Raw genomic sequence first — 112,288 nt, 5'->3', positions numbered from 1 at the left:
GGGATTCTATTAATACCACGATAAGCAATCTGTCTTAATTCCTGACCAGGTACATGGTAATTGCTTGGGGATCTTACCCAGTATCTATCCACTGAAGACAACAGTTTTAGGAGAAGGGAGCCAAATAAATAGGAGATGTAGGCAGAAGCTCAGCAATAGAGTCCCAAGTACATGATTCACATGACTAATATTAGTATTTCCATAAACATCTGCACCTTATTTGGAGTTATTTTTTACTTTTGCAATGGTCGTACGTGCTCTGGTAAATTAGTCCTGCTTTAATAAAATTCAAAGTAAATTCAATCAGTTCCATTTAGCAGTATTGACCTATCACATCCACTGTCTATCTGTTTAAGCTATGTGCTAGGACAGGTAAATATCAACAAATATTGCTCCTCCTCAAAAAAGCCAGAGTCATACAGCATATAAAGCAACCAGCTTATTTGTCCTTATGCTGGCTCGGAGCTATCCAATTCGTCCCATTCCCTTGGTCTTTTTGAAATGTAATTGAAATATATTCAGTTTTAAAAGCCATTATGGAATTTGCTTCCAGTTTACGTGAAATATTAGAATTATTAAATTTGTGCCACCAGTTATGATCTAATAAAACAGAATTTCATTAGCATCAATCTCAATAACAACCCAAAAAATTGGCCTTGTATATCCATACTTAATAAATTCTGTTCTCACACTAGTGGACATCACAGCTTTGAGAAAGTTGGCGTAATGAGCAAATATATTCTCTCGAGAATTGAAATTGGGAAGACAAACTGAACTGTAGAAGGCTATTCATTACTGCTGCAATCTGCCTGCCAAAACAATCAGCAGAACCTATACAATTGTCCTTTTGCCCCATGGACCTACATTGTTTTGGTACAAGCATTTACAACAGGAATGGGAAATCTACAATCCGTGGGATCTTTCGATAATAATCTTATTGTCACAAGTCGGCTTACATTAACACTGCAATGAAGTTACTGTGAAAAGCCCCTAGTCGCCACATTCAGGCACCTGTTCAGGTACACAGAGGGAGAATTCAGTATGTCCAATTCACCTAACAAGCACGTCTTTCAGGACTTGTGGGAGAAAACCGGAGGAAAGATTATTTAGTCTGACCTCATTAGATATTACTTGGGTAGGGCAAGGGTTTATGCATACATTTTAGTTAGATATCCAATCTTCGGCCTCAGATCCAAACCTGACTACTGGATGATGTGAACCTAGTGGTAGGTAGTGTTAATTTTTTAAAAATATGTACAATCATTTTCCAAAATATTGCAAATAAGTCAAAACATCCAATCAGCATGAAAATGCTGGAGATGACAGTTCTGATCTTACTGTAGTACTGCAGTACTTAAGTGTTAGCCAGTTCTCCAATTCCGGCTTAATGTTTCCTGAACCACCCTGAAGAGCCTAGCACAGACCTAGACCAGGTCAAAAGCTCAGGCCCCAAGGGCTGCAGTTTGCTCTATTGCTCACATCTTTCACCACAGATGTGCCTGAACATAAAATTTACAGTGCAGAAGGAGCCCATTCGGCCCATCGAGTTTGCGCCGACCCACATAAGCTGTCACTTCCACCCTATCCCAATAACCCCTCCTAACCTTTTAGGACACTACGGGCAATTTATCATGGCCACTCCACCTAACCTACACATCTTTGGACTGTGGGAGGAAACTGGAGCACCCGGAGGAAACCCACACAGACACGGGGAGAACGTGTAGACTCCGCACAGACAGTGACCCAGCGGGGAATCGAACCTGGGACCCTGGAGCTGTGAAGCTACAAGTTTTATAAAACAAAAGGTCTGTATAAATCAGAAGTGGAGAAACGGTTGTTTTTTCTTTTTAATTTTGGGAATTGAAAGACTACCAAAATGAATCACTGCAACAGGTTTTAGTGGCAAAGGAGTAGTGCATATGCAGAAATGAAAGATGCAGCTTAAAAACATTTTTACATAGCTATAAACTATTCATAAACAATTTAACCAAATACAGAAACTTAGTGAAAATGTTACCTCCTTATACCGTGAATTAATATTCCATGGTTTAATTCTATTAAATAACATACAGAAAATCGTGACAGAACATGGGAAAGAATTTGTGAAAGTGACAAGGAACATTTGAGCTATTCAGCATCATTTTTCATCCACTTGGTCCTGCAAGACGAAAGCAACACCTTCCCTTGCCTATTGACGGGTACTAGTCAGTAACAGCAAATGGCTCTAGTCCTGTGTTTGTTAATCTGTCTGAATTTAGATAACAGTTTTTTACAGTCCAGAGATCAGGAGGCTTACAAATTGCTGGCCACCAACAGTTTCAGTGACCATTGGCTGTTTACTCAGGGACTGGAGACTTCCCGTCACTGCTGGTTCATTTTGGCAGCCTCAGCCCTGATTAGCGCAATCAGATCCTGGTTAATTAGAAATACAAACCGAAGGCCAGCAATCTACAAAAAGACAGGAAAACAAAATTATTTCACAGGTTTTCAATGCGAGAAATTTTAACTTAAAACACAAATTTCTTCTATCTATTGGTTAATCGCTCACTGAAGATAACCAATCTCCATTCTACCCATTACCTGCTCACAGTAACAGTTCCATATCATTCCCAAATATTTTGAAGAACTAAGGTCCCACAAAATGCACACTGCGACACTATTGGCTACTTATCTCCCCTAGGAAGGTTTTCAAAACCTTACTGAAATTCCAAGTGAACTACATCTATTGGATTATCCGTGCTCACGAGCAAAGATATTTATATTGAGGCTCAAATTGTCCTTTTCTGCAATAATTTTATTTTTTAAAATTTGTGCTACGATCTTCACAACACAGCGAATATTTGACAAGCGCAAGATGATTCATCTAGTTTCTGACATGACACTTACTTCAACGACAGAATTGTTGTTCAATTTCCATTTATTTCTACTCAGTACAGGCCTGCCATCGATGTAGATGGGACGTCGGCCTTCATTAGCAATGAAGAAGTCTCCATTGTTCTTCAGTTTTATTATACCTTGAAGACAAAAATTCATTTCAGAAGTTAATATCATCCCCCAGCCATTTGATATGCATTGCTACACAAAAGGTTATTATTTAGCATTAATCAGAATCTCTCTGGGGCCATGTCTTATTATCTATCTATAGATTCCTATTTGCTCCTACTCAGCTGCTACTTCACATTAGAACAAGGGCAGCACAGTGGCACAGTGGGTTAACCCTGTTGCCTCACGGTGCCAAGGTCACAGGTTCGATCCCGGAATCACTGTCCATGTTGAGTTTGCACATTCTCCCCGTGTTTGCGTGGGTTTCGCCTCCACAAACATGAATCACTTTGACCATCAACCATGTGCAGGGTAGGTGGATTGGCCACACTAAATTGCCCCTCAATTGGAAGAAATGAATTGGGTACTCTAAATTTAAAAAAAAACAAGGCGAGCCAATCTAAAAATCCAGACAGCTACAATACCAGCATTAATCAACCCCCCAAAAAAGCCAAGTTTAAATTCCAAATGTCCAGTGACAAATGTATTTCTCAGAATTCTACCAGAGAATCAGTTGCCTCTTTCAAAAAGAAAATCACTTTGGGAGGAGACACAAGAAAGGGAGAATTGGGAGAAGCTCTACTAAAAAATATATATCAATTGGTCCAAAGTTTGCGGTCACCTAGCAACAAGTGCAACGTGGAAGAACTTGCTCATCATTACCTTGCCTTCTCGAGATTTTCCACGCTGGTCCTTCGAGAGAGAGGTCAACATCAATTTGATTATCTTTTGTGGCTCTACCCAGTGTTATCTGTTGAGAAGAAATGCACTTGTTAAATGGGGAGGGGAGACGACATTCAAACAGGGGGCCGTTTTGGAAAAGAAATCGGGACTGATTGGGATGAATATATGAAGTCACCTGTCCCAAGTCCTTAAAGATTCAGCATTTTTGTGATTTTTCCCATCACATATTTACTCACATCTGTGTTCACAATCCAGCACCGACACTGAATTAGTAACACACAAGACTGAAGACCATAATGGTTAATGGCCATAAAAGCTATATTGTGCCTATATTAAAGGGATGGTACATATTTTGTTTGGATTTATACAAGTTCTGATATACTGTGTTGATATCTTCATAATTCCCCTATCTGCTCCTTCAGGTATGCATTTCAAGGTCATTAGTCCTGGATAACCATTCATGCTGGCAGCACCATCAGCTGCAGTAGCTTGAGCTCTGGGTTTCCGAGCTCGAGCAACATCGGGGGCCATCGCGGTGCAACTGTGAGGTTGAGAGCTTCGTAGATGTGGTCAACCCCACAGCGTGAACGTTTCCAAGGAGAGGAAATGACCTCCAGACAAAACAAGGACTAGGCAGGCAATGCAGAAGTTCTGAGTACATCTCACTTTACAACCAGTGTTCTGTTCTGCATACTGGAGAATGATGGTTCCAGAGGATTCCTCTGGGAAGTGCAGGAAGAGATGTCATTTTAGCCAGCTGTACAAGGGTAAGAGGAAGACTGGGAAAGCAATAGTGAGAGGATTTAATGGTGTCTCTGTGGCTGCAGACATGAATCTATATTGTATGTTGCCTCTGAGTGTCAGGGTCAAGGATGTCACTTAGCAGCTGCAGAACACTCAGCAGGATGAACAGCTAGCTGGTGTGGTCCGTATTGGTACCAATGACATCGGTGGAAAAAGGGATGAGGGCCCTGCAGCCAAATTTTAGGGAACTAGGCAAGAATCTAGCAAGCAAGACTTCAAAAGCTGGTCATTGCTGGATTACTTCCAGTACATGGGGCTGGTTTAGCTCACTGGGCTAAATCACTGGCTTTTAAAGCAGGCCAGCAGCATGGTTCGATTCCTGTACCAGCCTCCCCGAACAGGCGCCGGAATGTGGCGACTAGGGGCTTTTCACAGTAACTACATTTGAAGCCTACTCGTGACAAATAAAAGATTTTCATTTACATGTGCTAGTGAACACAAAGAGGAGGGAAGAACAGGTGAATGTGAAGCTGGAAAGATGATGCAGGAGGGAGAACTTTAGATTCCTGGGACATAAGGACAATTCTGGGAGAGATGGCAGGCAGCAAGGCAGATTGAGAAAGTGGTTAATAAAGCATGCAGGATTCTGGGGCTTTATAAATACAGTACAGAAGCAAGGAGGTTATGTTAAAGGTGTATAAAGCACTGGTTGAGCATCAACTAGAGCACAGTGTTTAGTTCTGAGTACCACACTTTAGGAAGGTTATGAAGGGTTTAGAGAGTGCAGAAAAGTTTCACGAGAATGGTTCCAAGGATGAGGGACTTCTGTAATGTGGGTAGACTGGAGCAGCTGGGACTTCTCCTTCGAGCAGGTTGAGAGGATTTGAGAGAGATGATAATATCATGGAGTCGAGAGAAATTCTTCCCAACGGCAGACGGTTTGAGTACCAGAGGACACGGATTCACGATGATTAGCAAAAGAAGCAACACCACAATGAGGATAAACATTTTTTAATGCAGCAAGTAATTAGGATGTGGAGTGCACTGCATTGAGCTCTGGGTTTCAGAGCTCGAGTAACATTGGTCATCACTGTGGTGCATCTATGAGGTCGAGAGCTTTACAGATGTGGTCACCCCACAGCAGGTCCAACTAAGACCTCGAAAAGAAAGCATTGGATAATTATCTGGAGAGAAAGAAATGTGACGGTCTACAGCAGTGTTCTTACATAGAACAGTACAGCACAGGACAGGCCCTTCGGCCCTCGATGTTGTGCCGAGCAATGATCACCCTACTCAAACCCACGTATCCACCCTATACCCGTAACACTACGGGCAATTTAGCCTGGCCAATCCACCTAACCCGCACATCTTTGGACTGTGGGAGGAAACCGGAGCACCCGGAGGAAACCCACGCACACACGGGGAGGACGTGCAGACTCCGCACAGACAGTGACCCAAGCCGGGGAATCGAACCGGGGTCCCTGGAGCTGTGAAGCATTTCTGCTAACCACCATGCTACTGTGCTGCCCTGCAAACTTTTTTTTCCAGGGACCCATTTTTACCAACCGGCCAACCTTCGGGACCCACGCCGGCCGACCTGCGCGACCCACCATTTTCTCTTACCTTGTTTGTTGCTGACAAACATGGGGGAAATGGTTTTGGGTCCCTTTGGCCCCCCCCAAACTTGAAAAAAAGTTAATTCACCTCTCCATTCACCCGAGGAAGGAGCAGTGCTCCGAAAGCTCGTGTTTGAAACAAACCTGTTGGACTTTAACCTGGTGTTGTAAGACTTCTTACTGAAAAAAAAAAGGCTGCGACCATATAAACAAAATGCGGCCGCACTGCGCACGCGCACTGATGATCGGGCATTTCATGCGCAGTGCGGCTGAATTTGTTTTTATCTGTTCCTGGCCATTTTGAAGGCTGCTTGTAGGCGGCATTAGTAAAAGGCGGCTGCTGTGGTTGTTGGGCGCGGATTTGCGTGATCGGGAGCGCCGCGGCAGATGGCTCCGTGACCCTCCCGACACCCGCCCCCGAATTTGGCAATGCCTGGTCTAAAGGGGAAGAGAGAGGTGAGTGGGACTAGTCGAGTTACTCTTGCAGAGGGTCAATAAAATAGGCCAAATGGCCTCCATCTGTGCTGTAATCAATTCTGTAACCTTATAATGGAGGAGCTCAGAGCACCACGAGATGCAAACTCTGCCTGTCTGACATAGACAGTTCTGGAGAAGGCTCATGTTCAGAATTACTGACTGACCTGCAGGACATTTGCAGTTTTTAAAACAGTCCCTCGGTCTTCAAAACTGAAACAAAATGGCCAAGACACAATACAGCCATCTACACATCAATCAAAATACTCCCTTACCTCTCGAGACCTCATCAAATATCTGACCATTCTGCCTCGTAAAACAGCAAGCGTCTGGTTATCAAAGTCAGGAGAGCTGATACCTTAAGGAAACAAAATTGGGTCATTTTATAGTCAGGCCTTTTCCAGGGGGAATATTACCATTATAAAAATTGTGCACAATTTTCAAATGCGCCTCACAAATCATTACCTCAATAAAATTCTGGGAACTATTGTTCTTTGAGGAAGAAAAGTTGAACTTTCTCATGCTGATAAATTTTAATATAATTTACATCATCGGTTTGAATTCATAGAAATATCAGACGACACTTGCTCACCGTGGCCAGAGATTAGTGACCAATGTGAGGAGCTAAGATGGGGTTGTGATGGATACTGGGGTTATTCTTGGCAGCGTTGTAATAAGAGTTTCCACAATCATCTCCCAAAGCGATAAACAAAAACATTCCTTCATATTTGAACAAATGCAGCGGATTGTAAACACAGCTATAGTGGTAGCATTTCGGAGTGAAGAATTTGTTTTATTTCTTGTGACTTGTGTTGTCTATTAAGGTTGTCACCACCAGCTTATACAAATGAATGCTGTTTTTTCATATATAAATTTAGCATACCCAATTCATTTTTTCCAATTAAGGGGCAATTTTGCGTGGCCAATCCACCTACCCTGCACATCTTTGGGTTGTGGGGGAGAAACCCACGCAAACACGGGGAGAATGTGCAAACTCCGCACGGACAGTGACCCAAAGGCGGGATCGAACCTGGGACCTCGGCGCTGTGAATGAATGCTGTTAACCAGTCTAGGAGTGCGCCAAGGGGAAACCCTGGGTACACCACATTCTGCCATTCAATCTCACAGCTGGTTTGAGCATCAAGATGCTGTTCCAATGTGCCAATTCTGGTGGGGTATTCTCAAACACATGATGCTGCAAAGCAGATTTTGTGCAACGGGACATAGAACCATAAAAGTTCGCCAATTGAAGTATCGAAAATCACAAACATTCCTAACATTTCCAATTTGACTGTTTCATGGAGTGACTGCTTCACCGAGGCTTCTGCAGCTTGAGATATACCCAAAAAGCAAATGGTTTAGTGATTCCAATGGGACCCTTCAGTCACTGTTTGCTCCTTCACCTGTGACACTGTCAACAAGAACCTGCCACTTTGGGAGCTCCTGCTCCAGCTGCCGAATCTCTCGCTTCTGACGCCGGTCTGCAAGCGTGAGTTCTGGAATAAAAACACAAACAATGTTGGCTTTTGGTTTTTTTTTTTAAAAAAGGATCAGAGCAACTTGCTGCAGCATAGATTTTCAGGGAAAATGTAAATCGGCTAATTGGCTTGCTCCACAACACGGGCCATGGAAGAGCAGGAAGATGTTGGATCAGCACTTCAAGAAATGCCATCCCACACTATGCGTCAAGATCTTTGAACAAGCATCGAAAAGTAATTCAGTTCCCCCCCCCAACCACCATCCAGGCCGAAATGACAGCACTGCATCACCTCCCCACCTCCATTGCAGCAAACTCTCTCAATAATTCCAGGACATTTGCATCCCTACCTAGGAATCACAGAATTGTCACAGCACAGGAGGCCATTCGGCCCGTCGGGTCAGCACAGGCTGTCCAAATGAACAATTCCGTCCTCCCGTTTTCTCCCCTAACCCTGCATATTCTTTTGACGTAACGGTCAAATTCCCTTTTGAATGCCTCGATTGAACCGGTTTCTGCCATACTCCAGCACAACCACTCATTGCATGGAAAAGTCTTTCCTTTTTTTTTATAAATTTAGATTACCCAATTATTTTTTCCAATTAAGGGGCAATTTAGCGTGGCCAATCCACCTACTCTGCACATTTTTGGGTTGTGGGGGCGAAACCCACGCAGACACGGGGAGAATGTGCAAACTCCACACGGACAGTGACCCAGAGCCGGGATCGAACCTGGGACCTCAGCGCCGTGAGGCGGTTGTGCTAACCACTAGGCCACCGTGCTGCCCTGGAAAAGTCTTTCCTGGTCCTCATACCAATTTTGCTTCTTTTGCCAAGAACTTCAAATCTCTGCTCTCTGCTTCTCAATTCTTTCACAAGTGGGAACAGTTTCTCCCAATCCGCTGTCCAGGTCATTCATGATTTTGAACACCTCTTTTGCCTCTCAGCCTTGTCTCCAATTTAATATATTCCATATATTAAATCAGTATTAAATAACTTCACAATATTAGTTCTACATTTGCCTCTTGGATACCTTCAACAACAAATGAAAAATATAAAAATATAAAACCAACCATTCACTATAACACACTAACACCATGGCTCAGAAACACATGTATGAAGGCATGAAAGGTCCTATGAGTGCCTGGTCCCTGTTACTAGAGACCAATTACACTTCAGTTCAAATACTGTCTTGTGTGGAGTCAGCACATACCCCCCAGTGTCTGTGTGGGTTTCCTCCCACACAGAGGTGCAGGTTACGTGGGGTTATGGGATAGGGCAGGGGAGGGGAATAAGTAGGGTGCTCTTTTCAGAGGGTCGGTGCAGATTTGATGGGCCAAATGGCCTCCTTCTGCACTGTAGGGATTCTATGATTCAAGGAAGTGTCAATGGGCAGCTGGGAATTATATGGCAGTGTTATCTTTCATAGCTTCCTTTTAAACCATACACAGTAACACAATCACAACATGTCCCTGGACAAAAGAATAACTGCACACAACAATCTAAATGCTCGCAGAACATCAAACAGTTGAACTCAAGTTTGAACGAGTTGACAAGAAAAGCCTGTGACAAAAACAGGATGCAATAAAGACCTTCAAGATTCATTGACATAGTAGGAACCATGTGACCTTGGTGTGGACTCTCGTTAATTAGCTTTAACAGCAAACATATCATCATCACAAACTGGAATCTGACAACTTACCATGTTCCAGGACATCATCTCTTGTTTCTCTGGGAAAGGAATATAAAAAAAGTATTACACAGTATTCTACTGCAGCCAAGATGATGCCTCCCCCTACAGTTCATGACCAGGTTCATGCCCCTGCCCTGAAGGTCCCGACTCATTCTCACGTGGTTCCACAGGCACTTCAGGCCCAGCAGTACCTCACTCACTCAAATCATCTTTGCAATGTGCAACACAGTCTAAGAAGCCCATTTAGCCATTTTCACAGGGAGTGGAGGTGGAAAGGGAAAAAGGGAATGGGGAAAAAAGAACGATCTCTGAAGTGGCCCAATTCAGAAGCCCTGTTCCAGGCTGTCCCCTTTGAATCAATACAGGTAAAATGCAGCCTCAGGTTTCTTATTGACAACAATGGCGCTGTTACTTACAGAAAGCTGAATGGGCCACTCGTCAGGGTAGGAATCAGAGCTTTAGATACACCAGTCCAAATCCTCATCATATTAACCCTCTAGTTCACGAGAAACCATGATTTTGTATTGATGTCTAGCAGCAATGTTCCACCCCACAGATTGCCAACTGTCAACAGTAAAGCTCCCTCTGCCTCAGGAAGAAAACATAAACCTTAAAAACACAGCAGAGCTGTGGAGACAGCTGAAGGTAGAAGGGGTCGAGGAGAAGACGCCTCAACCTTTCTTTCGCCCAAAGATTGGAATTTCTTTTGGGCCAGGTCTCTCCACTGCTCTTTGTGCTATTCATTACCACATGACTAAGATTCACAAGTTCAATGAGCTTTTTGCACAAACCCGCACACTAGAAATCAGGTTGAGACTTAGCCCATATTAGGTTGAGACTTAGCCCATATTAGGTTGTTACACCCAAAAACAAATACTCTTCCTGTTGGATTCAACCCCAGGACCCAGAGGTAAACGGCTAACATCCCACCCCAGAACCCAGAGGTAAACGGCTAACATCCCACCCCAGGACCCAGAGGTAAACCGCTAACATCCCACCCCAGGACCCAGAGGTAAACGGCTAACATCCCACCTCTTATTATTTCACTGCTCAACATCCCACATCTTATTATTTCACTGCTCAAGAGGTCATTTTGACAAGAATATAAATCAGGGGATACAGAGAAATCACATTCACAGTTTCCCAAAGTATACAAATCTTCGTATTCTTACTTGAGTTTGCTGTCATCAATCATGTCTTCCGCATCAGAAAAATTCAAAACTTGATCTCCCTTCGGTAATGGTTGGACTAAAAAGAGAGAGTAAAGAACCAGTCGTGAAAACACAGTAAAGTCACCACACCACTGTTTTAATGAACAGCAGAAAAGCAGACAACTCTTTAAAGTAACAATGTCCAAAAATATTTCATAAAGACAAAAGCAGACATTGAACAAAAGAGTGACCAACGGCTTAAGTGGGTCGGTGCAGACTCGATGGGCCAAATGGCCTCCTTCTGCACTGTATGCTTTTTGTATCTAGTAAAGGAGTGCTCAGAAAATGAGGAAACTGAAGTGGGGGAAGAGGTAAAACAGGGCTTAGGTGAGCATTCCAGAGTGCAGGGTGAAGACAGCTGAAGGCCAGTTGGCTGAAGGTAGAAGGGTCGAGGGGAAGATGCTGACAGCTTTCTTTCGCCCAAAGATTGGAATTTCCTTTGGGGCCAGGTCTCTCCACTGCTCTTTGTGCAATGTGCGGCAGATGAATTATACTCAACTTTCCGTCACTTTTTCTTGCCCCTTCCTGTCATGGTACAAGTCAAGGAGCAATATTCACTCCGCGATTCAAAACAATATCCTGTGATTAGGATCCAGCTCATTTGCTTTATTATGCCAGCTTTTTAAAAAAAAATTTAAAATAATTTTTCATCAATCCTGAAGGCATGAACTGGTTCAGATCAGGTGACTTAGCACAAATATGGAACTTTGAGTTGTACAACTTAATACGAGAGGCAGCCATTCAACTCCTTGCACCTGTTCTGCCATTCAATTATACCCTGGCTGCTCTTCAACTGGGAGCTCATGCACCCATCAAGATTACTAGCACTACTTCCGCTTAATAGCACTACTTTTTCTTTTAATATAATTTTTATTGGAATTTTTTACAGAAAATATAAAACATAACGACAAACAATGAAATGCAACAAAATAACCCATAATAACTGTAACACCCCCAGACCGTATCGACGCATGTATCACATCCCCCCACCCCCCCAACCCCAATGAACAACAAAAGAACTTAAAAATAAATTAAAATTAAATAAACAAACAAACATAGTCATTGTCCCCCCCCCCTTTTCCCTCCCCCTTCCCCTTCCTCCCGGGTTGCTGCTGCTACTGTCCCTGTATCCTATCGTTGAGCCAGAAAGTCGAGAAAAGGTTGCTACCGCCTAAAGAACCCTTGTACCAACCCTCTCAGGGCGAATTTGACCTTCTCTAGCTTAATGAAACCAGCCATGTCATTGATCCACGTCTCCACGCTTGGGGGCCTCGCATCCTTCCATTGCAGCAAGATCCTTCGCCGGGCTACTAGGGACGCAAAGGCCAGCACACCGGCCTCTTTCGCCTCCTGCACTCCCGGCTCCACCCCAACCCCAAAAATCACGAGTCCCCATCCTGGCTTGACCCTGGATCTCACCACCCTTGACACCGTCCTCGCCACCCCCTTCCAGAACTCCTCCAGTGCCGGGCATGCCCAGAACATATGGGCATGGTTCGCTGGACTCCCCGAGCACCTGACACACCTGTCTTCACCCCCAAAGAACCTACTCATCCTCGTCATGTGGGCCCGGTGCAGCACCTTGAATTGGATGAGGCTAAGCCGCACACACGAGGAGGAAGAATTAACCCTCTCCAGAGCATCAGCCCATGTCCCGTCTTCGATCTGTTCCCCCTCCCACTTAGCTTTCAGCTCCTCTACTGACGCCTCCTCCGCCTCCTATATAACCTTGTAGATATCAGATATCTTCCCCTCTCCGACCCAGACCCCCGAAAGCACCCTGTCGCTCACCCCCCTCGCGGGAAGCGAAGGGAATTCCTCCACCTGCCGTCTAGCAAATGCCTTTACCTGCAAATACCTGAACATGTTCCCCGGGTGGAGCCCAAATTTCACCTCCAACTCCCCCAGGCTCGCAAACCTCCCATCAACAAACAGGTCCCTCAGCTGTCTGATGCCCGCTCTATGCCAACCCTGAAATCCCCCATCAATGTTCCCCGGGACGAACCTATGGTTCCCCCTTAACGGAGCCTCCATCGAGCCCCCCACTTCTCCCCTATGTCGCCTCCACTGCCCCCAAATCTTAAGGGTAGCCGCCACCACCGGACTCATGGTATACCTCGTAGGAGGGAGCGGCCACGGCGCCGTTACCAGGGCCCCCAGGCTTGTATCTCCACAGGACGCCCTCTCCATCCATTTCCATGCTGCCCCCTCCATTAACCCACTTGCGCACCATCGACACATTGGCCGCCCAATAATAACCCGAGAGATTGGGTAACACCAGCCCCCTCTATCTCTACCCCGCTCCAAGAAGACCCTCTTCACCCTCGGGGTCCCATGCTCCCAAACAAAGCTCATGATGCTGCTAGTCACCCTTCTAAAAAAGGCCCTAGGGATAAAGATGGGCAAACACTGGAAGAGGAACAAGAACCTCGGGAGAACTGTCATTTTGACGGATTGCACTCTGCCCGCCAACGATAGCGGCACCATGTCCCACCTTTTAAATTCCTCCTCCATCTGCTCCACCAGCCTGGTAAAATTAAGCTTATGGAGAGTCCCCCAACTCCTGGCCACCTGCACCCCCAGGTATCTGAAACTCTTCACTGCCCTCTTAAATGGGAGTCTCCCAATTCACTCCTCCTGATCTTCCGGGTGTACTACAAATACCTCACTCTTGCCTAAATTTAACTTATAGCCCGAGAAGCCCCCAAATTCCGCTAACAGCTCCATCACCCCCGGCATTCCCCCCTTCTGGATCCGCCACATACAACAGCAGGTCGTCTGCAAACAGCGATACACGATGTTCCTCCCCACCCCGCACCAGACCCCTCCATCTCCCTGACTCCCTCAACGCCATAGCCAAAGGTTCAATCGCCAGTGCAAAGACAAAGGGGGACAGGGGGCACCCCTGCCTGGTCCCACGGTAGAGCCTAAAGTACTCCAATCTCCTTCCATTCGTAACTACACTTGCCATCAGAGCCGCGTAGAGCAGCCTCACCCATTTGATGAATCCCTCCCCGAATCCGAACCGCTCCAGCACCTCCCACAGGTACCCCCACTCAACTCTATCAAACGCTTTCTCCGCATCCAGCGCCACCACTATCTCCGCCTCCCCCTCCACTGCCGGCATCATAATAACATTCAGCAGTCTCCGCACATTCGTGTTGAGCTGCCGTCCCTTGACAAATCCTGTCTGATCCTCGTGTATCACCCTTGGCACACAATCCTCTATCCTGATGGCCAGGATCTTCGCCAGCAACTTAGCGTCAACAAGTCAAATTTGGCCTGCAAACTACGCCGTTCCCCCAGAAACCCCTCCTCCGGTGCCTCCGCGTATCTCCTGTCCACATCCAGGAGCTCCCCCACCAGTCTCTCCCTCTCCTTCCTCTCCCTCCTTTCCCTATGGGCCCGGATGGAGATCAGCTCCCCCCGGATCACTGCATTCAGAGCCTCCCAAACCATCCCCACCTGGACCTCCCCCGTGTCGTTGGTATCAAGATACCCCTCAATACTTCCCCGGACCCTCCTACACACACCTCCTCATCAGCCAGCATCCCCACATCCAGGCGCCAGAGCGGGCGCTGGTCCCGCGCCTCCCCCATCTCCAGATCAACCCAGTGCGGAGCATGGTCTGAAATCGCTATGGCCGAATACTCTGCATCCTGCACCTTCGGGATCAATCCCCTGCTCAGGACGAAAAAATCTATTCGGGAATAAACCCTATGGACATGGGAGAAAAAGGAATACTCCCGCGCTCTTGGCCTCCCAAACCTCCAGGGATCCACCCCTCCCATCTGGTTCATAAACCCCCTCAGCACTTTGGCCGCCGCCGGTCTCCTACCCGTCCTTGAACTGGACCGGTCCAGTGGGGGATCCAGCACTGTGTTAAAGTCTCCCCCCATGATCAGGCCCCCCGCCTCCAGGTCCGGAATGAGGCCCAACAAGCGCCTCATGAAGCCGGCATCATCCCAATTCGGGGCATATACATTAACCAGCACGACCTTCTCTTTCTGCAGCCTACCCTTCACCATAATATATCTGCCCTCCTTGTCCGACACCACCTCAGCCGCCTCGAACGCCACCCTCTTCCCCACCAGAATCGCCACCCCCCGGTTCTTCGCGTGCAATCCTGAGTGAAAAACCTGCCCCACCCACCCCTTCCTCAGACGAACCTGGTCCGCCACCTTCAAGTGGGTCTCCTGGAGCATAGCCACGTCCGCCTTCAGCCCCTTCAGATGAGAAAATACCCTAGTTTTCTTAACCGGCCCATTCAGCCCCCTCACGTTCCAGGTAATCAGCCGGATCAGAGGGCAACCTGCCCCTCTCCCCCGCCGGCTAGCCATAGCTTATCGACTGCTCGCCCCAGGCCAGCTCACCCCGCCTGACCCGTTCCCCATGGCGATAACGCCTCTCCTCTACCCCCCCGGCCCACACCAGCTCCTTCCTGGCCATTCCAGCAGCAACCCGGTATCCCCCCCCACCCCCTCCATCCCCCCAGGCTAGGACCCTTCCTAGCCGCGACGCACCCTCCATGGTACTGACCCGGCAGCTCCCGCCAAAACCCATCTCCTCCCGGCATGGGGTCATCCCCCTCTTGCCACACCTCCTTGGCACCGCTTCAGCGCGGGAAAGAAGACCAGTAGAAGCCACGCCCCCACCTCCAGCTCCGCCCCCCCGCCCCGCAGCGTGGACATCCAGAGGAAAGCCCGCGCTTTCACACTGCCACACCCCACCCTTCTGACGCAGCTCCCCAAAATCCAGTTTCACCCCAACCCCCAGCCCCGTACAGAAGAGAACATATAAAGCACATACCCCCAACGTTCCCCACATACCCCACACCCATACCCAACCGACAAACCCACCCGGAAACAGAGCAAAAAGAAAACCAGCATAAAAATAACACCTGTCAAAATTGAAGAACAGCAACAGCGAAAACAGCAACGGCCATAGTGTGTCCCCAGATCCTAGTTCGAGTCCAGCTTCTCCGCCTGTACAAAGGCCCACGCCTCCTCCGGGGACTCGAAGTAGTGGTGCCGGTCCTTATATGTCACCCACAGACGCGCAGGCTGCAGCATTCCAAATCTGACCTGCTTGGCATGAAGCACCGCCTTCGTCTGGTTGAACCCGGCCCACCGCTTTGCCACCTCCGCACTCCAGTCCTGGTAGATTTGCACTACTGAATTCTCCCACTTGCTGCTCCTCTCTTTCTTGGCCCAGCGCAGCACACACTCCCGGTCACTAAATCGATGGAACCGCACCAGCACCGCCCGCGGGGGTTCATTTGCCTTGGGCCTCCTGGCCAGCACTCTGTGAGCTCCCTCAAGCTCCAGAGGCAAATGGAAGGACCCCGCTCCCACCAACGAGCTCAACATCGTGGTCACGTACGACAGGAGATTTGACCCCTCCAGCCCCTCCGCCAGGCCCAGGATCCTCAAATTCTTTCGCCTCGTGCGAACGTCCAGCTCCTCCAAGCGGTCTTGCCACTTTTTGTGAAGTGCCTCGTGCAACTCCACTTTCCCCACGAGGACCACGGCCTCCTCCTCCCGCTCAGCGGCCTGCTGCTGCAATTCCCGGATAGACACCTCCTGGGCCGCCTGAGCTCCAAGCAGCTTGCTGGTAGTTGCATTCAGGGAGTCCAGCAACTCAGCCTTCAGCTCCGCAAAACAGCGCAGGAGAGAGGCCTGCTGCTCCTGCGCCCACTTCCATCAGTCCTCGGGTGTTCCGCCGGCCGCCATTTTGTCCTTCTTCCCCCGCTTTTCTTGGGGAGCTGCTGCAGCTTTTTCCTTTGCCCCACTCCGGGTGAGCACCATAAATTATGGGGAATGCTCCTCTAGACACCTTCCCCCACTGGGATTTGTCGGTACAGCGTCGACTGCTGCTAGAATTCAGCTTTCATAAAGGCCCTCAAGTCAGCTTGAGAAATCTGAGCTGGCCCTTCCCCCGCCTGCCTGCTTGTAGAGGCTTTTTTCTGCTGCTGCTTCAGCCCAATCTTGGCCTTTTTCTGAGGGTCTGATAACCAAGAAACATACTATTCCTGGGGGAAAGTACTCCACGAACATTCACCTACGCCTTTTCATTGAAATTCCAACCCATGCCGCCCAAAAAAGAGCTCTTTTCTGTAACCTTGGGCAGGAGCTGCCTCTGTGTGCTCACTCACTCCATGCTGCACACCGGAAGTCTTAATAGCACTACTTAATAGCACTACTAGCTCACTAACATTTGACTTCTGTTAAATGTAAATACAACATTAACCAAATCTACATTTCATTAACCAAATCTACATTTCATCTCCACATCAGATGCCTCGGTTTTCCATGGCCACACACATCGCCCCAGGCTTGAAGGTGCATATACCTGGGGCAGGTTAAAGAAAAAGTGGCCCTCATCTGCACATATTAAGTCCCTTTGAGATCCAAGAGTATGCAGAAAACAATCAATCAATGGCTATTCTCCACTCAGCAGTCAAAACAGCTTTTACCTGTTTGATCATCTAAGAGGTAGTACTGTTTCATCAGCTGCCAATGAACCTGCAGAGATTTGGCAGTGCGCGACTGATAGAAAACATTTGGATGTTTATTCAGTAAATCCTGAAAGGTGTCCAGTGTGGGCTGACTGGTCTGGGGATAGAACAGAAAACGATGTGGTAAACAATAGCAGACAATTGCGTCAATCAGAAGTCCATGATTTCCAGGAAGATATGGAAAACCTCCATCACCCAAGCCTGAAGAAAGATACTTGATTTTTTCAGGGACCAGCTCCAATTCAATTCCAAGTACATTTCAATTGAGTATGTTTTATTACAACATTAGGGAGTCACGTTAAATGTTTTGTTAATGCATATGTTCGCGAACACATTATTTCCCCCCCCCCCCTCTTCTAAAGGCACTGAGGTTTACTGGAATTCAGCTCCACCAAAGTACCAGCAGCTCTTTCCAGTGTTTCACTGAAGGCAAATTTTAAAAATATATTTAGAGTGCCCAATTCTTTTTTCCAATTAAGGGGCAATTTAGCGTGGCCAATCCACCTACCCTGAACATCTTTGGGTTGTGGGGGTGAAACCCATGCAGACACGGGGAGAATGTGCAAACTCCACACGGACAGTGCCCCAGGGCCGGGATCCAACCCGGGTTCTCGGCACCATGAGGCAGCAGTGCTAACCACTGCGCTATCGTGCTGCCCAAAGGCAATTCTTCATGTGCGAGCAAAGACAATGCCGCCAGTGTCCTTTGACCATAGAAGGCACCATAACCCAAGCCTCATCCAACATTTACCTATACGAGTGCTCCAGAAGCAATCAGATAGTTACCGATCCAATCTTTGCCAACTGTTGCTCCTCTGCCTTGCTATAAAGAGCTTTGGCCTGAATTGCTGCAATTGCTTCAGGATGAAGTTGTCTCATCGCCTGACAAGCCAGTCTGAAAGAACAAACAGCTGTTACACATCTGGGTTCACATGATCTTCCAATGGCACGAGACCTACTTGAACAGATTGATAGGGAAGAAAGTGTTAGGAGACTGGTGTAAAATCCAGAAGCTCTTCCAGCATTGAACAAAACCTTTTAAGCTATTTGCACACGTCTGAACATTATATTCATGCTTCATATTTCTGGTCCATTCATTTTACAATCATCTTTCACAACTGTAATGATCTTTTTTTTTAAATCACAACAATTATACCAGATTTGTTTTAAATGCAAGGTGGGACATTATTCTAGTGTATAAAGTGTGATATCTCGGAGGTGGCAATAAGATTTGCCACATGCTAATATTCCTGATTGGAAACGCCCTTTGCCCACTCGCCAACAGCTTCTCTTTGTACAACCAGCAAGTCGAAAATGGCAACTTTTTTTTTTAAATAAATTTAGATTACCCAATTATATTTTCCAATTAAGGGGCAATTTAGTGTGGCCAATCCACCTACTCTGCACATTTGTGGGTTGTGGGGGCGAAACCCACGCAGACACGGGGAGAATGTGCAAACTCCACACGGACAGTGACCCAGAGCCGGGATTGAACCTGGGACCTCAGCGCCGTGAGGCGGTTGTGCTAACCACTAGGCCACCGTGCTGCCCTGAAAATGGCAACTTACTGGCCTTGTCAATATCACTGGTGCTGAGATTGGGGAGTGAGGAAAGGAAGAGAAAAGATAAATGAAGTGACACGGTATAAAGGTGGTTTAAATACCAATCTTTCATCTCTAACCTGGAATTAAAGCCAGCTGATTTGAAGAAATAAGAATCATGTCTATCTGATGGATCTAGGGATTCTGTATGGATTGAGTGTGAGCCATAAGTCAAGCACACCGCAGAAAGCTGCCCAGATTGCAGTACACAATATATGGGCAAAATGTCACTCTAGGGCAGTAGGGGGTGCTCTTCTGACACTTTGCTCCACATCCAAGACTGGATAACCAACATGAAAAAACATTCCATTTCTCAGCACCAACTTCCCACACTCTCAGGTTCATTATGAAGGGGGAAAAAAAAGGACAGGAATAGTGGAATAGCGTCACAGTTATATAATGAGCTCAACAGCTTTTCGTTTTCTGGACATTTCACTTACTTGGATATGACAGGATCGTACAGCAGTGCATACCACCGCTCCTGGATCTCTCGCAATGTGAAGCGACAGCTAAACTTCACTCCAAGGTGCACTACAGTCAAGTCATTAGTCTGCAATTCGAAAATGCATCATCAGACCACAGAAAAGGCAGAAACATTCACTGTAAAACTTAAGTGTGCAGATACCAGCAGGTTGCTAACATTATCATTAGATCTCTTTCCCCCTCAGCCTCACATAGCTGCGCATTGTGTACAAGCCAGGTTGTGAGTAGCAAGTATCCCGCACCAACAAATCTAGTGCTCGAGTGTTGCAAAACACAAAGGGAAACAGGTCGAGTTTGGGGCATGCCTTGTTTTGGGGAGAAAGGAAGCAAGGATGTGCTAAAAATTCATGGCATGGACTTCCGGTGGCGACTACGAGGTCGCAAATTTGATGGCTCCCGTTTCGGTCGGACTTTTGGACCCAATAGGCTGCCCTCACATTCCTTTTGCCTGAGGCCCCTGTGATCACCCATCCCCCTCACCATGACACTCCTGACTTAGCCTGACTACCCATCAGGCTTCAGTTCCATCACCTTTTGTTCATTTCCTCACGGACAGTGATCCAGAGCTGGGATCGAGGGACCTTGGCGCTGTGACGCTGCAGGGCTAACCCACTGCGCCACCGTGCTGCCCAGCTAGCACATTTAATGACCGTTCATCTTCGGACTGTGAATAGAGTTCCTTTTCGCGTCCTATTTGTACCATGCGCACATTTTTTCTCCTTGATTCAGCTTACCATTTGTTTCATTGTACTTTTGCTTACGGCAACTTTTGTCTGAAGCTTGCCTCGTTTATGAAACCTAAATGTTTCTGCGATGGCCAAGGGTTTGGTGAATGGGCCTTGCAGAATTTCCATTATTTCTTTGTTCCAGTCTTCGGGGGGTTTGAGTCCCTCCATGCCAACAGTATTTGTCGCTCGGCTACCAGGGAAGCAAAGGCCAAGACGTTGACCTCCTTCTCCTGGACTCCCGGATCCTCCGGAATATCTGAGACTCTACCCTCCCCTACCTCTCCCCCAGAAACTACCCTGTCCTGCCTCCCCTTTGGTGGGAGGCGTGGGAAGGACGGCACCAGTCTGCGCACAAAATCCCTCACCTGTAAGTATCTAAAGTTGTTCCCTCTCGCCAGCCCGAACTTCTCCTTCAGCGCCCTGATGCTTGGGAAGCTCCCTTCCAGGAACAGATCCCCCATCCTCACAATCCCCGCCCTCCTCCACAGTCGATACCTACCGTCCATGTTCCCCGGGGCAAATTGGTGATTGCCGCAGATTGGGGTCCACACCGATGCTCTCACTTCCCCTATATGCCTCCTCCACTGGCCCCAGATCTGCAGAGCCGCCACCACTATAGGACTGATGGAGTACCGCGCCAGCGGCGCCGTAACCAAGGCTGCCAAACTGGTGCCCCCGCACAATGCAGCTTCCATCCGCTCCCAGACCGACCCCGTGCCCACCATCCATTACCTTATCATCACTATGTTGGCCGCCCAGTAGTAGTTGCTGAAGTTCGGCAACGCCAGCCGCCCCTCCCCTCTGCTCCTTTCGAGCATCACCTTCCTCATCCACGGGGACTTCCCCGCCCAGACAAATCCCAGGATAATTTTATTCAGCCTCTTAAAGGAGGACCTCGGGATGAAAATGGGGAGACACTGAAATATGAACAAGAATCTCGGGAGAATAGTCACCTTGACAGTCTGCACCCTTCCCGCTAGTGACAGCGGGAGCGCATCCCAACTCCGAACCCCCTCCCTCACTCATTCCACTAATCGGGACAGGTTGAGCTTATGCAGCCTGCCCCAGTCTCGTGCCACCTGTATCCCCAAGTAGCTAAAGCTTTCTCCTACCAGCCTGAACGGCAACCCCTTCAGCCTACTCTCCTGCCCCCTCGCCTGAATTATGAACAACTCATTCTTGTGTTCAATTTATATCCTGAAAAGCGGCCAAATTCCCTCAGGATTTCCATGATGCCGTCCATCCCCGCCATTGGGTTCAGTTAGGGCGCTCGAGAGTTACAAGTTAGCTAGGAAACCCTTGCGCAATCTACAGTGTCAAAATAAAAAGTGGAAATGGGAAATGGGGGGGGGAAAAAAAATCAATGCGAGAGAGCATTCCTGCAAGCCAAAAAGATCCAAATTTACCCCAGCATCACCTAAACAAAGCAAATGCATGAGCAAGAGCAGCATAGGGCGTCGTGAATAGTGCTCTTACAGGGAACAGATCAGTCCAAGGGAGAGTCGTTGAGGAGTCTTGTAGCTGTGGGGAAGATGAGCAGTTCACATGGAAACATTTTCTACTTCAAACAAGTAGATAACACTCCTGAAACCGCAAGACAAGCTAAGAAGCATGCCAAATGCAATCCACAAGTGAAAGTGGATTCCTGCCATCATCTAGAACATAGAACATTACAGCGCAGTACAGGCCCTTCGGCCCTCGATGTTGCACCATCCTGTGAAACCCTTCTAAAGTCCCTCTACACTATTCCCTTACCGTCCATATGTCTATCCAATGACCATTTGAACGCGTTTAGTGTTGGCGAGTCCACTACTGTTGCAGGCAGGGCATTCCACACCCCTACTACACTCTGAGTAAAGAACCTACCTCTGACATCTGTCCTATATCTATCTCCCCTCAATTTAAAGCTATGTTCCCCTCGTGCTGGACATCACCATCCGAGGAAAAAGGCTCTCATGTCCACCATATCTAATCCTCTGATCATCTTGTATGCCTCAATTAAATCGCCTCTTAACCTTCTTCTCTCTAACGAAAACAGCCTCAAGTCCTTCAACCTTTCCTCATATGATCTTCCCTCCTTACCAGGCAACATTCTTGTAAATCTCCTCTGTACCCTTTCCAATGCTTCCACATCCTTCCTATAATGTGGCGACCAGAACTGCACACAATACTCCAAATGCGGCCGCACCAGAGTTTTGTACAACTGCAACATGACCTCATGGCTCCGAAACGCAATCGCTCTACCAATAAAAGCTAACACACCATATGCCTTCTTAACAACCCTATCAACCTGGGTGGCAACTTTCAGGGATCTATGTACATGGACACAGAGATCTCTCTGCTCATCCACACTACCAAGAATCTTACCATTCGCCCAGTACTCTGTCTTCCTGTTATTCCTTCCAAAATGAATCACCTCACACTTTTCTGCATTAAACTCCATTTGCCACCTGTCAGCCCAGCTCTGCAGCTTATCTATGTCCCTCTGTATCCTATAACATCCTTCCGCACTGTCTACAACTCCACCGACTTTAGTGTCATCTTCGCACAGACAGGCCCAGTCTCCTACACCTTACAAAGCTGAGACGATGTAATATGGAGAAGGCATGCGGACCACCTTTTGGCAACAGGAACCAATCCGCCAGAGGCAGAACCGACAGGGAATCCAAATCCATGTGTGCCATGAGATTGCCTGGACCTTCCAGAGAACCTGACACTAACCAAACCAATTGGGGAAAACAGCATCTCAATTGCAAATCAAGAACAGAGTCAACCTCAGCTCACTGCGTTGCTTTTGATTAAGATAACCACTGACAATGCTCACACCAAGTCAAAGGCACCAGGAGGTTGTAGCAAGTACTGAAAAGCAGTCGCCCAAGGTTCACCAACAACCAGAGAACAACCAACTCTGGAATGTCTGACATTGACTACTGTTGATGGATTGTTCATGTTGCTAATTGATTGTTAATGCTATACTGTTTAATGTCCAAAGTCCTAAAGTCCAAAGATGTGCGGGTTAGGTGGATTGGCCATGCTAAATTGCCCGTAGTGTCCAAAAAAAGTAAGGTTAAGGGAGGGTTCTTGGGTTACGGGTATAGGGTGGATACGTGGGTTTGAGTAGGGTGATCATTGCTCGGCACAACATCGAGGGCCGAAGGGCCTGTTCTGTGCTGTACTGTTCTATCTATATATGTGTCAAGGACCTTTGATTTAAAGGTGGAGGAAATGTTGTGTATTCATAGTGTTTTAATTTTTCCTCACAAGCCTTGTAGCTAAACAGGAGCACTTTAAGAGAACGATGGGACCAGCCATTTGCGCTGGCAAGCAGGCAGTCTAATATCACAATCTGTAGTGTTAACATCTTCTAAATAAAACTCTACATTTTGGTTGATTCTCAAAGGCCTGCAGACTTTGAATTAACCACACCACAAACATTCAATCCCTCTATCACCAACACAGTAGCAGCCGTGTGTATCAGCTACAAGATGCACTGCAGTAATTCACCAAGTCTCCTTAGGCAGCACCTTCCAAACCCACAACCTCTACCATCTGGGACCAAGGGGAGCAGATACATGTGAACGCCATCACCTGGAGGTTCCCCTCCAAGTCACTGACATCAAAACATATCACCACTGCTTCACTGTTGCTGGAGCCACATCCTGGAAGTGCCTCACGAACAGCACTGTACTTGTTACTACACCACATGGACTGCAGTGGTTCAAGAAGGCAGGTCACCATCACCTTCTGAAGGGCAACTAGGGATGGGCAATAAATACTGGCCTAACCAGCCCACATTCCTCAAGTGAATTTTTAAAAATTCAGAGTATGAGCCATGGGACGCTCAACAAAATGAAAATAAGAAGAATCTTTATTATTGTCACAAGTAGGCTTACATTAACACTACAATGAAGTTACTGTGAAAAGCCCCTAGTCGCCACATTCCGGCGCCTGTTTGGGTACAGAGGGAGAATTCAGAATGTCCAATTCACCTAACAAGCACGTCTTTCGGGACTTGTGGGAGGAAACTTCCATTTTTTAGAGTATGAAGGGAAAGGGTACTGTGATCCAATATTTGTTAAACTCAAATCTCTCCTCACCCCCTCCACTTTACCTGTAAGACTGCATTTATTAGCAGCAAGTCATCTGTTGGCTTCCATCGTCCTAGATCCTTTGTGACTTGAAGTGGCTGCTTGCTTTTCTTCAACCGCTTGGCAATGCTGCTCGGAGCTGATGGCACCGTGGTAGATTTTGATATCTGCTACAAGAATCACAGAACTCTATTAAATGTCAACCAAATACATCACTTGGGCAGTGTAACCGATAATTAACCTAGTGCTTCAGCAACCTGTTCCTACACAAATAATTTAGTTACCAGATTAAAGTTTAATCCAACGGATAGGTTTTGTGATATTCAGAGACTACTTCAGTGCATAAGGAGCAGTGACAGAAAATTTAAAAACAATATCCAAACTGAAAGCTTGAAATAAAACAGAAAATGCTGGAAATATTCAGGTCAGTCAACATCAGAGGAAAAAGAAATCACACCCAAAACATTACTTGAATTGACAGGTCAAAGGCTGGGAATTCTGCAGTGCGTAACACCTCCTGACCAAGCCTGTCCAACATCTACAAGGCACAAGTCAGGAGTGTGATGGAATACTCCCCACTTGCCTGGATGAGTGCAGCTCCAACAATACTCAAGAAGCTCAACACCATCCAGGACAAAGTAGCCGCTTGACTGACACCCCATCCACAGACGTTCACTCCCTGCACCTCCAGCACAGTGGCAGCCATGTGTGCCACCTACAGGATACACTACAGCAAGTCACCAAGGCTCCAACAACAGCATCTTTCCAACCCATAACCTCAACCACCTAGGAGGGCAGCAGATATATGGGAACCAACTCCACCACCACCTGCAAGTTCCCCTCCAAGACACGCAACATCCTGACTTGGAAACATAATTGCTGTGCCTTCACTGTCAGGAACTCCCTGCCTAATAGTACTGTAGGCATATCTACAGCACATGGACTGCAGTGGTTCAAGGTAGCTCACCAAACCTTCTGAATGGCAATCAGAGATGGACAATAAATGCTGGCCAAGCCAGCAATGCCCACATCCCAATAATTAATAGAAAAAAAAAATATGAACTTCTACACCCCTCCCACTTTTGGTCCATTCTATCAACTTTATCTAATCAGTTCTGATAGAGGGCCGATTGAACGGTTGTACATTTCTAGCAACTTTGGCTGTTAAAGCACGATGTAGCTCATGTCCACACTCGATCCCAATGTACCTAAACGCTGTGCATCAGTCATTAGCTGGTTCTCACAAGGAGGAAGCTACTGCATAGTTTAAACCTCGAGCGATATCAACATAGATTCAAGTGTCAGCTCCTTTGATTCATCTGTGATCCTTAACACGAGCAGCAAGTACTGGAGCTGCAAATCAAGAGGCCTCAATTGGAGAATGATTCGAGGCAGTATCACATCTGCAGGATTCAAGACAATGCCAAACTTTGGAAGTAAAGATCAGATAGTTTGCGACTGTTCTCAGTCCAAATGCATCTTTAGGACATAGGGTCAAATGGCCTCTTTAGCCCTTCATTCAGTAAGATCAGGACTGATCTGGTTGCGGTCTCAACATCTTTGCCTTACACCACCCTCCAATTGCACTGCACTTGTAGTGGCAGAACTATTCAGTATTTATTCACAGCACCACCCAACTTGGAGCAAAACAGTCCAATGAAAACATTTCACAGCAAGCAAAAAACGTTATCAAGGGAATGGGACTGGCTGGGTTGCTGTATAGAGGCGCGGCATGGAGTTAAACGTGCCAAATGGCAGCCTCATGTGCTGTAATAACTCTACTTAACCAAGCAGCAGCACATATAGGAGGAATGAGCCACTCAATAAATTTTGAAAGTGCCAATTCCATTACAAAGAACAAAGAAAATTGCAGCACAGGAACAGGCCCTTCGGCCCTCCCAGCCTGCACCGATCCAGATCCTTTATCTAAACCTGTCCCCTATTTTCCAAGGATCTACTTCCCTCTGTTCCCCGCCCGTTCATATAACTGTCTAGATGCATCTTAAATGATGCTATCATGCCCGCCTCTACCACCTCCGCTGGCAAAGCGTTCCAGGCACCCACCACCCTCTGCGTAAAAAACTTTCCACGCACATCTCCCTTAAACTTTCCCCCCTTTCACCTTGAAATCGTGACCCCTTGTAATTGACACCCCAAGGGCAGCACGGTGGCCTAGTGGTTAGCACAACCGCCTCACGGCGCTGAGGTCCCAGGTTCGATCCCGGCTCTGGGTCACTGTCCGTGTGGAGTTTGCACATTCTCCCTGTGTCTGCGTGGGTTTCGCCCCCACAACCCAAAAATGTGCAGAGTAGGTGGATTGGCCACGCTAAATTGCCCCTTAATTGGAAAAAATAATTGGGTAATCTAAATTTATAAAAAAGAAAAAAAAAAAAGTAATTGACACCCCCACTCTTGGAAAAAGCTTGTTGCTATCCACCCTGTCCATACCTCTCAATTTGTAGACCTCAATCAGGTCCCCCCTCAACCTCCGTCTTTCCAACGAAAACAATCCTAATCTACTCGACTTTCCTTCATAGCTAGCACCCTCCATACCAGGCAACATCCTGGTGAACCTCTGCACCCTCTCTAAAGCATCCACATCCTTCTGGTAATGTGGCGACCAGAACTGCACGCAGTATTCCAAATGTGGCCGAACCAAAGTCCTATACAACTGTAACATGACCTGCCGACTCTTGTACTCAATACCCCGTCCGATGAAGGCAAGCATGCTGTATGCCTTCTTGACCACTCTATCAACCTGCGTTGCCACCTTCAGGGTACAATGGACCTGAACTCCCAGATCTCTCTGTACATCAATTTTCCCCAGGACCACTTCCATTGACCATATGACCATATTAAGCAAAATTAAGCAATTTTCTAAATTGTGCAGGTAAAAAGGAAAACATTGCAGAAGGGACAACACGGTGGCTAGCACTGCTGCCTCACAGCACAAGGAACCAGGGTTCGATTCCAACTTTGGCTGACTCACAGCGGCAGGGACCCGAGTTCAATGTGGAGTCTGCACGTTCTCCCCATATCTGCGCGGGTTTCCTCCGGGTGCTCTGGTTTCCTCCCACAGTCCAAAGATGTGCAAGTTAGGTGGATTGGTTATGGGCAGCACGGTAGCACAGTGATTAGCAATGTTGCTTCACAGCACCAGGGACCCAGGTTCGATTCCAATCTTGGGTGACTGTGTGTGGAGTTTGCACGTTCTCCCAGTGTCTGCATGGGTTTCCTCCGGGTGCTCCGGTTTCCTCCCACAGTCCAAAGACTTGCAGGTTAGGTGGGTTCGCCATGTTGGGTTTCAGGGATGGGGCAGGGAGTGGGCACTCTTTCAGGGGGTTGGTGCAGACTCGATGGGCTGAATGGCCTCTTTCTGCACTGCAGGCGTTCTATAGTGGAAACTCCATCAAGAACCAAAAGTGTTGAAAATGGAAGCTCATCTCCCATTTTTGTATTCTCAAAAGCTGATGCATCCGCTGTGTATTTCCAGCATTTAGCTTTATCCATGTGCTTATATAGTACATACTTTCCTCTTCTCATTGGATGATGGCTCGCTCCCAGAGTAGCGCCCAGGTTCCATCCCCGTTGGGCCCTTTGCCCGAGTGGAAGATTTAGCCAAGCTGCTCTCAACTAGCTCATCGTCAAACTTCTTGCGTTTTATGGATCTGGAAAAGGGAACAATACAAGAATGGTCAGTCAGCGGTTCCAAAAAAATAACAGAACAATGTAATGCTGTAAGAATAGGAAGTGTCCCCCAGCATTTCCAGATGTACATAGAACATACAGTGCAGAAGGAGGCCATTCAGCCCATCGAGTCTGCACCGACCCACTTAAGCCATCATTTCCACCCTATCCCCATAACCCAATAACCCCTCCTAACCTTTTTGGACACTAAGGGTAACTTTTAGTGTGGCCAATCCACCAAACCTGCACATCTTTGGGTTGTGGGGGTGAGACCCACGCAGACACGGGGAGAATGCGCAGCGATTAAAATCTGAACTATTGTCAAAGAAAAAATTGCTCCCAACTTTAAATTTATATCTGGAGATCTCAGTAACACATTGGCCAAGAGTCCGATCGCTTTAACTCAAAAGTTTGAATTTGAATCCAGTCCAAACTGGGGCAAAGGCACTCTCTCTATCAAGATAGAAATATCAAACGATTTAGGGTGCAGGAGGATGACATTCAGCAACCCAGACTGTTGTATGAAATTAGTTTAAAGCAGTCTCACTCCAATCCCCAAAATGTGAATCTACAGTGAAAAAGAGGAGTGGACACAGCTTCGGAGTTTGAAATTCTCATCAGTTAATTCCCCCAATAAACATTGCTATTTAGTGTGCAAACTCTGCTGGGGTGAATCTGGCTAGCCTTGCATCAAAAGGGTCTATCCGTCAAGGCTCACTGGTATATTATGGATCCTAGTTTAATACTCCATTTATACTATGAAAAAAGTGTAAGGAAAATGCTCAGCTGCAGACACTTCGATAGTGCAAGTGAGGTCGTGTAGACACCTTACTAGGTGCAGAACATCATCTCCCAGGGTGACTTCAAAGTCCAACGAAATGGCCACCACTACCACCATGAGACACTGTCAAAGCTCAATTGGGATTTGGGAGTGACTGCACATGGACAATCTAGTATTTTGGCCAACTCCAGTACTCAGAACTCCACCCCACACCAGAAACAGAATTCCGAGCATCAAGCGAGGGGCGACACATATTGTACAGAACCACTTCAAGTAGAAGTAGCACTGGAATATAAATGATGTGGCAGGCGAGCAGAAGGTACAGATCATTTCCACCCTTGCATTACCTGGATGAGCTTCTGCGTTTGGGAAGTAGGCTGAAAGCTTGAGTTGCGGTGCGTTTCTGTGCCGAGGGGGACTGGTCCCCATCAGATCTCCCCACAGAGCCTGTCGACATAAGCCTTGTCCCAAAAGCACCCAGTGCACACTGATCAGCTTGACAAAGAAAAGAGAAAGCATTGCTCATTATTTCATGAAAATATTTATCAGATTTACTATCCATGTGATCTGCTGTACAGCTAGGCAGCAAAATTTAATTAATCATTTTAATGACTTCTGCATTGTCCTAATGTGCACACTATCTACACTGAATGCAATCAAGCCCGTTAGCTCAAGTGACTTCAGTCTTTCATTCACAGATGTTTGTTTTGCCAAACCTCTCCACATCTCCTGAAAGTTGACCATTGCTGGGGTATAGTTCTATAGGCACCAGATGCCCACTGTTGCTTCATTCACAAATGGCCTTTATTTTGATGTGAGCCTTGGCAGCAAGTGTCAGAAGATTATTTGACTGCAGGATGAGTGAGATCCAGAGAATGACATTCAAGCCCAAACTTTTAACATCGTCCAGCAGCATCAGGGATCATTTGAATGCAAATTGTCAAGAGAGAGATAGAGAGCTTCCTTTCCCTCACCAAGGGGCAGCTATTGCGGCACCTCTTCACTGATACCCAAGCCAACAATCAGCTATTGCAGCACACAGCAGGGACTGAATCTGGGACCAGTTGGTAGATTGCATTTTTGAGAGCGAGAAGATGCAGAATGGATTACAGGAATTGGTCCCTTGTTATTTCAAGAAAGGAACAAAAACGGCAGCAAATCTGGAAGAATGACTTCAAACGTTTGAAAAAGAACGTCTTCCATTTCCATTAAAGGCAGATCCAAAATGGTGGAAGAAAGTCTTCATTAAATTGGCAAGAATTCCCAAATAAAATCACGTGGAAAGCTAACAGCAGGAAGATGGCTAATATCCCATTACATCCACTGCAAATCACACCAACCCCATTTAATGAGACAATAGAAAAACATTTGCTAGAATCCATGAATAACTCCCTCCACGGAGAAAACGTATTTGGAGCAGTAGTGAGCAGAGGCCACATATGGCTCAACGGTAAGCAAAATAATCAAGACTTTGTGCAGATCACTGCCACATATCTCCAGTCGCTTCCTCCCTGTCCCCTCAATGTTGCCTCAAAGCATCAGGCATCATTTTTCTCACCCAAAAGGTCACACTTCATCAGAGACTAAGATAAAGTCATGAGAAATAGGAGCATGTGATAGAGCCCCTCAAGCCTGCTCCAACATTCAATAAGATTATGCCTCAACTCCACTTTCCTTCACTATCCCTCGATTCCCTTCACACACAAAAATCCACCAAGCTCAGTCAGACTTGAATATATTCAATGACAACATTCATGGCTTCTTGGGGTAGAGAATTCCAAAGATTCCCAACCTTTTGAGTGAGGAAAGTTTTCCTCATCTCAATCCAAAATAATCGACCCCGTACCAGTGTTCCAGACTCTCTGGCCAGGGGAACCTTGCGTCAAACCTGCTAAGCCTGGTCAGAATTTTATGTTATAGAGATCAGCTCACGTTCTTCTAAATTCCAGAGAGCATAGGCTAGGCCCGTTCCACTCAATATCTCTGCATCCCAGGTCTTGTGCACACACAGACATTCCATTCGGGGGTTAACTGGATTGCAAGTGAACAGGAACCCTGGCTTATTTCGTTCGCCTTCCTCACTAAAGGATGTTGAGGGCAACTGTCACTCCACCCACTGTAGTTCAATCCGAGATAAGATATCTCAGCATAGAGGGAGGATCGAACCATTCATAGCAGACAGATACAATCTTAAACTGAGATATTAGGAGGATTCTCAAGTGGAGAGTTATGGATTAGCATTAGCAGAGCCCAGGAAACAGAAGCTGGCTCCCTCTCAGTCCGAGGGGGAAAATCCATGCAACTAAAATATGGGAGGGGGAGAAATAGCAGTATTCCATAATGTCCCCAACCTCCACACCAAGCACTTCATATACAATACCTTTATCTAAACTTCTTCCCTCCAGAGAGCTATTCTGACCAGCCGAAGCAGAATGGCTCATCATCCGTGGCAGCGCGATACAATCAAAGTCCGAGGCTTTCCATGCACAGCTGTCTCATTGATCAAAAGTTTATAGTTCTGTAAAACAAAATTTTTAAAACACTGAAACCCAGTGCCTCCGGCAAGTTCGCCTTGATTTGCTTTCTAACTTGCGGAATTCTGTGTGTCCTGCCTTTTTACAACACCAGACTAAGGATAACCTCTACAGTTTCCAGCACTTTTACACCCGTCCGGCTTTTTATGCTCCAGAACAGATTTGAGTCATATGCAGTTGACTGAAGATAGATTGTTGTTAACTGTGCTCTGCATCTAGTGAGAAGGAGCTCCATTGTAGTTGTGTTTTGACACCTGTGTAGAGCTCCTTCCCACCAGGCATGAATTTAATATTTAAATAGTGGAAAAGAGCAACCAGGAGTCCCCATTTTAACAATATCGAAAAAGAAGAGAAAATTCTGCAAGAGGCACAATTCTCCAGGAGTACCCAAGTTTTGCAAGGGTTCAAAATTACACTATGGGCAGCATGGTGGCACAGTGCTGAGCACTGCTGCCTCATGGCGAAGAAGAACTGGGTTCGATCCCAACCCCCTGTCAGTGTGCAGTTTGCACATTCTCCCCGTGTCTGCATGGGTCTCACTCCCACAACCCAAAAAGACGTGCAGGGTAGGTGAATTGGCCACGCTAAATTGCCCCCGAATTGGAAAAAAAGAATTGGGTACTTTAAATTTACACTGTACCCAGTTAAACTAACAGTGGGTAGCCATGGGCTAGAAGTCACCATGCAACCTGTGTGCACAGGGCTTTGACCTTTAACTGACTCAAGCACCTTCACAAACCACTACAGGTTATTAAGTGAATTAGCTCCCCCCCACCCCTTTGTGAAAACAGCTCGCGATCTCGGCCTCTACCTATTCTCAAACACACAAGCGTCGCTTCAACAGGTCAGTTCCACAATGGTAATTTCTTTCTCCTGGAGCAGAGGCTGAAACACTGGACCTTGGCCTTTCTTACTGAAGAGCAATTTGCTTGTTTACTGCAATTGTTTTTTTCACAAATGGGAAAGGCTCAGAATACCCAAGAAAAGCTAGGGTGATTTTTGTTGCTCCAACTCGTTTGGTTCCCAAGGTTACCCATTTTTCAATTTGGCCACTGAGCCCACACAAGTAGCCATGGCTAAGGTTTTTTTAAATAATAAGGATGATGGCTCATGTGGAGCTCATTGGGCCAAATGGCCTATTTGCAAACGTTATGTAATTCCATGTGCGGTGGTTGAATTTAGCAGCAGCAAGATTTGTTCAAATCCACTTTCTGCATAGATAGCGCAATGTTTCAGTTAATGCTAGTGGGTCACCTAAAAATGTTATTTCACAAAAATTAGACATTCATTTGCAAGTTTTGTTCATGTTTTAAAAATAAATTTAGAGTACTTTCCCCCCCCCCCCCCCCCCCCCCCCCCAAATAATTAAGTGGCAATTTTGCATGGCCAATTTCATAGATTTCATAGTGAAGGAGGAGGCCATTCGGCCCATCGAGTCTGCACCGGCTCTTGGAAAGAGCACCCTACCCAAGGTCAACACCTCCACCCTATCCCCATAACCCAGTAACCCCACCCAACACTAAGGGCAATTTTGGACACTAAGGGCAATTTAACACGGCCAATCCACCTAACCTGCACATCTTTTTGGGTTGCGACAGTGAGACCCACGCAGACATAGGGGAATGTGCAAACTCCACGCGGACAGTGACTCGGGTCCTCAGCACCGTGAGCTAACCACCGCGCGCCGCAAGTTTCGTTCATGATAGTGCAGATCATTCGACGGTGAACACAGAAATTTTAAAACATAATAAACCTTCTGTTCTGATGAAAGACTGATGCTGTTTATTCTGCTCTGCTCATCAAGAGCACGTGATTGCACACACATCCATATATTTCCCCCCTCCTGAAGGTGCCATGGTTGGGTATGGCCTCCCTGAGCACTGGTCGTACTTTGATTTGAGCCTCCCACTTTTGTGATGCTAAGGCCAGGACCACTCCAGGACTTCAGCACCTGGGCAGAGAATGATTATTCAATTTGACGGTTTAGCTGAAGAAAATTGCAGGTCATCCAATTTGAAAAAGTAGAACGACAACAGAGGCAGTGGAGGGATCGAGAGTGGTAATGGAAAGGTTGACCAAAATGCAATCAGTGGGCACGACCCCAGGAGAAAGGAGACCAATGATCGGTCCTTGCTGGACTCTGGATGCAATGCTAGCAGGGCAAGAAGAGAATGCAGCAGATGCTCTGGCTCCAATCAGATGGGAAAGAACAAAAGCAAGATAGGGCAGGTCCACCAATATGGACAATGGAGAGATGTTGAAGGAGGATGGTTTGACTAACAGTCTCAAAAACTGCAGAGAGATGGTCAAAGAGGACAATAATTTCCCCATGGTAGTTACGAGAGAGAATGTTCCTTGTGACTTTGGTTGGTCTGTTCTGGTTTGATTATAACATGTGGAAATCCCATTTGGCAAAGACTCTGGTCTGTTAATTTAAGAATCCTGTAAAATCAGTAAAGCCTCAAGATTACATCATACTTCCAGAAAAACAGCGGAACAGAATGGTGTTTGGGTTACAAACACAATATCTATTTATGCTCAAGCACCAATGCATCACTATAAAAACTGCAGTGATCCCAACAACATTGCAGTCATTCCGAACACAAGGCATGACACATCTTTAACTCAGCCAAAAAACTGTAAACTGTTGTTGGAGCAATGGCACAAATCAGTTGGGTTAACTCATTCAGCCCAATTGTTTACAAGAGAAGAATCCAGCTGTAACGTAACCAGGGTGCCCAATTAGTTGGTCTTTATTATTGTCAAGTAGGCTTACACTGCAATGAAGTTACTGTGAAAAGCCCCGAGTCGCCACATTCCGGCGCCTGTTCGGGTACACAGAAGGAGAATTCAGTATGCCCAATTCACCCAACAGCATGTCTTTCAGGAGTTGTGGGAGGAAACCGGAGCACCCGGCAGAAACCCACGGAGACACGGGGAGAACGTGCAGACTCCGCACAGAAGGTGACCCAAGCCGGGAATCGAAGCTGGGACCCTGGCGCTGTGAAGCAACAATGCTAACCACTGTGCTACCGTGCTGCCCAGCACTGTTCCTTGGGTAAATTCACAAGTTCTGTAGTACCAGCCAAAGAACAGAAAGATCTAAAGTGTGATTGTCTGTCAGTGATGTGGTTGCAGAATCTTTTTTTTTAAACTTACCCAATTATTTTTTCCAATTAAGGGACAATTTAGCGTGGCCAATCCACCTACCCTGCACATCTTTGGGTTGTGGGGGCGAAACCCAAGCAAACACGGGGAGAATGTGCAAACTCCACACGGACAGTGACCCAGAGCCGGGATCGAACTTGGGGACCTCAGCACTGTGAGGCAGCAATGCTAACCACTGCATCACCATGCTGCTCCTGTGGTTGCAGAATCGACAATATTGCTGCAGTGGAGTGGAAGCTACATGGGTGCAGACAATGGGAGGCGGCAGAAGCTGTCTGGACTGCCGAGCCCCTCACAATCAAATAGCACACCACATAGTGAAGGCTCACGTGAAAGACGACCAGAAGTTTACACTGCAGCACTCGGACTTGCAATCTTTGAGGAGTGTGGAAGAAAGAAAACGAGGAGCCGGTGAAGGAAACACGCAATGTTTATCACTGCATAAAAACGGATGCTGACCCGGAAAGTTACTGAAAGGCAGGAAAGATCGGGCAACTCGAATTCTCGATTCTCTCGCAATCACTCACTTGGCGCGTAAACAAGACCGTGTCCGAATCCCGCACGGAAAACTCGCCCGTTTCCCGCCGCTTCACCCAGGCCCCAAACTCAACCGAGGGCGACAACGCAAACACTTCCGGGCCACATTACCACGGTGACTACAATTTTCTTTCCTGGTCGTTTATTTCGATCTTGTGCGTGTTGATTTACTCAGAGGAACGTTCAATAGTGAGAAAAATTTATAAAATTATTAAAATATTATCGGAATAAAAAGTTACGGTGGACCATTTCCGGGTCACGCCCAAGGCGGTCTCTTCCTTCAGGCGGGAGGTTAATGATGTACGTTTTGTCGCTCAGGACCATTTCGGAAGTTTTTTTTAAAAACTAGTCCCTTTAAACTGGACGTATTGTTGTGCATCTGCTTTTGTTATTCAGTCACGAAAAACGGCTATTCTGTCCATCGTGCCTGTACTAGCTCTCTCTGAAAGAGTCTTCCAATTAACCCCACTCCCCTGGTCTTAATTTTCTTTTTTTTTAAATTTAGATTACCCAATTATTTTTTCCAATTAAGGGGCAATTTAGCGTGGCCAATCCACCTACTCTGCACATTTTTGGGTTGTGGGGGCGAAACCCACGCAGACACTGGGAGAACATGCAAACTCCTGGTCTTAATTTTCTTAATTTGCCCTTGTGAAAATGAAAATCGCTTATTGTCACGAGTAGGCTTCAATGAAGTTACTGTGAAAAGCCCCGAGTCGCCACATTCCGGCGCCTGTCCGGGGAGGCTGATACGGGAATCGAACCGTGCTGCTGGCCTGCTTGGTCTGCTTTAAAAGCCAGCGATTTAGCCTGGTGAGCTAAATCAGCCCCTGATTTCAATTTTTCCAATTGAAAAAAGATAGAATGTTTCCTCATGTCGCCCCTCGTTCTTTTACCAATCCCCTTTCAATCGGTGGCCTCTGGTTACTGGCCTTTCTCAAATAAGGGTTTCAAAGCTTCAGGTGTTAATTTTGCTTCAGTTGGTAGGATGCTCGCCTCCGATTGTGGGTTCAAGCCCCACTCAAGAGACTTCAACACAAATTCCAGGCCGACTCCGAGGGAGTATACTGCACTGTCTTTCGGGTGACATGTTAAACTAAGGCCCCATCTGTTCTCTCAGGTGGGCATCAACGGTCCTGTGCAATATTCGAAGGAGAACTCGTGGTTTCTCCCTGGTGTTGGAGAGTATCCCTTACAACCAACATCTAAAAGTGTAGTAATCCACAGGAGGCAGGAGTTCCGTCACCACACTAATATTTATTTACAATAATGATATTACAGGAGCAGCTACAAACAGTGCTGCTAGCAGTCCAGTCAACTTAAGACTGGCTCACAAAGCCTACACAGGCGCTTATATGGGCCCCCTCAATGAGCTATCATTGAGGGAGCTCATACTCCAATTGGCCAACCAATAAAGCCAATTGGAGTTCATTCCCGCCCCCCCCAAGGTCCGAGGAATTCCTGCCAGCTGGCATTCCTCTGAGCTTCTTCCTGCTCCTCATGTCTGGGTCTGTCACCTCTGTGTCGTCCGCCGGGTCATTCTCCGAAGTGGGCGGGGTGTACCTTTATAGGTGCCCATCTTTTCCTTGACAACCTCCTTGGAAGTTGTTCCTCCTCCTCGGGGAGAGGTGTTGCGGCGGCCTCGGCGAACGTGTCCATCTCCAACTCTGACGACTGGATGACGGGGTCTGGAGAAATTGCTCGGGGCTGGGGTGTGGGTATCCTTCCATCTGGGCTATCCCAGCTTGAGGCGGTCCTGCTTCGCCTGCCTCCAGGTGAGGTTCCGCTGCCCTTATTTGGTCTAGGTGTTTCTTCAGCACCTTACCTCCTATCGAAACCTCGTAGGATATGGGCCCTGTTTGGGACTCTGCCGTGCCTTTGACCCACGTTGGTCCATTCCCATAATTCTTGACCCAAACCGGTGCCCCCACCTGGAAATATCTCTGCTGCCGACTATTATCATGCCCCCTGCGTTGGGCCTCCTGTTGTTTCTCCACTTTCCCCGTTAAATTTGGGAAAAGGAGACTCAGCCTCCTTCCCATTAAGAGTTCAGCTGGCGGTATGCCAGTTGTGGAATGCGGTGTGGTCCTGTAATCAAACAGCCAGCGGGAGCGCTTTGTGTCCATTGACGCTGCCGGCTGCTTCTTGAGTCCCGCTTTAAGTGTCTGGACCGCTCTCTCTGCCAGGCCGTTGGTCGCTGGATGGTAAGGGGCCGTTTTGATGTGACGGACTCCGTTTTCCTTCAGGAATTTTCCAAATTCCCCACTTGTGAATGCCGTTCCATTGTCCGACACCAATACCTCCGGAAGTCCATGTGTTGCAAACGAAGCCCTGAGCTTTTCAATTGTTGATGCTGTGCTAGCCACGTTTACCCGGTGGACATCCAACCATTTGGAGTGGGCGTCCACTATCACCAAAAACATTGAGCCCATGAAAGGGACGGTGTGGTCAATATGCAGGGGGGTCCACGGTCTGCCTGGCCATTCCCACGGGTGCAATGTGCCGCTGGTGGCACTCTTTGCCCTTGTTGGCACTCCTGGCACCGACATACCAAGGCTGCTATGTCTGTGTCCAAACCTGGCCACCAAACGTAGCTTCGAGCTAGCATCTTCATTTTAGACACCCCTGGGTGTCCGTGATGTAACTCGGTTAAGATTGCCTGACGGACCTGAGCTGGGACTATTACCCGGCCTCCCCATAATAGGATACCGTCTTCTACGGTCATTTGGTCCCTTCTGCTCCAGTATGGGTGCATCTGGGGCTCCACTGGTCTTTCCAGTTCCCCTGTTAGCAGTAAATGCTTCATCTTGGCTAAAACTGGGTCTTTTTGCGTCCACAACCGAATATGTTGTGCGTCTACTGGTAGGGTGTCCAAAAAATGTAGAGTCATTACTGTCTCCTCTACTTTTGGTATTTGCGGCGGAGTGTCCGGGAGGGGAAGTCTGCTCAAAGCATCTGCATTTGCTACTCGCGTTCCCGGTCTGTGCTCCAGAACGTATCTATACGCCGCCAGTAGCAACGCCCAGCGTTGGATTCTAGCTGATGCAATCGGGGGTATTGACTTGTCTTCTTTTAATAACCCTAATAACGGCTTATGGTCAGTCACTATGGTGAATTTCCGCCCGTACAGATACTGGTGAAATTTTTTTACTGCGAATATCACCGCCAGTCCTTCCTTCTCGATTTGGGCGTACTACCTCTCAGCCATCGCCAAGGTCCTCGAAGCATAGGCTGTTGGCCGTTCTTCCCCATTCCTTCCTCTATGGGCTAAGACGGCTCCTACCCCGTAGGGGAATGCATCACAAGTGACCACCAACTCCTTCCTTGGGTCATAATGCTCTAGGACATTTTTGGATGACAGCTGTTCCTTAATGTCCCTAAATGCTCGGTTTTGGCGGGCGGACCATTTCCATTCTTGCCGCTTTTTTAGTAGCTGGTGGAGGGGTTCTAGGATGGACGCCCTATTTTCAATAAATTTTCCATAATAAGTTACCAACCCTAGAAATGATCGTAACTCCTGGACCGTGGTGGGAGCTGGGGCTTCTTTTATTGCCCTTACTCTGTCTTCTAATGGGTGTAAGCCTGACTCGTCTACTTTATATCCCAGGTACGTCACTTGTGGGGCCAGAAAAACACATTTTTCCCTTTTGAGCCGTACGCCTGCCTTTGCGAAACGCCTGAGCACTTCCTCCAGGTTCCTTAAGGGTTCCTTGTTTGTCCTACCCGTGATTAAGACATCGTCCAAATAAATCGCCACCTGCGGTAGTCCCTGCAGAATATTTTCCATCGTACGTGGAATATAGTGCAGGCTGATGACACTCCGAAAGGTAGCCTAGTATAACGAAAAAGGCCCTTCAGGGTGTTGATCGTAGCGAACTTCTGGGAGTCCTTGTCCAGTTTTAACTGCAGGTAGATGTGGCTCATGTCCAGTTTCGTGAACAAAAGCCCACCTGCCAATTTGGCATATAGGTCGTCTATTTTCGGGATTGGGTATTTGTCCAGCAGTACGTATTTGTTTACCGTCTGTTTGAAATCTCCACAGAGACGTATCGAGCCGTCTGGCTTCAAAATTGGTACCACCGGCGCTGCCCATTCTGAGAACTGTACTGGTCTGATAATGCCGTCGCGCCGTAACCTTTCTATTTCGTCATCTACTTTCTTCCTTAATGCAAAAGGTACCGGCCTGGCCTTACAAAATTTCAGAAGGGCTTCTGGGTCCACGTGCAAAGTTGCTTTGGCACCTATGATTTCCCCCAAACCTTCCTGGAAGACCTCCGGGTATTTTTAGAGTACTCCACTCAACTGCCCGCTTCCACTCTGGAAAATTTTCATCCAATCTAATTTTAGGTCTTTCAGCCAGTTTCGTCCAATTAAGCTCGGTCCGGAGCCCTCTACTATCGTCAACGGTAATCTGAGCAATTGTTTCTCATATTCCATGGGTACATGAAATGAAAAAAATGAAAATCGCTTATTGTCACGAGTAGGCTTCAATGAAGTTACTGTGAAAAGCCCCTAGTCGCCACATTCTGGCGCCTGTCCGGGGAGGCTGGTACGGGAAATGAGTCGTGCCTAGAACGTCCAGGGGTTCCCCCATGTAGGTTTTAAGTTTTGTCGATGTTTTTGTTAGGGTTAGTAGCTGGAGTCCATCTTTGATTTTTCTAAATGCTGCCACTCCCATTACTGATACGGCTGCACCCGTGTCTATTTCCATTATTGTCGGCAGCCCGTTCACCCGTGTGGTAATCTTAATGGGTTCTGCTTTCGTCGTTGCAATATTATATAATTGTTCCCCTTCGGAGGAGGATGGGGCGTCTAGGTTGTGTACTTCCCTGCGTCCCCACCTACTATTCCTCTTTTGCCACCTCCTTCTAGGGTTTCTGTCGCCGTTACCCCACCTCTGTCTGGTGCCAGAAACGGTCCTTCTCTGTTGGGGGAGCCTCAGCCGGTACTTCCCTCTGTCTCCAGTTAGTCCTGGCAGACTTGGGGGCAGTTCTGGAGTTTTCCTTTTCCCTCTATTCCTCAGGTTTTTCCTGAGAGCAGCTATCTGGTAGCAGGACCCGTTGTGGTAGTCCCTCTCACAGGTATCTACCTCCCTCGGCGTGCCCTGTAGTTCCTGCACCCCACTTGCTGCCTTTTCTAGGGACAGTGCGAGCTGTAACGCCTGCCTGCAGTCTAGCTCCGTTTCCGGCAACAGGCGTTTCTGTATTGTGAGGTCGTTTATACCACACACTAACCGGTCCCGAAGCATTTCATTTAGCTTCGGGCCGAACTCACATTTTTCCGCCAGCCTTCTCAGGCGGGTTAAGAAATTCGTGACTGACTCCCTGTCTTCCCGCTTCGCTGTGTAGAATCTGTACCTATGTAAAATGAGGGGTGGTTTTGGGTCGTAGTGCTCTTTCACCAATTCCGTTACTTCTTGGAAAGTTTTCGTGTCCGGCGCATCGGGATAAGTCAGACTACGTATAATGGCGAAAGCTGAGGGTCCGCATGCCGACAGCAGGATAAGCCGTCTCCTTTCGTCCGTCAGTATATAATTTGCCCGGAAGAAGTAACACATTCTCGCCACATACTGGGACCAGTCCTCAATAGCCGGGTCGAATGCCTCTAACCTCCCAAAAAACGGCATTTTTAAAATGGCAAGGCTTACCCTCCGAGTGCGACAGCTGGTCTCTGCAAAATTCTTAGTTTACCTCGTCGCCACTGTAGTAATCCACGGGAGGCAGGAGTTCCGTCACCACACCAATATTTATTTACAATAACGATATTACAGGAGCAGCTACAAACAGTGCTGCTAGCAGTCCAGTCAACTTAAGACTGGCTCACAAAGCCTACACATATGATTATATGGGCCCCCTCAATGAGCTATCATTGAGGGAGCTAATACTCCAATTGGCCAACCAATAACGCCAATTGGAGTTCATTACAAAAAGACAATTTGTAAATTGGCTGACTGGTTTCCTCCATTAGACCACTTCAAAAGCATTTAATTGACTGTAAAGCACATTCTAAAGTTGTGAAAGACGATATGATACAAGTTTTTATACTTGGAATCTATCCTGATTACTTATTTGTTTTTTATTCTGTTATTTTACAGGAGGTTGCCATGATTAGTGTATCCAACTTTGGGATGGACAGTCACACATTGAATTTCGAAATGTGATTTTTAACAAGTCATAGAAGCGTAGAAAATAGGAGCAGGAGGAGGCTATTCAGCCATTTGAGCCTGCACCACATGCATTATTGTCAGAACCCACATGGGGAAATCATTACTGATCTCCCTATAATTCAAATAGTTTGGATGGGGCTGTTTTTATCCAGTGTGTGCAGGAGGGTTTCCTCACACAATATGTGGATAGACCGACAAGAGGCGGGGCCACATTGGATTTGGTACTGGGCAATGAACCGGGCCAAGTGTTAGATTTGGTTGTGGGAGAGCACTTCGGAGATAGTGACCACAATTTGGTGACTTTCACTATAGCAATGGAGAGTGTCATGTGAGAGTACCTTTAAGAAATGGATGTTTAAGCAATGTACCTTTAAGAAATGAGGCAGCTCATATTACTGAAGTGATGTCAGAGTGTGGGGGTAGCTGAGTTGAGCTCACTTCTGCTTTTTGGGAGTTTTAGTTTCAGTTTGAGAGAGCAGCTGAAAAGTGCCTGGCTGGTTTGCTGAGAGCTGCATGGAGAAAAAGAGCTTGGGTGTGTCTGTGTTTTTGCAGTAAGCTGAATCCGCTGTGATCTCTACCAGGAAAGACTATTTCTGAATCATTTGGGTGATTTAAACTCATAATAACCTGATGTGTTTCTGTTTAAAGGTCTTTTGGAGGTTCGAAGGAACATTTTGAGGGATTATTTAGTGTTGTATTATTTTCGGGGTTATCTTTGAAGTAAGGGGGGCAGCACGGTGGCGCAGTGGGTTAGCCCTGCTGCCTCACGGCGCCGAGGTCCCAGGTTCGATCCCGGCTCTGGGTCACTGTCCGTGTGGAGTTTGCACATTCTCCCCGTGTTTGCGTGGGTTTCGCCCCCACAACCCAAAGATGTGCAGGTAGGTGGATTGACCACACTAAATTGCCCCTTAATTGGAAAAAATGAATTGGGTACTCTAAATTTATAAAAAAAAAAAAAAAAAATCTTTGAAGTAAGGGGAGGTAAATGATCCAATGTTTATTTAAAAAGGTTAAGTTGAATTCATGGAATAAACATTGTTTTGTGTTTAAAAACCCACGTGTCCACAATTGTAATACCACACCTGGGGAACAAGCCGTGTGCTTCAAAAGCAACAATACATTAAGGGGAGAGGTTGGTTGAACTCCATGATACATTTTGGGGTTCTGAAAACGCCGCTCCCATAACAAGAGGGATAGGAACATACGGCAGGGCAAGGTTTTAACTGGGGGGTAATTACGATGCGATTAGGCAAGAATTGGGGAGCATAAGATGGAAACAGGAACTTTTAGGGATAGGCTCAATTGAGATGTGGAGCTTGTTCAAGGAGCAAATACTGCGTGTCCTTGATATGTATGTCCCTGTCAGGCAGGGAGGAAATGGTCGAGTGAGGGAAACATGGCTTACAAAAGAGGTTGAATGTCTTGTCAAGAGGAAGAAGGGGGCTTATGTAAGGATGAGAAAACAAGGTTCAGTTAGGGCACTTGAGGGATACAATATAGCTAGGAGGGAGCTCAAGAAAGGACTTAGGAAAGCTAGGAGGGGGCATGAGAAGTCCTTGGCGGGTAGGATCAAGGAAAACCCCCAAGGCTTTTTACACTTATGCGAGGAATAAAAGAATGACCAAGGTGAAGTTAGGCCCGGTCAAGGACAGTGGGAATGTGTGCATGGAGTGAAGATACAGGAGAGGCCCTAAATGAATACTTTTCTTCAGTGTTCACAAAGGAGAGGGGCCATGTTGTTGAGGAGGATAGTGCCATGTCGGTTGGAGGAGGTAGATATTCAGAAGGAAGGAAGATGTGTTAGAAATTTTGAGAAGCCCGAGGACAGAGAAGTCCCCTGGGCCTGGTGGGGTATATCCTTTGGGAGGTGAGGGATAAGATTGCAGAGCCTTTGGCTTTGATCTTTATGTCCTCACTGTCTACATAAATACTGCCAGAAGACTGGAGAGAGGCGAATGTTGTCCCCTTGTTCAAGAAAGGGAATAGGTATAACCCTGAGAATTATAGGCCGGTTAGTCTCACTTCGGTCATAGGTAAATTATTGGAAAGGGTCCTGAGGAATAGGACTTGTGATCATTTGGAAAGATACAGCTTAATCCAGGATAGTCAGCACGGATTTATGAGGGGTAAGTCTTGCCTCACAAGTTTGATTGTATTCTTTGAGGAGGTAACTAAGTACATAGATGAAGGTAGAGCAGTTGATGTCGTATACATGGATTTTAGTAAGGTGTTTGATAAGGTTCCCCATGGTCGGCTCATGCAGAAAGTAAGGAGGTGTGGGATAGAGGGAAATTTGGCCAATTGGATATCACATAGAAGACAGAGGGTGGTGGTAGATAGTAAATTTTCAGCCTGGAGCCCAGTTACCAGCGGTGTACCACAGGGATCAGTGCTGGGTCCTCTGCTATTTGTGATTTTTATCAATGACTTGGATGATGAAGGTTGGGTTAGTAAATTTGCTGATGACGCCAAGATTGGTGGAGTAGTGGATGATGTGGAGGGCTGTTGTAGGCTGCAAAGAGACATTGATAGGATGCAGAGCTGGGCTGAAAAATGGCAGATGGAGTTTAACCCTGATAAGTGTGAGGTGATTCATTTTGGTAGGACAAATTTGAATGTGGATTACAGGGTTAACGGCAGGGTTCTGAAGAATGTGGAGGAAGAGAGAGATCTCGGAGCTCATGTCCATAGATCTCTGAAACTTGCCACCCAAGTGGATAGAGCCGTGAAGAAAGCCTATAGTGTGTTAGCGTTTATTAACAGGGGGATTGAGTTTCAGAGCCGTGAGGTTATGCTGCAACTATACATGACCCTGGTGAGACCACATTTGGAGTATTGTGTGCAGTCCTGGTCACCTCATTATAGGAAGGATGTGGAAGCATTGGAAAGGGTGCAAAGGAGATTTACCAGGATGCTGCCTGGATTGGAGGGTAGGTCTTATGAGGAAAGGTTAAGGGAGCTAGGGCTTTTCTCATTGAAGCGAAGGAGGATGAGAGGTGACTTAAATGAGGTGCATAAGATGATGAGAGGGATAGATAGAGTGGACGTTCAGCTACTTTTTCCTCGGGGGTGGGGGGGGGGGGCAGTACGGCGGCACAGTAGGTTAGCCCTGATGCCTCACGGCGCCGAGGTCCCAGGTTCGATCCCGGCTCTGGGTCACTGCCTGTGTGGAGTTTGCACATTCTCCCCGCATTTGCGTGGGTTTCACCCCCACAACCCAAAGATGTGCAGGGGAGGTGGATTGGCGACGCTAAATTGCCCCTTAATTGGAAAAAATGAATTGGGTACTCTAAATTTTTTCAAAAAACTTTTTCCTCGGGTGGATGGGATGTAGCTGTTACAAGGGGGCATAACTATAAGGTTCATGGTGGAAGATATAGGAGGGATGTCCGAGGTAGGTTCTTTACTCAGAGAGTGGTTGGGGCGTGGAATGCACTCCCAGCTATGGCAGTGGAGTCGGACACTTTAGGAACTTTCAAGCGGTTATTTGATAGGCATATGGAGTGCTCTAGAACGATTTGGAGTAGGTTGATTTGATCTTAGTTTCAGACTAGTTCGGCACAACATCGTGGGCTGAAGGGCCTGTACTGTGCTGTACAGTTCTATGTTCCCTGTGGGACTTGTGGAGTACGAGCTCCCCAAATAGGAGGCCACCCACCTAAGGCTCATTATTTATTGATATAAAAGCTGACACAAAGTAGGGCCTGGATAGACGATTCCTCCCAGTAAAGATTGTACTGGGAGCGAGATGTTGCTTTCTGCAGAACTTTGTATATAGCTAAAATAAATTAATGTTCAATTTTCGCCTGTTTCCTCAAATTACTAAAATTATGATCATGGCTGATCATCCAATTCAATAGCCTAATCCCACTGCCCGCCAACCCCCCACACCCTTTGATCCCCTTTGCCCCAAGTGCTATATCTAACTGCTTCTTGAAAACATACAATGTTTTGGCCTCAACTAGTTTCTTTGGTAATGGATTCCACAGGCCGACCACTCTCTGAGTGAACAAATTCTGTCCTAAATGGTCTACCCCATATCCTCAGACTGTGACCACAGTTGCTGATAGTCCTGTTAGAATTTTATAGGTTTCTATGCAATCCCCCCTCATTCTTATGAACTCCAGTGAATACAGTCCTAACCAACTCAATCTCTCCTCGTATGTCAGTCCTGCCATCCCAGGAAATAGTCTGGTAAACCTTTGCTGCACTCCCTCCAGAATAAGAACATCCTTCTTCAGATAAGGAGACCAAAACTGCACACAACATTCATGGTGTGGCCTTACCAAGGCCCTGTATAATTGCAGAAAGACATCCCTGCTCCTGTACTCAAATCCTCTCGCAATGAAGGCCAACATACCATTAGGCTTCTTTACCGCCTGCTGTACCTGCATGCTTACCTTCAGTGATTGGTGTACGAGGACACCCAGGTCTCATTGCACATTCCCCTCTCCTAATTTATGGCCTTTCAGATAATAGTCGGCCTTCTCGTTTTTGATACCAAAGCCTCATATTTATCCAAATTATACTGCATCTGCCATTCATTTTCCTACTCGCTCAACTTGTCCACATCACACTGAAGGATCTCTGCATCCTCCTCACAGCTCACCCTCCCACCCAACTTGGTGTCATCTGCAAATTTGGGGATAAATCATTAATATATATTGTGAATAGCTGGGGTCCCAGCACCGATTCTGTGGTACCCCACTGGTTACTGCCTGCTAATTTGAAAAAGACCCATTAATCCCTACTCTTTGTTTCCCGTCTGCCAACCAGTTTTCTATCCCTCTCTATACACTGTCCCTAATCCCATGTGCTTTAATTTTACACACTAATCTCTTACGTGGAACATTGTCAAAAGCCTTCTGAAACTCCAAATAAACCACATTCGCTGGCTCCCCCTCATCAACTCTATTAGTTACATCCTCGAAGAACTCCAGTAGATTTGTAAAGCATGATTTCCCTTTCATAAATCTAAGTTGCCTCTGTCCGATCCTGCCACTGTTTTCTAAGTGCTGTACCATACAATCTGTACAGTCACAGATTCCAGCAACTCCGTATCTGGAGTACAGTTGACTGCCTTCAATTCGGAGTATATTAACACATTTGCTTCCCAGTGTGTAAAGTTGATATCAGACAGAAGGACAGTACTATATGTGATTATTTTGCACTGATCACAAAATGTAATAGATTCAAACCTAGTGTATGGTCTTTACCGCATTTTATGTTCTTCCTGTCACCTCACTGAAGTATAGAATGTCAACAAGAAGCTGGGAGTTTGCTAGGCAGCATGGTGGCGCAGTGGTTAGCACTGCACCGAGCTCCCAGGTTTGATCCCGGCTCTGGGTCACTGTCCGTGTGGAGTTTGCACATTCTCCCCGTGTTTGCGTGGGTTTAGCCCCCACAACCCAAAGATGTGCAGGCTAGGTGGATTGGCCACACTAAATTGCTCCTTAATTGGAAAAAATGAATTGGGTACTCTAAATTTATTTTTTTTAAAAGAAGCTGGTAGTTTGCTGTTGGTTTTGGCTTCGCAGAATGTGGGTCACTGATACAGAACTTCAGGATTTTTAGTCTTCGTTTTAAAATGTTTTCTTTTGTTCAAATCCCTCAATTATCTCTGCAAACAACCCTCCGTGGCCTGTGCGCCTTCAGTTCCTGTGCAGAGGCTGTTGGTCATGCCTTCAGCTGTCCAGACCCGAAGCTCTGTAATTTCCTCTTTAACCTCACATGTCACCCATCCCAATATATCCTTCTTTGGCTGAGTGTCAATTTGTGTCTGATGGCACACCTTTGAAGCACGTGGGACATTTTGTTCCATTGTCTGGGTTTTGAACGCAGGATACAAGAATTTCAGGAGAATTCAAAAATTCCTCTGAAATGTAAAAAACAAATAAAAAAGTTGCAGGATGAACCTTGAAGAAAGATCTACATCAAATGATCTCCCACAATTTGATTTAGTAACCTTGGTATCTTTTCTCACTTGGAATATAGGCATTCTATATAATAGCTGGGAATAAGCTCATTGTACCTGTACAGTGGAGGGGAAAGGGAATTCAATTTGATTGAAACTAGGCCAATATGGGGCTCCTCATACATTAACTTTCCTAATTGGCCTGATAAATAAGGACTGCTATTATTCTGTTATGTGGTTCCATGTGTAAGAATCACATCAAAGCAGTGGTTGGATTTTTGATGATTCTTTACTAATCTAATCTGCAATGATCCGACTAACATTTTTCATTTAGTACTTGAGAATTTGGTCCTGAATCGCTCAGTGAGCATTTACAATTGAGCTGTTACTGGGTCAAGTAATTCATAGCCCAATCCAACTGTCTGTTTGACTCTTCATTGCAGATAAACCTGGAGAATTATTTGGAAATAATCAAGCAGGACCGTAAATGTGAAGTCTGCTATCAGGTTTGCATTATGAATGTTTTGGAGAAGTTTGTAATCATAGAATAAAATTTATAGAATACCTACAGTGCGGAAGGAGGCCATTTAGCCCATCAAGTCTGCACTGACCCTCTGAAAGATTACCCTCCCCAGGCCCAACTCGCCTGCCCCATCCCCATAACCCCACCTAACCTTTGGACACTAAGGGGCAATTTAGCATGATCAATCCACCTAACCTGCACATCTTTGGACTGTGGGAGGAAATCGGAGCACCCAGAGGAATCCCATGTAGACACGAGGAGAATGTGCAGGCTCCACACAGACAGTGACCCAAGATCAGAATTGAACCCTGGTCCCTGGCACTGAGGCAGCAGTGCTAACCACTATGAAAAAATGAAATGAAAATTGCTTATTGTCATGACTAGGCTTCAATGAAGTTACTGTGAAAAGCCCCTAGTCGCCACATTCCGGCGCCTATCCGGGGAGGCTGGTACGGGAACCATATGCCACCCATATCTGAGAGATTCAGGGATCTTTGAAGAAAAATATTGTAAGCTGATATTAAAATGGCTTTCTAAGGTCTGTTTCCATCTAAAAGCCTATCTCCATGGCAACGTGTATCACATGAGCCAGGTAGAAGTGCTGATTAACTAATTTCTTAACTCCCAACTCCATTCCGCCTTGGAATTAAATAGACAGTTTTATGTATAAGCGTTTACAAAACATAACATTCCTAATACCTCCCTGTGTTAGGGGCTGGTTTAGCACAGGGCTAAATCACTGGCTTTTAAAGCAGACCAAGGCAGGCCAGCAGCACGGTTCAATTCCCGCACCAGCCTCCTGTTGCTCCTTATGCTTTCCCTTAATTTGCTCTGTTTTAATTACCTTTGCTCAAGAGTCGCCAGGTATCTTTCTGATACCACCACAGGGTTCAAAGCCGAATACTGATCAATGACTCGATACACCAGTTAGTAAGTTTGAAATCAATGCACATTTATTTACACACACAGTCTATTATTACTCATGCACAAACTCTACTCGCTAAACTACAACTGCTACTAAAAGCCTATACTTAGCTTCGAGTGGCCCACTCAGTCAGAGGAACAATGGCCGTTGTCCGGTTCTGATACTGCTGGCTTCGAACTAATACGGAATAGTAGCCAGGAGTGCCTATCTCGTAGCGTGCGTTGACCATAGACTTACTTGGTTGGTGCTTGGCGGGTCTCTCGTCGCTGAGAGCCAAATGCCAAGTTGAAGATGGAGAGGAGTCGGGGTAAGAGAAGAGAAGAGAGCGAACTGACCTTGGGGACTCTGTTTTATACCCCAAGGGGTTTCGCGCCCTTCTGGGCGGACCCCGGACTTGGTCCCAATTAATTGGACCATGTCCCAATCGTTCGTATTGATTTTCTCCAATACCGGGGTTGTTCCCTGTGGCCGTTGGCCTGCCTTTGTTTTAGCTCCCACTGGCGTCAGGGAGTCTGTCCTGGTCTCGATTGTTTCAATGTTTCTTTTTGTCCCTGGAGATAGCACATTACAGTAGTCCCCCGTTATACCGCGCTCCGCAATACCGCGGTTCGCGATATACCGCGGGGGGGCTTATGGACCCCAACTGTCAGTTGTGTCAATTTCAGCGGCCGGCTCACTTTGATCCGGAGAGGGAAGCTGCTCTCTCACTGAAACAATCAGCCGGCCGCTGAAATTGACACTGCCGGCTGCTCTCTCCCTCCAATCAGAAACATTAAAACTTAAAAGTTGGATTGGAGGGAGAGAGCAGCGGGCAGTGTCAATTTCAGCGGCCGGCTGATTGTTTCAGTGAGAGCAGCTTCCTTCTCCGGATCAAAGTGAGCCGGCCGCTGAAATTGACACTGTTTTAATTAGATCCACGATGGGGGTTTTAAATTTATTTAAAAATCTATGCTAGCGCTTCCCATTGTGAGTCTACGGGGGTCTGACCTCTCCCCCCGTTAAGTCAAGTCACCTATCCATGCAACTGAAATGAGACGTCTGATTTTTGACTTTTCATTTAAGGTTTTTATCCCTCTCTCTTTATTCACTGTTCCTTGGCTCAAAGAAAAAAACTATTTTCAATTTACATAGGAACTAGGAGTTGCAGTAGGCCATGTTGCCCATTGAGCCTGCTTCGCCATTTAAACAGATCATAGCTGATCTCTCCCCCCCCCCCCCCCCCCCCCCCCCCCCCCCCCCCCCCCCCGGCACCAAGGTCCCAGGTTCGATCCCGGCTCTGGGTCACTGTCAGTGTGGAGTTTGCACATTCTCCCTGTGTCTGCGTGGGTTTCACCCCCACAACCCAAAGATGTGCAGGGTAGGTGGATTGGCCACGTTAAATTGCCCCTTAATTCGATAAAAAGAACGAATGAAATAAATCTAGAATTTCAAAGTTGCTGACTACCCCGATTGTTGTAAAAACCCATCTGGTTCACTAATGTCCTTTAGGGAAGGAAATCTGCCGTCCTGACTTGGCCGATATACGACTCCAGCTCCACAGGTGTGTTTGACTCTTAACAGCCCCCTGAAAAGGCCTAAAACTGGTACAACACTTGCAGTGAGGCATCAAGCCAGCTGATTACCACAATCATAAGGGAAATTAATAATAATAATAATCTTTATTATTGTCAGAAGTAGGCTTACATTAACACTGCAATGAAGTTACTGTGAAAAGCCCCTAGTCGCCACATTCCAGCGCCTGTTCGGGTCACAGAGGGAGAATTCAGAATATCCAATTTACCCAACAGCACGTCTTTCGGGACTTGTGGGAGGAAACCGGAGCACCCGGAGGAAACCCACGCAGACACGGGGAGAACGTGCAGACTCCACACAGATAGTGACCCAAGCCGGGAATCGAACCCGGGACCCTGGCGCTGTGAAGCAACAATGCTAACCACTGTGCTACCCTGCTTGAAATGTAGTCACTGTTGCACTGTAGGGAGGCCACATTATGCCTCCTCCGATAAGCCAATTGGGACATTAAGGACGGCATTCTTCCGCTCCCCCAGCCACGTGTTTCGCTGGCAGCTGGATCTACTCCCACTGCTTGTCAATGGGATTTCCCACTCCGCTGGGAAACCCATGAGCAGGGGTGAGCTGCCGGCGGGAATAATCACCAGTGATTTCTGCATCTAATACCTTCATCAGAGTATGCTAATTCATTTATTATTTGCAGGCCCAATATTGTGCTTGCTGACTATTTATTTATTGACCCTTCAAACGCAGAAGATCTAGAATTTGCAGCTTTCCGATGCATATAAATAAATCTCAAGGATGCATAAGCTTCTCGCTCTGATATCATAAAGGAAGGACTTTTAGGTGGATTGGCCATGATAAATTGCTTCACACCCAATCATTACTTTTGAAGTGTAGTCACTATTTTATAAGTAAATGCAGCAACCAATTTGTGCACAGCAAGCTTCCGCAAAATCATCAGGATGTGATCAGTTGATCAGTTTGTCAGTGATGTTGGTTCAGGAGATAAATGTTGGCCACTGTTCAAATAGAGCCATGGGATCTTTCACATTTATCCAAACAGGTAACAGAGCCTCCGATTGATATCTCATGTGAAGAAGAATACCTCTGCCAATGCTGCATCGAAGTGTCAGCCTTGATTTTGTTCTCCACTCCTAGAAGTGCTTAATGCAGTCTGCTTGCCTGTTGTAGCTTCCAGTTTCTCGTTCTATCCCCACATTATTTGGGTGGGAAGATTATAAAAAAGGCTTGCATTTAGATAGCACCGCTCACAACCTCAGAGTATCCCGAATTGCTTTACAGCCAATGAAGTAGTGATGAAGTATAGTCACGATGGTAGTGTAGGAAACAGAGGGCAATTTGCGCACAGCAAACTTGCACAAATAGCAATGTGATAAAGACCAGATCATCTGTTTATGTGATGCTGATTGAAGGATCAATATTGGCCAAGACACCAAGAATAATTTCCCTGTTCTTCTTCAAAGTAGGAAATAGCTTTAAATTGAGGGGCGATAGATATAGGACAGATGTCAGAGGTAGGTTCTTTACTCAGAGAGTAGTAAGGGCGTGGAATGCCCTGCCTGCAACAGTAGTGGACTCGCCAACATTAAGGGCATTCAAATGGTCATTGGATAGACATATGGATGATAAGGGAATAGTGTAGATGGGCTTTAGAGGGGTTTCACAGGTCGGCACAACATCGAGGGCCGAAGGGCCTGTACTGCACTGTTATGTTCTATGTACTTTGGGATCTTTTAAGTCCACCTGAGAGAACAGAACGAGCCTTGGTCGAATGTCTCATCTGAGAGGCAGCGCCTTTGATGGTGCAATGCTTCCTCAATACTGCATTGGAGTGTCAGCAATGTTCCTTCTAACCACTGCTTGCTTTGCGCAACGAGCTTGTTGTACTGCATGGTCCCTTTAAGATGGTGGCCACGCATCTTGAAGGAACTGTCACTTGTGTGCGACCTATCCCGGGGCAGCACGGTGGCACAGTGGTTAGCATTGCTGCCTACGGCGCTGAGGACCTGGGTTCGAATCCTGGCCCTGGGTCACATTCCGTGTGGAGTTTGCACGTTCTCCCCGTGTCTGCATGGGTTTCACCCCCACAACCCAAAGATGTGCAGGATAGGCAGATTGGCCACACTAAATTGCCCCCTAATTGGAAAAAATAATTGGGTACTCTAAATTGGGCAGCACGGTAGCACAAGTGGATAGCACTGTGGCTTCACAGCGCCTGGGACCCAGGTTCAATTCCCCGCTGGGTCACTGTCTGTGCGGAGTCTGCACGTTCTCCCCGTGTGTGCGTGGGTTTCCTCCGGGTGCTCCAGTTTCCTCCTACAGTCCAGAGATGTGCAGGTTAGGTGGATTGGCCATGTTAAATTGCCCTCAGTGACCAAAAAGGTTAGGAGGGGTTATTGGGTTACGGGGATAGGTGGAAGTGAGGGCTTAAGTGGGTCGGTGCAGACTCGATGGGCCGAATGGCCTCCTTCTGCACTGTGTGTTCTATGTTCTATTTATTGCTGCACATTCCCAATTGCTGGGTGGCAGCTCACCTTTGAGGGAACATGGAATATCGCGCAGCACGGTGGCGCAGCGGGTTAGCCCTGCTGCTTCACGGCGCCGAGGTCCCAGGTTCGATCCCGGCTCTGGGTCACTGTTCGTGTGGAGTTTGCACATTCTCCCTGTGTTTGCGTGGGTTTCGCCCCCACAACCCAAAAGATGTGCAGGCTAAATCGCCCCTTAATTGGAAAAAATTAATAGGGTACTCTAAATTTAAAACAAAAACATTGAATATCGCCAGATTTCTGAGTTCGACGTGTGGGAATATAGGATTTGAACCTGCAATCTTCTGGCTCGCCAAGAGCATAATGGGAAGCAACGTTAAGGTGACATACAGCCTTGTAGCTTAAAGTCTTATTTATCTGATATTTTTCTGCTGTGTCAGGAGTCAACTAACTTCCTCTTCCTTCTCCCTCCCTTTCCCTCCCATATTTAAAAAAGTCCACACGTGCAATTAGGGTTGGTTACATTTTATTAGTAACATGAATCTACTTTCATAATCCATGTGAAATGTCTCAGACGACACACCCATGCAGCAGAGGGCTGTTCTCGCTGACTTTACTCCGCTGACAGCCAAACATATTTCTTAGGAAAATGTTCACAGCAGCCCTGTCTGGGATCCACTCAGAATGACTCCTTGAAGCGTCCTGCTGCAATGGAGCATATTCCTTGTACTTCCTGTTGAGTAAGAGACAATAAGTAAAATAGTTTGAATCGTATTTGTCCTTGAATTTGCAACTGTATGAGAACGGGGCAGCAGGGTAGCATGGTGGTTAGCATAAATGCTTCACAGCTCCAGGGTCCCAGGTTCGATTCCCGGCTGGGTCACTGTCTGTGTGGAGTCTGCACGTCCTCCCCGTGTGTGCGTGGGTTTCCTCCGGGTGCTCCGGTTTCCTCCCACAGTCCAAAGATGTGCGGGTTAGGTGGATTGGCCATGCTAAATTGCCCGTAGTGTCCTAATAAAAGTAAGGTTAAGGGGGGGGTTGTTGGGTTACGGGTATAGGGTGGATACGTGGGTTTGAGTAGGGTGATCATGGCTCGGCACAACTTTGAGGGCCGAAGGGCCTGTTCTGTGCTGTACTGTTCTATGTTCTAACAGGACAATTTGAACAGTCCCTAGATGTAAATGCTACCTCATCTTCATCTATTAGGAAGCTGTCAGTGAGCAAGATTAAAACACTTAAAAGGTTTGCATAAGGGCAGCACAAGTGCGCAGTGGTTAGCACTGTTGCCACACGGCGCTGAGGTCCCAGGTTCGATCCCAGCCCTGGGTCACTGTCCGTGTGGAGTTTGCACATTCTCCCCGTGTTTGCGTGGGTTTCGCCCCCACAACCCAAAGATGTGCAGGTTAGGTGGATTGAACACGCTAATTGGATACACTAAATTTATATTAAAAAAAGGTTTGCACACAGTACATGATTTTGAAAGTATTCTTACTACTGTGAAACACTGACTGTTCAGCCATCTATGTTGACATTCAAACTAAAGTATTCATTGCCATCTTCAGATGTCCCAGAAAATGTGATTTCCCAGAAATGTTCTTCAAACAATCCTCAAAATGTAATTTTCCTTTACACAAAAAACTAAAACGTACCAGATGTTGAATGTCAACCAGGCATGTTTCATATCAACAGTCTGAACCACCTTGGGTGCAAGGCCGACAACATTTGGTTATTTGGCACAAAATGAAAAGTTAGCACAATTCACAAGTCTTCAGATTGAGCACTGGGTATGTAACCTGCTTTTAAGATCATATTTTAAGACTTATATCCACGGTGACAGTGGAAAGTTACAGGTATGCATTTTTGAGAATATTGTATCCCCAATCTTTTTTTTTACTACTTTAGCAGAGTTACAAAGCCAGAGGACAGGGGCAAACCCCTACGCCAGCTCCTTGCCTGCTCCAAAAAAACAATTCAAATTGAATCCAATTCATGGTCCCCACAAGAGAGACACAGCAGATCCAGGCATTACACCTGACCTCATGCTCATCTTGGTCAAAAGGCCGGGAAGCAATTGTGAGCAGTCTAAGAGATTCTGGACTTAATCACTTTTTCTGGTTAGGAGGTATGCAATTTGTACCAGGTGACTTGTCCTTCATATTTCTTCACATACTCACTATTTTGCCACCACCTCTGACATTACAAGCAAAATCTTTACTTCTCCACAAAGAAATCCTTATTTTTGATGGGCTGGTGGGAGTGATGCTGGTTTCTTGGATGTCACCAATCAATCACTCTCTTGGGACATGCCACAACTATGTGTGGTTCACTCACCAAAACCGAAGCACTCCTGTATTTTGCAGGAATGGTCTGTGATGCGGTGAGTTCCTTGCAATGCCCACCAGTTGTGAAAGTCTTTGAGCAAACCAGTGGACAATAGGTTTACGTTCAATAGCCACCCTCCAGAAGAGAATCTTGGACATAATAATGCTGCTTTTTTGAGGACAGCTGATATGAAGTCGTTCGAATTAGACCACAATGGACTATTAATTTAGAAAAAAAGTTAAAATGTTGCCAAACCTTAAGTTTTTGCACTTCATTTGATCTCCTGATCTAAGTTTCAAAACAGACTATCCCACAGATGGAGAATTGTACTGCTGCTCTAGCCCATAGACCCGTTGGATTTCAATTCCGGACAACATTTTTTTCTCCTCATCTGTAAGCAATCTGTAGAGATCTTTTAAATAGTACTGCTTCTGGGTTCAGAAAACCAAATATCTTCCAAACAGCAAGTCATCCCTGAATTGGATCCTCTCTATTGATGTGACAGCTGTACAAACTAACCTGTAGGTTACGGCTACAACTCCAATGATACTTGCAATGAGCAGCATCCCGACAAGTACCAATGCTTCAGTCGTATTAGGTGTCCCACCTGCAGCTAAGAGAAAAGTCTCCTCAGTCACTCAGAATTGCAGCGGTTTAATTCATTAATACGCAGAACATTGATGCCAATCTTTAAGCACAAATGGAAGGATTCAAGGGCGGCACAGTGGTTAGCACTGCTGCCTCACGGTGCCGAGGTCCCAGGTTCGATCCCGGCTCTGGGTCACTGTCCGTGTGGAGTTTGCACATTCTCCCCGTGTCTGCGTGGGTTTCACCCCCACAACCCAAAAATGTGCAGGGTAGGTGGATTGGCCACGCTAAATTGCCCCTTCATTGGAAAAAAAAAACAATTGGGTACTCTAAATTTATTAAAAAAATAAGGGGCGGGATTCTCCGACCCGCCCCCGCCGGCTGCCGAATTCTCCGGTGCTGGGGATTTGGCGGGGGCGGGAATCGCGCCGCGCCGGTTGGCGGCTGCTGGCAGCGGCCCCCCGGCGATTCTCCAGCCCGCGATGGGCCGAGTGGCCGCCCGTTTTTTTGCCGGTCCCGCTGGCGTAAATTAGAGTAGGTCCTTACCGGCGGGACATGGCGGTGGGGGGGGGGGGGGGGGGGGGGCACACAGAGGGATGTAAATGTAATGTAAATGTAAATCGCTTATTGTCACGAGTAGGCTTCAATGAAGTTTCTGTGAAAAGCCCCTAGTCGCCACATTCCGGCGACTGTTCAGGGAGGTTGGTACAGGAATTGAACCCACGCTGCTGGCTTGCTTGGTCTGCTTTAAAAGCCAGAGATTTAGCCCAGTGTGCTAAACCAGCCCCGGGAAGTGCCCCCAGGGTGGCCTGGCCCGCGATCGGGGTCCACCGATCCGCGGGTGGGCCTGCGCCATGGGTGCACTCTATTGTTCCACGTCGGCCGCTGTGGTCCTCCGCGATGGCCGACACGGAGATGACACTCCTGCGCATGCGCTGGGATGACGCTAGCACACGCTGGTGCTCCCACGTATGCGCCAACTCGCGCCGGCCGGCGGAGGCCGTGCGGCGCCGGTTGGCGTGGCGCCAAGCCTCTTCCCCACCGACCGGTGCGGTGCAATCCACTTTGGGGCTTGCCTAGTCCCTGAAGGTGCGGAGGATTCCGCATCTTTGGGGCGGCCCGACGCCGGAGTGGTTCACGCTACTCCTCGGCACCGGGACCCCCCGCCCCATCAGGTCGGGGAGAATCCCGCTCACATTTTTTAAAAATGGAAGGGTTAAAAAGGCGATCAGTGAAGGGAAATAAACCAACAATATCATGCATTTAGCTACAGTTAGTTCAAGCATGTTCCAAACATCAGCTTTCTTTGATCACGATTATCTCCTCTCATTACTCATTAATTTAAAAGCTGCTCTGCTTGTCAAGTTACATCAGCCATTCAGTAGAAAGTAAAAGCTACACTGAAATCAAGCCTGAAATTTACAACATTCTTTACCATCTACTTTGATCAATTAAGAGGGCAAAACCGGGGCGGCGTGTGGCGCAGTGGTTAGCACTGGGACTGCGGCGCTGATGACCCGGGTTCGAATCCTGGCCCTGGGTCACTATCCGTGTGGAGTTTGTACATTCTCCCCGTGTCTGCGTGGGTCTCACCCCCACAACCCAAAGATGTGCAGGGTAGGTGGATTGGCAACGCTAAATTGCCCCTTAATTGGGAAAAAAAATAATTGGGTACTCTAAATTTATATTTTTTTTAAAAGAGAGCAAAACTGGGATAGTATGCATAGAAGCAGCTACATCTATGCAATGTAGGAAATAGAATCTAACCTCTGCATTCACTTACTGCCCACTGCTTCAGTTATAAACTCCTATTTCCACGTTTATTACAGAAACCGCCTGAGCAAAACTGTCACGCTGTAATTGCACCTTTCTCTCACTGGAAATGTTGCAGCACCACTACTGCAGGCATGCAATTGTGCAGTTTTCTTCATCAATGTGGAATATAAGCTTAAAATGGAAATCTATACTTTAAAACAGTTGATATTCTTGGGCGCGCAGTGGTTAGCACTGCTGCCTCACGGCGCCAAGGACCCGGGTTCGATCACGGTCTCGGGTCACTGTCCGTGTGGAGTTTGCACATTCTCCCCGTGTCTGCGTGGTTCTCGCCCCCACAACCCCAAGATGTGCAGGTTAGGTGGATTGGCCACTCTAAATTGCCCCTTAATTGGAAAAAATGTTTTACCTGAATCAATCAATTATTGGGCAACTGGATAGGAAAGCTGTCTGCTTTATGATATCCAACATCTCAACAGCCAGAGAAACATTGAGGAGGTCCCAGTACCTTTCTACAACACTTCTAATTTTCGGAAAGGAAGCTGGAATAGTCATACCCTTCTAAACCAGATTACATCATTCTTTCGCAGCAATTGGTATTGTCTCTTTGATTAACTCCTCTTAAATGTGTCCTTATTATTCACTATGATTCAACTGTCAAAATTATTTTATTATCCACATTGGATATATGGTCATCATGTTTCAAAATATGTCCTGAATTTCTGTCCTGTTTACCTCCAATTGTTTCTATTTTTATTTATGTTATTTTAAACTTCTAATACAGGGACAGATTTTTAAAACTCCGTTATTTCCAATTTGCTGAGGTACAATCTAAGAATGTCTCCTCAATAGATAATGAGAGACAATGCCATCATAAAAGCTTTTGAGTGGGTGGCATGTGGCGCAGTGGTTAGCACTGGGACTGCGGCGCTCAGGACTCTGGTTCGAATCCCGGCCCTCGATCACTCTCCGTGTGGAGTTTGCCCATTCTCCCCATGTCTGCGTGGGTTTCACCCCCACAACACCAAGATGTGCAGGTTAGGTGGATTGGTCACGCTAAATTGTCCCTTAATTGGAAAAAAAAAATAACTGGGTACTCTAAATTTAAAATAAATAAATAAAAGCTTTTGAACCATGTGGAGTTTGCACATTCTCCCCGTGTTTGTGTGCGTTTCACCCCCACGACCCAAAGATGTGCAGGGTAGGTGGATTGGCCACGCTAAATTGCCCTTAATTACTTAATTACTAGGATGCTGCCTGGTATGGAGGGAAGGTCTTACGAGGAAAGGCTCAGGGACTTGAGGTTGTTTTCGTTAGAGAGGAGAAGGCTGAGAGGTGACTTAATAGAGACATATAAGATAGTCAGAGGGTTAGATAGGGTGGACAGTGAGAGTCTCTTTCCTCAGATGGAGATGACCAACACGAGGGGACATAGCTTTAAATTGGGGGGTGGTAGTTATGGGACAGATGTCAGAGGCAGTTTCTTTACTCAGAGAGTAGTAGGGGTGTGGAACGCCCTGCCTGCAACAGTAGTAGACTCGCCAACTTTAAGGGCATTTAAGTGGTCACTGGATAGACATATGGATGAAAATGGAATAGTGTAGGTCAGATAGGCTTCAGATGGTTTCACAGGTCGGCGCAACATCGAGGGCCGAAGGGCCCGTACTGCGCTGTAATTTTCTATGTTCTACTCTAAATTTAAAAAAATTAAAATAAAATAAACCTTTTGAAGTTCCTTTAAAAATTACTTTAGAGCTTTTTCCTGATTAAAAAAAATAAATAAAAATTTAGAGTACCCAATTCATTTTTCCAATTAAGGGGCAATTTAGCGTGGCCAATCCACCTACCCTGCACATCTTGGGGTTCTGGGGGTGAGACACACGCAGACATGGGGAGAATATGCAAACTCCACACGGACAGTGACCCAGAGCTGGGATCAAAACTGGGATCTTAGTGCTGTGAGGCAACAGCACTAACCACTACGCCACCGTGCTGCCCTATTCTTATCTTTTCTTAGTGTGAAGAGAACTTGAAAGACCCTGGTATTACTTTGTGTTTAGTACAGACAATGTTTAACACCTGTTGAAACCAAAGCTATCAGTAAGTGCTGCCCTTGTATATGCTTTTAAGGTTTCTGGGTAAAAATAGGGCGGCACGCTGCCTCACGGCGCCGAGGACCCAGGTTCGATCCCGGCCCCGGGTCACTGTCCGTGTGGAGTTTGCCCATGTCTCCCCATGTCTGCGTGCATCTCACCCCCACAACCCAAATGGATGTGCAGCGTTGGTGGGTTGGCCACGCTAAATTGCCCCTTAATTAGAAAAAAATAATTGGATACTCTCGATTTTTATTTTTTTTAAAGGTTTCGGGGTAAAAATAGATATACTTGAATATGTGTCCACTTTCTCAATTCTAAAATATAATATCCTAAATACATTTGAATTCTATTTATTTATTCATGAATTTCCTTCACATGGCGACCGTGGACTTCTTTTTTTAAAATAAATTTAGATTACCCAATTCAATTTTCCAATTAAGGGGCAATTTAGTGTGGCCAATCCACCTATCCTGCACATCTTTGGGTTGTGGGGGGGAAACCCACGCAAACACGGGGAGAATGTGCAAACTCCACACAGACCCAGGGCCGGGATTCGAACCCGGGTCCTCAGCGCCGTAAGGCGGCAATGCTAACCACTGTGCCACCGTGCTGCCCGACTGTGGACTTCTATTGGATTATTCCATGACTATCTTGGCAAAGTATTGCAGTGGTTTGCCATTGCCTTCTGCAGTATGACTGACCAGGAAAGTCTCCTGCTCTTACCAGCTGTCATCAGGAGTATTGGAAAACTTTACAAGCTGACCAATCTGTTTGGCTACATTATGCACACACCTTCCATGGCCATCAAGTCCTGAAGTGGGACTTGAACCAGAACGTCTGGCTCAGAGCTCGAAACGCCACCACTGCACCACAAGTCCTCTCCTCTGATCTCGATTCAACTGATAACGACACTTGGTCTTCACTGCATAGTATCAATAATACAAACCCAGGAACCCCTCATCCAACTATTTTGACCATCCATGCACTGGAGCAAATAAAAATGCATTCCCAACTCTATTAGTCATGTTCAAAGTAGACTGCATTATCTATTAATATGCCCACGGGTTGGATTATATTCATTTACGTTGTTACAGAGTTTGGACAGACTTACTTGGGTTCACATCAACACGGGCACTAGCAACAGCCAAGCTGACTGCGTTTGTCATTGAGACATTGACGCAGTAAGTTCCAGAGGAGTTGAAGAATTGGCGAAGGATGAGCTGGCATTCATCAGCAGGCAGCACTTCACTACAGTCAGTTTGCTGAGGATTGATGCAATCTGCATCCAAGACAACGGTGCAAATCTCACTTGGGAAGCTGGAAAAGAAATGACAGCATTGAAAAGTCTGCCACCTCATCATGCTTCATTGCATTATAATGGCACAACGGGAACAGATTTTAAAGGCAGCTGTCAGAATACCTCGAGTGGCCTGCTGAGAATTGGACGGAGAAGGTCCAGCCTTCTCTGCATGCAAGAGGTGTAAAAGGTTTGAGTTTGAGCTTTCCCTATCAAAGCCTTACAGAATGCAGGTGTAGAAGGAATGCGGTTGAGATCCATCATTATGCCCCTTGCAAAAATGGAAATTCTGCGACTAAAAGTGTTGCCGTGAAGTTTGCACAAAATGAATCTCAGGAGACTTGGGTACAGCATGATTGTTTATTCTTCCATCATGTGGCGGGAGAGAACTACATCGGAGCCCCCTCCCCCCACCGAAGCAGTGCTTCTCCAGTCTACAGAATTGCAAGCATCTTCATACACTACAGTCACGTATGCACAACATTGTTTCGATTACATGGTGCACAGGGAGGGTTTCTCCAAACTGAGGCATTATCTGTCCTCCCCAAATCATCCCAGGGCCGCACTTACTCTCTGCCTCGATGTCTGTCCCTTCTATAATAAACAGCCATGGCCTTGCAGCGGGATGTTTTGCTAACTCAAGGTCTGTGAAGAGTACAAGGCTCATCTGAGAAACTCATCAGCTGATATGAGCTTGTTGGGAATTAAATGAAATGAAAATGAAAATCGCTTATTGTCACGAGTAGGCTTCAATGAAGTTACTGTGAAAAGCCCCTAGTCGCCACATTCCGGCGCCTGTCCGGGGAGGCTGGTACGGGAATCGAACCGTGCTGCTGGCCTGCCTTGGTCTGCTTTAAAAGCCAGCGATTTAGCCTGGTGAGCTAAACCAGCCCCTGTTGTGACGGTTCAGTGGTAAAGTTGATTGCCGACATAAACGTGCAGCTAGTGGTGCATAAATATTGGTTGTAACCCTTTTAATAAATTCATATCAATTTAATTAGCTTTTAATTGCTAACAATAACAATAGCCGTATTGCTGGCATTTCAAATTGGACAGGTTGATGGTGGCAGTAATGCAGCTAAGACCAATTTTCTTGCCGACTGCACCTTTAAAAGTTTTGAATTCAACAAGTACGTACCTGGAATATATATCACACTTTAAAGCTTATTGGTGCCCCAGCCAGTTAACAGGTGAGCTTTAATTCTTTCATTTGCTGCCTTCTCATAACTGTTTACACTGCTCATGAAAGTATTCAAAGCTATTAGTTTGTGTTAAATAAGAATGACAATGAAAACTCTTCCACACCATACCTTCCCTGACAGGTCACGGTGAAATCCACAGCGTTTTGTTGCATCTCTGCCACAGAACCTGGCACCACATTTGATATTTGCACAATTTCCACACTTTCAATACCCTCTGAAAGAAAGAAAAAGGAAGGCAAAGTATTGATCCAGTAACAGTCGATCTCACCAGATTATCGAATAAGAGCCCAGATGCAAGTCTGTCTGATTTGCCTCGTAGCAGAGAGGTAAAGAATCCAATTCATCGTAGTTGTAGTGATAGGTTTGAGGGCAAGGCCCACCCCACAAAACTAGTTGGCATGAGGGCAATTACACAAATCTAGGTTTGGGTAACCTGTTCTTATGAATAAATCTATTACACAGATGTAATGTAAATATCAGTACAATCATTTTTTTTTTAAATTTAGAGTACCCAATTATTTTTTCCAATTAAGGGGCAATTTAGCATGGCCAATTCACCTAGCCTGCACATCTTTGGGTTGTGGGGGTGAAACCCACGCAGACACGGGGAGAATGTGCAAACTCCACACGGACAGTGACCCAGAGCCGGGATTCGAACCCGGGTCCTCAGTGCCGTAGGCAGCAATGCTAACCACTGTGCCACCGTGCTGCCCTTATCAGTACAATCATGACATCGGCTCAATCCTTTATCGACATTTCATAGAATTTACATTGCAGAAGGAGGCCATTTGGCCCATCGAGTCTGCGCCGGCCCTTGTAAAGAACATCCCACTTAAGCCCACACCTCCACCCTATTCCCGTAACCCAGCAACCCCACCTAACCTTTTTGGACACTAAGGGCAATTTATCATGGCCAATCCACCTAAAACCTCCTCATCTTTGGACTGTGGGAGGAAACTGGAGCACCCGGAGGAAACCCACGCAGACACGGGGAGAACGTGCAGACTCCACACAGTCAGTGACCCGAGCCGGAAATCGAACCCGAGAGCTGTGAAGCAACTATATTAACCACTGTGCTACCGTGCTGCCATGACATGATGCATTAGAACAGTACAGCACAGAACAGGCCCTTCGGCCCTCGATGTTGTGCCGAGCAATGATCACCCTACTTAAACCCACGTAACCCGTATACCCGTAACCCAACAATTCCCCCCATTAACCTTACACTACGGGCAATTTAGCATGGCCAATCCACCTAACCCGCACATCTTTGGACTGTGGGAGGAAACCGGAGCACCCGGAGGAAACCCACGCACACACGGGGAGGACGTGCAGACTCCAAAGGACGTGCAGACTCCATTGATAGCTCTATTATTGTTTGCAGCCATTAGGGCTGATCTGTAAATTGACTCGTCCATGCAATTGAATGTTAGAATGGGATCTACAAGGCACAAACACAATTTACTGATTGTTGTTTGATTTATTGAGTGTATTTCACTGCTTACCTTTTTTGTTTGTTGTGAGGTAAACAGATACTAGGTGCCATTTTATAAGGGGTGTGAATGGGAGCCCCTCCCTGAGCAGACCCCTCAAAGTACTTCACTTTCTTTAGAATGTATCAGCTTGACAGTTTGTTAGTTTTAGTTAACACAATGGCCAGGATTCTCCGCCCGCTGAGAATCAGGACTGGTCTCGGCTGACGCTGGGAGTGGCCACCCAGGTGCGAGTCTTCATCTTTAACCGTGCAAAAATATGCATGGTGGAAAGCTCGCCGGATTCTGTCAGAATCTCGGTATCGGTCCACCTGTCCCCCACAATGATAATCCTTTTTTAAATAAATTTAGAGCACCCAATTCATTTTTTCCAATTAAGGGGCAATTTAGTGTGGCCAATCCACCTACCCTGCACATCTTTGTGTTGTGGGGGTGAGATCGACGAAGACACGGGGAGAATGTGCAAACTCCACACGGACAGTGAACCTGGGATTGAACCTGGGACCTTGGCGCTGTGAGGCAGCTATGCTAACCACTGCGCCACCGTGCTGTCCTCACAATGCTAATCCTGTCCCCTCCTCTGACAAGGAGGGGCATCCTTCCCCACCCCTGTCACAGGAATAATGGGCCACCCCCCCCCCCAGCACGCACGCATGAGGGTGACGCGACCCCCCCCAATCAGAGCCCCCATCAGAGACCCCGCCAGTTTCCCCCATCAGAGACACACAACAGACCCCCCCCCCCCCTCATCAGAGACACACAACAGACCCCCCCCCATCAGAGACATACATCGGACCCCCTGTCAGACCCCCAATCAGAGACCGACATCGGACCCTCCCATCAGACTCCTGTCAGAGACCCACATCAAAAACCCCATCAGTCTCCCTTACCTGGAAGCTGAAGAGCAGTCCTGGCAGTCCAGTGAAAAATCACAGCATTTTCACTTATCCTTCCCGACCATCTGCTGCCTCAGACAAAAGTGTTTAAAGCAGCAGCTGTTACAAGTGTCAGAGGCTTCCTCGAAAGCCAAGCACACTTGAAAGGGCTTCAAATCCCCTGATAGCCTTTGAAATGCAAAACTCCCATTTAATTTCACACAGCACATGATTGACAGTTTTATTACTCCAGAGGCAGGAGCTTGGCGGATTATTTATCTATCTTTCCTTATCCTGCTTTGATGCTAGCCGCAATGTTTATAAACACTCTTGCTATGATTGACAGCTCCTCACCACATGAAAAGGAGCCAAGTGGTTTCACTTTCTCTTATTCACAGCAATGTGGAGGGGATCGGTGGGGGTGGGGTTGGGTCACCCTCATGCGTGCATGTTGTGGACCTGTATATTCCTGTATATATCCTGAAGATGCCCCTACTGGTCAGTGGGTGGAGGGGGGAGCCTTCCAATGGACTTTAGGGGGACCTCAGTTGTGCATTGACCCCATTGACTCACCTCGGGGCCCACTGTATCAGGGTCACACTTGGGCAAACTTGCACCAAAGCCCGTCCGGAGAATTTCCTGCTGTGGGGGTCAGTGCATAACAGGAGGGTGGTGAATAGGGCTTCCAGCCCGCTAATCAAATTGAAATGCTCCCGCCGGCAGAGCAGGTCGCGCACTGAGGATGCCGGCGGGGCTTCAGAGCATCACAACGTGTTTGGCTCAAGGGACGCTCCATTCGCCGCCCAATTGGGAATCCCGATCGCAGCGTTGGGCAATGACAAATGCACCCCAATGTTTACTTCTTAGTGGAATTACCCATTTGAAAGTCTTACTCACGGACAATATTGATGGTGGCGCTGAAGGTGCCGTAGCGGTAGATAAGGCAATTATCTTCTGGATCTTCAAGAGCCTGTCGTTTCACCAGCATCAGTCCTTCATTTGTGCTCAGAGCTGTTGTCTCACTCTCCGAAATCACCATTGTGGCAGATACAGCTATGGATTTAGTTAAAGAACAGCTGGTAAACACAATGATCTGATCATTACGTTCATACATATATGTGTTGTGATCATGTTCCAGAGAATTTCAAGAGCACAAAACAACACTGCAAGTATTAAAAAAAAAAAAAATTTAGAGTACCCAATTAATTTTTTTCCAATTAAGGGGCAATTTTAGCGTGTTCAAGCCACCTAACCCTGCACATTTCTGGGTTGTGGGGGCGAAACCCACGCAAACATGGGGAGAATGTGCAAACTCCACACGGACAGTGACCCAGAGCCGGGATCGAACCTGGGACCTCGGCGTCGTGAGGCAGCAGGGCTAACCCACTGCGCCACCGTGCTGCCCCATTGCAAGTATTTTTAATGTATTGAAGAAAGAAACCCAAAGTTTCAGTCATTTCAGAGCTCCAATTTCCAATTGGACGACATTATACAATTGTACCAGACTGTACAATTGGACGACACAAAAGCAAACACAGGCCGGAATTCTCCAGCTGTTGGGATTCTCTTTTCCTGCTGACAGCGCACCCCCGCCCGCGGGTTTCCCGGCGGTGTGGAGTGGCATTAATGGGAAATCCCATTGACAAGCCTTGGGAGTAGAGAATCCCACTGCCAGCGAATGGAGCGCCACCGAGAAGCGTGCGGCTGGGGGACTGGAGAATCCAGCCCATAATTTCAACAAATCCATTGTACTCGTTTAGGTCAGTGGAGCCTGAGATGCAGATTTGCAGATTTATACAAAACTGTGCATTGCAGATTAAATAAAATCTCCAAAACGAATAGCAAATGGAAGACTTACTGGTTGATTGTTCTGTGACAACGATTGCTGCATTCGTAGCTTCATCAGAGGCAGGGATTGCCGCAGTTATAGCTTCATCAGAGGCAGGGATTGCTGCATTCGTAGCTTCATCAGAGGCAGGGATTGCCGCAGTTATAGCTTCATCAGAGGCAGGGATTGCCGCAGTTATAGCTTGTTCTGAGATAGCAATTGCCGCAGTTATAGCTTCATCAGAGGCAGGGATTGGTGCATTCGTAGCTTCATCAGAGGCAGGGATTGCAGCAGTTATAGCTTGTTCTGTGACAGCGATTGCCGCAGTTATAGCTTCATCAGAGGCAGGGATTGGTGCATTCGTAGCTTCATCAGAGGCAGGGATTGCAGCAGTTATAGCTTGTTCTGTGACAGCGATTGCCGCAGTTATAGCTTCATCAGAGGCAGGGATTGCCGCGGTTATAGCTTGTTCTGAGATAGCAATTGCCGCATTTATAGCATCATCAGAGGCAGGGATTGCCGCAGTTATAGCTTGTTCTGTGACACCGATTGCCGCAGTTATAGCTTCATCAGAGGCAGGGATTGCCGCAGTTATAGCTTGTTCTGAGATAGCAATTGCCGCATTTATAGCGTCATCAGAGGCAGGGGTTGCTGCGTTTGTAGCTTGTTCTGAGATAGCGATTGCTGCATTTATTGCGCCATCAGAGGCAGGGATTACAGGACTGATGGTGGAAGAAGGAATTGGAATAGGGTCTCCTGTGGAAGTGGGGATTATAATTGGCTGTTGCGCAGAAGATGGTACTGGGGAATCAGACACTGGAGTAGATACAGCTACAGGTTCAACTGTTGGTGGCTGAGAAGGAGATGTATTTCCTATGAAAAAAATTAAAATGCAGTTCTAAAGTCCATTCTTTGTCAGATGCACTAGACAGAAATCAAGTTAATTTGAAATTCAATACTTGAGTGTTCAACAAATGTACCTTAACTTACTAAAGATCTACATTCAATCCCTTTAAAAAAGACTAGGCTCCCATTAGTAATATTGGGAGCAAACGATTGAATAAATAAAGCTGTTATTATCCATATTAAGTATGGAACAGAGTTTTTGACATGTGAAATAATGTCTTGCGCTGTTTAATAATTCAGCTCCATTTAAAAAAAATATAAATTTAGATTATCCAATTATTTTTTCCAATTAAGGGGGCAATTTAGTGTGGCCAATCCACCTACTCTACACATTTTTGGGTTGTGGGGGCGAAACCCACGCAGACACGGGGAGAATGTGCAAACTCCACACGGACAGTGACCCAGAGCCGGGATCGAGCCTGGGACCTCAGCGCCGTGAGGCAGCAGTGCTAACCACTAGGCCACCGTGCTGCCCTTAGCTCCATTTTTATTAATTCACAGGATGTCGGCATCACTTGCAAGGCCAGCATTTATTGCCCATCCCTAATTGCCCGTAACTGTGGGCAATTCAGATCCAACCACATTGCTGTCGGTCTTGAGTCACATGTAGGCCAGACCAGGTATGGTTGGCAGATTTCCTTCCCTAAAGGACATTAGTGAACCAGATAGGATTTTACAATAATCAAGTTGTTTCATAGTCACCATTCCAGGTACATTACCTCAAAATCTGGCAACCTCAGGGCCGAGGCTGTGCCGGATTTCAGATATTGTCGTATTTCAGGTCAAGTGGCTTGGGCTGTTGGCAGTTTGGGGTCAAACCAGGTTGGGTGGGATCAAGGCTTGCTTGGAGCGTGCGATAGAGTGGCACGCAAAGCCAATATTTAAGGTCGAGTCACACTCAGCCAACACAGCGCCTAGCCAAATTATCCAAGTAAGTTTTTTTTTAAATGTATTCAATTAAAATTCATGTGTGGAACACTCTAAACAATCTGGTTTTCAGATAACTCCAGTTTTAGGACAGCCCGATTTGAAACACTGCACCTGAAACTAGCTTTATTTAATTAACTAAATTTAAATTCCCCAGCAGCTGCGTTGGGATTTGAACTCATGTCTCTGGATAATATGTACATATGAATTAGAAGCTGGTGTGAGCCACTCAGCCCCTCTAGCCTGTTCCGCCATTCAATAAGATCATGGCTGATCTGATTGTAACCTCAACCCCACATTCCTGCTGACCCCAATAAACCTTCACCCTCTTGTTAATCAAGGGTCTGTCCAGCTCTGCCTTAAAAATATTCAAAGACTCTGCTTCCACTGCCTTTTGAAGAAGAGAGAGTTCCAGAGATTCACAGCATTCCGAGAGAAAATATTTTTCCTCATCTCTGTCTTAAATGAGTGATCTCTTATTTTTAAAAAGTGATCATTAGTTTAGACCTTTGGATTATTTGCCCAGCCACATAACTATTATGCGAATGTTCCCAGTTAGTGGGCGCGGGATCCCACCCCCATCCTCCACATGTAGCGCGTTTTGTGGCGACGGACGTGGGCTGTCATTGATCTTCCAGTCTCGCCACTGTCAATGGGGTTCCCCGTTCTTCACACCCCGTGTAGCCAGGGACCCCGCGGTAGCAGGGGCACCATCATTGGGACCAGAAAATCCCGCCCAACACGTTTTGACATAGACATAGAACATACAGTGCAGATGGAGGCCATTCAGCCCATCGAGTCTGCACCGACCCACTTTAAGCTCTCACTTCCACCCTACCCCCATAGAACATAGAACAGTACAGCACAGAACAGGCCCTTCGGCCCTCAATGTTGTGCCGAGCCATGATCACCCTACTCAAACCCACGTATCCACCCTATACCCGTAACCCAACAACCCCCCCTTAACCTTACTTTTATTAGGACACTACGGGCAATTTATCATGGCCAATCCACCTAACACGCACATCTTTGGACTGTGGGAGGAAACCGGAGCACCCGGAGGAAACCCACGCACACAGGGGGAGGATGTGCAGACTCCACACAGACAGTGACCCAGCCGGGAATCGAACCTGGGACCCTGGAGCTGTGAAGCATTTATGCTAACCACCATGCTACCCTGCTGCCCCGTAATTCAATAACCCCATCTAACCTTTTTGGACACTAAGGGGCAATTTAGCATGTCCAATCCACCTAACCTGCACATCTTTGGACTGAAAAATGAAAATGAAAATCGCTTATTGTCACGAGTAGGCTTCAATGAAGTTACTGTGAAAAGCCCCTAGTCGCCACATTCCGGCGCCTGTCCGGGGAGGCTGGTACGGGAATCGAACCGTGCTGCTGGCCTGCTTTAAAAGCCAGCGATTTAGCCTGGTGAGCTAAACCAGCCCCTTGTGGGACTGTGGGAGGAAACCGGAGCACCCGGAGGAAACCCACGCAGACACACTGGGGGAACGTGCAAACTCCGCACAGACAGTGACCCAAGCCGGGAATCGAACCCGGGACCCTGGAGCTGTGAAGCCACAGTGCTAACCACTGTGCTGCCATGCTGCCCCACGGTATTGGGGAAATAATTGCATCAGTTTTCTTTCATTTCGAAAGTATGTTCCTGTTCAATGCTCCCAAGAGGCTGCAAGACACATTTTAGTCACACCTACCAATACTAGTTGTCAAACTGAAAATTGATAATGCTGATTTTGAATCTGGATATAAGACTGCAGTGGCTTTACTGGTTTTGCAACCAACCACTCTCGTGTCAGTACATCCAATATCAGCAATGTTGCGTATTGCAAATAAATCACCATCCTGGAGTTAGTAAGTTAAAACGATTTGAGAACTGTAGCAACAAAGCAGAGAGGACACTTACCGGTTGTGGTACAAGAAAAGATGGCTCACGAGTACAAGCACCGTACAAATATTTGCCTACCCCAGATGTTGAATAACCATAAAGGTACCTGTTACTCACGCCCCCCCCAACCAAGCTACCGAGTGAATACTAAGCTAAAGTTATCCATTTACTTTTTTTTTTCAGAAGAGGAAGAAAACAAAGACAGCCAGACAAATTTTGACCAAGCCACATTCAAATTGTGCTTCCAAAGACTTTATTTGCAATCATTGCAAAGCCCAAGTTTATTAGAGTGGTTTCCTCACCAGCAGAAATGCTCGAGTTTCGGGGAAACTCAATAAAACAGCTTGACTGGAACAATATCCAGTTTGGCTCCATCATATTACAATCTTTTTTTTTTCGTTTAAAATTTAGATTAGCCAATTATTTTTTCCAATTAAGGGGCAATTTAGCGTGGCCAATCCACCTACTCTGCACATTTTTTTTTGGGTTGTGGGGGCGAAACCCACGCAGACACGGGGAGAATGTGCAAACTCCACACGGACAGTGACCCAGAGCCGGGATCGAACCTGGGACCTCAGCGCCGTGAGGCAGTTGTGCTAACCACTAGGCCACCGTGCTGCCCTCATATTACAATCTTTAGCTCGCCAAAAAGATGGCTGGATATATTTAAAGCCCTGAAACATAGCACCACTGCTGAGAGACTAATCTACTGTCTCAAGCAAGCATGATGCACACTAGTTTGATCTTATTGTTTGTAGGCAGAACTAAGATCATGATAATTAGAAATAGGACCAGTAGTAGGCTATTCGAGCCTGATCCACCATTCAATAAGATCAAGGCGGATCCGATTGTGGCCTTACCTCCACTTTCTTGCCTATTCGGCATAATCTTTAACTCCCTTATCAATCAAAAGTCTGTCTAACTCAGCCGTGAATATATTAAATGACCCAAGCTTTCACTGCTTGCTTGGGTAGGGAATTCCAAAGATTAATGACCCTCTGAGGGAGGAAGTTCCTTCTGATGTAGTGATATTTGTAGTTTTGGAGATAAATAAACATAACACTTTAAAATCCCAACAGATAAATTCCCTATATCTTCCTGATCACCAGGACTATTAACTGCTTCCACATCTGTAACATTCCCGTGTCTGCCCTGGCCTCAGTAAATCTGCTGCTGAAACCTTCATCTATACCATGGTTACCTCTAGATTCAACTCTTTCTAATTCTTTCCTCGTTAAGCCTGCAACCCTTTAGCAGCACGGTAGCATAGTGGTTAGCACAATTGCTTCACAGCTCCAGGCTTCCAGGTTCGATTCCGGCTTGGGTCACTGTCAGTGCGGAGTCGGCACATCCTCCCCGTGTCTCCGTGGGTTTCCTCCGGGTGCTCCGGTTTCCTCCCAGAGTCCAAAGATGTGCAGGTTAGGTGGATTGGCCATGCTAAGTTGCCCTTAGTGTCCAAAATTGCCCTTAGTGTCGGGTGGGGTTACTGGGTTATGGGGCTAGGGTGGAGGTGTTAACCTTGGGTAGGGTGCTCTTTCCAAGAGCTGGTGCAGACTCGATGGGCCGAATGGCCTCCTTCTGCACTGTAAATTCTACGATAAAACCTCTGCTGCTCATGTCCTAACTCACACCAAGCCTCGTTGACCCATCACCCCTTGTGCTCGTCGATTTACATTGGCTCCAAGTCTGGCAATACCTCAATTTTAAAAGGCTCATCCTTGTTTTTAGTTCAACCATCGCTATCTCTGTCACACCCCTTCCAGTCCAAGAACACTCCAAGATCTCCGCTCCTCCAATTCCGGCCTCTTGTACATATCCAATTATCACCTCTACAGAGTTGACGGTGGTGCCAACAGATAGCAGTGGGATTCTTTCTCTGTAATCCTCCGTCACTGTTTCTTCCTGCAAGATGCTCCTTAGAACCCACCCCTTTGACATTTTTGGTCCTAGTTTTCTATCAGAAGAATTTGAACCTGGACCTTTTAGAGTCAACATAATGGTTTTCCAAATTACTGTTGCCTTTACTCAGCTGAAAAAGGCAAATGTGAAGACTTAAAGTAAACTACGAACCATTTCAGCTTCCATCCCAGTGTTTATTACCCTGGGTTACTCCTACCTGTAGTAACTTCCCGTGCTGTAGGCTCACTATTTACTGAGGATACAGTCAGATCAAGGGTCACAACAGAGGATCCTCTGCTAGGTAGAGGATCAGTGGTTATCGTCGAGATCATTGGACTTGAATCCTCAATAGTTGGATTGGCTGTGCTGCACATAGTTGATGGGATAGCAGCTTGTAGGATTACGTGTGGGTTGAATGCTCCTGTTGAGAGGTAGGTGTGTGTCACTGTATGGACCCGGGAAATTAGGGTACCACTTCCATCTCCAAAATCCCAGGAGAAACTGATATCGGCATCTTTTAAATATAGGCTAGGGTCGTGGAGTTTAATTCCAAATAGAATAGCCCGGTTCTGAATGAAACTGTTGTCGGCATCATTGAGATCACTAATCTGGGAAATCTCAACAGAGAATGGAATCTGATCTGCAATGGAGAAAGAAAATCAATTAGTGCAGGATTCAACGCAGAAGTTAAAAATTTAACATCAAACAGCCAGGTTAAAAAGGCACAAGAATGTTTAGATGCCAATACATAGAAACTCAAATTGATAGAAACCATTCTCTCAGATGTAGAAAAGGATCAATTTACTATATCAACTTGCAATCGTCATTAAATGTTTTTACATGAAAACCGTACTTTAAAAACAAGCCACATTGATTCAGACTTTACTGCACGCTAAGAATAATTATAATCCTCAGAACATAATAATTGTACCCCTCACCTCTGGATAATTAAGGTGAGACGGGGGAGAGAAAAGAGGATCTTATTTCATTATTCCCCCACCCTGAGTACAAGTACAAAGATAGGTTGGAGACTTGGGCAGAGAAATGGCAAATGGAGTTTAATCCGGACAAATGTGAGGTAATGCATTTTAGCAGTCAAACATCGAGGGGAAATAGACCATAAATGGCAAAACTCACAGGAATATAGAAAAGTCAGAGAGATATGGGCGTGTAGATCCTCAGATCTTTGAAAGTGGCAACACGAGTGGACAAGGTAGTCAAGAAAGCATTGCAAAGGGTGACACGTGGCACAGTGGTTAGCACTGGGACTACGGTGCCGAGGACCCGAGTTCGATCCCGGCTCTGGGTCACTGTCCATGTGGAGTTTGCACATTCTCCCCGTGTCTGCGTGGGTTTCACCCCCACAACCCAAAGGTGTGCAGGTTAGGTGGATTGGTCACGCTACATTTTCTCATTTTTTTTTATAAATGTAGTGTACCCAATCATTTTTCCAATTAAGGGGCAATTAAGAGTGGCCAATCTACCTAGCTTGCACGTTGTTGGGTTGTGGGGGCGAAACCCACGCAGACACGGGGAGAATGTGCAAACTCCACACGGACAGTGACCCAGAGCCGTGATCGAACCTGGGACCTCAGCGCCGTGAGGCCGCAGTGCTAGCCCACTGCGCCACCGTGCTGCCCCGGTCACGCTAAATTGCCCCTTAAATTGGAAAAAAAAAATAATTGGGTACTCTAAAATTAAAAAAAAAGAAAGCATTGCCTTCATTGGATGGGGCGAGTATAAAAACTGGCAGGTCATGCTACAGCTATATGGAAACTTGGTGAGGCCGCACTTGGATTATTGCGCACAATTCTGGGTCACCACAATACCAGAAGGGTGTGGAGGCTTTGGAGAGGGTACAGAGGTTGACCAGGATGTTGCCTGGTCTGGAGGGTGTTAGCTATGCGGAGAGGCTGAATAGACTCAAGACGGTTTTCATTAGAAAGACGGAGGTTGAGGGGTGACCTGATAGAGGTCTACAAGATTATATGGGGCATGGATAGAGTGGATGGGCAGGCACTTTTTCCCAGGGTGGAGGGGTCAGTCACCAGGGGGCATAGGTTTAAGTCCGTGGGGCAAAGTTTAGAGGAGATGTGTGAAGTAGGTTTTTTTTTACGCAGAACATAGAATATAGAACATTACAGCGCAGTACAGGCCCTTCGGCCCACGATGTTGCGCCGACCTGTGAAACCCCTCTAAAGTCCCTCTACACTATTCCTTTATCGTCCATATGCCTATCCAATGACCATTTGAATGCGTTTAGTGTTGGCGAGTCCACTACTGTTGCAGGCAGGGCATTCCACGCCCTTACTACTCTCTGAGTAAAGAACCTACCTCTGACATCTGTCCTATATATATCTCCCCTCAATTTAAAGCTATGTCCCCTCGTGCTGGACATCACCATCCGAGGAAAAAGGCTCTCGATGTCCACCCTATCTAATCCTCTGATCATCTTGTATGCCTCAATTAAGTCCCCTCTTAACCTTCTTCTCTCTAACGAAAACAGCCTCAAGTCCTTCAGCCTTTCCTCATATGATCTTCCCTCCATACCAGGCAACATTCTTGTAAATCTCCTCTGTATCCTTTCCAATGCTTCCACATCCTTCCTATAATGTGGTGACCAGAACTGCACACAATACTCCAAATGCGGCCGCACCAGAGTTTTGTACAACTGCAACATGACCTCATGGCTCCGAAACTCAATTCCTCTACCGATAAAAGCTAACACGCCGTACGCCTTCTTAACAACCCTCTCAACCTGGGTGGCAACTTTCAGGGATCTATGGACATGGACACCGAGATCTCTCTGCTCGTCCACACTACCAAGAATCTTACCATTAGCCCAGTACTCTGCCTTCCTGTTATTCCTGGTGGTGAGTGCCTGGAACGCGTTGCCACGGGAGGTTGTGGAAGCAGACACATTAACGCCGTTCAAAAGGCATCTTGACAAACACATGGATAGGATGGGTATAGAGGGATACGGCACAAAGAAGTGCTGAGGGTTTTGGCCAAGGTTGGTATCATGACCGGCTCCCTTCTCTGCGCCAGCCCCGATGCAACATGGCATAGGGCTACAGGGGCCAGCGCGGAGCAAAAGAAACCCCCAGCCCGAGAGGCCAGCCCGCCAATCAGTAGGCCCCGATTACGGGCCAGGCCACAGCGGAGGCATCCCAGGGGTCAGACCCCACCCCCACGACCACCAGGCCACCCCCGGATGGATACACGGTGAGGTCCCGCTGGGTAAGACAACACGTGGAAGGCGCCGGCGCGACTTGGATTTTTTATGCGCCCGCTCGGCCCATCCTGGGTGGAGAATCGGCGGGGGGGGGGGGGGGGGGAATCACGTAGAGCAGCCCCCGACCGGCACTGTGCCAAATGGCTGATTTTCCACTACCAGTCCAATTAAGGCTTTTTGCAGCATTGCCGGATTAACCAGTCAATTGACAACTCCCAGTTTTCCATTTCAGTTTGTTTGAATAATTATTCAGAACTGACGATGAAGCTTTAACCTTGTGCAGGGAACAAGTCTAATTTGGGAAACGGGAAATCTGGCCAGCGGATACAAACAACGATGCCAACATTTAAAAAGGGACAAATATTTCTTCCAGCTTCAGAAAGGATTTGGTTAACCTCATCCAAGATTGGATCGAGAGTGATGGCAAAGTGGTTGGCATAAATTAAATGAAAGGAGACTGATGTGTTGGGCAGGCTGGGTCGACGTGGACTGCACTTGATGCAGTGTAGCGAGAGACAGACCTCTAACACTTGATAAGGTGCAACACAATTTTATTTAACGTTGGAACTATTATACATGTTCAACTGTGGGTTGACACTCTGCTGACTTGACTGGAGACCTGGGGTGCGATTCTCCGCTCGCAATGCCGGGTGGGAGAATCGCGCGACTCACGAAACGCCGCCCTGGCACCCCCCGCGATTCTCCCACCCCCCGCTCGGATGAATCGCCACACGCCGTTTTTCACGGCGACTGGCGATTCTCCGGCCCACATGGGCCGAGCGGCCTGACGTTCCCGACCGGTTCACGACTGCGGCAACCTGGTCGCTGCCGTCGTGAACATGGCGCCAAATCTTCGTTTGTGGCTTGTGGGGGGCGGAGAGGGGAGTGAGCACCACGGCCGTGCTCGGGAAGGGACTGGCCCCGATCGTCGGGCTGGCGTCTCCAAGGGACGCACTCTTTCCCCTCCGCCGCCCCGCAAGATCAAGCCGCCACGTCTTGCGGGGCAGGGGAGCGGAAGACGGCAACCGCGCATGCGCGGGTTGGAGCCGGCAGCCGTCGTGACGTCAGCCGCGCATGCGCGGGTTGGAGCCGGCCAACCTGCGCATGCGCGGCTGACGTCACTTAGGCGCCGCCGTCGCGTCATTCTCGGCGCGCCGCCTTGACGCAATCGTCAAGGCCCGGCAGCCGAGATTTACGGAGCGGCGCTCTTAGCCCCCTGGGGGGAGGTGAATAGGGTGCGAGGAGCGGCCTCCGAGGCTGTCGTGAAACTCGGCCGAGTTCACGACGGCCTTCCCGATGCCGCGCGGGAGCGGAATTCCGCCCCGGTACTCACCTAACCAGACTTACGAGCTACCGCATGGTGTTTGCACTGGCTAGCTCACAGACTCTGACTGTCTCAGAGGCTGGGTCCAGAGAGAGCGGGAAACCTAGTGCCCTCTGGCTTTACAGTGGTGGTGTCCTGTCTGGTGATTGGCTGCTCTGTGCTGTGTGCTCACTGGTCATCCTGTGTGTCAATCACTGCCTGTCTGCACTCCATTATATACATAGATGTATATTATGACAGAGACAGAATCCTACAGGCTGCTAGCTTGTATAACAGTCAACTTGTATGACTGGTTTGCAGTGTTCAACTTAATCTACCAGGCCTGTCTGCCCCGCATTTCCAGTTTAAAGATCACAGTGGGATCTTGGGTATTTATATGTTTCAGAACTGCCTGCTCTCAATGCAGTTTAGCTCATCAGGTCATAGAATTATAGAATTTAAAGTGCAGAAGGAGGCCATTCAGCCCATCGTGTCTGCACCAGCTTTTGGAAAGAGCACCCCACTTAAGCCCATGTCACCACCCTATCCCTGTAACCCAGTAACCCCACCTCACCTTTTTTGGACACTAAGGGCAATTTAGCATGGCCAATCCACCTAACCTGCATGTCTTTCGGGACTTGTGGGAGTAAACCGGAGCACCCGGAGGAAACCCACGCAGACACGGGAAGAACGTGCAGACTCCGCACAGTGAATCAAGCCGGGAATCGAACCGGTGACCCTAGAGCTGTGAAGCAACTGTGCTAACCACTGTGCTGCCCCACGGAACAGTTAAATATTTCACGAATAGCCATGTTCATATATAAATTACCTTGTGACACAAACATTGGTACAAGTCTAACATCACAGGCACCAGACTGGCAATGTTTTTTAATATTCTGAAACAAGAACTCTAAGTTTAAGTAAATTATTGTATTCTAATAGGGTGTGTTCTCTTGCTTCTAATTTTCTTTTCTAACTTCTGGGTTTGTATTAACTGGTTGGCCAGAATCTTAATCGTCAGTCAGGCAGCAGGAGAATAGGAGGCATCTCATACCATTTTTACTTTCAGCCAGCTTACCAGCAGTATCGTTCGTTCGGAGCACACGGTATCAAAAACCATGCACACAAGGTCATTCTCCAGTTGACTTTAGTGTGAAAAAGTGCTTCCTGATTTGACTCCTGAATTAATTGGCTCTGATTATAAAATTATGCCCTCTCATTCTTAATTCCTCCACCAGATGAAATAATTTGGCCTGTCAAATTCCTGTGTCACTTTAATGACCTGAATTGGATCACTGCTAAACCTTTTAAATTCAAGGTCGGTCCTCATAATTTAACCCGCTTTGGAAACGGTTAAATCTGCAAGTCATTAATAGGTGTGGTGAAAATCTGAGACACCAATATAGATCTCTGGGAACATTACTTGTCACATCCCACCAATTCCCTTTATACCTCCTATTCTCTACCTTGCAACCAATTACTCACCCGTTTCACAGAGGAACTCACAATTCTGTGCGCATTTATTTTTTTCTGATCACCCGTGCAGAACCTTATCAAATGCCTTTGAGATGCCCATATAACAAACATTCAGAGACACTTGCCTACCCACCATACTGATAACCTCTTCACAAAGTTCAACTAGATTAGTCAGACATGACATACCCTTCACAAATCCATGCTGACTTTCTTTAGTCAGTTTATACTTGTCCAAATGCTCAGTCACTCGGTCTCAGGTGATGGATTTCAGAAACTTCCCTGCAACTGACAGGTCTGTAGTTACTTGGTTTCTCCCTCGCTCTTAAGTTATGGGGCGGCACGGTGGCGCAGTGGTTATCACTGCTGCCTCACGGCACTGAGGACCCGAGTTCAATCCCAGCCCCAGGTCACTGTCCGTCTGCAGTTTGCACGTGAAATGAAATGAAATGAAAATCGCTTATTGTCACGAGTAGGCTTCAATGAAGTTACTGTGAAAAGCCCCTAGTCGCCACATTCCGGCGCCTGTTCGGGGAGGCTGGTACAGGAATCGAACCGTGCTGCTGGCCTGCCTTGGTCTGCTTTCAAAGCCAGCGGTTTAGCCCAGTGTGCTAAACCAGCCCCTTAGTGTGCTAAACCATGTCTGCGTGGGTTTCGCCCCCACAACCCAAAGATGTGCAGGGTAGGTGGATTGGCCAGGCTAAATTGCCCCTAAATTGGAAAAAAATAATTGGGTACTCGAAATTTATTTTTTAAAAATAAAGAGTTATGGAATGACATTTGCAATTTTCCAATTCTAAAAGCACAATTCCTGAATCAAGAGCGCTTTGGAAAACTATGACTCTGCAATTCTCTCACCAACTTTTTCTAATTTATGGGGTAGAAATAGTAGGGGCAGGATTTTCCGGCCTTCCTCTGGTGGGATCTTCCACTCGCGCCAAAAGTGACCACCCCGAGGTGGGTTCCCTGGCGGCAGAGTGGGCGAGCCACGCAAAATGCTGTAGACATCGGCAAGACCGGAAGATCTCGCTCTTGGCTAATGGAGAGCTGCCTCCTCTGATGGAAAACATGATGTGGAGATGCCGGCGTTGGACTGGGGTGAGCACAGTAAGAAGTCTTACAACACCAGGTTAAAGTCCAACAGGTTTGTTTCAAACACGAGCTTTCGGAGCGCAGCTCCTTCCTCTGGTGAATGGAGAGGTATATTCCAGAAACATTTATATAGACAGTCAGAGATGCCAGACAATGCTTGGAATGCGAGCATTTACGGGTAATCAAATCATTACAGATCCAGAGAAAGGGGGTGATCACAGGTTAAAGAGGTGTGAATTGTTTCAAGCCAGGGCAGTTGGTAGGATTTTGCAAGTTCAGGGCAGATGGTGGGGGGTGGATGTAATGCGACATGAATCCCAGGTCCCGGTTGAGGCCGCACTCATGCGTGCGGAACTTGGCTATAAGTTTTTACTCGGCAATTCTGCGTTGTCACGTGTCCTGAAGGCCGCCTTGGAGAACACTTACCCGGAGATCAGAGGCTGAATGCCCTTGACTGCTGAAGTGTTCCCCGACTGGAAGGGAACATTCCTGCCTGGTGATTGTCGCATGATTCCCCTTAATTGGGAAAAAAATGAATTGGGTACTCTAAATTTATTTTTAAAAAATCAATGAGGTTTTTTTCCTTTAACTTTAATGTTTATTATTTAAGGAGCAATTTAGCGTGGCCAATCCACCTACCCTGCACATCTTTGGGTTGTGGGAGTGAGACCCACGCAAACACGGGGAGAATGTGCAAACTCCACACGGACAGTGACCCAGAGCCGGGATCAAACCTGGGTCCTCGGCGCCCTAGGCAGTTGTGCTAATCACTGCGCCACCGTGCTGCCTCCTGTAACTTATATTTTTAGGATCCCTTGCACTGCTGGTATCTGTCCTTTTCCTTTACTGTGCACTCGGGTTACTAAGTACTCATTTAACACGTTTGCCATTTCTTTGTTGTCTATTCTCATCGTGCCTGCATCATCTTTAAAGGACCCATAAATCACCTTTATCATTATTTTTCTCAATATATTTATGAAAACATTTGCTGTTAACTTTGATATTCCTTGGCTTCCGGTTGCAGCTATGCCTAGGTAGGTCGCACGGTCGGCAGCTCCCACCGTGAACGGACTTTTGGGCCCTTTTAAGGAGTTCCAGCGGTATTTTGACGACGATTCCTGGTGTGGGAAGGAAACAGTGAGGATCCCCCAACGCTGTATGGAGTGGACCAGGAGTGGGGCGATCAAGAAAGCTGCTTTGGAGAAGAGAGGAGAACGGGCGTGAAAAAGCAAGATGGCGGCCGGCGCGGATCAGGCAGCGTGGGCCCAGTGGTCACGGGAGCAGCAGGAGTTTTTAAGAAGCTGCTTTGCGGATTTAAAGGCGGAGATGCTGGCCCCGATGAAGGCGTCGATTGAAAGGCTCGTGGAGACCCAGAAGATGCAGGGGACGGCGATCAAGGAGGTGCAGCAGAAGGCATCTGATAATGAGGACGAGATCCTGGGCCTAGTGGTTAGAGTGGAGGCGCACGAGACGCTGCACAAAAGATGGCAGGAGAAGCTGGAGGACCTGGAGAATAGGTCAAGGAGGCAGAACCTGCGGATTCTGGGTCTCCCTGAAGGCGTGGAGAGGTTGGATGTTGGGGCGTATGTGACCACGATACTGGGTACGCTGATGGGCACGGGGGCTTTCCCGCGCCCCCTGGAGCTGGATGGGGCGCAGAGTCCTGGCAAGGAGGCCGAGGGCGAATGAGCCACCGAGAGCTATGGTGGTAAGGTTCCACCACTTCACCGACAAGGAGAGTGTCCTGCGATGGGCGAAGAAGGAGCGGAGCAGCAGGTGGGAGAACACCGAGATCCGTATTTATCAGGACTGGAGTGCAGAGCTGGCCAAGAAGCGTGCGGGATTCAACCGGGCCAAGGCTGTCCTCCACGGAAAGGGGGTGAAGTTCAGACTGTTACAACCGGCGAGGCTGTGGGTTACATATCAGGACCGGCACCACTATTTCGACACGAGGCGTGGACTTTCATTGAGAATGAGAAGCTGGACTCGAGTCAATGGACTGCAGTATGTTATGGGGGTTGCTGTAGAGGGGGGGGGGAGGGGGCGATGTTATGTTGGGGTTTTCCCCGTGTGTTCTTGTGGCTCCCTTTGCCCTCGGCCCTCGAGGCTCTGGGCGAGGTCGCAGTTGGGAAGAGCTGAGTCACAGGAGATGAGGTCGGCCCAGACAGGGAGCACAGTTTACCCACGAAATGGTGGGGGTGGCACCTGAAGCTGGAGGTTTGAGTGTACGGTACTTTGCTTTGTTTTTCTCTCTCTGTTCACACGGGGTGTAGGGGGGGGGACTCTCTCTACTCCACTTAGGTGGGGGGGGGGGGTGGAGACTTGCAAGGGGAGCCCACAGGGGGTTTGGAGGTGGGAGTGGCCGGGGTCAGCATGAGTCAGCTGACTTACGGGGGTGCAATGGGGGGGGGGAGGGGGATTATGCGGATGTTTGTTTGGGGGAGGGGGGGCTGGGATGCTGCTGTGCTGACTGAGGGGGAACTGATGTTAAAGGGGAGAGTCGGGGCGGGGGGCCTCCGCCTGGGGGGCTGGAAGGTGCGGGAGGCGCAGGCACGTGGCTGGCCTAAAAAAGGAGATGGCTAGTCGGCAGGGGGGTGGGGTGGGTAGCCCCCCAACCAGGCTGATCACATGGAACGTGAGGGGTCTGAATGGGCCGGTCAAGAGGGTCCGTGTGTTCTCGCACTTCAAGGGGCTAAAGGCAGACGTAGCCATGCTGCAGGAAACATACCTGAAGCCTGAAGATCGTGGATCAAACCAGGCTGAGGAAAGGATGAGTGGGGCAGGTTTTCCACTCAGGGCTGGATGCGAAGAACGGGGGGGGGGGGGGGGGGGGGGGGGGGGGGGGGGGGGGGGGGGGGGGGGGGGAGGTCGCAATCTTGGTGAGAAAGCGGGTGGCGAGTATTGTGCGGCGAGTATTGTGGCGGATAAAGGGGGTCGATATGTTATGGTGAATGGCAGGTTGCAGGTGGTGCTAGTGAACGTGTATGCTCCGAACTGGGACGATGCAGGGTTCATGAAGCGGGTGTTGAGTAGGATTCCACATCTGGTGTCATGTAGTTTGGGGACTTTAACACGGTCCTGGTCCCGGCGCTGGATCGGTCTACGTTGAGATCGGATAAGAGGCCGGCAGCGGCCAAGGTCCTGAGGGGGTTCATGGACCAGATTGGGGGAGGGGATCCGTGGAGATTTGCTCGGCCAAGGGCGAAGGAGTTTTCCTTCTTCTCCCACGTGCACAAGGCGTACTCGCGGATTGATTTTATCGTGGTAAGTAGGGCTCTAATTCCGAGAGTTGGGGGGGGGGGGGGGGGGGGGGGTGGAGTATTCGGCCATTGCCATCTCGGACCATGCCCCGCACTGGGTGGAGTTGGGGCTGAGGGAGGAGAGAGGCCAATGCCCTCTGTGGAGAATGGACGTGGGACTACTGGCGGACGAGGAGGTCTGTGGGCGGGTTCGGAGGTGTATCCAAAACTATGTGGAGACCAATGATAATGGTGAGGTTCTGGTGAGTGTGGTCTGGGAGGGGCTGAAGGCAGTTGTCAGAGGGGAGCTAATCTCGGTTAGGGCCCACAGAGAGAAGAGGGATAGGATGGAGAGAGAGAGATTGGTGGGGGAGATACTCAGGGTGGACAGGAGGTATGCGGAGTCCCCCGAGGAGGGGTTGCTGAAGGAGCGCCGGAGCCTGCAGGGGGAATTTGACTTGCTTACCACGGGGAAGGCTGAGGCTCAGTTGAGGAAGGTACAGGGAGCAGTGTACGAGTATGGGGAGAAGGCAAGTAGGATGCTGGCGCATCAGCTGCGAAAGAGAGAGGCGGCCAGGGAGATTGGGGGAATTAGAGGGTAACACAGTGCTGAGCTCGGCAAGGATTAACGAGGTCTTCAAGGACTTTTATGGCAAACTGTACAAGTCAGATCCCCCGGAGAGGGGGAGGGGATGAGGCAGTTCCTGGACCAACTTAGGTTTCCACAGGTGGAGGAGGGGCGAGCAGAGGGATTGGGGGCCCCGATCGAGATGGAGGAACTGGTTCAGGGGCTAGAGGGCATGCAGGCAGGCAAGGCCCCGGGTCCGCATGGGTATCCCGTAGAGTTTTATAGGAAATTCCCGGAGCTGCTGGGTCCGCTGTTGTTGAGGACTTTCAATGAGGCTAAGGAAAAGGGGGGGAAGAGCATAGTGTTTCACTGTATGCGGATGACCTGCTCCTGTATATTGCCGATCCGGTGGAGGGGCTGGGGGAGGTCATGCAGATTCTTAGGGATTTTGGAGACTTTTCGGGGTATAAGCTGAATGCTGGAAAGAGCGAGCTCTTTGTGATACAGGTGAGGGGCCAGGAAGAGAGGCTGGAAGAGTTACCGCTTAAGATGGTGGAGAGTAGCTTTTGCTACTTGGGCATTCAGGTGGCTAAGAGCTGGGGTGACCTGCACAAGCTCAATTTAGCGCGGCTGGTGGATCAGATGGAGGAGGACTTTAAGAAGTGGGACATGCTGCCGCTTTCCCTGGCGGGCAGGGTGCAGTCCGTAAAGATGACGGTCCTCCCCAGGTTCTTGTTTGTCTTCCAGTGCCTTCCCATCCTCATCCCCAAGTCCTTTTTCAAGCGGGTAAATAGGATTATTGCGGGATTTATGTGGGCAAATAAGACCCCGCATGTTAAGAGACTGTTCGTGGAGTGCAGTCGGGGGGTGGGGGGGGGGGGCTGTTGCACCTTTGCAGCTATTACTGGGCAGCGAATATATCCACGATTCGGAAATGGGTAGTGGAGGGAGAGGGGGTGGCGTGGAAGCGGTTGGAAGCGGCATCTTGTAAAGATACTAGCTTGGGGGCACTGATAATGGTACCATTGCCGCTTTTGCCAACGCGGTATACCACAAGCCCGGTGGTGGCGGCGACATTGAGAATCTAGGGCATTGGAGACGGCACAGGGGGGAGGGAGGGGCTTCAGTCTGGGCCCCGATATGGAACAATCACAGGTCCGTTCCCTAAGTTGGCACAGGGCAGGTATCAGAAGGATTGGGGACTTGTTCATTGATGGGACTTTTGCTAGTCTGGGGGCGCTGGAGGAGAAATTTGGGTTTCCCCCCGGGGAACATCTTTAGGTAAATGCAGGTTCGGGCATTCATGAAAAAGCACATGGGGGAATTCCCGCTGCTGCCTGCCCGGAGGATACAGGACAGGGTGGTCTCGGGCGTGTGGGTAGGGGATGGCAAGATATCGGAAATATATCAGGAGCTGCAGGCGGCGGAGGAGATCTCGGTGGAGGAACTGATGGGCAAGTGGGAGGAGGAGCTGGATTAGGGCCTGTGGGTGGACGCCCTGGGCAGGGTCAATTCCTCCTCATCTTGTGCCAGGCTTAGCCTGATTCAGTTTAAGGTGGTGCACTGGGCACATATGACAGTGGCGAGAATGAGCAAGTTCTTTGGGGTGGAGGTCAGGTGTGTGAGGTGTTCAGGGAGCCCAGCAATCCGTGTCCATATGTTCTGGGCATGCCCGGCACTTACAGGACTTTGGAGAGGCTTTGCAAGGGCTATGTCCAAGGTCTTGGACACTCGGGTAAAACCGAGCTGGGGGACAGCGATATTTGGGGTGTCAGATGATCCGGGAGTGCAGGAGTCGAAAGAGGCCGGAGTTCTGGCCTTTGCCTCCTTGGTAGCCCGGAGAAGGCTCTTGTTAACGTGGAGGGACGCAAAGCCCCCAATGGTAGAGGCTTGGGTCAGTGATATGGCGGGATTTCTCAAGTTAGAGAGGATAAAGTTTGCCTTGCGAGAGCAGGGGTTCTCCAGGCGGTGGCAACCATTCCTTGACTTTCTCGCGGAACGTTAGGTGGAGGTCAGCAGCAGCAGCAGAACAGAAGGGGGGGGGGGGGGGGTGGCTTGGGCAGTGGATGGATTTCATTTGTAAAGGGCAAATACCCCCACCTTATTTTGTTAAATGGTTAAACTGTTAAATGGTTAAGTTGTTTTCTGTTTTACTGTTATGTTTTCTTTTTGTTGTTTTTCTTTTTGTAGTGGCTTGTAAAAATTATTGAACAATTTTGAATAAAAATAAATTTTTTTAAACTTTGATATTCCTTGCAAGTATAGTGGGCGCGATTCTCCCAAAATGGGAGAAATCGTAAGGCTGGCGTCAAACCCGGGCGGGTTTGACGCCAGCGCGCCCCTTCCCGACCGGGAACCGATTCTGGCTAGCTGAGGAAGGAGCTGCGCTCCGAAACCTCGTGTTTGAAACAAACCTGTTGGACTTTAACCTGGTGTTGTAAGACTTCTTATTTCTATGACCATGGTTGGTTAAGTGCACAAACTGAGTCATTTCCTTTTAGGGGCATGTACTGCTTTGGTATTGCACCAAATACGCCTTTGAATACTTCCCACTGTATGTCTAAACCAATTTCCTGGGGCTTCTATGGCTGAACATCAACGTGTGTTTATTGAATTTCCAACAGCTAACTTGCAAATATAAATCAACCACATACTTTGTCAAATAGTTTCAGTATCCAATCCAGCCTCTTACCTGTGATTGTAAACTGTGAATTAGCTTTTCCAATTGGAATGAATTTTTGACGTCCACGATAATGATACACTGTTACCTCCATGGTATAAGAACCTAAGGGGGCATCTGCTGTGTCAACAATCACTAGAGAGGACGGACCATCCACGACCTGTTGGTACTTCCCTGAAAGGCAAATTTAAAAACAACTAGTACATCAATTCCTTATGACACACCATACATCATTTACCCAACTATCAATTTCAAAGATCTGGAGCAGTTCATTCTTCCCACCTTCCTAGTGAAAGTGGCAACAAGCTGCCTTTACCAAAAGCCATTTACGTGGACAAACAATTATCAACCTCATGATTGATTAGAAATCCTGTGATAAATAACCGAGTTTCACTGCGCTTCATGGGCAGAGTTCATCTCAAATCCCAACCGTCCTTGCTGCCCTGTTATATTACAGAAATGAAGATCTGGGATAATTCCTTCTTAAAAAGCTAAGTAAGTTAAATCATTCATATACCCAGTGTTTGCCACACAAAGATAAATTTTGATCCTTTCTTCTTAGCAATCCTTGGAATGGATCTTCCATCTGGAAACAGCTCATCACCATTCTGCCATGTATCATTGGGGTACACTGACTCACCAGCAGTTACTTGAGTACCTGTAGAATACAAATAGGCAAGTTCATACACATAAGATAGCACCAGAAATGATATGCTCATACAATGAATGGGGTTTTCCACATCAGCGCTCCTGATGCATACAAGGAATGCATTGCAGGAAATTTCCAGCCCATGCTTTTCCAAACATTTGTTTCAATAGCCTGAAAATCACAAGCTGGGAAGGGGATGGAATTTTCTGATACACATTCCTCATGTGCAGTAGGAACTCTGAAGCAGGAAATCCTAGCTGCTTGAGCTGAGTTGAGAAGAACTGTGTCCACCCCTGCTACAGAGGCAGCAGGGGGGGGGGGGGGGGGTTTGGCTTTGCCAAACTTGCTTCATTATTATTGGGTGGCGAATGTGGACAAGGTGCGGCGGTGGTGGGAAGGAGAAGGGGTAGAGTGGGTTAGGATGGAGGAGGAATCTTGTAAGGGGTCTAGTTTGAGGGCTATGGTGATGGCAGCATTGCCAATGGCTCCGAGTAGGTATTCAGGGAGCCCAGTGGTACAGTCCACGGTGAAGATATGGAATGAGCTGAGGAGGCATTTTAGGGTGGAAGGGATGTATGTGCTAACGCGGCTGTACGAGAATCATGGGTTTGAGCCGGGGTGTGTGGGGGTGTGTGTGTGTGTGTGTGTGTGGGGGGGGGGGGGGGGGGGTGGATAGTGCATACAGGAGGTGGAGGGAAGTGGGGCTGGTCAAGGTGAGGGATTTGTATTTGGAGGAAGGGTTCGCCAGTCTGGAGGAGCTAACAGAGAGCGTAGAGCTGCCGAGGGGTAGTGAGTTCAGGTATCTGCAGGTTAGGGACTTTGCACGAAAGGTCTGGAAGGGGTTCCCTAGATTGCCGGGATACACCCTGCTGGAGTGACTGCTGCTTCCGGATGTGGAAGGGGAGGGAAGAATTGGGGATATATAGAAGTGGCTGGGGAGCAGGGAGGTGAACGGGTGGTGAAGATCAAGGAGAAATGGGAAGCAGAGTTAGGAATGGAGATCAATTGGGGAGTATGGAGTGAGGCACTGCAAAGGGTAAGCGGGACCTCCTCTTGTGCAAGGATGAGCCTGATACAGTTTAAGGTGGTGCACAGGGTGCATATGACTCGGCCGAGAATGAGTGGGTTCTTTCAGGGGGTAGCAGATGTGTGAGAGGTGTGGGTGGGGGCCAGCGAATCATGCGCACATGTTTTGGGGTTGTGAAAAATTGGGAAGATTCTGGGCGGGAGTGTTTGCGGTCTTAGCCAGGATAGTGGAGGAGTGAGTGGACCCAGACCCTTTGGTGGCGATATTTGGGGTTTCAGAGAAACCTCATGGAGAGGAGGAGGCCGATGTGTTGGCCTTCGCCTCTCTGATTGCACGGCAATGAATTTTGCTGGAGTGGCGGTCGGCATCGCCACCGGGGGTAGCAGCACGGTTGGGTGATTTGTACGACTTCCTGCGGTTAGAGAAGATAAAGTCTGAGTTCAGGGGCTCAGCAGGGAGTTTGAGAAAAGGTGGGGGATGTTTGTGACCATGTTTGAGGGGCTGTTCGTCATAGGGGGGGTGGGTGAAAAAGGAGATAAATCTGTACAAACTGTGTAGTTGATTGTTGGGAAGAATGTTTCCCGGGGTGTTTATTTGCTGTCACCTACTTTGATACAAGTTTGACTAAAATGCGTTTTTAAAAAAAGAACTGTATCCACACTACACTTCTTGGAATCATAGAATTTACAGTTGGCATGAAATCCTTGAAATTGGGAGTTTAGCCCTCAGTGTCTCAGAGATATATTTGGACAGATAGCTTTATTCCACAGAAATAAAATACTTAACCTTTATGTGGCCAGCAGCTAAATAACAGATCGGGAACTAAATGTTCTGATGTCCATGTAACTCTTCTTTTTTTTCCCAATTAAGGGCAATTTAGCGTGGCCGATCCTTGCACATCCTTGGATTGTGGGGGTGAGACCCACACAGACATGGGGTGAATGTGTGTAACTCTTCTGTTAGTAACTCACTTCCCATTTAATTGGTGAGTAAAATCTTGACAAAACATTAGCACTCAGAAAGGACAATTCAAACTTTGAAATACAAACTTCAGACAACTCGAATTTAAAAGGTAGACTTTGCACACTCAAGTGAGGTGGTTTTACGGCTGAATTATGTATTCTTGAGATTTAGAATATGCTGAAACATCCAAAGTTAAAACTTAGTGCAATAGCATTTAAAGAAAATAGGAACATAGTAACAGGAGTATAACAGTCAGCCCCTTGACCCTACTCTGCCATTCCATTATCTGCAATGAAGAGCACGGAAGGGGCAGCACGGTAGCATAGTGGTTAGCACAATCGCTTCACAGCTCCAGGGTCCCCGGTTTGATTCCGGCTTGAGTCACTGTCTGTGTGGAGCCTGCACATCCTCCCCGTGTGTGCATGGGTTTCCTCCGGGTGCTCCGGTTTCCTCTCACAGTCCACAGATGCGCAGGTTAGGTGGATTGGCCATGATAAATTGTCCCTTAGTGTCCAAAATTGCCCTTAGTGTTGGGTGGGGTTACTGGGTTATGGGGATAGGGTGGAGGTGTTGACCTTGGGTAGGGTGCTCTTTCCAAGAGCCGGTGCAGGCTCGATGGGCCGAATGGCCTCCTTCTGCACTCTAAATTCTATCTATGTCATAGGAGGAGCGGTTGAGGACTCTGGGTCTGTACTCGTTGGAGTTTAGAAGGATGAGGGGGGGATCTGATTGAAACTTGCAGGATACTGCGCAGCCTGGATAGAGTGGAAGTGGAGAGAATGTTTCCACTTGTAGGAACAACTAGAACCAGAGGGCACAATCTCAGACTGAAGGGATGATCCTTTAAAACAGTAAGAAGTCTTACAACACCAGGTTAAAGTCCAACAGGTTTGTTTCAAACACTAGCTTGCCTATATACATATCATTACAGGTGGAGAGAAACTCACTTGAGGCCCAAAAAATGTTATTGAATAGTGTTGCTCATTTTGATCCCAACAGCATCGCAATACTGTTGCTAATATTTATGATGTGGAGATGCCGGCGTTGGACTGGGGTGAGCACAGTAAGAAGTCTTACAACACCAGGTTAAAGTCCAACAGGTTTGTTTCAAACACTACCTTTCGGAGCACTGCTCCTTCCTCAGGTGAATGAAGAGGTCTGTTCCAGAAACATATATATATAGACAAAGTCAAAGATGCCAGACAATGCTTAGAATGCGAGCATTTGCAGGTGATTAAATCTTTACAGATCCCATGTGATCTTGCATACTCTAGCCATGTATTCACGTTTAGCTCTTGTATCACGTTTAGTTCTCGTATCATTCTGCAAAAACTGCACTTCAGCGATTCTTCCCACCTACAATCTGGCAACCCACAACGAATCCCCATATTGCTGTTTGCTTTGTGATTTCATAGTATTTACAGTGCAGAAGGAGGCCATTCGGCCCTTAGAGTCTACACCGGCCTCTGAAAAAGCACCACACCTCCACCCGATCCCCGTAACCCAGCAACCCCACCTAACTTTCTGGATGTGGATACCACAGAGCAATTTAGCATGACCAATCCACCTAACCTGCACATCTTTGGATTGTGGGAGGAAACCGGAGCACCCGGAGGAAACCCACGTAGACACGGGGAGAACGTGCAGACTCCACACAGACAGTGACCCAAGCCGGGAATCGAACCTGGGACCCTGGCGCTGTGAAGCAGCAATGCTACCGATCTCTGACTTTTTTCAACTTGGAGGTTTCCCGCACTTCGGGTTTTACCCCTTAATTTTTTATACTCAAGGGAACACAAGCCTAGTCTATGCAATCTGCCCTCATATCGTTCTGAATAGCTAAGCCGTTCTAAATCCGGTCAATGCTTGAAATGCTGCTGGTCACCATCAGCTCCTTGGTGAAAGATTATCACCCTTACCATTCAAAGTACAGTTTTCAGCCCAAACAATCTCTCCATCAGACTGGATGGTCTGATTCTGTGGGAATTTCAGGTTAATGTAGAATGTGGCTTCAGCACCAGTTAAGGTGGGGGCGTCATTGTTAACGTCAAGTGAAATTGGCCCTCCTGTGAATGAGAAACAAAATCTGAGTATGCAGCCCTTCAGCTTTTAGGTTATTAAAAAGGTGGACCTGTAATTGACCACAGACCCGGGTTCCTTATCCCTAGACCAAGTAGTAACTGTTCAGACTTAATGTAGACAGAATGGATCTTAATGTTCGTGATAATGTCAATCCATGAGTTCAAGACAGTTACAGCAAGTGCTCCAGAAATTAACTAAATATCAGTATCCAATTTGGCTCCTTCAGAACTAATTTTAGGGATTTTACATGGGTTAATGGGGTCGCCTTAGAACATAGAACAGTACAGCACAGAACAGGCCCTTCGGCCTTCGATGTAGTGCCGAGCAATGATCACCCTACTTAAACCCACGTAACCCGTATACCCGTAACCCAACAATCCCCCCATTAACCTTACACTACGGGCAATTTAGCATGGCCAATCCACCTAACCCGCACATCTTTGGACTGTGGGAGGAAACCGGAGCACCCGGAGGAAACCCACGCACACACGGGGAGGACGTGCAGACTCCACACAGACAGTGACCCAGCCGGGAATCGAACCTGGGACCCTGGAGCTGTGAAGCATTGATGCTAACCACCATGCTACCATGAGGCCTTGTGGTGCAATGGGCAACATCCCTGCCTCTGAGCCAGAACCTCTGGATTCGGGTCCCAACCCAGGACTTGATGGCCGAGGAACCTGCGTTCATAACGCAGCCAAACAGGTTCGACATCAACCTGCAAAATCTTTCCAACATGCCAATGCAGGCGATAAAAGTGGGAGAGACTCCTGGTCAGCCTGATGTGGAGTGGCGCCCCTCAAGCTACAAGTCTCTGGTGACAGGCTGGCGACCTGTTCCAGGAACAACCTTAGTATGGGAACAGATATATACCATTAGGTGTGGGAAGACAAATAACAACAATGGATTAAGTTCAACATCTTGTTGTTAGAGAGGACAAACTGATCTTGAAACTGTTTGCATACTTACAAATGAACTTAGCTCTCCTCTGGTGCAGAACACAGATAAGGGAAGATGCTGCAACTACAAGGTAATGTCTAAGCCAACATAGAAACTTGACAGTAGCATTAAAAATATACACATCTTCCCGGGATCTATTGTCTCTTAAAAATATTGCCTGGTCCGAGGAGTCCAAAGCTCCTGCAGCAGTAGGTAGTACTGTCAATGTAACATCACCAAGAGAGAATGTGGGGCACCAACTGTGGCTGAATTCCTAAACCCCTGGCAACCTAGGGGTATTCTTATTTGTTTTTGTGTTTCCTATTTACTGGTTTGTCCTTTTTGAAATTTATAGACACAAAGTTTGGGAAGGGGTGTTTTTAACTGCTGTTACCTCATTGATATTCAAACCTAAATCAGAACATCAAGATCTATTAGTGTGATATCAACAACTTGCATTTGTATAATATCTTTAACGCAGTAAAATGTCCCAATGGATTTCACAGGAACATTATCAGACTAACCTTGCCACCAAGCCACATAAGGGAGATATTAGGAGAGATGACCAAATCCTGGTCGAAGAAGTAGGTTTTAAAGGAGATGTAAAGTGGCAGGGTGGGCAAGAGAGGAATTCCAGAGCTTAGGGTCGAAACATCTGGTGGCACAACCATCAGTTATGGTGTGAAGGGAGTGGGGCTGCACAAGAGGTTAGAGTCGCAGGAATGCAGGAGTTCTTGGATAGTTGTGGGACTGGAGAAGGCTACAGAGATGGGGAAGAGTGACAGTGACAGGGAAGGTGAGAAGAGGATGCACAAAGGCAAGGGAAATTCAAATAGCAAGGGTGGAGGGATTGAGGAATGGAACAATCAATCTGCCCATTGAGTGGGGTGGGGTGCTGTGCATGAAAAATGCAATGGGTAGTCCAAAAAGGAGAAATGAAGTGAAATAAAGTATGTTTTGTGCTTTTCTTGCATTCTGATAAGGCTTGGTTTGATTTAGGATTAGAGGAATTCTGTTGTGCACATAATTACACTGGGTTCCTCCAGGTCCAAAACGGAGGGAATAAATCCTGAAATTCTGATGTGTTCAGGCAAACTTCACCCGAGTATCCTAGTATCTACTAATTTTCACGAATCAGTATAATTCGGAGATAATCAGAAGATGCTCCAGTCGCACATTCTCACCTTTCCAACAATCATGCCACCTGGAGTCCCCAGCCTTCCAAATGGGATAAAGGTCAGAATTCCAGGACTTGTAGCCAGTCAACCGTCTAGGAGAAGAGTTCTCTTTGTTCCTTCTGTGTCCATCATTAGGAGACCCTATCAAAAGGCCAAACCACAAAAAAAGCATTCAAGTACAGTATTCTGTATTGCTCTACTTTACAATTTAAGTTAGAGGAAAAAAAAACCGAGTCCATTATGTTTGCCTTCTACCATCCTGGTTGGGTGGCGCAGTGGTTAGCAGTGCTGCCTCACGGCGCCGAGGACCCGGGTTCGATCCCGGCCCTGGGTCACTGTCCGTGTGGAGTTTGAACATTCTCCCCGTGTTTGCGTGGGTTTCGCCCCCACAACCCAAAGATGTGCAGGATTGGCCACGCTAAGTTGTCCTTTAATTGGGAAAAAAAGAATTGGGTACTCTAAATGTATAAAAAAATACTATCCTGGTAATCATCCGATCCAACAATCATGGAATTGTTGACTAATGATAGCAGTTGATCGCTATCAATTAGTTTACAACAAACTGAAACAAGAGGCAGGGAAAATCTTACTGAAATTCACCCACCCCCACACACATCCTCACTATATTCTTCGAGAAATGTTAAAAGACTTGCTGCACTTTGACACACATAATCCAAATATTGCTCGTTTCGATGAAGTGACCCATGGTTTATTTCACTTTGAAAATGTCCTGCCTTAGCAAATGATTATTTTCATTCTTTCTCGGCTCTAAGGACGTTGGTTCCCACGGTTTATGTGTTCAGAATTTGTGCCTGAAGAAGCATCAGGCTGCTTGGCTTGAGGCATGTGACAGATTTCACCTCCACACATTGTGATTCAGTGAGATCCCTACTGAGAGAACATCCATATCACACGCCTCCCAAAATCTTCAAACTCGCTCATGTGACAATCAGCTGAGGAACCTAATCCCTGCCTGTTGAAAGGACGTTAGTGAGGCCCCTCAAACCAAGTAAGTTTATACCCTTTTTTTAAAGACACTTATTCCATTGTATTTCACGTTTAGCCGTTAGCTCCAGAAAAGCTGGTAAATTATTGTCCGCAAAAACTGCAAAGTCACGCTGGTTTCAAGCTTTTTGTCCAACATTATTATTTTCCATGCTGGAGTTGAATACATAACACATAGCCTACATGTTAAATTTGGACTATTTGTGGCACAATGGTTAGCATTGCTGCCTACGGCGCTGAGGACCCAGGTTCGAATCCCGGCCCTGGGTCACTGTCCGTGTGGAGTTTGCACATTCTCCCCGTGTCTGCGTGGGTTTCACCCCCACAACCCAAAAGATGTGCAGGATAGGTGGATTGGCCTCGCTAAATTGCCCCTTAATTGGAAAAAATAATTGGGTACTCTAATTTAAAAAAAAAGAAAAAAAAAAATTAAAAAAAAAAAAAAAAATTTGGACTATTTGCCATTTATGTTTGCCAGGTCTCAGCTTGTTTTTAATAACCACAAAATGAAATGCTACCAAAATCACTCCAAATTAAGGCTGCTCCAGTGATACCATGAGTAATTTTGTCACTTGTGTCTAAAAGTTTGAACTCACTTTAAAATTGACATTCATACAGTTAGCAATGGGACTATTTTAGGAATGGGAAAGATGATTAGATTTTTTTTTAAATTTAAAGTACCCAATTCTTTTTTTTCCAATTAAGGGGCAATTTAGCGTGGCCAATCCACCTACCCTGTACATCTTCGGGTTGTGAGGGCGAAACCCACGCAAACACGGGGAGAATGTGCAAACTCCACACGGACTGTGACCCAGAGCTGGGATCGAACCTGGGACCTCGGCGCCGTGAGGCTGCAGTGCTAACCACTGCACCACCGTGCTGCCCAAAGATGATTGGATTTAACTAGTCACACACCAGCTGAATGAGAGTTTGATTTTATTTACTGTCTCATTAAATGGAGGTTTTAAAATGTCTCCAAAAGAAGGGAGATTACAGGCAGCTTTGGACTTTCTTTCTCACTATATTCTTCGAGAAATTTCTAAAGACTTTCTGCACTTTATTAATGCGTGCTGATCGTAGCTTGATTTTTGGACACCTTTCTAACGTGCTAATGGTAGTTTCTGACACTGTATCCAATTATCACTTCACTCTTCATTGGCAATGAATTCAATTTTTTTTTTAACTCTTAAAGGCAGTGGTAGCATTCCAAACTTACAAGACAGTTAGTACGGTGAGCTTATGAAGTCCAGACTCTTTAATTCTGATACCTGAATAAAAGTTGTTATTTCTGGAGATAAGGGCAGCATGGTGGCGCAGTGGGTTAGCCCTGCTGCCTCACGGCGCTGAGGACCCAGATTCGATCCCGGCTCTGGGTCACTGTCCGTGTGGAGTTTGCACATTCTCCCTATGTCTGCGTGGGTTTCGCCCCCACAACCCAAAGATGTACAGGGTAGGTGGATTGGCCACGCTAAATTGCCCCTTAATTGGAAAAAAAAAGAATGAGATGCTCTAAATAAATGAAAGAATTCTGGAGATAAATGGAATGAAAGTGGTTCCCCCAATTACTTAGATGCACAGTTCAGTGAGGTACTGAGATTCATACAAATGAGATCCCAAATTTGACTCCTGCTCAGCGCTGAGCGATCTGATTTTACCCAAAGTGGCAGTTGGCACATTACAATAAGCCTCAGTGGCCCAGGAGGTATATATCCCCCCCCCCCCCCCCCCCCCCCCCCCCCCCCCCCCGCCACCCAGCAATGTTTGTGGGCATTGCAGAGGGGAGATTGGGCCTACGATTTCTCTGCCTCACCACATCCTCTCTCTCTCTCTCTCTCTCTCCCCTCCACACACCACTACTCCCCACTCAAATTCTCTGTCAAATATTTTCACATGTAACAATTGACATTTGGGTTGGGTCGTCGAGGTTTGGCAGTGCGTCTTGAAACTAACCCAACAAGATGCCCGTGTCTCCCGCAGAGGGACAAAAACAGATGAACAGTCAAAGGCTTTGGAGGGTCAGTGTAATTTTCTTCATGGATAATATCCTGCTTCTCTAGCAGCTGAGCCTTTTACCTCCATCTTAGAGGGGCTGGGTGTTTGAATCTCAGTCTTGCCTGCTTTTCAAACCCTTCTGTCCTCTTGTGGAGGTGTTCGAGTAAAATACAGCAATAAATGGCCTTGTCAGTCTGGGAGAAGCAATCTAACAGTGAGTACCTCCAGGTCTATAGAAGCTCATCCCTCTTGACTGATCCAGAGTGATATCACCAGTTGTGCCATTACCACTAGAGGCTACCTTCCCTGAAGGTCAAATAGAGGAACTGTTGATATTTAAAGAATGGGGTTGATGGGAATATCATTTAAAGAGATTGGCAATGAACTGGGGAGAAATGCTGACTAAATTCTGGTGGACTGCTTTTTGAAAGGTAAACCAAACACATGGTGTTGGTAATTAGAGAGGGCCTCACTTGGTAAAACTGATCTTTTTTATAAGCAGGAGGGCAGGAAGAGGACCACACATGGAGCTTTAATTTGAGGGACTCATTAGTGCTATGTAAATTGGTAAAAGTAGTTTTTTTTAAAATGGAGATTTTTCTGTAAGGAAAATAATTTTGTGATGTTAAATTATATTGTTTTGCCAAATGGAGTTTTGCTTTTCTGTTAGCAGAATATCGCAGTGGAATATTGCTGCTAATTCTGTACCTCTGCCCATTTTTTCCAATTAAGGGGCAATTTAGCATGCCCAATACACGTAGCCTGCACATCTTTGTGTTGTGGGGGTGAGACCCACGCAGACATGGGGAGAATGTACAAACTCAACACAGACAGTGACCTGGGGCCAGACTCGAACCCGGAAGCAGCAGTGCTAACCACTGCGCCACCATGTCGCCCCGCACATCATTGACTATGTTTGCCCTGCCAATTTTATTTCTTAGGAGTTTAAAGTACTAGCAAACAAATTTCTGCTAAATGTTGTATTGGAGCCTTGGAAGGTGAAAGTCACTTTTAGTTAATGGGTGGGGAAGAAATTTAACTCTTCAGTCTGCACATCCTCCCCGTGTGCGCGTGGGTTTCCTCCGGGTGCTCCGGTTTCCTCCCACAGTCCAAAGATGAGCAGGTTAGGTGGATTGGCCATGATAAATTGCCCTTAGTTGCCCTTAGTGTCCAAAATTGCCCTTAGTGTTGGGTGGAGTTACTGAGTTATGGGGATGGGGTGGAGGTGTTGACCTTGGGTAGGGGGTAGGGTGCTCTTTCCAAGAGCCGGTGCAGACTCAATGGGCCGAATGGCCTCCTTCTGCACTGTAAATTCTATGTAAACTAATAAGTTCCAGAAGGGGCGATATTGAGCCTGCGTTAGCATAGAACATAGAACAGTACAGCACAGAACAGGCCCTTCGGCCCTCGATGTTGTGCCGAGCCATGATCACCCTTTTCAAATCCACGTATCCACCCTATACCCGTAACCCAATAACCCCCCCTTAACCTTACTTGTTTTAGGACACTACGGGCAATTTAGCATGGCCAATCCACCTAACCCGCACATCTTTGGACTGTGGGAGGAAACCGGAGCACCCGGAGGAAACCCACGCACACACGGGGAGGACGTGCAGACTCCACACAGACAGTGACCCAGCCGGGAATCGAACCCGGGACCCTGGAGCTGTGAAGCATTTATGCTAACCACTATGCTACCGTGCTGGCCGAGCAGTCAGTGAGAACGGCGACACCGACACACAGTCCAGAGAGAATCGGAAAACGCAAATCTCTTGCGGCGAGATCGCAATTTCCGATTACTCCATCAGCGGAGAAACACAAAGCACACCGCGGGGAGCCCGGGAACGTCATTTTAATACATTAGCATGTCATTCGCGAACATTCACTCCGGGATATCTCCCGCCCGCTCAATGAATATTCAGCCTGATGTTTACAACAGCCTTACATGAAACTGAGATTCAGTCCCTCAATCTCAGGGGGAGGGGTCACCCGCAGGACTTACCTGCCCTTCATGTCAGGCACCCCTTGCTTTAAGTGGGTCTGGAGGCTGACAGGCAGGCAGGCATCCCTTCCCGTGTCCTCCTCGCTGGGTGTGATAACCCTCACGACGACCAAGGGGGAAATCGCTGATTGATCCCCCCATGGGCTTCGTAGAATACGGGTTCCCATGGGAGTGGGCAGAGACTTGCCCAGCTGGATTGCATTTGTGAGACCTTAAAGTAGCTCCCAGATCCGGATCGGCAGATCCCGATAGTCCTGGGCTGGGATGGTTGTTTTGTGAGCCGCAGTAACGGCCTTGTTTTCAGTTTAAAATAAACCGGTTTGGTCTTTTACTCTGCGCCTCCTGGAATGATTACACTGGGTTTGTGCCCAAATCGCCACTGAGGGAGGTGAATACAGTCAGCACTGGGACGACTGTGAGGTGTCTGGAGGCCAGGCTGTCAGGGCAAAGTGGAGGTTCTCAGGAATGGATTGCATCCCTGCCTCATGAGGCATGTGTGGTAGGCTATATTAGGGGTATCGCGGTACCTAGGTGGGATGTACCTTATACTGTAGTAGGAGTGGTAGAACCTGCCTGCTAGTTCCGCCCAGCAGGCGGAGCATAAGAGTCTGTGTTTCACCCACAGCAGTCATTCTGTACCGGAGCTGCTGGGGTAACTACTTGTTCATTAAAGCCTTCAATTGGACTACAATCTCGCTTCAGTAGTGATTGATCGTGCATCAGCATGAAGACCCTCTCACTGGAGGGGGAACAAGTGCAGTATGAGCAGAATCCCACACTCAGACAGCACTGTGAGGACAAAGGGGTTAAGCTGCATGGAAGTTCAAATGCATTTGTCAGGGAAGTTTGACTGTCAGAAATTAGTGTTGGGGTGGATGGCTATGGCTGATGGAAGGCTTGTCAACTCTGCACCCTCTGTAACCTTGGAGAATGAGGGTGTGCTTATCATGTTCATTGCAGACTTCACACGAATCAGCTGTGCCTCTTCTGCCACAAGAGGCAGTCATTTGCCCAAAATGCTACTTCACCCTTCCTGGACTGTCAATTGTGCCCATGAAATCTGCAGAGCTAGACATGAGTGCCACTGATTGGAGAAAAAGTTCTTAAGCCTTTGGAAGTGCTGGGTAAGGTGCCATTGAAACTCTTGCGGATCCATGCGCTTCATTCAGGTGGAGGTGGGAGGAACAGCTGTGGGAGGTGGCTACAGTGTGAGAGGGGCGGGTGTGAGGCTTAGTGGAGAGGCACTCACGAGGGGGAAGCACAAGGGCGAATGATCCAGAGGCGTGGAGGGCTGAGGGTCAAAGCTCTGTCAGGAATGCTCACTTTAGTGTTCCTTTCTTTTCAATGCATGTTTCTGGAGAATCATGGAGCCAGTTGATTTGGCTATTCAACTCAGTGATCGAGTAGCAGCAGAGATATCAATGTGCCGCTGAACGTGACCAGGGTCAGCGCCGTGCAGAGGAGGAGCAGGCTGGGCCTGTAGCTGTTCTGAGAGCAGCACAACAGGTGGCGCCTACTAGGCGTCACTACCAGAAAAGGGTCGTCCGACATCAGACACAGTTGTAGACGTTGCAGATTCAGTGCCAGAGAAGACTCCGTCTGTCCCAGGTGATGGTGGTCTACCTGCAAGAGCTGGCGCCACATGGACACTGCCGAAGGGCTGCCGTGGGCCAGCGCGAATTGGCACATGTGCAGAGGGTTTCTGCTCCGCGCCGGCCATGGCGGAGCCTGACAGAGGCCCGCCCGCAGATCGGTGGGCCCCGATCGCAGGCCAGGCCACAGTGGGGCCCACCCCCCACCCCCATCCAAGGCCAGATCCCCCCTGTGCGCCCCCCCCCCCCGGGATGGACCATGTCTATTTCACGCCGGCGAGACTGGCCAAAAACAGGTGGCGGCTTGGCCCATCGGAGCCCGGAGAATTGCTTGGGGGGCGGGGCGGGGGGGGGCTGCCAACGGCCCCCGACCCAGCAGGGAGGGTCGGAGAATCCCGCCCTATATTACAATGGTGACTTACCCTAACTAGTGCCTCGGTTCACCATGCCCGCCAGGAGCCTACAGATTCTTACTCTTCCTCACCCATTACATCTCGGTGTATCTCCAGGATCCACAGCTGAGGTTGAGGCTGCCTTCCACACCCTGGTGCCTGAGATGACCTTGGCGGGCAAACGCTGTGGGGCCTGGCCTACTTTCGGGCAGCACAGGTGTTGCAATGCCCACTCCTCATTCTGCTGGGTTGGGAGGTGTGTCACCCACAGGTGTGAGCTGGGCTGCACACTCCCAGAGTCCTCTGGGTGGAGGGCCCTGGGCTGCGTTCCTGACGATCCTGTTCCTCTGAGTGCCGGAGGGGCCTGGGCTCCTCAATGGAATGGAGGGACAGCTGGAGTGAGGTCGAGAAGCCATGTCGTCCTCTTGTGCACTTGTGGATTTCCACCAGTGCCTGCACCATGCTGTTGAAGCTCTCTGCCACGGAGCAGATATCTCCCTGCCACAGAGCAGATATCTCCCCTGCCACGGAGCAGATATCCCCCTGCCACGGAGCAGAAATCCCCCTGCCACAGAGCAGATATCCCCCTGCCACGGAGCAGATATCCCCCTGCCACGGAGCAGAAATCCCCCTGCCACAGAGCAGATATCCCCCTGCCACAGAGCAGATATCCCCCTGCCACGGAGCAGATATCCCCCTGCCACGGAGCAGAAATCCCCCTGCCACAGAGCAGATATCCCCCTGCCACGGAGCAGATATCCCCCTGCCACAGAGCAGATATCCCCCTGCCACAGAGCAGATATCCCCCTGCCACAGAGCAGATATCCCCCTGCCACAGAGCAGATATCCCCCTGCCACAGAGCAGATATCCCCCTGCCACAGAGCAGATATCCCCCTGCCACGGAGCAGATATCCCCCTGCCACAGAGCAGATATCCCCCTGCCACAGAGCAGATATCCCCCTGCCACAGAGCAGATATCCCCCCCCGCCACGGAGCAGATATCCCCCTGCCACAGAGCAGATATCCCCCTGCCACAGAGCAGATATCCCCCTGCCACAGAGCAGATATCCCCCTGCCACAGAGCAGATATCCCCCCCGCCACGGAGCAGATATCCCCCTGCCACAGAGCAGATATCCCCCTGCCACGGAGCAGATATCCCCCCCCCCCACGGAGCAGATACCCCCCCCCGCCACGGAGCAGATATCCCCCTGCCACGGAGCAGATATCTCCCTACCATGGAGCAGATATCCCCCTGCCACAGAGCAGATATCCCCCCCCGCCACGGAGCAGATATCCCCCTGCCACAGAGCAGATATCCCCCTGCCACGGAGCAGATATCCCCCCCCGCCACGGAGCAGATATCCCCCTGCCACGGAGCAGATATCTCCCTACCATGGAGCAGATATCCCCCCCCGCCACGGAGCAGATATCCCCCTGCCACAGAGCAGATATCCCCCTGCCACGGAGCAGATATCCCCCCCCGCCACGGAGCAGATATCCCCCTGCCACGGAGCAGATATCTCCCTGCCACGGAGCGGATATCCCCCTGCCACGGAGCGGATATCCCCCCCCGCCACGGAGCAGATATCTCCCTACCATGGAGCAGATATCCCCCTGCCACTGAGCAGATATCCCCCTGCCACGGAGCAGATATCCCCCTGCCACGGAGCAGATATCTCCCTGCCACGGAGCGGATATCCCCCTGCCACGGAGCGGATATCCCCCCCCGCCACGGAGCAGATATCTCCCTACCATGGAGCAGATATCTCCCTGCCACGGAGCAGATATCCCCCCCGCCACGGAGCAGATATCCCCCCGCCACGGAGCAGATATCCCCCCGCCACGGAGCAGATATCCCCCCGCCACGGAGCAGATATCTCCCTGCCACGGAGCAGATACCCCCTACCATGGAGCAGATATCCCCCTGCCACGGAGCAGATATCCCCCTGCCACGGAGTGCACATTCTATGCCAAGATCTCCACTGGTGACGCCACCCTCGCAGTGTTGGTCTCGTTGCGTAGGAGTGACGGCACCATTTTCCTTGGACAGAAGGTGATGGGACTCCTCCAGTCGGCCTTGCAGTCCGAGGAGGGAATGCTGTCATCCCTTCCGGACACTCGTGACTCTGCCTTTACAGTTCCAGCAGCTCTGGGATGACCGGACCCAGGGGCACATCGACCAGGAACTCAGCAGCGTCCTGGAATCCAGCATCCCTCCGAGTGCCGGTTCCCTGGGACGTACCTGCCTCCACCTGCTGTGGATCATCAGCTGTGAGGTGAGTGACCCAGAAGCCTGCCTAGTACTCAACCCCACCGACGTGTGAGTATCTGTGCTGGAGGAAGGTGCGGATAGATGTGACGCCTCTTTGGGGGTGAGATCGGAGATGTCTCCCTCAGCGATGAACATGTCTGTGGTCTCCAAGGGGTGCGAGGATGGTCCCAGCTGGCCAAGTTCAAGGGAAGGGAGATGACATTAGGAAATGACGGTGGATAAATAATGGGACAATGTTCACTCACATGAGGCCTGAAGAATGACTGTGTGTCCTGAGGGGTCTCACTTTTGTCTGCAGCCCCCACTTAACCCTCCGCACAAGCTCGGTCCTGCTCCTCCCCGGCCAGCTCAAGGGCTCTTTCCTCAAAGTGGGTGAAACATCGGAGCTCACAGTGACTCCGGGTGGCAGTGCCCACTCACACCGATTGTGCTGGTTTGTCCTGCAGTGAGACAGATGGGAGCTTGTAGGCGGGAATCCTGCCCGTTGAGATGGTGATGAGGTGTGGCAGGCGTGGGACCAGAGTGGGAGCGGGGATGTGAGGAGCAGAGTAGATATTGGCGGAGACCCTGGGGATTGGAGGGGGTGGAAGAAGGCCTTGAGACAGGTGTTGGCAGCCCGCGAGGTGGCTGGGTAAGAGGTCACCTTGCGAGGTGTGTGTGAGGGGTGCAGTGAGAGACTGGAGGTGGCAGACATAAGAACATAAGAACTAGGAGCAGGAGTAGGCCATCTGGCCCCTCGAGCCTGCTCCGCCATTCAATGAGATCATGGCTGATCTTTTGTGGACTCAGCTCCACTTTCTGGCCCGAACACCATAACCCTTAATCCCTTTATTCTTCAAAAAACGATCTATCTTTACCTTAAAAACATGTAATGAAGGAGCCTCAACTGCTTCACTGGGCAAGGAATTCCATAGATTCACAACCCTTTGGGTGAAGAAGTTCCTCCTAAACTCAGTCCTAAATCTACTTCCCCTTATTTTGAGGCTATGTCCCCTAGTTCTGCTTTCACCCACCAGTGGAAACAACCTGCCCGCATCTATCCTATCTATTCCCTTCATAATTTTATATGTTTCTATAAGATCCCCCCTCATCCTTCTAAATTCCAACGAGTACAGTCCCAGTCTACTCAACCTCTCCTCAACCAGACCTACCCTGGCCATCTGAAGAAGGTCCATCTTGCAACACTGATGCCCCATCCTCTTCTGCAGTGAGCTGGCACTGACTGAGGCTGCCATGGCCTCCCAGGCAGGGACGGTGACCTTGCTAGAAGGATGAATGCGCGACCGGGGATATTGGAAATCACATCACTGCTGCACACCATCCATGAGTTTGGTCAGGGCTCCCTCTGAGAATCCCGGTGCTGGTTTCTTCTCGAATGGATCTGGAACACGTGCTGAGGGGGCGTCTATATGGAGCTCCCCACTAATTGCAGACATTAAGTTGCCCCGGAACGAACGAATCAACAGGAGGCCACTACAAACGAGGCGTGATTCGCTAAATTTGGGGAAAATTCTGCCCATACTTTGGGACCACAAGTCTAAACTCCCGGAAAGCTATATTTAACAATTAACGTTGATGTAAGTGTCATCTGATCTGTCGCTAATTTACACTGGAGTATTTCAACTGAGTGCAGCAGTTGGAGCTGTGAAACTAACAGTTTAAATACAGTGCAGTACCAACACCTTTGAACTGTTAAAAATGCTCCTTGGCATGACACCTGCCAAGACATGCTGTGAGTTTAATGACAGTTACATAACAGGAGGGAGGAATATCCCGAATTTAAACAAAAAACATTCTCAACGATATCAGCAACCTACTAAATCCAAAAAGCATTCTTAAACTACCATGGGTATATATGTATTTGAAAAAGAATTCCAATCTTAGTTGTGAAAATAACAATATTTGTACATACGGCACTTCTTTTAATCAAATTTCCCCCCCCCCAGTCCGAGAAAAAAAATCTGCATTGTAATTAGAGATTAAACCTTAAATCAGCTTTCACTCCAGGAATGTGTCACTGTTCTGTTTCCCCAGCGAAAAAGAGGGGTTTTAGAATTCCCCAATGTCAGACAATTAGCAGTACAAATCGTAATATCATTTAAGATGTCGCCCTGTTAAATGTTAAAAATTGATCATTCTATTTAAACACTTACAGCCGGCAATCATGGGAGCAGCACCAATGGTAAAAATCAAGAGCAACTGCAAATCGCTGCACATCTTTTTCTTCCTTCTTGCTTCTTTCTTGCACAAACTTCAGAGTCGAAGAGATTGAATCTTATATAGAAGCCACTTTTAAGCAAGTCGAAAGCATCAAATGAATGTAAAGCCAGCCTCCTTTGTGACATCAGTGGGGAAAACTACAACACATTAACCTTTTGAGAGCTATTGGATAAATGGCAGACATGGTCACATTGAGCTTGCCTTTAAGATATGCCATTTCATTCAGATTGCATATATTCAATCATCTTTCGCTACATACCGCACAGTTTCTGTCATCCTAGTGACCAATATTTGTCTGTACACTCTTGGTGCTTAATAATATTCAATATTTGCAATGTTTTCTTCTTGTGCATGCTCCCTCTTTCTTTGTCCTATTATAGAACATAGAACATAGAACAGAACAGCACAGAACAGGCCCTTCAGCCCTCGATGTTGTGCCGAGCCATGATCACCCTACTCAAACCCACGTATCCACCCTATACCCGTAACCCAACAACCTCCCCCCCACCTTACTTTTTTAGGACACTACGGGCAATTTAGCATGGCCAATCCACCTAACCCGCACATCTTTGGACTGTGGGAGGAAACCGGAGCACCCGGAGGAAACCCACGCACACACGGGGAGGATGTGCAGACTCCGCACAGGCAGTGACCCAGCCGGGAACCGAACCTGGGACCCTGGAGCTGTGAAGCATTTATGCTAACCACCATGCTACCGTGCTGCCTGCACCCTCTTTCTTTGTTATCTCTGACTCTTATTCTCTTTTTCTATATCTCTTGCTTTTTTTTTTCCCCTCTCTTTCTCTTTAATTCGGTCTCACTGTCTCTGACCTGTATGTTCATCTCCCTCTCTTTCGATATTTCATAGAACTAGCATTGAAAGAGGCCATTTGGCCCATTATGTCTGGCTGTTTGGTCGAGCACGACAAAACTAATCCCATTGTCCTCTTCTGAGGATCGGGAGAGAGGGGCATCTGGGAGAGAAGGGGGTCAGGATGGTGGCGACAAAGAGGGTGGCAATTGTGAAGGGATGACTTGGAGGAAGGGGCAATGGGCATTATCAGTGAAGGGTGAGAAATAGCTAGCAGCAATTTGCAGTTTTAACCAGAACGCTCCTGGTTCTTCCCGTTTCATTGTCCATGATGCACAGAGCACAGTTTTATGTAAAAAGATAGAACATCGAACATACAGTGCAGAAGGTCATTTCGGTCCATCGAGTCTTCACCAACCCACTTAAGCCCTCACTTCCACCCTATCCCCGTAACCTAGTAACCCCTCCTAACCTTTTTGGTCACTAAGGGCAATTTATCATGGCCAATCCACCTAACCTGCACATCTTTGGACTGTGGGAGGAAACCGGGGCACCCGGAGGAAACCCACGCAGACACAGGGAGAACGTGCAGACTCCACACAGACAGTGACCCAGCGGGAATCGAACCTGGGACCCTGGCGCTGTGAACATAATAACATAAGAACTAGGAGCAGGAGTAGGCCATCTGGTCCCTCGAGCCTGCTCCGCCATTCAATGAGATCATGGCTGATTTTTTGTGGACTCAGCTCCACTTTCCGGCCCGAACACCATAACCCTTAATCCCTTTATTCTTCAAAAAACTATCTATCTTTATCTTAAAAACATTTAAAGAAGGAGACTCTATTGCTTCACTGGGCAAGGAATTCCATAGATTCACAACCCTTTGGGTGAAGAAGTTCCTCCTAAACTCAGTCCTAAATCTACTTCCCCTTATTTTGAGGCTATGCCCCCTAGTTCTGCTTTCACCTGCCAGTGGAAACAACCTGCCCACATCTATCCTATCTATTCCCTTCATAATTTTATATGTTTCTCTAAGATCCCCCCTCATCCTTCTAAATTCCAACGAGTACCGTCCCAGTCTACTCAACCTCTCCTCGTAATCCAACCCCTTCAACTCTGGGATTAACCTAGTGAATCTCCTCTGCACACCCTCCAGTGCCAGTACGTCCTTTCTCAAGTAAGGAGACCAAAACTGAACCCAATGCTCCAGGTGTGGCCTCACTAACACCTTACATAATTGCAGCATAACCTCCCTAGTCTTAAACTCCATCCCTCTTGCAATGAAGGACAAAATTCCATTTGCCTTCTTAATCACCTGTTGCACCTGTAAACCAGCTTTTTGCGACTCATGCACTAGCACACCCAGGTCTCTCTGCACAGCAGCATGCTTTAATATTTTATCATTTAAATAATAATCCCGTTTGCTGTTATTCCTACCAAAATGGATAACCTCACATTTGTCAACATTGTATTCCATCTGCCAGACCCTAGCCCATTCACTTAACCTATCCAAATCCCTCTGCAGACTTCCAGTATCCTCTGCCCTTTTCGCTTTCCCACTCATCTTAGTGTTGTCTGCAAACTTGGACACATTGCCCTTGGTCCCCAACTCCAAATCATCTATGTAAATAGTGGGCCCAACACTGATCTCCGAGGGACACCACGAGCGACTGATTGCCAACCAGAGAAATATCCATTCATCCCCACTCTTTGCTTTCTATTAATTAGCCAATCCTCTATCCATGCTACTACTTTACCCTTAATGCCATGCATCTTTATCTTATGCAGCAACCTTTTGTGTGGCACCTTGTCAAAGGTTTTCTGGAAATCCAGATATACCACATCCATTGGCTCCCCATTATCTACCGCTCTGGTAATGTCCTCAAAAAATTCCACTAAATTAGTTAGACATGACCTGCCCTTTATGAACCTATGCTGCGTCTGCCCAATGAGACAATTTCTATCCAGACGCCTCGCTATTTCATCCTTGATGATAGATTCTAGCATCTTCTCTACTACCGAAGTTAAGCTCATTGGCCTATAATTACCTGCTCTCTGCCTACCTCCTTTTTTAAACAGTGGTGTCACGTTTGCTAATTTCCAATCCACCGGGACCACCCCAGAGTCTAGTGAATTTTGGTAAATTATCACTAGTGCATTTGCAATTTCCCTAGCCATCTCTTTTAGCACTCTGGGATGCATTCCATCAGGGCCAGGAGACTTGTCTACCTTTAGCCCCATTAGCTTGCCCATCACTACGTCCTTAGTGATAACAATCATCTCAAGGTCCTCACCTGTCATAGCCTCATTTCTATCAGTCACTGGCATGTTATTTGTGTCTTCCACTGTGAAGACTGACCCAAAAAACCTGTTCAGTTCCTCAGTCATTTCCTCATCTCCCATTATTAAAACTCCCTTCTCATCCTCTAAAGGACCAATATTTACCTTAGCCACTTTTTTTATATATATTTGTAGAAACTTTTACGATAGAACATAGAACGATACAGCGCAGTACAGGCCCTTCGGCCCTCGATGTTGCACCGACATGGAAAAAAATCTAAAGGCCATCTAACCTACACTATGCCCTTATCATCCATATGCTTATCCAATAAATTTTTAAATGCCCTCAATGTTGGCATGTTCACTACTGTTGCAGGTAGGGCATTCCACGGCCTCACCACTCTTTGCGTAAAAAACCCACCTCTGACCTCTGTCCTATATCTATTACCCCTCAATTTAAGGCTATGTCCCCTCGTGCTAGCCACCTCCATCCGCGGGAGAAGGCTCTCGCTGTCCACCCTATCTAACCCTCTGATCATTTTGTATGCCTCTATTAAGTCACCTCTTAACCTTCTTCTCTCTAAAAACGATCTGTTTTTATATTCTGAGCAAGTTTACTTTCATAATCTATCTTACTTTTCTTTATAGCTTTTTTAGTAGCTTTCTGTTGCCCCCTAAAGATTTCCCAGTCCTCTAGTCTCCCACTAATCTTTGCCACTTTGTATGCTTTTTCCTTCAATTTGATACTCTCCCTTATTTCCTTCGATATCCAAGGTCGATTTTCTCTCTTTCTACCGTCCTTCCTTTTTGTTGGTATAAACCTTTGCTGAGCACTGTGAAAAATTGCTTGGAAGGTTCTCCACTCTTCCACCATAAAGTCTTTGCTCCCAGTCTACCTTAGCTAGTTCTTCTCTCATCCCATTGTAATCTCCTTTGTTTAAGCACAAAACACGAGTATTTGATTTTACCTTCTCACCCTCCATCAGTATTTTAAATTCCACCATTTTGTGATCGCTCCTTCCGAGAGGATCCCTAACAATGAGATCATGAATCAATCCTGTCTCATTACACAGGACAAGATCTAGGACCGCTTGTTTCCTTGTAGGTTCTATTACATACTGTTCTGACTTTTTCGCCTTACTATTCCTGATTTCCACCCAAATGTGGAAACCCTATCCTCCATAGCACCGATGTCATCCCTTACTATTACTCGGATATCATCCTTAAATAACAGAGCAACACCACCTCCCTTACAGTCCACTCTGCCCTTCCGAATAGTTTGATACCCTCGGATATTTAACACTGCAGTCATGACCATCCTTTAACCATGTTTCAGTAATGGCCACTAAATCATAGTCATTCACAATGATTTGCGCCATCAACTCATTTACCTTATTCCGTATACTACGAGCATTCAGGTAAAGTACACTTATGTTGGCTCTTTTATCTCTGTTTTGAATCTTAGCACCTCGATCAGTAACCTCTCCTAAGTTATATTTCCTCTTAACTTTTCTCCTAATTTTCTTTGTTGTTGAACCCATATCTTCATGTAACAACCTGCTGCGTCGCTTACCATTTATGTTTTTACTTCCCGTTTTATTCCTTTTAGTATTACTGGGCCTATTCACTGAGCTCTCCTCAGTCACTGTGCCTTGTACTGTCGCCCTTTTTGATTTTAGACTATGGCTTCTCTGCCTTACACTTTCCCCCTTACTTCCTTTTGCTTCTGTCCCTGTTTTACTACTTTCCAACTTCCTGCATTGGTTCCCATCCCCCTGCCACATTAGTTTAAACCCTCCCCAACAGCTCTAGCAAACACCCCCACCCCCCCCCCCTCGGACATCGGTTCCAGTCCTGCCCAGGTGCAGACAGTCCGGTTTGTACTGGTCCCACCTCCGCCAGAACCAGTTCCAATGCCCCAGGAATTAGAATCCCTCCCTCTTGCACCATCACTTGAGCCACGCATTCATCCTATCTATCCTGACATTCCTACTCGGACTTGCTCGTGGCACTGGTAGCAATCCTGAGATGACTACCTTTGAGGTCCTACTTTTTAGTTTAACTCCTAACTCCCTGAATTCAGCTTGTAGGACCTCGTCCCGTTTTTTACCTATATCGTTGGTGCCCATGTGCACCACAACAGCTGGCTGTTCACCCTCCCCGCCCCAGAATGCTCTGCAGCCGCTCCGAGACATCCTTGACCCTTGCACCAGGGAGGCAACATACCATCCTGGAGTCTCAATTGCGTCCGCAGAACCGCCTGTCTATTCCCCTTATGATTGAGTCCCCTAACACTATAGCCCTGCAATTCTTCTTCCTGCCCTGCTGCACAGCAGAGCCAGCCATGGTGCCATGAACCTGGCTGCTGCTGCCTTCCCCTGGTGAGCCATCTCCCTCAACAGTATCCAAAGCGGTATATCTGTTTTGCAGGGAGATGATCGCAGGGGACACCTGCACTGCCTTCCTACGCTTGCTCTGTCTTTTGGTCACCCATTTTCTATCCCCCTCAGTAACTTTCACCTGTGGTGTGACCAACTCGCTAAACATGCTATCCACGACGTCCTCAGCATCGCGGATGCTCCAAAGTGAGTTCATCCGCAGCTCCAGAGCCGTCAAGCGGTCTAACCGGAGCTGCAACTGAACACACTTCTTGCACGTGAAGGAGCCAGGGACAGTGGACATGTCCCTGAGCTCCCACATCGCACACGAGGAGCATGACACGGGTCTGGGATCTCCTGCTAGGTCTTAAACCTTAGGTAAACTTATACACCTAAAATTTCAAAAAACTAAAGAAAAATAAATAAATTAGACAATGAAAAGGAAAACTACTTACCAGTCACAAAAAGCACCTCGTCCCCACCCAGCTTCGAATTCCCAAACTCACTCTTGGTTGTGCCTCACTCTGGCTGTGTCTTCTCTGGCTCACTGGGAGAACTTACCCAGGGTCTCAGATGCTCCCTGGTTCTCTCCCTGCAGATTAAAAGTTACAGGCCAGAAGAAAAAGAGAGAACAAAACAGTCGGGGAAAAGCACCTTCTCCCACTCTGCACCAAATTACCAAGTTCCAACTTCCCACTCCGGCTGTGTCTCCTTGACTTGCGCAAAGCTTACTGAGTGCGCTTTCTGTCTGTCTTTTATACAGACCTCAGCTAGCCAGTGTGACTCACACAACTTAAGCTTCAAAGAGTTGAATAAAATGTGCACCTTTGTGCCCCTAAACAGGCCTCAGGTGACTGACAGATAACTGCCTCTCAGCAATTAGGGTGGGGGCAGCTTCAGCCAATCAGACACTAACCTACACACTGCACTTTTAACTGAAAAACAGCAGAATTAGACTTACCACTTACCTTTGCTGATTACCTCACTGCACCAAATTACCAAGTTCCAACTTCCCAGTCTGGATGTGCCTCACTCCGGCTGTGTCTCCTCGACTTGCACAAAGCTTGCGTGAAGCCACAGTGCTACCCACTTGTGCTGCCCTATAAATGACCACTTTTGATTCCATGTTGAGTGATTGTTTTTTTTAATGAGTTTGGTTAGTGCGCACAGGGTCAGTACACACAAGATTAGTATGTATGTGGTGAATACACATAAGGTTAGCCCACACAGGGTGAGCATACACAGGATAGGTACATACAGGGTTAGTACGCACACAAATCTGTTTCACAATGCGGAGTGACAGGTGTGTTTATTTTGAAAGTTGCAAGGAACACTCAGTCCTTGCAGGATTCAAGTACTTGTAATGTGTAAAATGCTGATTTGTTCATCTTTACAGGCAGTGACGCTGAGTGCCACATTGTGAGACATTGGTTCACACCTGCTTTTGTGTTGCTCAGTTCCCAATTTAACCATCTTTGCATTGGAAGTAACAGAGTGAAGGACAAACATATTTCAATGGCCAATAGGGGGACTAACAACTGAAGAGAAAAACACTAATGACCCATAGGTATGCACCTCCTCATGTAGTTCATACTGAAAATGACAGAGTCTTGGGAGTACAGATCCTCTCAACTGTATAGCCCAGAATATCAGGAGGAAGAGGGTTTCACATCCTACCAAAAGAGCTTGGTGTCCGGCTGTGTAAACAAAGAAAATTCCAGGGCTAACCCCCCATCTGTGGTGAGCTTTGACAAAGAGTCATCGGACTCGAAACGTTAGCTCTTTTCTCTCCCAACAGATGCTGCCAGACTTGCTGAGATTTTCCAGCATTTTCCATTTCGTTTCAGATTCCAGCATCCGCAGTAATTTGCTTTTCTCTGTGTTGAGCTTGTCTGGGCAATGAATCATAGGATTTACAGTGCAGAAGAAGACCATTCGACCCATCGTATCTGCCCTGGCCCTTTGCCCCACTTAAGCCTCCACCTGTAACCCAGTAACCCCGAATCTTTTTGGACACTAAGGGCAATTTAGCATGACCAATCGACCTAACCTGCACATCTTTGGACTGGGGGAGGGAACTGGAGCACCCGGAGGAAACCCACACAGACAGTGACCCAAGCTGGGAATCAAACCTGGGACCCTGGAGCTGTGAAGCAACAGTGCTAACCACTGTGCTACCGTGCCGCCCGGCACCAAAGATGGTGCAAAATTTGACTCAGCGTCTCTGAGCTAGGGAGAGGAAAATCATCCAGCATTCTTGCTCCTGACCATTATCCAGTGACTCCTGCTGAAAAGTACTTGTATATGAATGTAGGGTAGGTCACGATCAGGCTTGTCTGTGATAACCCCATCTCTCAGCCACTTCCTCTCATTCTCTGTAGGTTTTCAAATGAAGCATCACACCTCGGTGAGCTGCTGAATAGCTGCTGCAGTCTATGGAACCACACCCAAACATGAGTTCGAACCTTCAGGAGGGAAGAGGAAGATTTTAGATGGGGGAAAGTAAAAAAAAACCTCACACAATACTACACAGTACTTGACAAAAGTCTTCTTTCATTGGTTGCATTGCATGTGTCCATTCTGCTCAAAGGTCAAGAGATGGGATCGCGCAGTTGCTCAATATTTGTTCTGCGAGGGTACTTAAAAGAACATTACATTGGGTGTAACTCCTTCCTCTCAGGGGGTGAATACAAACGATTAAGAGAGTTCTCCTGGTGTCCTGGGTGGCATGGTAGCACAGTGCACGGTTGCCTCACAGCTCCAGGGTCCCAAGTTCGATTCCCGGCCTTGGGTCACTGTCTGTGTGGAGTCTGCATGTTCTCCCCGTGTCTGCGTGGGTTTCCTCCGGGTGCTCTGGTTTCCTCCCACAAGTCCCGCAAGACGTGCTGTTAGGTGAATTGGACATACTGAATTCTCCCTCTGTGTACCCGAACAGGCGCCGGAGTGTGGCGACTAGGGGCTTTTCACAGTAACTTCATTGCAGTGTTAAAGTAAGCCTACTTGTGACAATAATAAAGATTATTATTTATCCTTTGATCAGGATCACAAAAATATTGATCTGGTTTGTTGCGTTCAAATCTGGCTGCCACGTTTCAAAATTACAACGGTACAAGCGGAATCTTGTGCCTTCCCATGTGATGGTTTAGTGTGATAATTAAGTCACTATGTACCAATCAAATCATGTGGGA

The 112,288-nt window shown here is 47.6% G+C and overlaps 2 protein-coding genes across 9 annotated transcripts; both read right to left on the bottom strand.

Moving 5' to 3' along the window:
• Positions 1 to 1,823: 1,823 nt before the first annotated feature.
• On the bottom strand, positions 1,824 to 35,156 carry mcrs1 (microspherule protein 1). 5 transcript variants are annotated; one of them, XM_038786468.1, is made up of 15 exons: positions 35,055 to 35,156; positions 31,206 to 31,343; positions 29,173 to 29,320; positions 27,887 to 28,025; positions 24,381 to 24,527; positions 19,499 to 19,608; positions 18,244 to 18,352; positions 17,416 to 17,554; positions 10,902 to 10,977; positions 9,739 to 9,767; positions 7,964 to 8,056; positions 6,836 to 6,918; positions 3,706 to 3,793; positions 2,887 to 3,014; positions 1,824 to 2,448 (listed from the first exon to the last, which is right to left on the bottom strand). In XM_038786468.1, exons 2-15 carry the CDS (start codon positions 31,267 to 31,269, stop codon positions 2,362 to 2,364), a joined length of 1,440 nt encoding a protein of 479 aa, XP_038642396.1. In that variant the 5' UTR covers positions 31,270 to 31,343; positions 35,055 to 35,156; the 3' UTR covers positions 1,824 to 2,361. The 5 variants fall into 5 exon arrangements, with proteins under 5 accessions (XP_038642396.1, XP_038642398.1, XP_038642397.1 ...); XM_038786470.1 differs by having other exon boundaries at positions 24,381 to 24,524; XM_038786469.1 differs by lacking the exon at positions 35,055 to 35,156 and adding an exon at positions 34,987 to 35,005.
• Positions 35,157 to 53,123: 17,967 nt separating this feature from the next.
• Positions 53,124 to 103,712, bottom strand: pmela (premelanosome protein a). Of its 4 annotated transcripts, none has more exons than XM_038786466.1 (13): positions 103,565 to 103,712; positions 92,161 to 92,295; positions 89,875 to 90,021; positions 85,834 to 85,974; positions 85,329 to 85,490; positions 71,944 to 72,366; positions 66,411 to 66,961; positions 66,119 to 66,377; positions 65,158 to 65,313; positions 62,001 to 62,106; positions 60,505 to 60,710; positions 55,456 to 55,549; positions 53,124 to 53,347 (listed from the first exon to the last, which is right to left on the bottom strand). In XM_038786466.1, exons 1-13 carry the CDS (start codon positions 103,626 to 103,628, stop codon positions 53,185 to 53,187), a joined length of 2,607 nt encoding a protein of 868 aa, XP_038642394.1. In that variant the 5' UTR covers positions 103,629 to 103,712; the 3' UTR covers positions 53,124 to 53,184. The 4 variants fall into 4 exon arrangements, with proteins under 4 accessions (XP_038642394.1, XP_038642395.1, XP_038642391.1 ...); XM_038786467.1 differs by having other exon boundaries at positions 66,119 to 66,248; positions 66,546 to 66,961; XM_038786463.1 differs by having other exon boundaries at positions 66,119 to 66,961.
• Positions 103,713 to 112,288: the final 8,576 nt, after the last annotated feature.

This window comes from Scyliorhinus canicula, chromosome 28 (genome assembly GCF_902713615.1).
Source record: "Scyliorhinus canicula chromosome 28, sScyCan1.1, whole genome shotgun sequence".
Taxonomy (NCBI): Eukaryota; Metazoa; Chordata; class Chondrichthyes; order Carcharhiniformes; family Scyliorhinidae; genus Scyliorhinus; species Scyliorhinus canicula.
Note: the sequence above shows the minus strand (reverse complement) of the source record. Positions and strands in the feature narration are given on the sequence as shown.

Coding starts and splice junctions, on each gene's coding strand:
- pmela (XM_038786463.1), bottom strand. CDS start 103,628: ATGTGCAGCGATTTGCAGTTGCTCTTGATTTTTACCATTGGTGCTGCT. Junction 85,491..85,833: donor CTTTGTGTGGCAAACACTGG/GTATATGAATGA, acceptor TTTGCCTTTCAG/GGAAGTACCAACAGGTCGTG. Junction 66,962..71,943: donor AGCACGGGAAGTTACTACAG/GTAGGAGTAACC, acceptor TTTTTTTCATAG/GAAATACATCTCCTTCTCAG.
- mcrs1 (XM_038786468.1), bottom strand. CDS start 31,269: ATGATGAGCCATTCTGCTTCGGCTGGTCAGAATAGCTCTCTGGAGGGA. Junction 8,057..9,738: donor AGATGATGTCCTGGAACATG/GTAAGTTGTCAG, acceptor TTTTTATTCCAG/AACTCACGCTTGCAGACCGG. Junction 2,449..2,886: donor ACAACAATTCTGTCGTTGAA/GTAAGTGTCATG, acceptor GTCTTTTTGTAG/ATTGCTGGCCTTCGGTTTGT.